Source organism: Lonchura striata, chromosome 11, assembly GCF_046129695.1.
Source record: "Lonchura striata isolate bLonStr1 chromosome 11, bLonStr1.mat, whole genome shotgun sequence".
Lineage (NCBI taxonomy): Eukaryota > Metazoa > Chordata > Aves > Passeriformes > Estrildidae > Lonchura > Lonchura striata.
The window spans coordinates 14,966,190-15,110,368 of record NC_134613.1 but is presented as its reverse complement, the minus strand read 5'-3'; the positions used below and the strand labels follow the sequence as shown (position 1 = coordinate 15,110,368).

At 40.6% G+C, this 144,179-nt stretch overlaps 3 protein-coding genes and 1 long non-coding RNA gene across 5 annotated transcripts; 2 read left to right on the top strand and 2 right to left on the bottom strand.

Annotated features, from left to right (window-relative positions):
- Nucleotides 1–14,093: 14,093 nt before the first annotated feature.
- BNC1 (basonuclin zinc finger protein 1) lies at nt 14,094–54,763 on the top strand. Its single transcript, XM_021537557.2, has 5 exons — nt 14,094–14,173; nt 48,387–48,489; nt 48,651–48,886; nt 50,108–52,029; nt 54,082–54,763. The coding sequence occupies exons 1-5, from the start codon at nt 14,165–14,167 to the stop codon at nt 54,761–54,763; spliced, it is 2,952 nt and encodes a 983-aa protein (XP_021393232.2). The 5' UTR covers nt 14,094–14,164.
- A 10,928-nt stretch (nt 54,764–65,691) lies between these two features.
- LOC116184022 (uncharacterized) lies at nt 65,692–82,961 on the bottom strand. Its single transcript, XR_004148740.2, has 3 exons — nt 82,911–82,961; nt 67,345–67,446; nt 65,692–65,978 (listed from the first exon to the last, which is right to left on the bottom strand). It is a non-coding gene; the product is annotated as an uncharacterized LOC116184022 (long non-coding RNA).
- HDGFL3 (HDGF like 3) lies at nt 82,469–120,596 on the top strand. The gene is made up of 6 exons (XM_021537558.3): nt 82,469–82,632; nt 105,076–105,152; nt 108,391–108,529; nt 109,784–109,942; nt 111,497–111,643; nt 118,286–120,596. The coding sequence occupies exons 1-6, from the start codon at nt 82,549–82,551 to the stop codon at nt 118,289–118,291; spliced, it is 612 nt and encodes a 203-aa protein (XP_021393233.1). The 5' UTR covers nt 82,469–82,548; the 3' UTR covers nt 118,292–120,596.
- A 224-nt stretch (nt 120,597–120,820) lies between these two features.
- Nucleotides 120,821–140,634, bottom strand: TM6SF1 (transmembrane 6 superfamily member 1). Of its 2 annotated transcripts, XM_021537559.3 has the most exons (10): nt 140,503–140,634; nt 138,481–138,584; nt 137,879–137,976; nt 136,787–136,890; nt 135,871–135,953; nt 134,376–134,497; nt 129,811–129,915; nt 127,718–127,810; nt 126,668–126,787; nt 120,821–121,197 (listed from the first exon to the last, which is right to left on the bottom strand). In XM_021537559.3, exons 1-10 carry the CDS (start codon nt 140,592–140,594, stop codon nt 121,006–121,008), a joined length of 1,113 nt encoding a protein of 370 aa, XP_021393234.1. In that variant the 5' UTR covers nt 140,595–140,634; the 3' UTR covers nt 120,821–121,005. The 2 variants fall into 2 exon arrangements, with proteins under 2 accessions (XP_021393234.1, XP_021393235.1); XM_021537560.3 differs by lacking the exons at nt 120,821–121,197; nt 127,718–127,810; nt 129,811–129,915; nt 134,376–134,497 and having other exon boundaries at nt 126,341–126,787.
- Between the last annotated feature and the right edge of the window lie 3,545 nt (nt 140,635–144,179).

Sequence of the window (144,179 nt, the reverse complement as noted above, 5' to 3'; positions counted from 1 at the left end):
TTAGTAAATAGAAGAGGTTTCTAGAGTGAAAGCAACTGGACTTATGGATCCTTCTGCATCAGAGGAGCAGTTACACTCCAGGTTGTCTGCAGGTGATCTGTTTCCTGAAATTGCACCTCTTAATTGATGTCTTAGGGTCTTGTAGTTCTAAAATTGTAGATTACTGCATGTCTTGTACTTTCTCTGGTTTGTGCAAGGAGATATCTGTGACAAAAGCCAAAATACAGCAAACACTTTGACCTTGAAGTTCCTGATTCTGAATTTGCAAGATGAAAATGGAGTGCTGCCACAGCATTTTGATGACCTCTTACTTGCTTTCTGCAGGTTATAGTGGTTTAAGTAATGAGGAAACTGAGAGATGCTATCTTTTATTTCTCTGCACAGAAGGTACTCCTCATTTTGTACTCAGCTGTTCATTTCATAAGTAGGTGGAACTATGTATGCATTAAAGACATACATTTGATAAATGTAGTAAACTTAAAACTATTCTTGAGAAAATGGCTGAATTCCCTGGGCTAACAAGAGTCCTCTTGTTTATGTTTTCATATATTTCATTGGACAGTTTTTATTTTAAAGCCAGCTGTCACAACCTGATGTTTCACAGCCTTCACTGTTGGAACACGCATGAGTTCTGGCATCAGTCTATGTGGAATATCTGTTTGAACAAATGTAGTATCAGGGCATGCCAACTGTGGCCAGTTGCATTTAGTTATAGGAGTTGCTGAATGTACCTGGAGGGTCAGCATTCAGCAGGGAGTGAAGTCAATTTTGGCATCTCTGTAATAATGCTTTAACTTCAAAACTTGTACCTCATCATATATGTAGGGAAAAATGACTTTTTTCTCAAAGCTGAGATAGCTTACTTGGCTGTGGGACCAGAGTAACTGTGAGAACTCAGTTTGCACTTGGGTCCTGAAGGACACTGCAAAGGCTTAGATGAAATGCAAGTCAAACTGAAATGCTGATCCCTAAGGCCACTGTAAGAGCCCCCAAACCATTATCTACTCCATTAGTTGTTTCCTTCCACAGATTCTTTCTAGTTACAAGAGCATGTCTAAGGCAGCAGGAGAGTTTCTTGTTGCCTATAGTGCAATTTTGACTTTTTGAGGGAGCAGTATGTGTATAAGGAGGAAACTAATTTATTAGAAATACTAGAATAGATATTAGGCCTAAGTGCAGCCCTAGCATTCAAAAGTGTAGAAAGTTCCCCTAAAATAACCCTGTGAGGTCACAGCTTCTTTCATAGGAATTAAAGCAACTTATGTACTATGGTATAAATGGTCTGAAATATGCAGTATGTTCATCCTCTTTGTAGTTGTGACTGTTGGAAGTGAAAGAATCCAATAGTCTGTACTAGACTATTTGCACACAAATTGTCATTAATCACACTCAGAGAGTGTGCTCTAAGTGGAGTGAATTATGATCAGATAACTACACAGCACATCCAGATCATTGTGCAGGAATAAAAAAATCCAAACAGTAACACACATTAAAATCTAAAGAGTAACAGATCCCAGTCAGTGAGTTAATGTGGGTTTTAAGAGAAATACTCTAATTAATTAATTGAACCTCTTACAGATGTTATGTATACAGGTAGGATAGATAAGAAGTATTAAAGAAAAGGAAATATTTCCTTCCACAAATGTAGGAAGGCTGGTCCTGACAACTCCCACTGACCTCATGGTCACATTCAATGAAATAATGGATCACAGTTCACTTGGGGCCCTGTCTGGTGCTGGGAACAATATGGAGCAAAGCACCTCAGGGTGGTTCTGCTGAGTGTTGTTTGAATACTGTCTGACATTCCTGGGAAGCACAAGTGTTGCTCCATCTTCAGTCTACTTTTGTAATTCTGGTAGAATGAAAAATTAGATGTATTTATTATCTGATTGTGGCACTCCTCTTGGGCTGCAAGGAAGGAGCAGGAATTAGTTTGTGTCCTCGGAAGAGTGCAAGGGCTGTACAATCATAACTGGTCCATTAATGTGACAAGGACATGAGAAAAGTCCTTGTTGTTTGCTTTCTGTTCCAAATGATAAAGGAAAAGCCATCTTGATCTAAACATATTGAATATGCTGAATCATGACCATTGTCAAACCACTGCAAGGGAAAAAGCTGAAGCTTCAAAGCAAACTGTGGAATTGTAAGCTGCAGGCACCAGTCTATATCTAAAGATGCCAAATCTACTTTATGTTCTGGCATGTAGAAGGACCACTTACAGCAAAGTTACAAAATTCTGCACAGTTATATATAGATAAAAATCTTAATTTGAATACCAATATACTGCTCCTTGATATTTGGCACTGCCTGAACCAGTTTGGGGCTGATTTGCTTTGGGGAAGTGGCATAGCTACCCTTTCATAGTTTTGTCCTGGCTTAAACCCTATGAGGAAGACTCAATGCAAATGTGACTTTACTGCTTCCAGGCTTCAACTGACACCTGCAGAAAGGTCTGCAGAGCTCTGTGAAATCTTGCTGTGTGAGTCAGCAGTCTGCCCCATGCACTGCTATGCACTTTTGACATGAGCCAACATTTATGGGGAGTCCATGGGCCAGGAGCTGTTTTGCAGGAGTAATCCCACCAGCTGTTTGCTTGACGCTTGTGCTCTAATTCCATGCTCAGAAGCGTTGTTCCTGTGTGAGTGCAGACCTCCATGATACACCTTTTGAGAGCAGAGGTTACTCATGGAAGAAAACATGTGGCAGGATCAAACCTAAAACCAGGAAACTGTGTGGTTACTCTGAATGTAAGCTATGAAGGGTATATGTATTACACTAAAGTTGCAGGGAATATGGCATTACAGAAGGAAAGCTCCAGAAAACAGAGCACTGAGAGGTTCCAACACTGGCAGCAGTTGGATCTAGTTTCAGTCTTTACCCTCTTTCTACATAGCTGTTCCATTGCCATGTAGAAATACTGTTTTACTGTAGGTACAAGTGGGACAGGCCCTTGAAAATATTTATTTGGTATATTTCAGAGCCCTTTGAAATAATGCAGAGTTCTGTACACACATCACCAGGTTTTGACTGGGGTGCAAGACTTTTTTTTCTGATGGATTGAGAGAGATTTCTTGCACTGCAGAGCTAGAGGATTTTGGTGGTGGATATAACATATAGAATGCTACAGAATGGCTTATTCTGAGGGAGCATAAAACTTGTAGCCATGATTATTTTTTAATATTAATATGTGTACATTGCAAATAAAAATCATGTAGTGAAATTGTGATGGGAAAGTGAAGAACTTTGTCAAATACAGTTTAGATTTTTTTTGGCAGCCATCTGTTTTCCCAAGTTCAAATGACAATGTTTTGTCCAAGGAGAAGTCTTTAATTTTCTATCTGATATGAGTGATTTGCATACAAAGGATCTATGGCAAAAAAATCCGCTTAAATGTTGGTATTTTTATTGGTTTAAAAAGACTTGCGTCTGCACCCTTCATTTCAGAAGATCAACATCTCTCTCAAGATCTGTTGGTAGATAGCAATTACAAAAAGTGGTTTGCCCACACATACGGTGGCTTAACTCTTTAATAACAGTCATTTTTGAAAAAAAAAAGGCATGAAAATATCTCAATCAATACACCTTGGTTGTTCTGTAGAATTCCGTTCTTAAGCTCTTCAGGAGCATAAGCTGATGGCAGGGTCATAGCAGTACATCTGTGATGCTCACTCACTTGGGGAGGAAGAAGTGGTAAAGCCTGAAGAGCTCTAGTTTATTCTCTCCATATTAGCCCCAAAAAAAGAAATGAGAAGTGACTGTTTCAACAGCACATAGTACAGAAAAACTATGAATATATTATGAATTAATAATAAGTTAATTTTACCCTAGCTAATACTGAAGGTAGCATATGGTTTTACATGGCTTTATATGGTTTTATGTTGAGTTTTTTAATATGGTTTTATATGGGGTTTTAATATAGTTTCATATGCTTTATAAGAGGCAGCATGTATGGTTTTATATAAACCATAAAAACAAATGCTATCATGTGAGCTTTCAATGGTATTTAGGTAGTGCAGAAGTATAGTTTGTATTAGACTAAAAGAAAACGCCGCTTGATGGCTGCTATTTCTTTGTGTTTTGTTGTTTTACTGCTGTCTTTTCCTTCCTCAGTTTACATTTTTGTTAGGTTGCACAAGTTATTTTGGACAAACCTTCAAGCACCACTAGGGATGTCTTGAGCACCCTTCACTTTGATTCCTCTATTAGTCTCTAGTTACTCTTCCATAGGAGTCACAGCACATTATTTATTCCTCTGAGGAATAAAAGCTTTTTAGGTAGGGAAACTAGCATTCAGCAATTTTTTCACAAAATTACATCAGGAAAGGAGTTGTGAAAAACTGTAGTTCTGGAGCTCTACTTTTGTCTTATTCATCTTCTCTTGGAACATTCAGCTGTTCTCTCCTCTCTTTTAACTAATGCTCTAGCGCCAGAATCAAAGAATTTGCCCTGAAACCACTCCAAAATGTGCTTTGTGTGGAGGAAGAAAAGCCTCTGAAGCTGTGGAAATGTCAGATGGGTGCTATTGAGGTGAAAGGGCAAATTTGCTAATGAAGGCTATGGATGATGCAAAGTATTGCAAAGCTGACATGCAGAAGGTATTTGGTGTAAGGGTAGTTGCCAAAAGTCTTTTTTAGCCCAGTGTAACCTCCAGGTGAGCATGGCAATGAAAAAAATCAGGAAACTGAAAGAACCCCAAATCCCAACCCAATTAATTAAAAACCATTTTTATAAACATAATTTAAAACATTTTTCATTATCTGAATAGGATCGATACAGGGGGCATAAGTGTGTGTGTGTTTATGGTGTTTTTTTTTTTCTTTTTACTTCTGTTCCTGGCATTGCCATCTGTGTCCTGTGTCTCTTGTTGCCTTTCATCCCATACTTACGTAGATTTTAGTTTTGTGACCTTGTTTTTGTGATGCAGATACTTGATTCCTGGTGCAGCTTCAGACTTAGTCCTGATCTTAGGTTATGGGAAGCCTCTGCTATGAATCAGTGGTAATAATCAACACTTGTAAATGGAGAAATGGTGGGGACATGGCAAAACTTCAGATGCACTGTGGGTGTTTGCCCCATTTAAGCTAGCATGAGGTTTTTTTGTAGCTCTTATCTATAGTTGTTCCTAAGAGTTAACTTTTAAATGACCAGCTATCATGTTTTGCAAAGTGGATTGCAAGATGGACTTTTCTTAAGGCAGAAGAACCCTGCTTGTTGTTTGAACTTGAATATTATTTGAAGTTGGGTTGTTTTTTTGATTTTTTTTTTTTTTTTTTTTTTTTTTTTTTTTTTTTTTGGCCTCTTGGGCATAAATAGAGCAGGTGTGTGTTTGCCACAGGCCACAGCTCAGGAAAGCTATGTCAAAGCACAATGAGGTCATTGTGAAACATCAGTATTCTTCCAGAGACCTGGCTGTTAGAGACAGGAATACTTAAGAAAGATCTGTAGACTGGATTGCAGTTGATAGACAGAAAAGACTTCAAGAAAAATCTTTGTCTGCCTAATTGTGTTTGCCCGGTGAGAACTACATCTTATCACCCACCTCTGAACAAGCTGTTTGAAGCAACTGTGTTGACAGTGAAGTGGGTTTGCACACATCCAGTGTTGGGTTGATCTCTGAGTGCTAAGGAGATCTGGTTTCTTTAAACAAATCATCCTGCATGTGAACAAGGTGAAAATTTTTGTAAAGCGTGCTTTGACTTTGAGTGTGTCGGGAAATCCTGTACCCCTAAATGATTATTAAATGGAAGGAGGGAGGAGTTCCCAGGCAATATGGAGCCAGGTTCTACAGCTGGACTCCTAGCTGACACCGACAGCACTTAGCCAGGAGTGGAAGAATATGTTGTATAACTCATTGGCTCTACCAAGTACGTCGTGGTACTCTGCAAATAAACTTTCTGGACTTCTGCCTCAAACCAAGCGGATAAGGAGCATTTATAGCTCTAGCAATAAAATTCTGCAGATGTTCTTTTTTGTATGTACAGTACTAAAAAGGAAAGCTGTGCTATGCTTTTATCAGATCAACTTGAAATCAGTACAAGTGTAGCTTAGGGTTGGGATTTATGTTTTTGCAGCAACATACCTTTTTACTCCAAGAAGGCTTTCAGTGTTTGTGCTTAAAGTCCCACATTAAGGCCCCCAAAGTGACAACAATATGGTTTTCTTTGTGAGATTTGAATGTCTGGATTAGGTCACTTCACTCTTTTATAGCTTTAACCAGCTTCAACTTGTACTGTGGTGACACACATCTGCTGACTCGATGGATCAGTGCATTAAGCTTCAGGCTGACTGGTGGGCCATGCTTGAAAGACTTTTGGCATGTGCTGGTGCCTGCATTTTTCACCCTTGACTGAAAGCATATGCTTCATACAATTGAGACAGTGTTAGCATGTGGGTCTCAGGCAGCCTCCTACACATCTGGCAGAGCCTGGCCCTCCTTCCAGGTGAATCATCTCTCCTGGGAGGGTGGCTTGCAGCACTGTGGCATCTGCAGAGTGGCAGGAAGTGTCTGAATTCATCTGAGAGTGATTTTTATCTTCACATGCTTTTCCAATTTCATCAGGCCCCTCATGCTACATTCCAAGTGACATGATTAAACCTGCCAAAGACAAAGGGAGGCTGATTGATAAAAATTATCTCTGACCCTTCACAATCTGTCATAGCTTAAGATAGTAGTAATAATAGTAGTAATGATGGAATGAAATAAGTGTTATGCAAAGGAAGTTATTATTGTTTGAATAATATTCTGTAAAACAGGATTACTTCCTTGCTTTTGTTTCCCTTTTATCAGCCAAATTAACTTGTCATCAGCATAATAGAAGAATGGACTGCATAGCATTATAAACTTTACATTGACTTTAAGTGGCACTTTACTGTGATTCTATTGTCTTGGTTTTTTTTTAACATTTAGGTTTGAAAGCAGAGTAAAGATGCAGACCAACACCAAAGGATCAGTTTTCACACTGGAGGTCAGACATTTAGGCAGAGGTGTTTTTTAACAAGGAGTGTATGGATCTATTTTTCTCAATATGAAAAGAAAATCTTTGAAGGAGGGTTCTAAACATAACTGGTACTACATAGCAAATAGAATATTTTATAAGCCCAGAACATAAAAATATTTTTCTTCTTTTGTCTGCTGTACTGGACCAGGCACTTGGGTTATATTTCCTTCCAACCAAGCATCTGGACTGATACAGATGATCTGTAAGAAAGGAGATTAACTCTTTGTACCCCAAGATGTGTTACAGATCTGTTGCATTTGCTGCCATTCCAGTGTTGCCAGCAACAAAAGGTTCTTAGAGAAATATCGTCAGTCTTCTTTAGAAACTACCCTTAATTTTGCCAGAGGACAATGAAAAATACTTTGGCTAAAAAGCGTATAGCTAATTTGAAGTACAAAATCTTCAAACTTACATCTGTGTAAGTTACAGTGCAAAGACAACAATGCAAATTTAGTTATTGGTTACTGTAGTGTTAATGACTAGTAATTCTGTTGATTTAATTTGAGTTATTCTGAATTAATGTATCTAGTGAGGGCAGAATCTGACCCACTCGACTTTGATGTGTGCTGTGCTCTGTCAGGAGCTGTGAGGTTCTTTTGAACAGATGCCTGTGTTCTGCTGATATGTGGGGTCATTAAAAAGATCAAGATGACCAAGGCTGAGACGGTCGGATGGTTGCAGACAGCTGTGCTTTGCCTCTGCTAGCTACACAGGGTGGATTCTCTATGAATTTTCCCCCTGAGGTTAGGTGTGTGGGAGCATTTTGCCTACTGACCACTGCCAAGCCCCAGCCCTGTGTCTGGATGTAGAAATCCATGTGAAGATTATAAGTTATGGCTCTTCCTGAGAAAGCAGTAGATTCCCATGTGTCATGTAGAACGAAATCCGTGCAGAGCTTTTGCTAGGCAGGCTATGAGAAAGTTGCAGGGCTTTTCCCAGAGAGACAAGGTAGCAAATAAATATTTGCTGAGTGTGTTGTTTCTGTACTTAACAAAGGTTTGGTGTTTAGTGTGTTCTGTAAGTGCAGGACTTTGCAGTTTACTGCTACCACAGCAAAGCAGCTGGTCACCAAGTAGGTGAGTCAATGTTAGCCTGAAAGGCTTCCTTACAGGTATTTTTATGCAAAAGTTAAAATTGCACAGGATTCTAAGGTATCCTCAAATTATTGCAATGAATACCAGCTATCAATTTAATCAGGATATAATACTTCAAATCCTGCCAACTTACTAACAAGAAAGGGCTCTGATGGTCATACCTTGTTAAAACCCAAAGGTTTAATTTTACTTGTTCAGTGTTGTTTTCATGCCTTTTTATCTCTTTACCTATCTCATAAGGACTTTATTTCAGTGTATGCTTCAGTAGATTGTACCAGTGTGCATTTGTTCCTTTTGTGATTTTTTTTTTTTCCTTTCAAAGCCTATTGGAGATAAAAAGTGAATGATGATATTGCTTATATACAAGTACATATGTAAGCAGAATGGCATCATCCAGCATAATAAATATGGGGTTTGTTTCCCAATGCAATTAAAGTTCTGCAGCTAAATTTAGAATTTAGCTCAAAATATTGAATGCTTGAAATGAGAACAGAATAAAGCTGTACTTCACTGTTTGGACAGTGAAGCACAATCTGCTTTTTTTTTTTTTTTTTTAGGAAATATTACACACTTGGGATCTTTCCCAAACATGTTTCTGATTCATAAACTCTGTTGGTGAAGGCATTGGGATGGGGCTCTGAAGAGCCAGGCTAGATGCAACCATCATTTGGATAAGGGTTGGCAGAGCTACTTAGCTGGGACTTTTCCACAAGAGCCCAAACCCAAGCAGTGCCCTCAGCAGTGCTGTGAGGTGGGAGGAAAGGCTGTTGTGCTTTCCCCCAGCAAATCCATTCCAGCTGAAGATTTAACAGCCCAGTGATGAAACTGGGCCACATTTAAAGCACTGTGGTAGAGTCCTATGGCAGGACAGCTAAAGAGGCTCTCATTTCAACCTGTAGGGTTTTCCAGAAGAGAGGAAGGATGAAGCTGGCTGACACTTGATCCTTCTCTTGGAAAGCCTCTTTCATTAAGTAGCTGCTGATAGGAAGTGTCATTTGGCAGTTAGAAAGGCTGGCAGCTGCAGATAGGTCTCTGCAAAGGCTGTAGGCCAGAGGGAGCCCAGAAGGGGATGCAGGTGCAGGCATGCTGAGGCAAAGCCTGACAGGACAGCACTTGGCAGTCTGACCCGAGTGCCACTTGCCTCTCTTGTCCACTCTGCAGCCAGGCAGGTAAAACTGATCTTCAGAAATGCTGCGGTGACTTGCATTTATGGCAGTCTGTCCATATAATAGTAATTTCCTTTTTTCCCCCCACCAGTTATGGTGCAGGGGATTTCTTAAAATGAGTCAGTATTTCTTGCCAATCAGCATTTAGCAGCTTACACAAGAATGTAAAGACATACAAGCACCGTGCATCTTGCAGTCATTCAACAGTACTTCTGTTTGAGATAATTGTAGTAAGTCATAGAGATACACTTCATTGTGGCAGAATTTTTCCAACCTGTAATAAAAGAAGTGGAACTGCACTTTTCTCTCTGAAAACAGAGTTGTTTCAGAATTCCTGTTTCCAGTGTTCCTGACTGGCCTCTGTTTTTTTGGTCTTACATTCAAACTTGAAATCTTTGTTATACAACAGGGCTTTCCTTCTTTTCTTGTATGCTTTAAGATGGTCAAGGTAAGGTATTTTAGATTAGGAAAGTTGGGATATATACAGTTTTTCATATATATTCATGTGTGTAAATTTAAATGTCCAACACCACATGCTATTAACGATGAATATATGCTTCTTTTTCTTACTCAGTTGTATAGGTTGAGAAATGAGTGTTTGTGGATGTGTAATTGTGAGGTAATGGAGCAAAATGTAACATTCTTGCCGTATTTTTTGGCACTTGTATTTAATTGTAACCATAACAATGAATTGATTAATATGCTAAGTGCAAGGACTGTGGTAAAACACACTCCCCCATGTCTCTGAGTGCCTTTGCCACTAGGCAATAGTCTTTTTCCAGCTTGTGTTCTCCTTGTCTGGTAAAAAGGTCTGACAAATAGGTGCTGGGTGTGTGTGTGCATGCATGCACATGTGCGTGTGTTTATTTTAGCCTCATTTAGAGCCATTAAGAACTTGAGCCCATAAGGTTCTGAGCATTTTTATTTCCTGCTGGCTTTTCATGGGGAACACCTTGTAGAAGGCATTTGGCCTTGATGATAACACTCATTGCAGAATGGAAAAAGAAGGTGGAGAGGATGAGGGCGGGGGAGAGATGGGAGACAGTTGAGTGAAGGATCGTGACCTGAAGCACTGAATCCACCATTTTCTTTCTGCCTGCCTGGTGTGTTTGCTGCCATTAAATTCATGGCAGCCAACCAGCTTGGAGACAGGATTTCACACAGGATAATCAGTGTGCATGGCTTTTATCTGCCACTGCCCTCTACTGAATAGAATATGAGAGATGGTTTTTCAGCTCTCTGCTTCTGTAATAATTTCAGTCTTGAGGTGTCTGAGCCTCCATTAGAATGGATAGTAGAGGTCACGTTCTTCTGGACATCGTTAATTTTTTGCAGGAAGTGATATACAGCCTTCTGTCATGTAATGCAAAGGCGTGGAGCTGCAGAAAACACTCCTACTGCTGATCAAATCGCAACACCATTGAAGCTCCTTTTACCCTGCGCATGTCGAATGAATAGCTCTCAAGTCAATGCATGCAATGTATTCCTAGCTTTAGGAAATGTCACCAACTCTTTTTACATAAAAAAAAAAAAACAAAACAAAGTGCTAGGCAGCCTGGAAGTAGAACAAAGTTTAATTTTCATGTAATGTTTTGTAAGAAATTATTTTAATAAATTAAAAAGAGGAGCAGTTGTAACTTTTAATTTCTTTCCTTTAGACAGTTCAAGACAAAAACTCTATTTGTGTTTTTTTTAACCTCTGACATGGAACAAACTAGTGGCTGAAGCTAATTGTGGTCCAGGCCTCAGTTACTGGGGAAAAACTCTTTTGGCCTGTCACACTATTTCATCAGCTTTCCCTTTAACTAAAGCAAGGGACACAGTTTCTTGGTGAAACAACAGAAAGCAGTAAGAGCTTAACAGGGCCCTCCAGGTAACATGAAAGAGTGCCTCAGTCATCCTCTGTCTTGTTACTCTAAACACCAACTGCATTGTCTCGAGTCGTTTTCCCTTGCGGGAACACTTAGCCTTACCAAACACAGCTCAGCCTTACAGGTACATTCCCACCAATTAAAGAGGAGGGGTTCCTCACAAGTGTTGCCAATGCACCCACCTAGCTTGAGTGAGGACTGCCAAGTACAACAAACAGTGCCAAAGCGTGTGGTGGTTTTGGGCTCTGCTCCAACGGGGACCAAGATGAGACACTCAGTCACAACTTAGCCTTTACAGAAAGCCAAATCTTTGTGTATTCCCCTGGATTATACTTGGAGCCATCCACATAATGTAAGCTATACCTGGGCAGCCTCTGGCCTCATCTGCTGGCAAAGCTCCAGCCTGGGAGAGACTGGGCAGTGGTGCATGCTTTGGGTTGAGGCTTAGTTTGGGGCTTACCAGTTAGGTTGGCAAGTCTGGTTTGTGGCTATCAAAATTGAGATTCTCTCAAGGTTTTCAGCTGTGAAGCATATGAATTTGGGGCCTTGCAAAACACAAGCCTCTCAGAAGAGAGAAAATAGGTACCTTCCAGTCTTGGATCTAACAAAGAACTGAGGGTGGGGTTTGGATGAAGGTTCAAATCTGTATTCTCTGTTTAGTTTCAGCATTGTGGTTTTGGACCATCAGTAGTGGTAACATACAAATGATTTTTCACTCTAAAGAGCACAGTAAAATGCTATTATACTTGTTAATCTTCTTTTTTATATCTTGCCAAGTGAGGACTGCTACACTGCAGCTGGCATAGTGGAGGTGCCTGTGTTTTTGCCACTCTTTGTTCATGGGGGAATGAGGACAGTTTTCTGTACACAGTATTCTGCCTTTCCCTTAAAACATCTGAGTCATACAGCTGCTTCCCAGTTAAATCACAGACTCAATCTCACTGTACATTAAGTTGTGTTATGCAACACAGGCTGCCAAACTTGTCCACTGATACAAACTACACAGAGGAATCTGAAGATGGACAAAATCCCATTCCTCTGAAGGCTTTACTCTTCTTTGTGTCAGTGACACTTCCCTTATAAGCCCCTGCCTTGATTTGCAAGAGGTTTGGTTACAGTAGGCTCTGCCAAAGACTGCTTTAAAATCTCCTTAAACCTCTGTAACAGAGCCCAGAGTAAAAGATGTTCCCACGTGCACACCATGACACCTCGGGCTGCCACAGCTGTGAACCTGCCTTGCCAGGCCTCTCCTAGTGCTGCTGCCACTGCATTTAGACCCCCAACAAAGAGGAAGGCAGTGGGTGCTTTCCACTGCTGCTGCCTCTCCCTGCTTTGCTGGCAGAGGCCGCGTGTCCTGGTTTACATTGGCAGAAGCCAGCATAGCTCAGGGATGAATTTAGCCCTTGGCACTCCTTAGAGAGCTGACTCAGATGACTGCACTTGAAAACTACAAGCTGGTCTCTTATTTAATTCTCCTGAATGTCCAGATTTTATTATTTTAAATTTTACTTCTTGTAAAGCCGTTTTTGTGTTTAGTGTGACAGCCTTGCTGTTTGACTCCCTTACCTGTCCTGGAGTTATTACAAGAACAGAGTGTAATAGTTTTTACCTACACAGCACTTTATCCCAAGGGATCTCAAGTTCTCCACAAAAAATAAATCCAGCCTGATGAGTGGGCCAGATGATAGGTAATATCTATTATTTTTTTATATAAGAAAAGGAAAATATGGAAATTCTAGGTGGTGTGCTCAGAAGTGCATAGCAGATGAATTTCAGAAGTAGGATAGAAGGTAAATACCACAGTTCCTTCCTCTGAAATCCGTGGGCAAAAGGATGACCTCTGGATTTCTTTTCTTCTGCCAGCTGCTTCCGCGAATCACATTAAGGTGCAACTAGATCTGTTTGTGCCTTGTACTTCTTTTGAAATTGATTGATTATCTCTGAATTTCAGCTCATATTCTGAATTGGGTGTCCTTCTGGTCTTTGCTTTGAGGGGGAAAGCTTGAAAAGGCATCCTGAGTATAGATTTGGAAGGCATGGTAGTTTCCATAGCAGCGATTTGTAGGCAGTAGCTCTGGAACATACCTGCACTGCTCAGTGTGCTGCTGGCAGTGTCCAGTGCTACTGAGGGCTTGATCCATGAAATCCAGCAGGGAAGAAGTGGTTGGAATTCAGGCAGCCTGTCTGAACAGATACCCTGTACCTGTTGTGCCTGTCTTAGTTGGGCTCTCAGAGCGGACAAAGGAGCCCCTGCTGACAAATCTACAGCTAGGAAGGAATCCTCAGTTAAGTATCAAATACCCATCAGAATAAGCTTGGGAAGACACTGCTGTCCCAACTAAGTGCCAGGGTCACGTTGTATGCATGTTTTGGGAGGATTATACATTACATATGAGGAGGTGTCTTTTCAGCAACCAAATGTTATCTGTGCCTGGGTCTCCACAGAAACGGAGATGCTTTGCACTGTTTCTGCTCACTTGCAGTTTCGCAGCATGCAGCACATTCCTTAGATTTTGAAGCAGAAAAACTAGAGTGTCTTTCATACTGTGCCTAGTACTCTTTCCAAAGCCAAAGAATTCACAAAGGCAGGAGGAAATAGAGATTTGCTTCAGAAATAAAAATTCTGCTGTCCTTGTTGCCATTTCCTTATGAAACTCCCTTCTGCCAACTCTGCGTCTGCTGCACAATTTGTATCAGAAACAGAATTGGTTGGGGCAAGTTTGTGACTGTAGCTGGCATTTCTGTCATGCCATGTGCTGAATGTACAGCCTCTCCCTGCATCCTGGGTGTCTGAGCACATTAGGAACACTGATGGGAGGAGGGCTTTGGCAGTGAGTGCAGGGAGGGAAAGCCACAGGCACACAACTGCACAGCCTTAGTGAGCAGTTTGCTGATGTTCATCTTGGAGGGCACCTTGTTAAAACTGTGGTGGACATGCCTGAGAGACACCATTGGCTAATATGAGTTAAATCTAGCTACTAATGTGAGATTTCTGTGAAGCTATAAAAGTTTTTTTTTGTCTAAATTGGTCTTGCATGCAACATGTAAGTATACCAACTTCTTAAAAAATCTTAGCAGATGAAACTGAAATAGCTGGATCAGTTTGCAGTATAGGGACTCCATGAATTGTTCTAATAACATTTGACTGAAGAATTACCAGGCTATTCAATAGTGCTTGGGTTTGTTTCTTAATCCAGTTGCCTCATGACCGCTCTCTAAGCTTTCCCCTTCCTTTTCTATTCTTAACATTCAATAAAAATTAAACTCTCCTGTATTATTGCTGTAAATAACATGGAAGTAAGATAAGAATATACTTTTCAAATGTCACTGCTTTGCTCACTCCTGTTAGCTGAACTATAGTGCTTTGATAATTTAGTTGACTTCATTGAACTTGTGATAGCACATAGTTTTATCCCCTTAGTAGTAGAATTGATAAGTGCTTAGTAATGAGTAGATCTAATTTTGTTTGTTGCTGATATAAAGATGGGGCTTGCTCTTCTTCTAAATAGCTAAGAAGACACAACAGGTACAGAGAAGCTGCTAAGCTACAGAAATCTTTCCTTTCTGGAATTTTCTAGGTTTCTGCCACAATTATTTCTCAGAATTAAATATAATATATAAGATAAAACCCCATATTAACTGGGGGGGGGGGGGGGGGGGGGGGGAAGGGGCTTTCAAAACAAAACTTCCATTCAAGCTAAGTGATTAATTCCAACTTTTCAATAGGCTGTCTGATGTCATGCTGCTAAAACATTTGGTTTAGACTAAGTTCCACTAAAACTCTTGCAGTTTAGAAAGTTTTTGTTACTTCTGTGACCTGCTTTAGAAACTTACTGAAAAGTTTCTGTAATTCTAAATTACAGAATTCTATTGCCCATGAAGTTTGAACAAATGACAGTAGCTGGATCCTAGGCAGGCCATGCTGCCAAACTGCATAAATGTCTTCTGAGCCCAATAAGCCGTGACTTGGACCTCCATGGGCTTTGGAGTAGGCTCTTTATGTGTCTTAATTCAGGGTAGCAAAGCCTTTGCAAAACTCTGAATGGGGTTCTGTAAAGATGGCTGTAAGCGACGAAGCTGGCCAGATGCTGTGATTTTTGTGATGAGGGTAAATATCTGGGATGAATTAAGGTGGATTAGTCAAACTACCTTTATACAGTTGCCAAGCTTTCAAAAGTGAAAGGCTGCCACTAAGTCACAAGACCCTTACCACAGGCAGCACCATGCTACTGTAACTGTTTTTTAAATTATTGCAGTGGGACATATCTCTTAATAACCATATTAGTACGGAGCTGCTTAATGACTTCACATGCAAATAGATAATTAAACCATTAAACGCTGTGGAACTGAGAACCATGTCCCTAGCGAACTTCAAAGTTGTCTGTCTTCTTAATGGACTGTAAAAGCCAAGCCTGGGTCTGAATCACAATGTGAGGTGGAAGGAACCTTGGAGATTATGGATCTAGATTTGAGCATTCTCCTGATTAGTCAGGTTTTCTACTTATCTATTTTGTAAATATATACAAAAATGTAGATGTTTACACAAGAACAACAAATTTCCATCAAGTTTTGCACTGTAAAGAGACTTCTGTGTATATAGTGCTTTTATCTTTGATTTCATGGGAGAATAATATGGAGTTTAATGGTAAGATACTGTGAGAGAGAATTCTAGTGGAGTCCTCCTTCTGGATGTATGGGCCCAAGATTTCTGATACTGCAGAGTTTTTGTTAGCTGCATTTGTATTCAGAGATCAGACAAAAACTGTATTCTGAAACTGGCCCACTGGGAGGAATGTTGGGGGTGTCTGTGTGTGTGACACTGAGAATGGGAAGAGGTGGCCACTTTAGCAAGGTCCCCAGTACTCCTTGGAACTTCAGACATATGTCATACTTTTTATCTTTTAAATTTGGAGAACACAAATAGCAACAAGAACGGCAAATGGAATAAATCTCAGATTGCAAGATTTGCAGTAGAAGGGGTTTTGTAAGAAAACAAGAAGCCACAGATTTGGTCATGTCATTGGAACACATTATTTAATGCACTCTTCTGTTCTAGTATATGCATGCATCTTTTTTTGCAAGCTAACATTGAACATTTTGATACAGACCTTTAGCAACCACAGTGTTTGTAAGATTAAAAGACAAGGTCATCAGGCCACAGGGCATCTTCAGTTTCATCTTCTGAAAATAGGTGAACGTATTAAAAAGTTGTAGGAGAGTTTTTATTAGTGAGTAAATTTTACTTCTGTAACAAGACTTTTATTTCTTGTCACTTGCTTTTATTAGATATTTTCATTTTCAAATAACATTTTTAAAAAACCTCTGAGAAGTACCCTTGCCTGTAGCAGGAAGCATATCTCCCCATTTCTCTCTTTCCCTCTCTTTCATTATATGCTGGCATGAACACTCTGACATTGCTAATTGCCTCCACATTACACTGGCTGAAGTCCAACAGTAGTGGCATAAAAATTAATGAACAAGACAGAGCTCACACATAAGGAACATATGGTGCAATAGCGGTCAATTGCATTCGAGTTTAAAATAATGTCTTGAGAGAATCATGATCAAAGCAGTTTCACAAAATGAAAAGGGCCAGATTCTACTTGTGCTATGTATCTATGCTACTTCACTGTCCTCACTGAGAGTGTGAATGTGGACAAGGAGATTCCCCAAACTGTAGAGAATCCCAAAATGTTGTTTCATTAGAAAATGCAGTAGGAATTTCCCCCACTATTCTTACTGCAAAGAATAGTGTGAGTTAATTTTCTGCTAAGGAGAAAAGGGAAAAAATGTTATTTGAAATGGAGAGAATTCTTTAAAGATGTTATCATTGTCTCTGCTAACAGTGCCTTCACAGTGCAAGCTATGCAGTTTACAGAAAGGTGGCACAGTTATTTCCCATTATCCCAAAATGTGCAATTTAAAGTTAATACAAGTTAGTTTTATCTGTGTATATGCTTCTCGCAAACTTCAGATTTCAAGGCAATTAAGATAGTGTTAATACAAGGTACTCGCAAGATTCTTTCAAGTTAAAAGCTTGCTTAAGATTAATGTTAAAATTCATGTTTTATTCTCTTGCCAAAGTACATGCTAGGTAACCTCTTGTTAACATTAATGGGAGTTAAATATTTGCACTCAGAGGAAAACAGACCCCAGATACGATACAAACTGCTTATATTACATAAAATAAATAAGCACTGTTTGTTTAATAGCTTTTACTGCCTTATTGTGGAACAAACTGTTACAATAGTATTGCAATGTCTTACAGTATAAATTTATTTTTATTATGCTGGTGATTTCCTACCATGTTCTTTGTCTTGTGAGATTTGAACACTAACTTTAACTTATATGGGACAAGTCCTACAAGAGTTTAATGGATGACCCAAATAAATCACTCTATCAGTGCAGAGTTCATATACATGGAAAGGAGCTTTGTATCCCTTCAGTGCCTGTTTCCTCAGCCAGATGAGGTACTTCAGCCCATTCCCCAGGTTAGAGCAGCCTGGGTGTTGCCCAAACTGAAATGTGGCTGCAGTTGGCCCCACTGGGTCATTCCAGCCACTGGAGAGAGCTGGAATGCAGAAATGCTCCTGCCAGTCCCCAATATGCCTCCTGCTACTCTGCAGGAATTTCCTTGGGGCTAACTCACACTGGCTCATAGCCATTTCTACTTTAACTCCTAGCAGGATAAAGAAGATTTAGAACAGTTTATTGGGGCACTGGGAATGAATGGTAGGACAGTTCTTTACCTGTCTGGATATGAATCTTACCTGTATTTGAATTTTTCTCTGCTACTTAAAGAAAGTGTTTCTCAAAGAATTACTGAACTATCCATTTGGTAATCTAATCCTGAAGCAGTAATTTCTTCTCATTCGTATTCTCAGAATATGATATAATGTTGATTTCAGTTAAGCTTTTATTTATTTCTTTTACAGTTAAATAAAATAGTTGATTTTAAATTTTGAGCATAGTTTTGGGTTTTGCTTGAGACACATTACAAATTATATGTTAAAGGACATATGCAATAGTTGTGAGCTGAGTTCAGTGCAGTATAGTGGCTTCAGCATATCCATTTGCATTTACAATGCAATTAGGTGCTATTCTCCCACAATTAATGGGCCAAATGACACTCCCACTTACTATAAAAAACTTCCCGATATGAATCGGAGATAACTGAGATTGATACTGAGACTTACGGAAATGCCCTGTTCTGCAGAGATGCAGCAGGGAGAGAACAGCACCTGCTGAGTTGCTGTTCTTACCACAAGCTGGTTTTGGCCCACTGAGTCTTGGTCTGTACATGAGGAAGCAGCCTTTCTCTTCTCTCCCTGTTCATAAAAAGAAGGCAAAGGGTACTACCAGATGGCATGTGTTACAGAGCTTTTCCTTCTAGCACAGATTTTATTTCCAAGATGTAGAATTGTGAGGATTCCTTCAGTCATCCCCCCAGAGTCACAGGTTTGGTATCTCGCCAGTGGCATGTAATACACTTCCTGGCATGCTGTAGGAGAAGTAAAATTAGTTCAGAACTTCACTTTACTTTTGCGGCTTTTTTTTTTTTTTTTTCTGTGCTATTTGAACATGCCTGGAAAAGGATCAGTGTTTAAGTTTTATTAACCATTTCATTTCTGAGTGGGCCATAGCCTCTCAGCCTGGTTGTAGACTCGGACAGTTGTCAAAATCTGTGAACACTGAGTCTTGTTGCTTAATGCCAGGTGCAAGTATCTCTCTTGCTTTGTTCTGTTTCCTTGGTATGGATTAAAACATTGAAAGATAACTGGAAGTGACCTTAAAAAAATCCTTCATTTATGTAGCTTTTCTTACAAAAATGCTACTGGTAAAATTTATTTTTCAGGAGTTGGGACTTCCAGATGTGGTTTCAGGGTTGCTTTTGTAGACGAAAGAGAAAGAAAACAAACTAGAAAATTCAAGTAATTATTGTAGGTTGTTTCCCTTAATATTTTGAAGTGAATTTAAAGCAACTTTTAAAAAATCCCCATAAAATAGTTATTATAACTCATTGATTATTATATACTAATAGATATTTCTCTGGTTTGCAAATTTAGTTGCAACTTAACAAGTTGAGTGTCAAAAAGTTTATTTCAAGGGACTTCAGCAAAAAACTTCATTAGGACATCACAAATAAATTCTTTGGCATTTGCTTGCTTTCTTTTCTTTACTTTAGACAAAATCTTTTTATTATGTTATAGGTATAAGTATTTGTTTAATATTATGAGGAAAACTATTTATGATTTTTTTTCCTATCCCTCTCACCTATTCCTTGTTATTTTATGGTGTGCTGTACTGTTATCTCAAGAACAATACACATCACATTGTATGCATGTAGTTGAGGACATGTTTATATGAAAAAGGAGATTGTTTCTGTCTTGCTATAATCCATGTTTGTACAATTCTTTCAATGTCTTTTAATTGTTTTGAACTCTAAAATTAAATGACTTCTAGATAAAATGAGCTTTCAGCTCTCTCCTTTTGTGACAGATTCCAGAGCATCTCTACCTCAAGGCACGTTTGGTCACCATTTTGCCTTTGTGACCCTTTCTAACCTGTACCACTCAGCAGGCTAGCACTAATGTCAGTACTGTTTACTTGGGCAAGACTGATAGCATCCAGGTGGAGTTTCCAGTCCTCTTTTTTTTTTTTTCTCCTTTCCTTTTTTTTCCCTTTTCTTTATACAGCCGTGGAATACATACCCCAATCAAAGAGTCAAGCAGCAGAGTGTTTTGCAGATCTGCCAGGGTTTTACTTTACAATTAGTTGACATTGTCATTTGCTTTTGCACAAACACAGGACAAAACCTCCACTCGGTGGGAAACTGCATGGTTTAGCTAACTTCAGTAGTGTTGTACCACTCTGAGGCGTACTAAGGATCTGGCTTTTAAATCTGAATTTTTCCCTTTACTTGACCTTTTCTAAATACATTTTCTTTACACTTTGTGGTTTACTTGTAATCCTCGCTTCTCACTAAAATACTGACACCAACACACTTCAAGTTAATCACTTGAATGCTGGTTTAGTGACAGCAGTTACTCAAATGCCTTTTCCTTGCTTTTGTTTCATTATTTCATCTAGATGAACAAGGTTGTTCAAATTAGTATAAATCAGTCCACTTACAGCTTTTGACACTTGCAATTTAAGTACTGAATTACTGTCCTTGACAGCTGAAAGTTGCACATTCTCTGAATTTAAGACTGGAATGTAATTCCTGGCAATTAATAATAGATCATTAGAAATGCTCTGAAAGTATCCACAACTGAACTGTAAAAGCGGTGTGACTGATCAGAATCCTACTGAGTGCTGCAGCAGCGCCTGTCGGGGAGAGAATATTTAACAGCGAGTGCCTTCCTCTGCAACATCAGCTCCTCCAGCCAGCATAAAAGCAGGGTGGGAAAAGTCCCCGGTCATGTCTTTGGGGACCAACCTCTGCAAAGTGCTTAAATACCATTAGTGTGGCAAACTGTGCCGGGCACTTCTCATAGTCAAGTACAGGAAGTCCAGTGTAACCCCAGTGCTCAGCTGAGGTTACATTTCTTTAATGCACAGAGATCAGGAGCCCGCTGCTGGAATGCAGCAGGAGGCTCCATCCTTTGGCTTCAGCTGCAGCTCATGATCTTACCTCATTCCCAGATAACAGCTAATGTGGTGGCTGTTTTTCCAATGTTGATACCTGTGTAGGTTCCTGGAGGAGATGAGCAGATTCAGCCCACTGAATTTTAGAGAGAAGTTGCTGAATTAAGTATTTGCCTGTTCAAAAAAATTACAGATTTGTCAACAGGTGCAAATCTCTAAAGATGAAGCTTTGTAAACATACTTTATTTCTCCCCTTTGGTTTTGATATTGATTTCCTGATTGCAGGAGTGGTGTGCAGCACTCCTCTTGCCCGTGCTCACCTATTTGCGCTGCAGCATCTTTGTGACTCTGCCACTGTTTGTGCACTGATGACCTAGTGCTGAGATGTTAAAGCTAAACAAAGAACCCCAAAAATAACAATTTGCTGTTCTCCAGTTTTAAACTTAAAGCAAAAAATCTGAATTTATTTCAGATTAGAATTGCAGAACTGTTTTACACACAGGTGAGTCTTTCACTGTCTGTTTTACATTAGCTTGGTGGTCAGTCTGTTTAGAAGCTGGAGGTCCCTGCAATAGGAGAAAAATCATGTTTATTGTGCCTATTTTCTTGTGAAAGTGAGTCACGTGTGCTTTTGTTACATTTATGGCAGTTGATTGAAATGCAGAGCAAGAACTCATTCTAAGTTTTGTAGCATTTGTGGACATGTTATAAAATACCCATCCAAGAAAATAGTCAAGATTTAAGTCTCAAACTAAAATTTATTTACCACAAAATAACACTGTCTTATTATCACATGCTGTGTCTTTGTGCAGGTGCACAGTCACTCTTGCTGCTTTTATCATGGATAACATACTTGGAGCTAATTTTAAATAATTTTGAAAGGGAATTTAAGAAATCTGAAGTTTTTTGCTATTGTTTTGATATGGTAGTGTTTTCTTCAGTATGTCTGGAGGCAAGAGAGAAGGAAGGGAGAAAAGATGATGCTTACTGAAGCTAATCTTCCTAGGCCCCATGTATCAACATTTCTGTAGAGTCCTGTGCAGAACTAGGCAGAATATCTGCTTTAGGCTCCAGCTTTGAAACACCCACAGAAGGCGCCTCTCCCTCTGCCCTGAAGATAGAGGAAACCTGGACAGAATAAACTTTCAGAATATCCTCTGCTGATGCTTACTAATTGTTAAAGAAGTCAGGAAATGTTGTTCTAAAAAAGCTTACTCAAGTTGCATTCATTTGAACGTATGCTTTTCAAAACTTGACAAGCAGTTAAGTAATGGCATGAGACTGGCTGGCTCTGAAACAGCCCTTAGTGCAGCCCAAGGTATTTCTTGCTTCTGCAGTGGGGCAGATCCCTGCACAGTCAGGAAGGTGGAGAGAGAGGTATCCCAGCCTGTAGTCACACAATTGCCTGGCAGAAGGTTGGGAATATGGTCCAAAGTCAGCATTCAGCCCATTGGGCCAAATTCTTTGGAAAACTGTCTAATAAATAGATAAAAGTCCAAAGGTATTTAAGCTTAAACTTGCATTAAAAATTCTTCCTTTTGTTATGTAGAGAAACATTCCAAAATTTTGTAGTGGACTGATGCTGAGGCAAGTTACATTTTCGCATGTAACATGGATTCAGACAATATTTCTGCAAAAGTTAGGTGGTTACTTGCAATGCTAAGATGGACATTTGTTCAAAAGAGAAGACATGTCTAGATTCATTGCTACTTCAGAAACTTAAAAAAAAAAAAAAAAGAAAAATTTAAATTGCACCAATAAAAAGGTCTTGCATCATGCCTAAGGTCATTAGCATCTGGCTTTGGGAAGCTGCCAAAGGGAATGAATTTCAAAGACTGAGACTATTAGCTGAGAGCCTGCCAGTCCCAGGAGGTCTTACCTCAGTCTTAGAGCAAGAGCTTCCTGGCAGATCTTAATAGCTGTGACAGTACTTTGAGTGCGAGGATATCACTCAGGAGCGAGTCTAGGACTACACAGGACTTGGAAGAAACTTTTGTAACGCAGTGAATGGCTCCAGGAAGCCACCCGAGCCCGGCAACCGGGCAGTGTGCAGGTGTTGCCTGCTCACAGAGGTTCTTTCTGCTCCGGGGGAAAACAGATGCTTTTCTGCACCTGCTCTACTTTCAGCCCAGCTCAGAGACATGCACTGCATTAATCTTGTGCAGAGGTGACCAAGGCAAGGTGAATCGGCAGGGTCTCTTCCCCAGCCATGCACAAGCAGATCTCTGGATGAGCAATGCTGTATATAAACCCTCAAGCCAAGAATAGGCAGTGCCTATGTATGGCAGGCACTGCTCCTGCTCAGTCCTCCAAATACTTCTCCAGCCAAAAACCCCAATCTCTTCCAACTAGCCTGAAATGAGTCACAGTCAGATTGTTTCATCAAGTCCTGTCTTTGTCAGGCACTGAGGAATGGATCTATGGTGCATGTTATTGTCTGTTAACATGACACGGCAGTTTAAAATAGGTGCCCATCCCTTCCAGCAGCCTTTAACAGACACTACAAGGAGGTCAGAGGAATGCAGGCTCTTCTGGGGTACAAACAGCTGCCCAGGGGTGGGCTTTGGAGCACATACATCCATTTTAAAAGGAGAGTGTGTGTGTGTGTGTCTCTGTGTATGTTTTAGCACATACATAAAACCAAAAAGAGTTTCAGCTGAGGCATCCAGGAAGTGAACTACCAAAACAACCCTAAGAAATAAACCCCCCAAATAAATGAGGCAAACTTGCAAGTCAAATTGCATCACAAATTCATTCTTTCCTTCAGTGCTTTGTGTCCCTTTTCCAGTGTACTTCTCTACTCAGCGTCAGTTATTGTCCCCAGACATTAAAAACCTGATGTTCTCACCATGTTACTGATGGAAGTATTTCACTGATAGTAAAATGAGTGAGCATAAGAACAAATGTTCATCAAAACCTGCCTTGCTTCTCTTTCAAGTTCACCCTCCTGTTGTTCTCACCTATTCTTGATATATTATTGGCAATCCAGGTGTAATAGAAAGAAGTGCCTAAAATCACTTGCAGGGCTATATTAGTGTACAAACATGAAACAGTTGTTCAAATAGCATATTGGTGTTGCAATACATAGAGATGAAATATATCTTCTTCAAATAAGAACCATTGTTGTTCCATAGAGAACCTGTGGCTCATCACTCTTCTACATGAGATCATTGCACAGCAGAATGAATTTTACAAAACATAGTGCAGGTAACTCTAAAATGGGATGGATTACTGCCTTGCTTTATCCTCAGTAATGATGGCTGGTCTCAGTTTAGTTCTCATATGGATTCAGTTTAGTCCTTACATTGCTAAAACTGGCATGTTTTTTCTTGGATTTTTTTTTTTTCCTGATAAATGGAATCATATTCAACAGGATCATGGAAAGCAAGGATTTGAGTGAACTGTGAAAAGAAAACATGTTTTTCTACAGTTGATCTGGGTGGTTGATGGGACACAATGGGAAAGCACACACTGTGTGCAGGCCCCTCAAGTTCTGTGATGCCTTTCCTCAATAGCTAAAATAAGACTTAATTTTAAATATCTGCTTGTGCTATTATAGGCCCTTTGGATTTTGTTGTATGAGTAGCCAGAGAATTTTTTGCAAGAAATAGAGGAAGACTTTTTCATATGGTTCAGATTTGTTCAGTTGGGTTTTAATTGCAGGTTCAGTGGCATCCCTCATGCAGTTTTATCTGTAAAGTGAAAAAAGTTTAAAAGTGACACACAAGTAACTTAAGTATTTTAAAAATGTTAATAATCTGTTAAATCTGCTTAAATTTAACTTCAAAAAAACCATCTGACTCTGAAATAAAATATTTTTGACAAAGACTAAGCAGTTTGAGCCAAAATAAATTTGTGAAGAGCTACTCAAATACTTTTAATTGAAAAATAACTTGTCCATGTTTTTGCTGTTAATATTAAGTGAAAGTCTAGTTCACTGTTCTTAAAAGCACAGTTATTATATATATATATTTTAAAATTCTGAAATACTGATAGGCTAATTAAAAGAAGATCAGTGCTTATGCCACTCCTGCCACAGCTGCTTGGGGCCAGGTACTGGCATTGCTAATTGGGTGTGTTTTTGCCTAAGGCAGCACAGCAGGAGCTGGACCTGGTGTCCCCTCCGTGTTCTCTACATGTGTGCTTGAGTGATGCTTGTGCTTCCTGGTGAAGAAGTGTTTGATTTCAGAGAGGAGGAGAAAATGCTCTTTAATGTGGATGTCTTTCTTTGCCCAAGATCACGGTTCCTTTATTGGCTTATTTATTTGTCAGTTGTGTGTCAAAGTTCAGCTGAGTGTTCAGAGCCTCGTAATTTCCAGTCCTGGATATGGTTGTTAGACGCCTGAGATTTGCAAACTGCAGCTCTTTGGTAAACACTTGTTTCAAACTGCATTTATTTAGTAGAGAGATAATAAAGAAGGTATCTGCTGTACTTCTTGTCACAAATGTTCTTTACATAGGCTCCTTGGGCCAGTTTTTCTGATTATAACTGGCTTGGTGTGATGCAGCACTTTAATTGGTACATAAAATAAGCAGCATGTTCCACTGCTAATGGCTGGACTGTATAGAGCAGTTTCTAATTAGACTAAAGAAGCTCCAAATACTGGCATTGTCACAAACTGGCTTTCCAGCTACTTACTTACATCACAAAATCTGTGTATGAAAGTAGCTTGCAAACATGTGTTTCTCATTCTGTGAGGCAGATGCTTCACAATGAATGTCATCCAGGCAGTGTAGTTTGGAGAAAGTATCTTGATAAACAGAATATGAAATTTCTATGGCTAGAAATGAGTTTTTAGAGCTTTTTAAAGAAGCCTATTTTTTAAAATAGACCTATTGCAAAGGCTCTTCTATTTCTCTTTACTGGCCAGTATAATATGATGGTTCAGCACAAAGACATCTTTATCTAAGTGTATAGAGGAAGAGTTTGTAAAGGTAATTGGGACTATACCTGTACTCTGCTGGTTTTATAAGCAGCTGTTGCCACTCACTTCCTAAAATGGAGCTCAGGAGAAAGTGCTGTTCTTGGGGAAGAGGATGAAGCCACACAACTGACTGAATGACAGGCTGTCTCTGTCCCAGGTTTACTGTATCATTTTGGGTAAATTACAAATTTACCAGATTGGTCAAGGGAGATAATGCTTTCCATGAGGGTTGTGATGTTTTATTGGTGGGGTTTTTGATTAAAATGTGTTGAAATTACTTGGAAAGAATGGTATCAATGGTATTTCTGGGAACTAAACAGATTTATAGCAATGAGTATTTTAATGTATTCAGAGTATAAAAGGGTGCCTTTTTAGTAGTCCTTCTTTACTGTAGGGAAAACTAAAGATCACACCAAATACTTAATTTCTATTTGAAATTGCAACAGGTTTTAAATCAAGGTTTTGCTGACAATACCACAGCTTCATTTTACCATGAGGGATTTGAGAAGAAGATAGCGCTAAATGCTCAGGCTGAATTTAGTGTTTATTCCCTCTTCAGGTTTTTGTCTGTGGAGTTTTAGTGCTCTTTTAATCAGAAGTTACAGAGGCTGGATGTCAGCTGCATCTCCTATTTGTGGAAGAGACAGTTCAAAAAGAATAGTCTCTAAATAATCTGTTGGACAAGGAGCTTATGTTAGAGCCATATCTGGGTGAAGAGTTTAACACGGAAAAATTTATGACAAGCTGAGGGCTTTAGAGCAAAGCATGTGGCTGGACTAATAAAAATGTCTCACAGTTACTGCTGGAGGGTTTGGTCCTGCTTCCCTTGAAGCAAGTGACACAAGTGACAATGGCTGTGCAAAGGCAGGAAAAGTCTTTCAGCTTGTGGACACCCTCAGCAGGAGGGGACACCTGTCCCAGCCATTGAGAATGGCATCAAAAGTAATCCTGAGCTGCCATTAACCCCATGCTGCTCCAGCATGGGCTGTTGCAAGGTAGTGGCCTTTACATCCTATAGGGCAGTGACCATTCAGCTTGTCTCTCTAGGAGCCCCAGGCTCCTTCTTACTGCCACTGTATGGTTTATTTTAAACTGGGACAACATAAAAAAGAAAAGGAGGTTTGTGAAAAGTCACACAAACGGTGTGTGTGTTTAGTATACCTGAAGGCTCGTTACTTCCTTGTGCTAATCCTGCCAGGCCTCCTCCTTCAATCACTTCTGTGTCGGTCTGGCAGTCAGCTTCCTGCAGATATTTTACCCCAAACCACTGCTCCATAAGAGACTTCTGTTTTACACCTGCCACCCTTCTTATGATTGTATGATTTCACACCTTGTTCTAGCCCTGGCACTCCTCCAAGCAGTTCCCAAACGTGCACTAAAAAGTGGTTGGTCTTGAAGCACTTTTCTTCTTTTCCACTTTTCATGCTATGCATACTTCCCTATTATTTTAAACCACTGTATTAATGGAGGGAAAGCCCAGGTAACCAGTCCAGGGCTTCAAAGCTATTAACAGGGCAGCTCTGGTTTCACCCTAAAATAGTTTTGTTCTTGCTCAAGTGCATTTCAAGAAGCATCAGTGATAAAATTTAAGGGACTCAGTATCCAATACAATATTTAATTCACATCAGCTTTGTGTTTCTTGAATTGCTTTTCTCTGTTGCAACACTCAAACATTCCCACAAGTTATTTACTTCTCAAAGCTGCCAGCTGTCTGTGGTATCCCAGCCACTTTAACCAAGTCAAGTGTCCAGATCACCCAGATAGATACAGGTTGAGCTGACAGTTTAGCTCTAGTCTGAACACATTTAAGCTGATAATTCCTAGTATGCAAGTCTGTTTTTAATGCTGCCTAAGTACAGGGTAGGAGAGGTTTCTGATTTTTCTATACAGTGTCCTGTCAGAAAGCTGAAAAAGGGATTGGAAAAAGGAGGAAAGGGGCTGGAAAGCCTGTAAGCAGAGAAGGGCTCTGTGCTGGAAGTCTGCTCTGGGTTCAGAGGAAGGCAAAGTGGTGAGGAGATGAGAGGAGGGGAACTGCGGAGGCTGCCCGGGCAATGGGGCAAGGCAGCATCGGAAAATAAATGAGAGCTCACGGCAGATGCCAATTCCTCAGCCAGCTATTCTTGGCATCGAATATAAAGCTTAAAGCAAGGAAAATTTATATTTATTTATATATGTGTGTGTATGTATATGTATGTATGTATTTTATTTTTAAAAGATTTCTCTTATTTCCAGGTTTTAAATTATTTCAAATGCTGCCTCTATTGGAGGTGCTACAATAACTCAAAGCTTCACAGAGACAAATCTATTATGGCTTATATCATAGGAATGCCCAGAGGCCTCTTGTAGGGACAAAGCCCCATTGTGTCAGATGTTATGGAAACATCGTGTATATCTTTGATTTATAGTGGATTTTGAATCACCCTTAATAGTTTAATATTTTTTACCATCAGTAAGTTTCAGTTTTCATGTTTTGAAAGGGGCTTTGAAAGGACTTTTCTAGGTTCGGGCAAAAATTTCTATAGATCACTACAGCCAGCTTTGCATACAATTTCTATATACCACCATTGGCAAATACCAACAGTAGGCAAAAAACAAGATATAAGCGATTCTAAAGATGTATCATGGTGGTAGATTTGAACAGTAACTGTAAAAAGAGTAGGAAAATGAGAATTTTTCTTTTTTTGTGAAGCAGTCTTAGAATTTAAATGTCCCTTTGCTAGCAAAGTATTTAGACATTCTGTGACCAAAAATGAAGGAGGCAGAAATGTGTTGAAAACACTGAAGGATCTTTTGGAAAAACTTGGTGTAATATTTTCAGTTAAGTATTGTCAGTTTTGTTTTTCACCAGTAACAGTAGGATTTAATCTAGCTGTGTGTTGCTAAGCTGTTTTTTTGGGTATGATAATCTTACAGACACTAGGTTGACTGTACAGTATAAAGTTGTTCTATTAAGCATACCAAAAGTGGGACAGTTGCTTGCACAATTTAGCAGCAAACTCTGTAAATAATATTTGGAGGCTACTAGGACTGTTAATTTATTTTAACAAATGATTTTGTAAAGTTATAGCTTTGACAATGAATGGTAATTTTATTCAATACATGAACACAGTAATTTTGAATTTGTTCAGCGTAATAAAATAGCATCTGCTATGCACGAGTGTTGGAAGACAGTTGGCCTGTGACTGCATAAAGTGATGGTTTGTTGTAGCCAGAGTTCCAACATTTTTTGTTAATGCCACTCACATCACCAAGGTATATCCAAAGCTACCACCAAGAAGCCAGGCAGTTTCCACTGCAAGTTTCTCACATATTATCCTTCTGCACTCCACTTCTGAAGTCTTATCTCCCTTGTCCATAGCCAAAAGCTACTAACTTGGAACAAAGTTCAATCAAGACCCAAACATAATGAAGAAGGAGAAATCACAAAAGATGGAGTTAATGGCTGCAGCTACCGCTGTGGATCCTTTTGCCACAGGCTCTGAAAGTCTGGAAAATTAATCAAAGTTCAATCAAGGATGTATGATATTGCGGCTGCTGCTGCAGCAGTGTCTGCTGTCACCTGGGAGCTGTCCATTAAAAACACTCGCTGCAAACCGTCCTGGTATCGACGTGCTAGCCTGGTCGGAGGGGGTAGTCAGATGCTACTCCAGGACATTGCTATGCTTTCACTCCTGGGTAAACTTCAGAAGTTTAGCACATATTCTAGACATAAAAAGAACAGGCACATATCTGGAGTAAGTAAAAGAGGCAGCTTTGAAGAAATCTACTAATGGAGGATGGGTGATGCTTTCAAGGAAGTTTTTTTTAGAATGTCACTGTAAAATAGGAACTGAAATTTTCTCCCAATGAATTAGAAGAGTATGTAGATGGGAAGAGAGATGAGAATTAAAGTTTTGGTTAAAGCATAAAGCTGTAAGAAAAGTCTTCAGCAAAGTGGGAGACCTGGTGAATAAGCCTCTGTGACAAGCATTGATTGTCACAGAAGTGACAGTACTTTAAGTATAGTTGTGAAACTCAACCATTTGGTCAGAAATTTGTAGCTTGCAAAAGAATCTTCAGTAGATAAATTGGTACATTTTTTTGCACTAATTCTGAATCCAAAATTTGTTTTAAAAAATACAGACTATTTGCTTTTTATTTCATTGCCTGGGAAAAACATGTTTGATGTTTATGATTAAAACTTGGCAAGAGTTGCAGGCAGGGAAAATTCATCTTTCATTTTATCAGTCTGCCACTGAGACATGTCCTAGTCATCTCTCTAATACTCTAACACTCCCATGAAACAAAGCAAAATTGCCACCACTGGTATTACTGCTGTGTTACTCATCAGTTATTATATGCCATGGTTTAAACGGTTAAAAACCACTACCTGGTATTACAGAACAAGAAGGACAGAAAAAAAGAGGAGAAAATAAAAAACAAAGCCATAACCAAAAGGAAGGAAGAGGCTGGAGGCTGTGAAAATAAATACAATGCTCCATAGAGTAGGTGAAGGATCTCCTGTATTGGTAGGATTCATCATTTTTGGGGAAAAAAGGAACAAAGAACATTACTGTTTCAGGTATTATATTGCCAACTTTCCTTTCTTTAACCATGTGAATGAGTGGATACCAGTTTTATGGCAGGCATTTTATTCTGTCTTTGACACACCTCTGGCCCAATGTCACACCCTTTGGCCCCAGGGCACAGTCGTGGTTCCTGACTGTTCCTCTTATGACAACACCAAGTCTCTGGAATTCTGTCTCAGCCCTTTCAATCAGATAGCATAAACATGTCTGTCTCCTCATTGTATTTCTGCGTGGTTCATCAGAATGGCTTGACTGAAATTACTGGTATTCTTTTGATAAACCATTAGTGTTAGAAAAGAGTTTGAATTTTTTTGTCAATTACTAAATCTTGGTGAAAGGCAGAAACTGCCTGTTAAAACTTGTGTTGTAATTTGAGGATTAAATGCTGCACCTCTGAGAAACATCGGTATCAAAACTGATTTGCTCTAAGAGACTTAACGTTGTTAGGAGCCGCATTCTGACAGGGTAGATGCCTTAATAACAGAGTTAGCAATTAAATGTTTTAAACTTGTCACAGGACTTGGAAGATTAGAGGGCAGTTGGTAGACTGGTGCAAAAAGGGACATGTGTAGCCAATACAGCACCCACCTTAATCCCTGGCAATGAAAGACTTCAACTCCCATTTTTGTTTGGTTATCGGATAAAATTGGAGAACTGCATTTTGCTCGCTAACACATTTCTCATCTTTGCAAATTCTCAACTTTGCAAATTCTTATTTTTTGCTAGCACTTTCATGCAGACTCACCCCAAACTAGACTGATTGTGCAAAGAAGGGTGGGCAGAGCTGCCAGGAACCTTTGGGGGTGTTCTTGCTGCAGCATTCCCATCTCACTCTTTACAGCTCTATCTCTAGCTGGGTGGGTATCTCATACATGTATATGACATTGTATATGGAAAAATGATGCAGTCTTTTGCCATCTTTTGCTTAGACAGAAGCTGCATGTCATTGTAGGTAAAAATGTTTAGAAAGGTAGAGAACAGAACCAATAGTTAGCTTGTTTTCTGTCTCAGCCCAGAGTGGGAGGCACTGGGAGGAAGGAGCAAAAAAGAGTCCTTTAGTGCATATTCTCCAAAACTATTTAATAAACCTAATTTGGAGATTTGATAAATGCTTTCAAGTCCTAGAATGAAATTGTAAGCATTCAAGAGAAACAGTTATGACAGAATTGGGTGAACTTACCACTGCAGCATATGTGAATATGCTTTCATTAGGAGTGATAAAATGCTGTACTTGTTTGTCATCAAGTGTATACTAAATTTCTTTTATTCAGTGCAAAGCAGCTTTGAAAGGGAAGAAACTAAAATACTAGAAAATGGAAGAGTGGAGTAAAATAATACTTCAAAGTTAATGCTATCAATAGGTCAACTGGGGCAGTGTTTAATTCTGGTGATCATAAGAAACCTCTGAAAATACTTACATAAATAATAAAGAATCCAAATTGGAGAATCAAAATACATAACTACAGAAATCATTGGGAGTGGGGGAAAGCTTTGGTAGGAGTATCATCATGAGGAATATCTCAAGTAGTGAATAATAATAAGCTGTGACATGAATGAATGTACTGATTAGCTCAGAGGAGTCAAACGAAGTCCTTTATTTTATTATGTTTCATGGTTTAAAGCTATATGCTTTAACACCAGTATACTAAAAGGCTTTTGCTGTGTGATGCATAATTAAGCCACATTGTATAAATATGGTGCTATCAATGCTGAGAGATTTGCCTTGGAAACAGCTGTAACTTAAAAACACCAAACTTTATTAGATGCAAATGTATTACATAATCACATTTTTCGGTGGCAAATACACTGTGACATAAAGCAACCATTAATAAGAGTAAAAAGAAACATACTGTCGAGGCCAGTCCTAATTGTTAATTGCAGTTTCTTGATCTTAGTGGCAGTCAGTGGAGAGGCACCATTTCACAGGGATGGGTCAGTGCTACTGGTGTTGGTGGTGTGTCTCTGGGCTTACCATACACACTATTTTAAATGCTAGCATTTTGTAATGGCTTCACTACTGTTTTGGGCTACAGAAAAGTAATGCAATGAACAGTTAGATGAAAATTAGTGCTGAAGTAGGGGTGCAAATGCAGAGAGTATTCAATAAACTTATCTTGCTGGGTTGAATTTGTCTAATTACTCTAAAGGGGATGTAAGCAGCAAGGCAGGATAAGCATTTAAACTCTGCTTAAACTGTTAGCAGAGAACAGTTTTGGACACTTTATAGCTTAGGCTATCTTACAATATCAAGCCTATGTGGAAATACTGAACAAGAAATTTGAGTTTCTCTGTTTCTTAGTGAGAGCTGGAGTGATGTAACTGGCTTTCCACACATCTCAGGAAACTTTATCTAGTACTATGCCTTTAGCAGGCCTGTTTGTAGTTTGATTAGTGTTCAAAACCTGTGCTGCAGCACACTAAGTTTAAATCTCTTTTCCTCTTCATGTGCTAGATTATAAAAAACATTGAACTTGCAAGTTGTTTGAAACTCACAACTTTCTTAGTCTTGCTGACAGGTTATCAGTTCTCCTCATTCTCACAGTCTTCTTTCTCTTCCTACTTCCCCAAAATCTTGTGTCCCTATAGTCCTGGACAGCAATTCCGACTCCTGTTGGCTTTTCTCCCTGAAATGTGACCTGGGTCCCAGAGATCATGGGGTTGACCATTGCCTCACATATCTTCTGAGAAATATTTAATCCACATGTCTCTCCAAGGCAAGTGAGCAAAGCATTAAATTAGTGTGAAGATCTTTGCCAGCACCAATTTAAGAAAGAGGGACATGGCGTATTATGTGGTTGGAATTTAGGCCAAGCAGGCAGGACATGGAGGTTAATGCCATTGTGCAGCCAACTCTGGGAGGTATAGTGTGAGGCAGCAGCATGTGGTTGGGGAATTCAGAATTTACATTCCCATTTGCCTAGAGAACACACTGGCAGAACAAACCTACTTCCAGTGTTTAGTCAGTGCTTGGTTATTTTCCTGATATTCTCTTTAGGGTGATGTTTTTTGAATCAAACACCAAAATTCGGGTCATGATTGAAATTTAAGAGACAGGAAAAATCTTTTATTGGGGATTGTATTGCACTTTCTGCTGTATGACTCAGTGTTTGTTTGTAGTGATTCCCTACAGTTAATGCCCATTTTTAATGTACCCTAGATAATAAAATCAGTTAAGAGCAGCAGCTTTTTTTTTATGGTCAGTTCCATGTATTGGGACTCTTCTAAAAATCATGAATACTCTTGCATTTGCTTAAGAAGTTTTAGGACTTCATAATCTGCTCTACATCCCCCTACATTCATGCTGCTCTGAGCACACAGGCTGGGACATGGAGAAGGAACAGGCTGGGACAGGTGGGAGGAGAAAGCTGCTTTCATTGGGCTGCATTGTTACACTGTGATTTTAGGTATTTGTTCTGACATACATGGAGTTCAGACCTGGGGACCCTTTTCCTTTGCCCTCAGCACTGTCCCTGAGAAGAACATAATGAGGTGCTATAGCTTCCTCAAAGAGCTTACAATTTACATAGATTTAAAACAAAACAAAACAAAAAAAAACTAACTCAGAAGCAAGGAACTATAAATCAATTTAAATAACTTGCCTGAGGTCAAACAGCAATTCAGTGGCAGAGCCCCAGGTGAAGACCAGGACCACTGTCTCAAGGCTGGTGCTCTATCCCAATGTCTGTTTCTTTTCCCAAGAAGCTGGAAGAATCTTTAGGGAAGTCACCCTCTGCTTTCTATGTTGGTCATTCTTAAGATACATCTCGGTAACTGCTCTGTACAAGTAAGCTTGAACTATGAATCAGCTGAAATTACTAAAAAGGCTGTTAAAAGTACCAGTATTCCTTTAGAAGTTGACCTGCAAATACAAATAGTGCCTTGCACATGCCACATTATGCTAGAGATCATTGGATTCTGCTAAAAGACACACCAATAGTAAAAAAAATTGCTAATCAGAAATAGTGAACAATTTAAAAAGAGCATGAATATGCTCCCATTAAATATTCATTGAAAAAGCTTGAATAATGAAAACAATGCTTAAAACAAGACTGTTAGTAGATAATTAATTAAGAAAACAGTAAATTGGTCCTAAAGTGTTTGCTGTGGATAGTTAGCCCATTTAATAAGAATTATCATCTTCCAGGCAAATGGCAGATAGCTGGTAAATAGGTTTTTCCTGGGAACTTGCTAGAGGGGAGAGCAGCTCTCCACACATCTAAGTTTTAGTCACTTATCATTTTGAAGTAAATTCAGACCTTCTGGCAGTTTATGTAATCTTAAGCCACTCATCTCACCTCTGTTGCAGAATTTTCAATCATGTTGAGTCCTTTTTAGTTAGCATCACTGCTTATTTCATTAAGAAGGAAATACAATTTTAGTAACAAGGTGTGCCTTTGGCTTTGAGTTAACATCTTGAGAGAGCAGCTAAGTTTGGTGCCCATCAGAGAGCAGATGCTTTTAAAACACTGCTGTTAAGAATCAGTTCAAATAACACCTTTTTAGCCATGACTTCTTGGGTGCTTTTTCCCACAGTTTACAAGACCAGTGATAATCCATGTGTCCTCCAAGAGATAAGTGCCTGGGGCATCTTGCAGGGCCCAGAGGTGGCACTGGAGCCTCCATGTGGTGCTCTGTTGGGAATAGACCAAGTCACCACTGGTGGCTGACTCTTGCCACATTTGAGTGCTTTTTGCCAGAAGGATCTGGCAGACCATTCTAGGAAACTCTATCCATCTCTCTGTTTTCCCATCTGGTTCAATAGCTTAGCAGGAGATATATGGCATAGTTTGAGAAACCTAAGGATTTAGGAAAGCATGTGCTTCCTGTCATGCTCTGTAGGACCAGATTCTGGGATCATGTTTGCCTTATCCCTGGTCTGATTCTAATTACTGCCATGCACTTAACATTAACTCTTCACCAGTATTTACCTAAGTGTAAATTAGGTTCTACTTAAGCCTTGTGCATTTATCTAGTGAATAACAAACAGGATTAGCAGAAGACAACTAATAAACCAACAATAATAATATGTTAGCTGTCTTCTCCCTACAGCCATCTTATTTCCTACTACCTTTCCTATGGGATTACAGGTATTCATCTGGTCAGATGTCCTGGTATATTCCTACTGGGATTCGCTCTGAGTTCACTGCAACTTGCTCATGTCTCTCTGGTCTACTATAGTGTATTCCTGAGTTAGCAGAGTGCAAAGAAATTATCTACAGGAGTTAAAAGGCACGGAGAGGAAAAGTGTTTTGTCCTGGGGGTTTGTTTTGTTTTTTTTTTAAATAGGTGAGAAAGGACTATGACAAAAATCCTGCTCTAGCTCATGAATGCAACCCAACACCTGAATAACTAAAACCAGATTTTGGCCCAATTACTAGAAAGTAATTCTTCTCCTGTCTTTATGACCTGTACTGCTGTTAATAGGAAGCTTCAACTTAACAAAAAGGAATAAAATTCAGCCCTAACTCAAAAGTCAGTTGATAAGGGGAAATGTTTAAAAAATACACACCCCACTCAAAGAACCTTTGAGACCTGCAAATGTTTAAAAAGGAAAAAAAATCAAACCTGCAGCAGCTGCAATTTGAAAAACAACACTGACACTAAAAATAAGTAGTTTTACTTATAAGTATCTCATAGCTTATTTGCAGATAGTTGTACACTCTGAGAAGAAGAAGAAAAAAATTGTAATAGGCCCTAGGTCAGCTGCATTGATTTAATGCATTACTTAGGCTGCCAGAGCAGAGGTAGAATCTCCTCGCACTGCATTAGGAGCGCCTCAAGCCTCCGTGACTCCTTTTGATCAAATCTCTGTGAAAGATGAGTGTCATGCCCTCTCCAAGCCAGCTGTGAGGGGACTGCCCTGCGACTGGAGGAGCGCGCTGGAGCACAGCACTCCGGGGCAGCGAGGTGAGAGCTGGCTGCAGAGGTGAGAGGCAGACACAACTTCATACTGTAGGTCTGGAGAACACCAAGGGGGAGGATCTTATTTCACTCCCCTGTGCACAGCCTGAGCATACATCAGACCTTGAGGTGCTCAGAGTCAGACAAGAGTAAAGAGGCGTGTGATGGTTCTGCCTTAGTACTTGTACAGGCAGGAGTGTTTCCAGTACTTCTTTGTACAACTCACTGAGGGAATGGGAAACTGTTTTATAGCTCTGGAAACATAAGCACAGTAAGAATGTCTGAGGTAAGGAAAGTTCTTTGCAGTTCTGTATGAATGTATGTTTTTACTGTGCAACTTTTACTTTGGCTATGTACTGTGGAGATATAAAAAAATGTTGCATTGGTGTTGTTTGGGGTAATGAACAATGGAGATGAGAGCTGTAGGGAGCTCTGCTCTCCATTTCTTAATTATGAAAAGATACTGTAAAAGTAGAAAACTAGTTTCTGTTAAAAAAATCTCTTTTCTTTCTGCTGTGCACTGTAAACAACTGTGTGACTTTCCTGTTCTACAGTAAGTAATGCAGAATTGCAGGCTGATTATAATAAGCAGAGCCATCACTTGTGTAATTGTTTTCCAATTGAAGTAGTAGCATGTAAATCATAAATACTTGACAATGTTTAATTGTACAAGTCCTCAATATGCATTAATAGCAGTAAAGTCTGTGATTTGTGACTCAAATGTGTTTTGAGTCAAGTGCTTTAACCAGATACATTATCATTATCATGACGTATAAATGCACTAGAGAGCAGACAACAATGTAATTTCACTACGAAGTTCTTTAGAAATTACCACTAAAGTGGAGTGTAATGTATGCCCTTTATATACAGTTTATTTTTGACTATTTAACATCCAGAAAATAAGGCAAGCAATTCTTTTCTTAGGATCAGTCTGTTTGTATTTTGGGGGGGGGGGGGGGGAGGGGGGGTGCCAGGGTAGGGGGGAGGAGGGGGGTGGGTTTAAGTATGAGTGTGTCTGTATGGGGGGGTCTGGGTTTTTAAATATATTGTGCCAATTAAGAGTCTTGTATTGTGATGCATTTAACTTATTTATTTGGTTTTTTTTCATCACATAGAAAAATAAACATGGTTTAATTGTGAGCTCATACATAATGAGGTTTTGTTAGATGTGTTTAAGATGCAGCATTTTACTTTCTGGTTTATTAATTGGTCAAATACTTCTACTCGTCTGTGTAACGAATTCTTGGTTTAAAACTGACGAGAGGGCATATCACTAACCCAGGGGAGGACTACTGACAGGCTGTGGTTTATCCTTCTGTAAAATCCTACGGATAAAAAGTGACACTTTTTTCCTCTTTCTTTTTCTTTTCTTTTTTTTTTTTTTTTTTTTTGTTTTGTTTTCATTTTTAGTTATTTTTCAGTTTGAATAACCTTGAAGCCAGGCAACATTCTGGTATTTTGGGGATGTGGGAGAGGGAAAATAAAATAGGCTAGTTTTGTTTTAATTTAAAACAAACCATTGTTTGAAAGGCATTTAACAGTCAATTTTCACATCTGATCTGAAGTTGGATTTTATTGTGCTCATTTAGCTGAGATTGTTGTTCAAGCAATTCCATATAAATTTTTGTAATTCATGTAACTACTTGGCTTCTTGAACCTCAGGAGCTGATTGTTTGTCTTATCTTTTGGTGAGCTAACTCTGCGTTATGTTGCAAAACCTTGGGGCATGTTGTGTTTCTTCGTGTTCCTGCAGTCTGCAAGTGAAGTCAGCTTCATTAGTTTCATGATGGCACATCAGTACATGGCTGGTGTTGCCGCTTCCTTCAAGCTACTCCCGGAGCATGATCTGGGCTGCCTTGGTTTGGATAAGCTTGTAAGGATTTGTCAGCCAGATGTGACAAGATTGTCAAGAGGCAAGTAAAGAAGGAGATCTGATATTAATCAGTGCATAGCTTGGAGCCAAACTTTCTCAAATGCAGTGTAGTAACATGTTCTTCTCATTTACTGCTTCTCTTTGTGGCTATAGAACTGCCACTGTCTGAGTTTGACGGTTAAAAGGGATGCCAGCTAATAGTCTTTAATTGTAAGGATACAATTCTAGGTGGGAAAAGATCATATGCTTCTATTTTTAACATCCTTTTGGAAAATAAGTGCAGTTTGTTGTAAGATATGCGAGCGTTACATTAGACAAGAGTCTGTTTCTGTCCTTTGGTTTTAAAACAGTGAAATTGTGGCTCAGCTCTCAGTGCTAGAGGAGTGGGAGGTGGGGGAGTCTCACTCCACCCCAGGTCATGGGGCAAAGTGGGTCCACCATTATTTTAACTGCTAACAACAGTGCGTGTTGGTTTGCTTTGTTCTAGTGATTAGAACAATATACACTGAAGAATATCTTTCTAACTGCACCTTTTATAGAAAAGGGCAAAATATGGACTTCTGAAGAATGTATTAGATTCTGAACTAGATTATTTACCATTATATGTATAGTGCTGATAGTAGGTTTTTTTAATAATCAGTGTAATTGTGCAATTCTGTTTGAATTAAGCGCTAGAATTTTAAGCCGTTTGCAGCTTAATCAGACTTTTAACAGTAAGTGAACAGGTAAAAAAATAACTAATCTTATGGAAAATACATTTTTGTTATGCTTAATACATTATGTAGATATTTTTTCTTGATTGATTTCTTAAAAGCAGTTATTCTTTTTATTCTTTGAACTACTGAACTATCTGCAACCTATTCAGAACCCTAAGAATAATGGTATCTACAAACATATACAAACATTTGAGAGAGCTGAATCTTCACAGAAATAGGAGAAATTATTACAAATATTGGGTCACTTCACGGGTGTTTCCTTGAACTTCTGCCTCCTGAGGCTGTGGTGAGGTTTGGCCTTTTGATACCAAATGTCTTGACTTCCAGCTTCTGTGTCTGTTCATGATACTGTTAAGAGATCTGTTCCTACATATTGAGCATGTAATTCCATTTCCAATCCAACAAGTCAGTGAATTTTTTGGTTTGCAGCAATAGATTTTATTACAATGATGCTAAACACACCTCTGATAAAAATAGAAATGTTTTATTTTAGATTACAGCTTTTGTTCCAGATACGTGTTCTAAAAGCATTTTGGGATGATTTGGCATTTAGCTAACATTTTTCATGAAGATTTGAGCTGAGGTTTAGGTACATGTCTTGAATTCATTATTCCATAAAATATCCACCAAAAGTAATGGAGAAAAACTGATTTTGCCCTCTGGGTCATCTCCTGTCACTTCTGGCTTCAGTGGTGCAGTTCCTATGTGCTGTTCCTCTGTGCTGGAAGCCAGCCGGTTTTGTCCTAGCAGATGCTACAATTGAAATTTTACAGCAAGTGTAATTTCCTGTCTTTTTTTAGTTTTTGTTTCTTATTATTTTGTTGCTGTCATTTAAAAAATCCTAGAGATTGAAATTTCAGTATTCAGACCCCAAAAATGTATTGAGGGAATGAGGAAAAGTGGCAGTTTTTAACCAACTTCAGTCATTTTAGTATAAAGAACAGTATTTCATTCCATGCTTTAAAACCATTAGAGAATTTAAACAAAGAGGAAAAAAATAGAAAAATGCTATTTTTTTTACTTGAAATTTCAAATATAAATGATCATCAGTGAAAATTATGTGTACAATAGGTATTTTTTTATGTGAGAGTAACTGATGTCTGAAAGCTAGGTGAAAATTTCCTCACATGTGTTCAATAAAAAGGAATACTGAGTTTTAAATTGTGAAATTACCAATGGAGCTACGCTGTTGCGTAAAATATTGCATAACTGTAGCACCATAGATAGTATCGTGTGTATGTGTACAAATAGTGTTTGGGTTTAAAATTTATGAAATTGCATTAAATGAAATTGTGTAACACTAAATGGTTCAGAGAGCTGTTATTTCACTTTTATTCCTTAATCCATGTGTTCACTCCATATCAGGAAAAAGGAAGAAATTTTAAGCATGTATATTTTATGGCTTTGAGACTTAAGCAGCAGTGCTAGGAGCTGAAAGATTTAGGATTGTCTTTAAAGCATTAACTCATCCACATTGCACACATGCACCATTTCATAAAGTACGTAAAGAGTTAAAAGCAAGTTTTAAAGGCCTTGCAATTTATATATTCTAATATTCCTCATTTCTCTGGTACTTGTGCTAATAATTTGTGTTAATAACACTTATTTCTTGGTAGCATAGGGATTAGAGTTAAATATTTAATTCAGCTTCAGTTCATGGCTAGATCTGTAGCTTCACCATTTAGTGTAGTGTGCTTAGTGTGTCAGTATGGATAAGTAGTATGTGCACAATTTATTTGTTAGATTAAGTAGCACCTAGTGCTTTATTGCATAAAACTTCACACCCTTTCTGTCCAGTGACTTACCTTTACCCCTAAAGTCTGACCTGTTTTTTTCATCAATATCCAGCAATCTGTTACTCACTTTTGAAATGCACTAATAAGAAAAAAATTTCCTGTAAATTTGTTAAAAAGGGACATTACTTTAATATATTGTGATAGATACACTGCTTAATACCAGCAAAATATTTCTGACCTATGCAGGCTAGGGCAGGTATGCTGTCAGAACTGTAGCATTGCAGTCTGTTACAGAATCAAAGGTAAATAACAACTAAGATAATGATAACATGATCTTTTCCTTCCTCAATTTGTATTTCTTGTTTTCATTTCCAAACCAAACCGTAAAAGAGGCTCTGCCTATGTCCCTGAGGTGGACCGAGCTGTCTGTCAGCACTTACCTGTTGTTAATAAATGAGATTAATTGCAGCATAAGCCAGTCTATCTACAGCCACGCTGCTGAATGGCAAAATGAAGTTTTACTGTCCAGTGCTTTTTGTTTAGAGCAGCACTCGAGTGTGTGTGCTCACGCTCACACGCACACACACACGAATTCTTCTCTCTTTATAATTATTTTGACAGTGCCATTAACAAGAGTTGCCCTAAGGGGCCCTGTAGGGTAAGTGACATGCATGAGGAGTGATTTTCATCCCACAAGTTATGCTGTGATTAAAGCCTGGCCTTGCAGCGGGGCTGCCTTTCTCAGCAGCAGCTCCTTGTGCTTCCTCGCCCGCTGCGGTGCCCGAGACTGCCCCGAGCTCCTCTGCCTCGGCCGCCAGAGCTGCCACGGGGCCCAACCAGCTCTGCATTGTGAGGCTCTGCTTAGCTCAGTCTCTTGTCTCAGCTCCTCACTGCCAGGACTCTTTTCATGTAGAAAAACTTCTTAATGAAGTGTTGATATGGGGACTGTCTTTTAAATCCATAAGAAGGGTTGATTTGACAGAGTGGTGCCATCCTGTGAAGGTATTACCTAATTTCACTTCTATCTTACTGAGCTTATTCACTCTGCTCAAATTTTTGTCTGTTTTTGAGGACATTTTAGTCAATTATTACAAGAGCAATTAAACATTCTCAACTCAAGGTGCTCAATTGCCCCCATAAGAGAGAGATTTGGTCAAATTCTAGGCCAAAATTCGATTTGTTCAGCCCCACTGAGGGAGAGGGTAATGGAGTAATGTAATTTGCTGCAGGCTCTGGGTTGTAAATATCCTGATTATGTGTATTCTTAGGCTGTGGATGTTTAAAAGGAGGTCAGGTTTTGGTATCTGACCCCAAATAAACAGTATGGATATATACATAATGATCCAGATAATTAATGGGTTCTATTCCATCGTCTTATCTAGAAAATGTATTCAACTTGTGGCCTTTGTGTACTTCTAGAAGAAAAATCATAATGTAATTCTCCCACAGAACAGGGGTAAGTGGGAGCTGAGTGGTAGCTACACCAGCCAAAATTTTCAGTAGAATTGGGTAAGATCAACTTCTAAATCCATGGTTGGCCTCAGAAACAAAAGGTTTTTGTCTGGACTTTTCAAAGGTTCTTGCACCTCCTAAACTTGGTAGGAATAAATGGTTGGTGTGAATGAAAACCAGCCAGATGACCAAGGAGCCATTGTCAGATTAGGAACTGAGCTGTGAGTGTAACTTTGTTTAGTGGCACTGTAAAAAGCAAATTCATCCACCTTTCCCATCTATCTCCTAATTGGTCTCTTAAGCAGGAGACAATAATTTTCCTAAATTATTTTACTAATAAGAAATTTGTCATATGAATCATCTTGGGCCAGCATTTTTAATGTGTCTGAATGGAGAAGGTTGGAGCTATTTGGTCAGTTTTGGTTGTTTACTCTGTCTCATCTGTGTACAACTTTTCTCTACTTAATTAAAAGCTTAAAATACAGAAGATTTCAGATAAGTTTTCTGGATACAACAAGTTGCAAAGCTGGTTTGCTTTTTAGGAAAGTTTGTTGTTACTTATGTTTATTAAATAACTATTAACAGCAGCTGTTACTTTGTAAAAAACAGGTTTTTTTATAAGACTGTGAAAGTAATATATGCATTCAGTCCAATATGATTAGAAATGTTATAAGGACATTTTTCTTATTTTAATAATTTTGTATAATTATTTTTAAAAATTAGAAGATGTAGTATAGAATTAATAGAACTTGCAGCAACCGAGTGTAGTGGATTAGATGGAAATGTACTTGAATGGAAATCCCCTTGTTTCGGGGGCTCAGACTGTGAAAGGCAGGCAGTGTTTCTGTGCTGTGGTGGTGAGGAACTTTCCAGGACCTTAAGCACGTGACAGAAGGAGCCACCACAGTACTGAGCTGGACACATGCAAGTTGTAGCATGGGCCAAGTCTTTGTGCAGAGTAACTCTCAGCTGGGCCTTGCTGTCAGACCTGTGCACAGCAGTGTGCTGCAGTGCACTATTCTTCCCTTTTCCCATTCCCAGCTCCACTCACAGGCAGCACAGGGCTTCCAAATTCTGTCCATCCTCCAGGCATCCTGTTGCCTCTTTGAAGTGAGCATGTCAGGAAGAAGAAAATGGCCCAGAGCCTTTCCTTGAAGATGCTTCAGGGGCCCTGCTAATGGTCTCCACAGGCAGATGGGAGTCAGAGCCTTTCTAAACTGGGAGTACATTGAAACTTTCAAGGAACAATTAGAGGTACAGGGTGCTTAATCAAACAGATTTCATATCAACATGCATTTCATGCCTACTTGTTGGGCTATGTCTTCAACAAGTACTTCCACCATCTAGATCAGCCCAGCACGTTTTTTGATAGCGTGTGGAACATGCTGGCATATATTTTAGTTCCAGTAAACTACAGAGAGCTCACCAGCATATTGAAAACTGACGTCTGTCTTGAGGAAGAACAGGCAAAAGGACTAAACATGCACTATAGAGTGGACGGGGGGGGTACAAATACATGTAGAATGGATAAAACCCCAGATATTAGTATGATATGGGTAAGTTGGATTGTGATACAGTAAAAGTAAGGTGAACAAAATGTAAATTGAGAACTTGTTTTAAATCATGACAAAACTGACAGACTGTGTTATTTATCAGCAGAATATATCCCAAGGGAAAGTGGCAAAAGTTTCCTGACAAAAATGGACAAAGCAAAGCTTTGCTCATTTGTATCATGTGGTAAAGGATGGCACTGTGAGAGATGCTTATGATAAAGAGGTTTTGATTTGTTTCTGCTTTCAGTGGTTGTGCAAAGGATTCAAACACAAAAGTAATCAAATGTAAGTCAGTGAGGAAAAAGGAACTTATTTAAACTCTGAAAACACACAAAACCTGGTGGATTATAGTAATAACAGGAAGGAAAAAAAAAAAAACCAGAAGGGCAACTTCACACTCATTTGTATTTACTGTTGTCTGTGAAAGGCACACAGATTTAGATTTGGCCTTTGAGTTAGCTGTGGCTGTCCTGTTAATTTAAGAGATGGTAAAGGTATCTATCCCTTTACTTCCCTCGCAAATATTTTACAAGGAGCAAGCAAGAAAATACGTCTAAATCACCTCATGTATGTCTCATGTTTAATTTTATTTCTTCCCCCACTGTAAATCGTGCCTCTTTCTGCACAAGTGTTGTTATTGTGGAGCCACTGTAGGTCTATTCTGCAAATTTGTCTCACTTCTTTCCTACAGGATTAGTGCCCACCAGAGCACATACCATGGTGGGTTACATATATTCAGTGGGATTACCACTGATGATGAGATGGCCAAGAGATACAGCTTGTTGCTAGAAACCTGAGAGAGAGAGGGCAATGAAAGCCATATCTGCTATAGCTCATCTAATTAAAGTTTCTCTCATGTGTTTGTTTCATTTAACTAAAATTCCTTCTTCAAACTTGCATTTTAAACTGATATAAATTTCTAAGCCCCGCCTGCAAAATATATTCCTGTAACCTGGCATCAATGACACCATTTTGTCAGTAATGCTCATAGCAGAGCAGGGAACTCTCAAGCTCTTCATGTGATGGCAGTAGCTTGGAAAAAAAGCAGCAGTTTTTAAAGTGGTGAGAAACTGTGCAAAATAGCAAGGGTTTTTCTTAAATTCCAGAAAGTGCCAGAAGTGAGGGTGCTAACCTGTGCATTTCCGTTGTTAAATAGCACCAGGGTAATCTGGGACTTGCTCTTCCATGTTACTGGTGTCTGCTCTTGCTGCCCTTGCTGCGTGCAGAGACCCAGAGCAGCTTTCCAGCATGAGCACAGATCTCCAACTCGGTCCTGACAAGGTCTTCAGTATTTCCTTGCTTCTTAGTTTATTTCCCAAGCCAAAGTGCTGTCAAACCAGAACCCTCTTAATACTGAATGAGATTGGATATACTTATCATGCCCTTCTTGTCTTGCTGCTTTTTTTTAAACCTGTTGTGTATTGCAAGTAAGCATATGTCCCAGGAGACTTCCTCAAACTTGCTTTGTGAAATCAAGCATGATTATATAGCCAGAATCAGCATGAGTATGTCCCATTAGCTTGGGCTTTCCCTTAGCTGTGAGGGCTGTGAGTGGGTTGCAAAGAAACATTCAGTAAATTTTGAAGCGTAACTGAAGCCACATCAATATCTGGCAAAAAAAGTATGTGAGCAGGCGTGACTTGCAGGCAGCACATGTTAAGATGCAGTGATTAGTAGTCAGATGCTTTTCAGTGTCCAGTTTAATGGTTAGTGTCTGTCTTGTAATGATGGATCATTTTTATTTAAAGTTCAGTATTCAGATTCCCATGATCATGCTGGTGAAACCACAGAACATTTTGATCAGTCTTTTCAACTCTATTTTTTAAAAGAATTAAGAAAGTGGGTCTGATAATGGATTAGGAAAGATCCATTTGTGAAGGAGAGAGTGACTGGAAAGCAATACCAAGATACTTGATGACAGCATAAGATTTAGTTTTTTAGACCATCTGCCTTCTGTTTCTAGAAAATGAAATTAAATAATTATGTGAATGAAAGGATTGTACTTTAAAAAATTTCAACTGTAATTTCCTTCTACATTTCCAATCCTTTAATTATAATTTTCAAGCTTTGCATCTATGCAATACAGAAAGTTATTTCTTTGTTCTGCAGAATGAAATTGTGTGTACATTCCACTTGTTAGGAAAATAAAGCTTATTAAAAGACTTGATATAATTATAGTACCTTAGACTAGGCTATTAAGGACAGTAGGATTAATGGGCAAAAGACAAGGGTATTATTTTCATGAAGTATTGCTAAATTTCTTTTCCATAAAGCCTGATATGTTTTAATTTGGGAGATAATCAAGTGCATATCTTACAAATACCTTTTTAAGTTGAACAGTAACAATTTAAATTGTTATTCACTGATTATTTCAGACATTCATTTTGCTTTCTTATATATTCTGAGACTATATATTATTTTACATGTTGCTAGAAAAGCTTTAGGAGACACAGGCTGTGACAAGCACAAATGAAGGGAAATACAAAAAACCTGAAAAATCACTGTTGTTTCTTCTTAGGGATTCTTTCAAGTAATTTTTTAAGTCAGCACAGATCCCTGATTTGAGGGTGTTAGCAGGATGCAAGCTAACGCTTTCTAGTTTGCAGAAGCAATAATGTGACTTGAGAGAGGTTCAATTCAATATTTAGAATAGAGGGGGAACTCTACTCCCTTTATAACAGCTGCTTTCATATATGTAAAACAAAATGCCCTCCTTTTACTTGTTCCTGTTTTGGCATATGCAGTCTTCTACACATACACAGGAAAGCAAAATAAACACGTGTACTATACAGAAGAATGTTCTTACAGAAAGCTATGAAATGCAAAATTTGGTGTGGTGTATCTCTCTTGTCCAAGTACACAAATTAAATAGAAAAAGTAGTTTTAAAGGTCAGTGATTTGTGGAACGTGTCCAAAAGAAAAGGAATGAAAAAAATGTTGAAATCTCAATTAACTTATCATCCTGACAGCTTTTTACATTGTGCAGATTTCTGTTACTTCTTGCAGAAAAAGGAAGTACTCTTTTGTAATTTTGTCTGAAGGAAATGTACAAGATGCATCTATGGAATGCACTGCACCTTACTGAACCTAGCAGGGTTGCCTGTGGAAGGGCTTCAGTCCAGGCAAGTCACAGAATATTATGTATGCAGAGAGGCAGAAGACTCAATCTGCATTATTGTTTGATATCTTGTGGTAGAAATGAATCCACAGTCAACTACACATTTTCTTCCCCCAACCTTTCCATAAGAAATTTATGGCTTTTTATTGTTATATGGAAGTATTTTAGCATCTAAGTGAGAATACATCCTCCATTAAAATGAAGCAATACTGCATAGGGTATTGATGTGTATTTTATGACTTTATGGGGAGCACAGAGCTTTTCTCAAGTACACAGAATTTTGCAGCGGCTCCTTTAAAAGATTAAAGGCAAAGTGATTCAGAGGTTTTAAGAGCCCTGTTGCCACTTGTTCCAATTCTTCAAATACAGGCAAATTTCAGCATCAAGTCACTGCAGTTTGGAGATGAGCATGTAAGGTAACTCATGGATTTAAAATCTCACTCCAAATCCATTACTGTGAAGCACTAGACATCCAAATGTCATGAACACGCTTGTTTATAGTAACCTTTTGTATGCAGTGTCCTCTTCTGCCTTGAGTCAGCCAGAGGCTGCAAGTCTAAAGAAATGCCCATTGTAAATCTCAGTGAAATTAACTTTCTGCAATGTACGTCTGAGTTTAAGTGTTTCTTGCATCCATCTTTCATAGCAAGCTTTTGGACAATCAGGCTTCCTTGTATGTTTTCTGAAGTGCCAGTGTGGGAATGCCACATTTCCCTTCTTCTTCCAATCTTACCTTACTTTCCTTTAGGTATTTTCAGGAGTGGAAGTCCCCATTTTGCATAAAACTTTAGGAGAGGTAATATTAATTTAAAAGCAGAAAAACACCTACATTTTACAATTGCGTGATCTAACTCTTTTTCCTTATTATTCCAGTGAAGGCTTTCTGCACATATTTGCTTTCCCTCCCTCAGTAAATATTCTGTTTATACAGGAGCTATTCTCAGTGCCAGATCCAAGCAGTGCAGAATCCTGCAAAAGCTTTGCTCTGTAGAAAATCCCTCTGGAGCTTTAACTAGGACCTTCAAGTTGTCTGTTTGCCTTGTCCAGCAGATGGGCACATACAGAAGAAATCATATATTCCAGGAAACAACTTTGTAGCAACCCATTGATTAGGGACATCTGAATACTAATTTGATTTGCATTATAGATGACCTTGGTGAGAGTAAAGCGATGTACAAATTGAACAGTGCAACTGGTGTTCTGTCTGCTCTATTTTGCTTTCAAAATGTGATTGTTTAGTCTTTGAAGAGTTAGAGTACTTTTTGGTGAACTTTGTTACTGAGGAACATTAGTGAACTCCTGTGTCTTTGACAGAATACAAATATTCCATGTGAATTCTGGATGTGTAGGGTATGGCATCTGTGCAGAGCTGATGCATTGCTCATTAGAACATGCTGTATTGCAGTAAGGAGTGCCAGCAAAACTGCAAGAGAGGGGGTCTTTCATCTGTACAGCTTTGTTTTCAAAACTTCCTAATAAAATGATCATGCATTAGGATCATAGCTTAGATTAATTCATAATTTATAACAATAATTGTTATGAAGGTGCTTCAACCTAAATAAATCCACAGAAGTGTTCCTGTGCATATTGTTAAATATTCTGCTTCCATATCACTGTAGTGTTTCTGCTGTGACTTGACTCTTCCAGGCACAGGTAGCCTTGTATAACTCAGGCTTTGCCTGGATTACTTACATTGCACATTGATAGGTCTGGGTTGGTATGTTAATTCTGTGTTCATGTGGATTTTATGGGGGTACTGTAGATGTATAATCTGCACACTCTGAATGGCACTTATATGTCACCTATCATGTTTCCATTGATCTCCAGGCTATCCGGTGCACTCTCGTGAACTGTAGTTGTCAGTGTTTCAAACCTGGGAAAATAAATCAGCGACAATGTGACCAATGCCGGCATGGATGGGTAGCACATGGTAATATCTGTTTTTACAATCTATAGAAAACCATTTAGGATCCTCATAACTATTACATGCTTTTCGTGTCACTCCTCAATCCCCATCCCAATGTTAGTTGCATTTCATTTTCTCTTTCTCGGGACTGCAGTTTATTTACATTTTGTGATTTTTATTTTCAGCCCTGAGCAAACTAAGGATTCCAAACCTCTACCCATCAAGCCAAGTAGAAATAGTTCAATCCAATGTTGTCTTTGATATCAGTAGCCTCATGTTGTACGGAACCCAAGCCGTTCCTGTGCGCCTTAAAATTCTGCTCGATCGGCTTTTCAGTGTTCTGAAGCAGGAAGAGGTGATACAGATTCTCCATGCTCTGGATTGGACACTGCAGGATTATATACGTGGATATGTGCTACAGGTATTTAGAGGGGCTTGTAAAATAGAAATATGACAGTTAAGTAGTTTTCTATCTTAATCTTCTCAGTGGTTCACAATGTGTTAACAGTGTGGCACATCTGAAAGGCAGTAATAAACCTGTACAAGCTAATGCCAGAAAAGAAAAGGTGGATTTCTAGTGATTGGTTTATTTCTTAGTTGGACTTAATTGAAAGCTTTCTATTTGCTCAAATCTAACAACAAAGGTAAGCAAAAAATAAAGATCAAAAGTTACTGGTAATGTATCAAAGTAAAGGCTTTAGAACTCGTTCCAGTATTATTTAAACAGTGAGTTTGCTTTTATACAGCAGAATAATACATCAAGAAATAAACTTACCATTATTTAAAACACCAGGGACAATATTCATCTCTGGTAGTGCTATCGACTTTACTGGGGCTGCAGCCAGCGTGTATTTGGCCCTATGTGCTTACACTGATATTAGTCCTTGCTGCTGTGGAAGTTACCTTTTATGTAAAGTAACATTATGATCTTACATTATGACATGAATCAATATTTAATGGTCTTGATAATCTTGCTTTTTAGTGTTAGGATTAAAAATATGGAATCAATTACCTTGAACCTCTATCACATGAAAAATTTATAATGTTACGTTCTTCATCATCTTAGAAACTCTTACATGCACTGTGAAAAATCTCAGTAGGCCATCAAATACATGTTCTGTGATAAAATATTTATTGTAGTTATTGGGAAAAGTTAGGCATAGCTAGAGTTTGAAAGAACTCCAACACTAGTGTAATTACAGCTGTGCTCTGTGAAAACTGGCAATAGATCGATATAGGTTCATTTGTTCTCTGATCTTAGTTGCTTGGAAGATTATTAAACTTGCAATGAAAGAATACTTGACTTAAATGAGGAGCTAAATCTTGGTCTGATTGCTCCATCTCTCCTGTCTGTGCTTACAGGATACTATCTGTTGTTCAAATAACGTGTCTTAATTTTTGTGCAAAAAAAAATAGTTTATTGGAAAGTATTACTGTCAGTTCAGGAAGAAATAATATCACCAATGTGATAAAATTTGGAAAAAATTATCACAGAATTCACATTAATCTCATTAAATGGAATGGTTTTGATTTTTTGCTAGAGAATAAATTTTAGTCCCTGAAAAACATGAGAGATTTGAGGGGAAGTGTTTTTTGTTTGCCTTAACTAATGTCTAACGCATTTAAATATTTTTGGCTTTAGGATGCTTCAGGAAAGGTGTTGGATCACTGGAGCATAATGACCACTGAAGAAGAACTGGCTACTCTGCAGCAGTTCCTTCGCTTTGGAGAAACTAAGTCCATTGTAGAGTTAATGGCAATTCAAGAGAAAGAAGGGCAGTCAATCATAATACCACCACCAACTGCCAATTTGGATATTAGGGCATTCATTGAGAGCTGCAACCCACACAGTCCTAATTTTTCTGCTTCCTTGGACAAAATGAGTCCCACCAGCATTCATCCCTTTGAGAATATTGTAAATAGCATGGCTTTCATGCTGCCATTTCAGTTCTTCAGTCCAGTGCCTCCACCTTTGATAGGCTCACCACCAGAAAGACATTTGATTGAGCAAGGTCAAGACCATAGCAACGAAACCAAACAAGATCTTCAGATACCATTTTCTGAAAACAGTTTCTTAACTTCTAGTTCCACACCGTTTCAAGTTGAAAATGAGAGGAGCATAAATGGTCCAGATATCACTAAAACAGAAGATGATGCCCTTTTAAGTGATTCCAGTTCACATAATACAGCAGCCAAGCTTGAAATGACAGCACTATCACCAGAAAACAAAATGAAATCTGTTGAAAAGAATTCTGGGCCTAGGAAAGGGCGTGTCTTCTGCACTGCATGTGAAAAAACATTTTACGATAAAGGTACTTTGAAAATACATTACAATGCTGTTCATCTGAAGATAAAGCACAAATGCACCATTGAGGGCTGCAATATGGTGTTTAGCTCATTGCGTAGTCGAAATCGACATAGTGCAAATCCTAACCCCAGACTCCATATGCCAATGAACAGAAATAACAGGGATAAAGATCTAAGAAATGGTTTGACCATTGCTGGACCTGGAGATAGTAAAAGGACAGAATTCACAATTTTAACTCCGGATAGCAGAACTATTTCCAACTATGCCAGCTCTTGTACAGATTCAAAAGGCCAGGTGGGATTTTCCAGTATTGGACATAATGGTGTCCTCTTTCCAAACCTGAAGACAGTACAGCCCGTTCTTCCTTTTTACCGTAGTCCAGTCACACCAGCTGAGCTTGCCAATACTCCGGGTACTCTTCCTTCTCTGCCTCTTGTTTCTTCCTCAATACCAGAGCAGCTTGTTTCCAATGAATTGCCATTTGACATGCTTCCCAAGAAGAAGTCTCGTAAGTCCAGTATGCCCATTAAGATAGAGAAAGAAGCTGTTGAGACACCCAATGAAAGTAGCGATGTTGCCAGTTCTGAAGATGATTCACGCCTGCAGGGGGTAAGCGATGGAGAGCTTGAGACCTGTGAGCATAAGATAGAGAAGCGGGTGACCGACAGGGTGGAAAAGCACCCCCATTCAGGTAATTCATGGAAATCTCTCTCTGGGGTAGAGGGCCCAAAGTATTTTGAATCTGTCTTTGCACCAAATAACAAATACATCGAGGATATCTCTGAGAATGAATTGCAACACTGTGAGAAAGAGGTTAAACCAGAAGAAAACCAACCATTAAAAATAGTTTCCCATGAGATTATATATGAAGATCCAAAACACCACCACAGTGATGTTATAAAACCAGTGACTGAACCCCCCATGTATATTAAAGAGCAGTCAAACCACAGGATTCCTAAAAATGACTGCCCTGAATTGCAACACCACTTGCTGACCGGGGGCTTTTTCAGCACTTTGTCAAACAGGGGTGCTGCCATTCCTTGTTTTGAAGACTCTAAAGATATGGATCATGTCAGTCAACATGCACTAGGGATTCAGAAGGAAGAAAGCCGCTTTCATTGTGACATCTGTAAGAAGACTTTTAAAAACCCTTACAGTGTAAAAATGCATTTCAAAAATGTACATCTCAAAGAAATGCATATTTGCACAGTTGAGGGCTGTAATGCTGCTTTCCCTTCTCGTAGAAGTCGAGACAGGTAAGAAAATTATAAACAAAATTGTATTTATTTTACCATCACAATGGAGCCTAATTTGAAATTAAAATGAGTGTTTGAGGAATGGAGCCTACAAATATTTTCTGTGTATCCTCGTATAACAGGTATGATAACTTATCAGAACATGCTTGAAATGAAAATCCATTGAAAGAAACATTTCCTTTCCACAAGACTACAAGGTATTAAATAAAGCTATGAAAATTTCATAACTGATAAAGACTGCAGTAGTTGAAAGAATACTTTAGTACATAAAGGGAAGGCTGTAAGGGTATGAATTCAGCAATTTTCCAGTAGATGCATATGTGGACTTACATGTTTAATATGTACTTTCATATCTATTTTAATGTATACAGTGTTTTTAAAGAAAAAGCAATGAGGTCATTTTAGGAAATCTTCACTTGCCCTTGTCCTTTCTTTACTCGAGGATTTGGAACAGACTGGTGAGAAAAAGCCCATAAGAAAAGCAAGATTAATCTTTGTCAGCCCAAAATTAACCTTGTGCAGTGGTAGTCTAACACTATCTGGTGTTTACCCATATCAGTAGTGCTTTTCTATGAGATTAAATACTAATTTCTAAACTAAAGCATGAGCTTGATTCAGTTTAATGTTAATTTCAGTACTGTATTGCTGTAATTCATTTTATTTCAGCCTATTACGCACGTTAACTGAGTAACGAGAGCCAAGGTTTTGTTGTTGACCATCAGTAATGTATTTGAAGTGGTCAGATAGGTAACAAAGCTATTCAAGTGCAGCGAAGTGTTACAAATTTACCAAGTGTGTGTAGGGGTGTTAGAGCAGCTTTTGGCTGCAGGGAACATGCCTGGATAGTAGTTCGGAGTGACACAAGGTTTAGATTGTCTGTAATCTGCTAGGAGTGCTGGAGCCAGCTGATGCAATCCAGAGAGGATGAGCTGGTCTCTGAGGACTGGCTGCTGCATCTGAGATGCACAGATTCATCTGCTGCTGGCAGGGCTTCATACCCTGCTGCCTGCATCTTTCCAGATGTGAATTCCTCTGCACTGTAAGTGCGATATGGGCCACAGGAAAGAAGGCCAGCAGTAAGATTTGCATTCACATGCCACAAATTCCTTCCCACACCAATATGTTGAGATAAGTTTTCACATAGGTGCTTTTGGAAGATGGGTTAAAAAAAAAAAAAAAGGCAAGTGAGCTCAGAAGACATTTTACAAGCTTTGTAAGCTTTGTACAAAACAATAGTTATTTGTAGCAACTTTGCAGAAGTTTCTAGACTAACACAGAGTAGTGTGACTACAAGTGCTAAATATTTGTGGGCCTTTTTGAACAATTCATGGTTCTGTTTAAACAATGAGGGCGAGGAGAAAGACAAATGTTTTGTTTGTATTACAATAAACTCAGCCTTCTAGACGGAGCCTGTAAGTTCCCAGTGAGAAGATTGGTAATATTCAATGAGGAGCAGTGATTCTATATGCTTTGGTGGTTTTAAACTGAACCCAGAGATGCCCATTTGAAAACTGCCAGTTGCATATAATTCAATTTTCCTTTTTCAAGGATACTCCTGTCAAGAAAAGGCTCTGTACTGATGTGTACAGCTGCATCCTGGACATGGTTGCAGTACATGATATCATCAATATTTTTTGCAGATTCAGATGTCAGTCTTTTCCTGCTTTGTCCGTTGGGAAAGAATCTTGTTTCTTAATCACCTCAGTCCATTCTCTGATCTCAGTTCAGTTGACAGGTTTCTGGTCTGTCCCCCACCTCTTTTAGACTTAGCACTAGATCTAGCAGAGCAGACAGCTACCCCCAATGCAGGTGATTGCTGTAGAGTTATTGCATAGAATTTGATATATGTCAGTGCAAGCAAGTTCAGAAACCCACTCACATGTGTAAATTGTCCATGTGCACTCCCAGTGTAGTAGTTGGTCAAATCTGAAGTATACAATTCATGCATGCTACTAAATATTGATTTTTCCCTTTCTTTGTTTATGATCATTATGAAACAGCTGTTAAGTGAGGTGAAACACTTTCTTGCTAAGCTTGTCTTTGTTCTTCTAGACATAGTTCAAACCTAAATCTTCATCATAAACTTCTGACTAAAGATACACTGGAATTCAACAACCATTTCAATGCAACATACCTCTTGAAAGACATGGCTAAGGAGTTTTGCCAAGATGACTCTTTAAAACAACACGTTGGACGTACTTCTGTAATCTTCAAAGGAATGAACAGAACAGGCAGCTACATTTTTCCAATGAGCAAAATTGCAGAACCCTGTTCTGAGAGTTATGGATATGATCCATTAAATGATGGAGCTGTTCTGGATCTAAGCACTACTTCCAGCATTAAATCTGAAAGCAGTGCTCATTCTTCTTGGGATTCTGATGGAGGAAGTGAAATATGCACCATGCCCTTGGATGATAGTGATGAAAGCTGTGAAGGACCCAGCCTAATGCCCAATGATGATCTCTACCAAGACTGTACTCTAATTGAGAAAGCTAATCAAAACTTTATAAACTTACCTTCCAGTTTGCCAATAACTTGTCATATATGTCAAAAAACATACAGTAATAAAGGAACTTTCAGGGCTCATTACAAAACTGTGCATCTCCGCCAGCTCCACAAATGCAAAGTCCCAGGTTGCAACACAATGTTTTCATCTGTTCGCAGTCGGAACAGGCACAGTCAAAACCCCAATCTGCACAAAAGTCTGGCTGGGTCACCAACTAACTTACAGTAAGATCAGACTGATCTTAATTTATTTCTGCTAAGAATTAATCATTTCAATTAAGGAATGTGTTAACATTAGTTTTATTTAAGCTCATTTGACTTCTAGCTCACTCAACAACCACAAATTCTTTTCTCCTGTGTGTGCTCTCCAGCAGTTTCAGTTTGCAAAGCTTGCTGCTGTAGTTTTTGTGCAATTGTTTGATGTTGAACAGCTAAAACTTCTGTAAGGAAAAGAAGACATCTTAGAAAGGGGGGAAATAAGGAGACATTAATTAAAGTGTTTCTGATACCTGTGAAGTATTACTTGCCACAATAGGAGTGTCAAATGAGAACCATCATTACTTGTGTTTACATGTTAAATGGGTTGTTGTGTTGTGTAAGAAATGAGTAATGATTGGGGTAAGTTTCCTCTGGTTGGGTTGAGAATTTTGAAGCTGCCATTTCATTCCTGAGACCTTAGTCTGAAGTTGACTTGCAGTGTTAGTAGACGAGAATATATGTACTTAACTATACCCCAAAATCCAAAGGCAAAAATACAAATTTGGGAAGACTGCATAAAGTCCAAATCCTCTGAAAATCCTGCAGTCCTTACTCTTTAAGTTTGCAATTCATTTCAGTAAATATTACAGTATTTTGGGTTTCTTAGAATTTAATACCATTTGCTTTGCAGGAAAAGGGGCTACTTAATTTTTTGGCAGAATAGCCTGAATAAATATGAGACATTCTGATAAATTGTAGTGATAGAAAGAATGAATAAGTTAAACAAAAATTTCTAAACTATAGCAAATGCATCCACAAAATAAGGGAACAGTAAGCCCTTTAATTTAAAATGCACTTTTTGAGTTCTACTTTCAGAAAGAGAATTTTTTTTGTTAAAAATATATATTAAAAAAAAAAAAAGGAAAAAGTCCCCATCTAAATATCCAAACTGCTTAGGAGCTTGAGGGTGCAATTCTAAGCCTCTGAGAGAATGTGGATGCAGTGGATTGATACATCTTCTATGATGCAGCAATTATTTTCTCTTACCAGTGGGGGATAACATGATCTTTGCAACTATAGAAGGATGCTTATTCTCATTCACACCTCTTTTTTTTTTTTTTTAATAAGAAATTTGTTCAGTGTCTGTTAAAATGTTTCATATCTTTGAAGTTGCCCCTGTAATTAACAGTATTCTGCATTACGTTCTATGCACTTAAGAAGACTGGCCTTGCATTGTATTTAAAAACACTTTAATATTTAATTTGTACTCACATCATACAAATGCTGTGTGTGTACTTGTGGTGTGTCCTTTTTCAATCATTTGCAAAGAGGAAAAGAAATAAGAAAGCAAGTTTTACAGTACCTTTTTTACTTTATTCCACCAGTGGAAATCTGTTGATCAATTCTAGTATGCAAGCATGACATTGACAGCACAATCTGTACATATTATACCAAAGTGCTTACAGTATTTGTGGTTTCTAGAACTAGTCTAGTTTTCCAGTATAACTGGATCTTAGTCTTTTTTCATTTTTGTGACTGAATAGAAATAGACTAAAATTCAGGATTTCATATGTATGTAGAAAGAATAGTACAATGCTATTGCCATATGTCTTGATGTTTAACTTATTCTAAAAAATACTATGGTATTGTAACCATTTCATATTGTATAAAAAAAACAAATGTGGACTGATTATTTCACCAATTCTTTTGAAAACTGGTTTGTGTGTGAGTATGGGTTATGCAAGGAAAAAACATGACACAGTTGTAAATGTTTGCGCTCACTAGAAGTGGTTTCCATGCATTGTGTAAAGTAATCTTCTATTTTTTTAATTTACTGTAGGTTTATGTGATATTTAAAATAATACATTTGTGCTTGAAGCCGTCAGGAAAGTCGTGCCATTGCTTTGAGGTTTTGTGTTCTGGGGGGAATCGGGGTTTTGATTTTTTGGGGGGAATAGAGTGGTGTTTGTTTTGTTGAGGTTTTTTCATTGTTGTTTTCTTCAGATTTTTAGTAGAAACTCCTATCAGTGGGGGTCATAGTTGGAAAGCTAAGGGCACAATCACAGGAGACACAATTGCTCCCAGCCTTTTGATAGTATAAATCTATTATTTGTTATCCAGCTATTTCAAGCTCTTTTTTTTATATACATATATATATATATATAAACATCTTTGTTTAATCATTAACTGTTTTTTTGAAGCAAAATGTGATGTAAACAAATGTAATGCCCATTTACTTAGTTTTCACTGTGTCAAAAAAAGAAACACATTTGTATACCCTAATAATTTTGTATGTGTTAATAAAAACCAATAATAATGCCTCTGATTGATTCAGAAAAGAAGGCTTTTTTGCTTGAAAATACTGCTATTCGTAATTTTGATTTTAAAAAAAAAGAAATGTTTCTGTCTGTAGAGAGCACTGGTTTGACAATGATACTAACTTATTCCATAATAAGGAAGTGTCATTATATTAATGAGCCATTAGAAGTAATGTAATAAATGTTGTCAGATATTTTATTGATATTTTTTTTCTTTGTGCAGTAGGCAAGGGTAGAGGTTCATTTAAAAGGTGTCAGCTAAACAGAAGGTAAACATCTCATCACTGAGATCCACACTGAAAGATATTTTGTGCCCTCTTTATTCTTTATACTTTGGAAGGGTTTAGTGGGGGTTTTTTGTTATTTCTCAAAAATCTGGACAAGATGGGAGATTTCTCAGAATAGGCTAGCCCTCAGTACCACTAGAGCAGCAGATGTATCTCATGAAGCATTTGTGTAGCTCCCTCCTCCTAATGACCACAATGTGGCTGGACCAAGCCTTGACATCTCCTGTTAGTTTTAAATACGTGTGATGCTTATAGCAGCCCGTATCACATATTCACCACAGATGTTGAATGAAGGAACTTCACTTCAGAATAGTAGTACCATTATTTTTGGAGCTTTTCATAGTCAGTCTGGAGAGCTGAAGCAGCTTTCCCTGGCTGGGGCTCAATTCCAGAGATGCTCACATCTGCAGTCTGTGAGTATGTGCAGTTGGGGGCTCAACTCTTTGCCCGAGATTTGAACTGGGCCTGGGCATGCCCACCCTTGCTACTTAAGTATGTTGCTCCTTTATTATTTTTATCTTTTTTCTTCTCCCTTAGAAAACAAGAACTTCAAAAACTATATCCTGTCGTCTTTCTGTGACTCCAGAGGAGAAAGCACGGGTGCACACCTGGGGGTAGTTACTCCGAGCTTCCAGTTTCAGAACACAGGTATTCTGAATAGTTTGTGGTAGCAAATCTATGTCCCTCTGGAACAGTGAGTGTCCTGGAGCTTACAGGAGTATTTGCAAAAATCTATTTTGAATGGAGTGTAAGGGATCTGTTTTTATAGCCCCAGTTCTCTAAGTACTTTTAAAAAAACTGTGGCAAAACCAGAGGCTGTTGTTTCTAGTGAATCCTTAGTGAAGTTACAGGCTGCAAAACCCAGCAAAGTGGACAAACAAGTTCTGAAAATACCTGTCTGATGCCTTGAATTGAATAGGGAAGCCTAAAAACAGCTAAACTACTTGGAACTTAATCCAGGGATTTTTAAGTAGAATGCCAGGTCCTCCTTGAAAAGGGTTCACGAGCAATTTCTGATTAATCAGCAAGCATAGATTTAAGAAAAGAGGCTAAACTAAAAACACCTTTAGAGTTTGAGATACAGCCCATAAGGATTCCATTCAGCCTGCAAGCGAGCATGCATTTCCAAGCTGAAATGAGAGTTTGAACTGGGAAGGAGACAACAGTGCAATAAGAGGAGGAAGGTTGAATCAAAGGTTTTGTTCAGAGCAACATTTACTGGCAGTACCCCTGATTTGAGGGAAGGGCAAGACACAGTTTGAAGTAAAATTAAGTATGCACAGCATCATCAAGTCAGCTTTGAATGACTTGGAAAACTTTTGGAAAACTCTCGAACAGATTGCTGGCTAGAGAAATTTCCACATAACCTCAGCAAGCATGTTTCTGAAGGTAGACTTGCTTTTAATTTCCCCTTGCCTTCACCCCTCACCCCCTGGCTCCCCTTGCCTTTTGGCAGTCCTTGGATGATGTGAGGTTGCTAACTTGGAAATGTACTGTTGAAACATCACCCTGTTAAACTGCAGCCCTGTCAGCTCAGTTCCCTGTGAGCACCCTCCAGCTTTTCTGTGTGGTCTGTAAAGAGGCAAAGGAAAGGTAACACCGTGAAGTGACAGTCCCTCTCTGGTGAGCACTTTGTCTAATTCTGCACTCGTTTAAAGCTTCGTGGAAGCATTTGTAGCCTTTTATATTGTATCTCTGTAGCTCCTACCCTAAACTGGTAAAACTGACTGTGAATTACTATCCATTATTGCCTGCAGATGCTTGTGTTTAATAAGCAGAGAAGTTGCTTTGATTGCTGAGTGCAATACTGAAAGGATTTGTCAAACTTGTGCTTGCCAAAGTCTCTAGTAAAACTCTTTGTAATTTGGACTGTGAGGAGTACCATATATCAGCATCATTCTATGATTTTTTGAATTTTTTTGTCTTTTCAATAACTTAATGCCAATCCAAATATGTTTTAAGTGTGAGCTGATTCTTTGCTTCAGTCTTTTAAATATTTGGTCATTATTCTTACTCTGTAGTTTCTGCTCATTCAGTGTAGGGATTTCCAAAATGTGTTATTATTATAATATTGCTCCTATTGTTAACTCCTGCCACTCTTTAGAAGCTTGGAAATTTAGGTAGAGGCAGTCATTGACAGCTGTATGCTCTGACAGTATTTTCAAGTCTGAGAAACGGTCAGGACTGTGGAATGAGTTACCGCTTTTTGGAAAAGCATGTTGATGGCTGCTTGAAAAAAGGTCCTAGATGGACATACCATGTACTAGAAAAAGCTCAAGCCTTTCCTGTCATACGATGATATGAGAGAGAGAACTCTGTATTTTGAAGCTTCTTCTTTGCACTTTTTCAGTCTTTGAGTCAGACTGTAAGTTCTTAAGATGTGTGACACATTTCCTATTCACTCCCTGTCTGTACATATCCTACCCCAGACCAGTGTTTCTCAAGACCAGAAGCCCAGTCTGCCTAAAGCCAGTGAGGTGACCATCAAGAATGAACTGAATTGTCCCGGATTGTTCTTACCTTCTCTTTGTTTCCCTTCAAATTCAGAAACAACTAGTCCTAACACTTTTTCAGTGACAACAATAAACTGCAATGGCTTCCTGATTTTTTAAAAAAGAGGATCCCATAGTTGCAAGTAATATATTACTGTTAAGGTATGTACTGAGCAACTTGCACTGCAGTAAAACTGAGCAGATGAAAAGATTTCAACCTGAGTTCTCATTTTAATTCCAAAATTATTATTTTTAACTATAGTCATTATACAAGCTGTTTTCTAGGAAAATATCTTATTTGAATCTGCTGATTTATAAGAATGACAATATGTACATGCACTTCATGCATAGGTGATTTATGCACACATATATATCAATACATAGTAAAATTGCATATGCATAGGGCTGCATATTCATGTTAAATCTAATTCTGTTCTCATTTATGGTAATGTAAGTTGGGAGCAATTTCAATGAATTTAGCAGAACAGGGCTTATAATACTGGAATCATGTCTCAACAAGGATCATTAGTTACATGTGTGAGTAAATAGGCCCATGTTGGCTGCTTACAGTGCTTTGTAACTGTTAACTTACTAAAACAGGTCAAAATATTACACTATGAAAGAAAAAACAAGTTTTTACCAATTTCTACACTCCCATCTCCACAATTAATGATTTGTTTGCAGGCAATATTTCTACATGACCAATGTAACAACTGTACTAGTGTTATCTTTGCTGGTAAGAGAGCATGAAACAGATCCTGCCTAGATATAAAACACTGACTTTGAGTGAGTTTGGCCAGTTTAGTCAAGTTCAAAATATGGACAGATATGCCTTATGACATTCCAACAGACTCCAGCCAAAAATTCTCAAAGAGAACAGAATGTGTGAGTGTATGGAGTATAGAGATGTGGAAGAACCAGGAGCAGCCAGAGTGACTTCAGAGGAGACGCTAGGAAAACAACATAACTTACTGGAGAGGAGACATGTTATTGCTGCTCTGGGAAGCCAACATCTGCACCTCTGTGTGGGATGATATAAACCTTACGTTGGATTCCTGAGCAGAGAGGCCATGTGCAAGCGAGAGGTACACGCAGGCTCCTCAGGCTGTGAGCAGCTCCGAGGGAGTGTGCTCCAAGCCAGCAACTTGCCTAAAGCTATTCTGTGCAAAGTTATGCAAGGTTTGGTAATGATATCTACAAAAATGGGGGCTTCTCTCTCTTCAGAAAGAGCTGTGTGCAGAGTTTCCACTTTTTGCAATGGCCTGTAGATTGTGAGCCCCTTTGCCTCCCTCAGCATATCCAAAAAAACTCCTTTGAGTGAAACCATCTACTTAGCTTTCCCAGCACTCTGCTTCCCTCTGCTTTAGCACAAAAGACCCTCAACCCTCTGACTACAAAGGGCAGTGTAGCTAGAGCTTCTGCTGTGCCCATCCTTGTCCTTCAGCTGTTTCATCTCCATCCTTTCCAGGGGAGGTGAGAGGTGGTGGTGCACCCAAGTTTTACTCACTTCTGTGGAGTTTGATGAAAATCTCCAGTCTCTGTGTTTCTTTTTCTCCATTTCACCTTGCAAAACAAGAACGAAGAAGAGCAGTAGCTAAACATGAAACTGGGGCACTGTAATTTGTAGAGCAGCCACAGGGTGGTTCCAAAGGGGGAAGGAGTGCACTGTTACTATTGTGGGTGGCATTTGTGCACTTTTTTGGTTACGACCATCCACAGAGAGAGAATCTTTGAAGAGCTCCTTCTTGAATATTATTTGTGGCAGAAAGGGAGAACATCTTTCTTTGTTGAAGAAAACAGCAGGAACTGAATGGAGAACACATTTTGAAGCTATGCAGGCATGAACAGCTACTGCCAGTGAGTGGATGATGCCAGTGTGTGGGAGATGAAGCTAAAAAGGAGAAATACCTGCATGTTGAAATTAATGGGAAAATTTCTGTTTTCTCTGTTCCTACACTCTCCCCTGTTGCATTTGGGAATGTTCCTCTACCTTAGATTTCCTGTATTCTGCTATGATTGTCTGAAGAAACCTCTTTAAGGCTATATTAGGAAAGTAGTTTCAGTTTCTCACTTGTATCTTTGTAACCTGTATCTGACCTGTATCTCTGTATATTTATCTTTTTTATGACAAAGGGATGGAGGTTTCCCCCTTATTCAGACCATGCAGTTCAGCTGGAAACAAAACTCCAAAAAGCAGTGCCTGTTCTCACATGGAGCTGCCAACACTGCATTACACACACTCAGCTCTTGCTAGTGCCCTTGAGCAGATGTAAGATGGGTCTGGTGTGAGCTCTTCATGCAGAGGAGGGGAAGGCTGTCTACAGGTAACTGAGCTGGTTGGCATGAAAACTCCAGTCATAACTCTTAACTTTCTGTTTAAAAATAAGCAAAGATCTGCAGATGCATTTTGCTGCACACTCAGATTAGTAGTTTTTGACCTCATAAGAAAATTGTGAGAGTAACACAAAGGTTTGACTGTACACTGGGATATTGCAGAACATCTAAGAATCTGGCTCCATAAAACCCTTTTTGTGTCCCCGTGGAGGATTATTGCAAATGTAGTTCTTGCATGATGTTATATTCCCCTAGTCTAATGTATTCTTAAAAAATCTTCAGTATTCACAAACAAACACTTCCTCCATTACTAGTCTTTTGTTTACAGCAATGTACATTACTGTGTTTAGAGTTAAGGAGCAGTAGCCACTGTTTGGTCAATTATCCTCTTCTTTCTACTGCACTTTTCTGTGACTGAAAGAAATCAATTTGTTGTTAACTGACATTTATTTTATTTTACATCTCAGGCTATTATTGGAGGAAGTGGGTGATATTTAAACATTTTTTGGCCATTTTCTGGGTCTGCCCTGTGAGGACATGTTCAACACAGGTATATCCTGCTGCACTCTTCTGGCTGGAATTAGAACTGGCCAGAGCAACCTTTTCATTGCTAACAGCAGGAGGTGATGCTGATTATGCCACACGGTAGATGCCTGTGTAAAATCTAATAGAAGCATGCTTTAGAAAACTAAAATCTAAATTTTCTTTCCTTTTGTTTCAAGGGATTAATAACAATAATATCCCAGGCAATGCCTCATTGACATGGATTCCTTACAGCACCCTGCATTTTGTCCTGTGAGGCCTGGTGGTCATTGTACCAGACCAAGACCATGGAGTGGGCAGCACAAACCAACTGTTACTGCCTCAAACATCAGGATAATAAATACCCATGATCATGTTCAGTAATGGAAATATATCCAGTGTTGCACATCTGGTTTCAGGGATGCATTAACCCAGACAAAAACAATAGTCAAATAGGGAAAGTAGAATAATTTCCAGGTCAGAAATAATAACTGTTCACACAGCTCTCAAGGGAAATCAAACACATGCATTTGCATCCAGATAGGTATTACAAACACAAGAAGTCTGCATATTCTTCTAGAAATGCATGCCAAATTTTCTTTGAGAAGTTGTGGTTTTAATCACATTAATTAGATGTTGGATTGGGGCAGAAGACCACCATCATGACATTATGTCAACAAATTTTGCACTAATATAAATACCACAAAGAATCCTGCAAACTGAAGTGAGCACACTTTATCCCAGGACTCTCTGCAGAACATGGTTTAGCAGAGCAGACAAGCAATGTCACCCTACTTGGCACCCTGCTTCTGAAATTTAGAGGACCTTACGAAGTAGTGATGCTTTTCTAGAAGGAAAGATTTTCCGGTTTCCAATTTCTTGTTTTGTATTTACAGTTTATATCTTCATATTAAATCACAGCTCTTTCATGGATGTATTTCTCTTGTGCTTTAACATGGATGTAAGTAGAAAATCCCAAAATTGCACAAATTCTGTGAACAGCAGAGTATACATTTTTCCTAACTTAACATCAAAGGACAGTCTCAGGGCATTTTAAATGAAGATAAAAATATTAAATTCTGCATACAGAAAATGCTTTCAAGTGAAACATACATTGCAAAGAGAATGCTCCCTCCCCAGAGTTCTGGCCTTGCAACCTCTCTGAAGGCCCAGGACTGAGTCACAAAGACAGTTTAAATGCTGCTTTGTTGCTGGTTTTGTTAGAATAATTGCATGCTGCCACGTTAGCAGGAGGGGGTTACCATATGGAAGAAGCCACCAGGGCTGAGTGGATATTCAAGACAGTTGTAAGCCTTATAGGAGCAGTGTTTGACCTGCAGGATAGTCACAGTTTTTGGATCCAGGTGGGTGACCCTGTGTCCATCCTGGTGCAAGTTTCAACTTAGAGCCTTGTTGTGCCTTAAGGTCTAGTGCCTTAATGCATACAAGGGCATGCACCCAGGACAAACTACAGGCCTTAAAATGCACCCACAGTATGGATGGGTTGGGTGTACTTTGAGGGGTTTTTTTGTATGATACAATGATTTTTTTCATCTCCCTTTTCCAATCTAGGATCCTGGTACAAAGTTCTGTACCCTTCTTAGCAGCTAGGTGGCTTCTTTGCACCAATGCAAAACTTCAGAACTATAATTTGATTAAATTAAGAAAAAGGGGTTTTACTTCTAGTCCTGAGAATTCTCACCGCATCTAAAGCTAAGTGAGAAAAAAGACACAAGCTTAGAGAAATTGGTGCCACCAGCACATCATTACAATAAATGTGATTTGAGAAAGCTCAGGTATTCATCATCATATTCCATCAAGCAGCCAGCCCAAAAGATAAGGCATTGTAATTCCAAGTGTTTTAGTATTCCATTTTTATCTGTTGTTCACAGTGCGAAAACCAAGCCCAGTATTGCATCTTTACTCAAGGACCATGTTGCAATATGTTTCTCATGTGGACTGTGACACTAGGAAAGATTATTCACATAATCAGATCATGGTCTTCCTATTTCCTCAGGCCTTTTGCCCTGAAAAAGTGACTCTCACTTTTAGAGTGCTATCTTTGAGTAGCAGCACACAGCAAAAGTACATTATTTTTTAATTTTTAGAAATTAATACTGTCTGTGCAACATCATCATGCATGAATTGACAGGAACTGTTATAATTACAGTGTCTCATCAGTCAAGAGTCTTGACTTCATACCAACAGGTAACTGAATTAATGGACCTCAGTTTTGTTAAGCAGTTAAATAATGGCAACATTATGCCCAATATCTGACAGGTAGAATAAATATGAGTTCTCTTCTACTGAAAGTATTGAAATATTTGCTGACATCTTAATGTCTGTAGCTTCAAAAACTGAGAGTAAAGAATTTTAATCTCATTGCTCACATGAGAGCAGTGAGACATTTCTCAAAATTGTTTGGCAATGTTTGTGCTTTTGTTTAACTTTTTTCTTTTGTTTTGTTGTGCTTTGTTAAAAGCCGGAGCACATTCAAAGTTTATAAATTAAGCTCTTGGATAATTTGTGCATTTCTGTTATTCTCAGATTCTGCTCTCACATAGTAAGTGTGTATTTCTACAGAAATCATTATCTAGGGGGGAAAGTCTTTTTTCCCAGGCCAATAGCAATCTCTTTCAGTAGAAGGACACTTGTTTTGCTATAGCAGATGTAAAGCAAAAGGATAGCTGTTGGGAAAAGATATATGGTAAGATAGGTGTGAACCTCTCTGCTATGAAAGAATTTTCCTAAAAAGACAAAGAAAAAAATACAACCCCTTTTCACTGGTTAGATGATGCCTCACCTTCTGCTTCTATTCTTGCCTTATTTTATTTTCTTGAAGGTAGATGTAGGCTACTAAAAGGCCATAAATTTTAGAGCAGTAGGAAAGGAGGGACCTAACTCTTATTTAGAGACTAAACAAGGACAGAAGATTTGTCCATCTCTGCTTCTTTCACATGAAGTGAACGTAAGAGTCTTTTGGACACAAAACAGGACCAAAGCATCTTTTAGTGGAGATATTTCTTTATTCTGGTCCATCATATGGGCCAAAGCTGCAGAGCTTTCGAGCTGTAATGAAATAATCTTTGTCATTGTTGGCCTAAAGCAGGATATTGATGTCCTTGGCTTTAGAGAAGGGAAGGGCAGTCTCCTCAGATGGAATCTCTGATACTGTTGTGACTTTTATATACTTTTTAGTGATTCTTTACATCTATGGCTTCAAATTAAATCTGTGTTGTTCCCAGACATCCCTCTTTGTAGCTTCTTCCAGGGCTTTTCACTTATAACATGCTCTGGCAGAACAGAAAGAGGAGGGAGTTGTACTTTCAATGTCATCCAGGGCTGCAACAGCTGTGTAGGAGGAAAGAATCAAACTGCAAAGTATCAGAACTGGAATGGAACCCTGATAGCCAGGTCTGCCTGTCATCTCACCATTGCTGTAATCACAACACATTTCTTCAGCTAAATGCAAGGTAGAAGGAGAGGTTAGATTATGGTGCATTCCCCAAAAAAATGAACATAACATCTTAAATCAGAGACAATACGAACAAAACAAGGATCAGCTTTAGGTGGAATGTGAGTAATTGCTGGAAAAGAGTGAACGAAACATGAATTAAATTCTACCCAGAGTTTGCAAATCAAAGAACTACTGAATTACAAGTGATTTTTTTTCAAAGGACTGCAAGAATTTCTACCAGATTACCAAGGGACTTCTGTCTTGTGGTGAATTACAAGCAGAAGACAGGTGCAGGCATTGATTTGACTAAAATATTCAGTCTGAGACACAGTGGAACTTTCTGCTGTTTGGTTAAAATTCCTTGTCCTAAATCTCAAGCAGTTCCTCCTCTTTCACTTAATCCCAAAGGGATTGTTATAGCAGGGGACACTGAGTAAGTGAGCACATTATCAGTCTGTTCATCCAATAAATACCCCTTCTGCTATCTGTGCATGAACAGAAGGGAGTGAGTCAAAGCTGAACAAAGAATTACAGTGCTCTTGGAATTCAGCCTACAATCCTTCCATATAATGCCACCTTAACTCCAGTAGGAGTTCTGTTGTAGGTTGGAGTAAATTTTGCTCCTCGGCTAAGGTAAGTTGTAGGCCTTGTGCCAGGTGTTGCAAAGAGCATTAATACCTTTTCTCATCTTGCAACTGTTTGTTGTGTTCTAAGGCTGAATTTGTTTTCAGTATTTTTCTCAGTGCAATATTTGTAGCTTCCAGTACTTCTTCAATGCCCCAATTTGTAATATTTTGCAGAAATGAAGGGGCTGAGAGCATGTATGTATGTATATGGCATTAGCATATAGTAATGGTATGTTTTATGACATGGATAAGAGCTGCTAAGAAATTGGCTTGTAATTCTTCAGGCATTCCCCTCAAAAACTACTGCTGTGAGTCACCCCACTGAGCTGGATAGGACCTTGCACATGCTTCCATGGTTTTTGTCCATTGCTCTTCTCTTTAGATAAGCTGCTGGTGACACAGATGTGCTGGACTGGTCACTGGCCTTGTTTCAATTTCAGATGTGGATCTGTGGTTTTCGGACAGCTGGAGATGAAAGGAATGTGCACCTTTCACATCTCAGTTGAGAGACTACACCAGGATGTGTTTGAGATGATTTCAGGGTGAGCAGCCATTAGCAGCATTTTGTTGTTGTACCTCATTGACTGGAATGTGCCACACAAGCAGGTGGTGTGGTTCCACTGTGAGCTGGGCAAATCGTGGTGGTTCTGCTGCAAGATTCTCATGTCGCACCATCCTCTGCCAAAACAAAACACCAGCAAATGGTTTGGCACAGAGACGAGTAAGGTTCTTTCCTCAGGTGAGGGAAGGGAACTTGCCCCACCCTGATGATATTGTTTGAGCTTCAAAAGAGCCTCTCTTTGAGACTTCTTAATGTTTCTTGGTAAATTGAGGTGCTGCACAGAGCAATTAGAGACCAGACCTCAAGGCAGAAATGTTTAATCCTTTTTTTTAGCACCCTGCATTTTTTGAGTGCATCCCATAGAGTGAAGTAGATTAGTAAATAAAATAAAGACAGGGGTATGTAGGCATGAAAATAAATAATTTTGTCATAAGCAGATGGTACACTTGTATTAAAGCCAGATGAGACACAAAGATATTGTAGCCTGAAAGCTAAATGTCTCTTGGAGCAGTTCCTCCTGAGCATAGTTATATATCAAGTTAGGGATCACAGTACACTCTGAGAAGACAGAAGTTTATTTTCCTTGCTTCAAATGAATTTACCTGTTTTGCATGTAAAAGTGTGATATTTACAGTTTCTGCACTCTGATGAAGCGCTATTAATTCTTAAATTCATTGAAACGTTGGTTTTGATAGGCTACATGTGCTCAAGAGATTTATTTAAATAACTTATATAAGGAAGCCTTTTTTGAAAATCTCTGTGTACGTAACAGATGGGTATTACTGCCCTGTAAAGTAGATAATGATTTCCCAGGGACTCAGATTTGGGAAATGTTGGTTTTGTTTCTTATTCCTGTGAAGAGACAAAGCCTAACACTGACTTGGGAACTCTGCAATGCACAAGCAAGCCTACCAGACTGGAATTATCAGTAGACAGAGACCTCTGGTGGAAATTGTTCAGTACTTCAGGGAAACACAGATCTGTTATTTTGGAACAAAGCTTGGAAAACTCTCCTGGTGAGACAGGTCAGAGGCCTGGGAAGAACTACATTAACAACAGCATAGATATTTTTTATGTGGCTTTTCTCTCTGTCCTTTCTAGGAGAGCTGAATGACACTCTTTAAAGAAAATAAACAAACTAACTTGGATCTGTAGACAAGTACAACAATGGCAAGCTGCCTCTGGGAAGCAGCAGTCCATTTGACCCAGCAATGCTTTGGCAGACTGCAGTATGTCCATGCTGTTGGTGACAGCTGTGCTGGGGCACCTTTGGCTAACACAGGGACCCCAGGGAGAAGAGAAAGCCCAAGTGGACAAATCCTGACATCTACACCATGGTACAGCACCAGTGTGTGCTATGGAGCTTCAGAGAGCAATTCCCTGCACCAACAAATGATCAGCAAGATGCTGAAGCCACAATTCCTGTGCTAGTCTGTCCTGCAGAAGCTTCCTCTTGGATGTTTTCTTTTATCAATTGTTGTGCTTTTGGACACAATGGACAGCTTGTAGTACAGTGTCAGTGCCTCAGCTCACAGCAGGTTGAATAAAGCTAAAGCTGGGCTTGGCCCAATAGTTTTTCCCAGTAGGTTGCAAAATTTGGTAACTCTCGTAAGTATTGGCTTCCCCTTTCTGAAAAGGAAACTGGTTTTGCTCTGGGACAGCAGGAGAGCAAAAAAAAACAGCGAAGCCCCCAGGGTTCAATAACTGCCCCCCACACACAATGCTGCAGAGTCCCAAGTTCATCTCTTTACAACAGGATTCAAGCTTAAAAATACAGGAAGAATTCTGAAAATCCAATTTACAAGCATGTGTGTTTATTTTCTCCCCAAATCTACAAGAATTTACAACAAAAATGTCTAGAAGTATAAGCTGATCAGTCAGTACATTGGTCTGGTATGGTACATAACTACAAGTAGTATAATCAATATAATTTGGAGTAAATTATGCTCTAAAATGGCCTCTGTGAAAAGTTTACTGCCTTCAAGTTTTTGATTGTGCTCAAAGAAAGCATCTCCACCAGCTGCAGAGTACACATACATTGTAGATGCATTTTAGCAGTTTCCCTGGGCATTTACAACATCAGTTTTCCCTGCTTTAAAATCAGCAGAGTGTAGCTGGTGGCCATGTGTACAAGGAATGGTAGTGTACTTTTCAGTGTGAGTGACAGTTTGACAGACATCTTATACAGGTTGGGATATTAGTTTCTAAACTTAAGCTTCCCAGTGGAATCCCCATTTTTCTTAAAAAAAATATCTGCAAAAACTTTCTTGTCTTATCCTCAGACCAAAGCCTAGTTTAGAAATCTCTAATTTGATAATATTTTTATAGTTCTCTTGGTTGAAGTTTCTATCAGTTCATTTGCATACACATTCTTGCTCCTACTGACACAGTTAATACTGATACTTGTGAGCTAGTTCAGTTCATACATGTCATTATTTAAAAGAATAGCAGGAGTCAGAGATTTTCTTTTTAAAGAAACACTCAGATTATCTTGGCCTAAAGCTCTCTCATCCCACAGCCTACCCCAAACTCCAGCCTCTATATGTAACTACTTGTTCAAAATTCTTTCTCAGTCAGTTTTCAGACTTCAGTTCTGCCTCATTATTCGACAAAACACTTCTCACACCAATCCTAGATTTATCTTAGGAATTCCTGGGCTGCTTGAGTTTTGATTTGCAGAAGAAACCATGGATCTTATAACTTCTGTCTTCCATAAAGAGGCCATTGACCCCGTTGCTGATGTTTAGTTATGTCCTGTAGTGCCTCCTTCCTAAAACATTGTTTGACTTTTCTTGGATCTACACTAACACTAGTTTTCTGTGGTAGATAGAATATGCAGCCTGGAATACTTAAAAATAATGTATTCCCTAAAATACAGAGTTGCATTCATACAGATTAGCTTCCCTGTCATGCCAGAATAAATCAGTCAAAACTATTTTACATTATTTCCTACTAGTCATAAATAGAATTCATGCTGTGATAATGCTTGCTGTGATATTAGGCCTGAATGTTGTTTGTTTCTCCAGATGCCATCATTTTTTATAACCTGTCTCTACTTAGATTTTGTGACAAACACTTGTCACAGACATAGGCTCCACTGGGCTATGTGTTAGACATGTGCAGAACGAAGTTTTTGAATTTTTCATATACTCCACCATAACATTTTCAAAACCATGTCTTTACTGAGTTTTCTACTGCTTTTTCCTGTGATCATTCTGATCTACACTAACATTTAAGGTAACCTAAGTACTATGGTGGCCATTTTAGTGTCAAAGGAGAAAAATTAATATAAGGTGTTCCAAGTGTTTTGTTTCCAGGTCATCCTCAAAAATATTCTGACAGGTCAAGTAATTCAAATTGAAAATAATTCAAACATTTTTTGGCATTACAATCGATGTTCATAAAGAAACATGTGGCCATCTTAGGATAGTCAGTACAAAGCAGCAAATTGACTCCATTATTTTACAGAGGATCAAACACTAGGCAGGAGTTTGTTTACATTATTGTGCTCAACTCTGATGAAATAATTGAGATTGCAGATGGAAGGAACGTGTAGCCCATCAAATCCTTTTAAATACCCATTTTTATTACTATTTTTACGTGTTATGCACATCATTAGCATTGTAAGGAAAGCAAGAGTCATAGTACATATATTCCTGAAAGTAAGCCAGCTTTAGAGAAAGCCAACATTATCTTCCTTTCACCCTACACATAAGAGGATTAGGAGTACAACAGAAAGCAAGAATGTTTAGAAAGTCTTGGAGGCCACTTTAAAAGTGTTTGTATGTTACAAATGATCACAGAAGTGAATATTAAAAGATACATAGCTGCATTTCAAAATTGTAGAGGTTTTGGCAAGCAAGTAAGAAGCTCTTTTCACATAGTGTCATCTGTTTTTACTTTTACACTAAAACAGCCCTGCAGTATCCTTTTAAATAGTGCAGGAGCCCTCAGCTGGGCCTCCTTAACTTGTAGTGCAAAACCCACCAAAATACAGAAAACCCTTACCCTCTACATAGCAGGAGCCATGGGTCAAGAGTGCATGTGTGTGTGACATAATACAGGGCAGAGCTGTGTGATAGGCTTCACAGATGAGAAATTTAAGTCAGTTTTGTTACCATATTGGCATCTCCTAGATGAAGAATTTAGGCCAGCCCAAAAATAAAAGCCCACCACTGGGATTAATAACCCTTTAAAATGGAATAAATTAACATTTTAAAAGCAAACCCATCCCCAGAAGTTTTGTTAGCCAGGAACAGGAAGACTCCACTAAATCCAGTAGAGATTCAGGTGTTGGCACTGCCCAGGCATATCCCAATGCACAGTGACACAAAGTCAAGAGATGGCATCTTCAGCCTTTTGAAGTAAGAATGTCTAGTTTGCCTCCATGGGCTGTTCCATATGGAGATGTGTCTACGACAGCATTAATTCTGCTCAGTCATTTATTCCTGGAGTTTCCTGTAGGACATCTGACTGATTCAGTCAGTATATGGGTAGACAGTTAAAATACAGCTCCAGGCCTTAGGAGCATCACAGCATAACCTAGATTCCCATCAAATGCACTAATAATTGTATTAAATGAGCTTTTGCTCATTTCTGCAGCGGCATCTCCAAATGCCACTGCCCATTCCATGGAAGACTGGAGCTGACCATGCTGCAGCAGTCTTTGACATGCCTAGGAATGAGCATGCCATGAATCTAAAAGCAAATATTTAGGGGCTCAAATCTGTAGTTTTTAACTGTTTGAAACACAAGATTCAAACAAAAGAGCTTGCATGAACGCTTCATTAAAAAAATGAGGGAATTGGAGCATTTGTCCTTAATCCAAACCAGAGTGGTTACTGACAAAAGGACACTTGTAAAGGATCAAAGCTATTGCCAAAAAAAAAAAAAAGAAAAAAACAAAAAGGGGGTAGTTAAAAGAGAGGGAACAGCAGTATCCCCATTCCTACAGATACTTTCCTGACTGCAAAACACAGAGAGACTGCACATAAACATTTTTATTTTCATGTCACATGATGATGCTGCATTGAAGGTGATAGATTTCCTGGCAAATGTTTGTGTGGAAAGGCAAACATATGGCAGAGTGATCTACTTTGGACCTTGCCAGCCCCCCAGGAATGCTAAGGATCTGTGAGGACCAGTAGGTTCCTTACAGTGTGAGTGTAAGAATGTGTGTGAGAGAAAGTGAATTCATCTGCAGTGAAATAAAGGAATGTCTAAGGCTTTACATTTGTGTATATACTTCACTGCATACTACTTTACATTATATATATATATATATATATATATATATATATATATATATATATATATATATACAGTTTAAGCAACATGTAGTATAAATTTCATCTACCAATTTTTCATTAGTAGTCTATAAATGTGCAGAACTACGTAGTATTTTTAAGACTGAAATTCTGTCCAAAGAACTCAAAAGCAAGATCTTGCTGGTTGTGGAAGAGTGCAGTGAGCATTTATGGGAGCTTTACACTCGGCAGGTTTGTGTGTGTTTTCTTTCATTGCCTTGTGCAGCAGAGAACTGGGTACACACACAGTGGCCAAATTATTTCTTGTATTGCCGCCAACAAAGTTGCACCAAGACAGGGCCTTTTCGACCTTTGTTACAACTACAATTATTGTAAACTATGTATTTGCTGAGAAATTAATTCCTTGCTTTAATTTGACACTTTATTAACCTGGGGAAATTAACACAAAATAGAACCATTTTTTTCCTGTTCATTTAAAGTCCCATTGCTGAAACAGACAAAAAAATTGCAGAAAGTTTATATAATGGCCAGTACTAGATGTAAAATAACTTACAGCCTGTGCTTATAGAACAGCCTACTGTTACTTGCTTATATTACTGCCCTGAATCTCAGTTCTTCTTATCCCCTGTTAACAATGTTAATTTTATGTTATGTGGGCAATACTGACATCCATATAAATAGTTTCTATTGGTTCAAGTCCTTCTATATTGGATACTGAATTCTGCATCCTGTGAGTTCCCTGAACTACCACTGTAAGGTAAATACTGTCCTGGAAGTCTGGGAGTGAGAAGAGGACACTGTTTCATACTGTTGCTGCCTGAGATTTGTCCATCACACAGAAGTATGGAAAAGTAGACCTTTTCCTGTAGCAGGTCCAAATTAACACCTGTAGTAGGTCCAGAGCTCTGCTTAAACTGAGGCTTGTGGGGCAGCACAATTTAACTAGAGGTCTGTAGTGCCTAACCAGTTGTATCAACTCTTGCCTTTCTACTGATCTCCTGCTAGCCATGCTCCAGAAGCTCCCTGTTGATCACTGGATGACAGAAGACAGCTGTGAATGTTCAAACTATTTCTCCTCTTTAGGCACCATGGCCCACTTGGCAGCAAACTCTGACTTCTATCTTCAGAGGGCCAGCATCTGCCCAGCAGAGCAAGCTGCCAGGCCCCCCAGCTGCCAGGCCCCGTGAAGTTGCAGAGGGAGGATGCAGCACAAGCAGTTAACAAAGGCATTGCATGAATGGACAGAAGATTTGAGTATTGCTTTTGGTCCCAAAGTTCCTGCTCAGCTCTGGACTGGCATGATGCCCTTTGAAAGTTTTAGTGGGAGGTTTGCCTGAGTAAGACAGGAGAATCGTGTCCAGTGGGAGCAGCAGTCTATTAATACCTCTTCCTTATAAGACTTGCCAATTCTTGCCAATTCTGTTTGGCTGCTTCATCTCATGATATTCACTTTGACTTTCTTAATACTAACCAGCCTAAATATTTTATGTTTGTCTTCCAGCAATATACTAAGTCCTTTGCTGCTTCTATTCAGTGAAGATAGGTTATAATTTTTCTTCTGAAACATTGTAGTTCTCTGAATTGGGGTTCATGTTCAGTAAGATAGCATCCACTTAAATGTGACAGCTAAGGAAGAAAAAAGTGGACAGAAACAAGCTATTTCCTCATGAAGCCTCTTTGTTCTAATTACATAGTAATGCTGTCACTTCTCTAGAAATATCTATGTTTCCTGGCTTATAATGACATCTCTGCAAATCTCTGCAAATAATGTACATCTGCTAGGATGTGCATTATTTTTTAATATTTCAATTTATATTGTAATATTTATATTGCAATTTTACATTTTAGCAACTCAGTTTTTCAGTGATACAAATCAGGAGCACATTCACTGCATCAAATTAGATAAGGTGGCACAAACAGCAGCAGAAACAGACCTCTGACTTCCAAGAGACCTAGTGCATATTGGCTGTTTGCTAGCAAGTGCAGTAGCCCTGATTTTTTTATTGTAGTATTTATAATTTATAAACGTGGAACTTTCCAAACTCAGAAGAAGAGGCCTTCTTTGAAGAGTGTTGAAAAAAACAAAGTCTGACTGTGGAGAAAAAGATACATTATACAACAAAGGATCACTGAAACACTGGGCAAGATAATATTAATTATACATTTTAATCTTAATTGTTATTAAGCTAGCTAACTTCCTTTCCTCCTCCAAAACCTACTCCTGACCTTTTCAGCCTCTGTACCACTTAATCCCAGGCTCTGATGCTAACCCTCACTCTTTAGAGGTGTGATAGACCTAATCAGCTATCCTAGGTTTTCTGGGAGGGATGGAGTTTTGAGAAAGGAATTCAAAAGAAATGAGGTTACAATTCTTAAAAGGATGTCATAAGCAGGAGTACAGGCTGCAGATCTCTGAGAGACAAATAGGTGAGCAGGATATTAGATTTGGTTAATGGAGAAACAATCAACATGTGGCTGCCACATGACAAGATGTAAGTAGGAAGGGGCAGATTTGCAGGCCATCACAAGAAACATGATCTGGAGGTAGAGGGTATGTGGAATGTGTGAAGAAATGTGCTTTTAAGAATTTCTCATGGGAGGCAGCTGGAACCAGTTCTTGCATTGTGCAGGGTGGTGTGCTGATCTTTAATGGTGCACCATGAGGCTTAAGCGATAGCATGTCAGACCAAGTGTGGCGGTGGTGGTGGATTCAACCACTTTGGTCCCTGCACCCCAGCTTCCCATTTGCCCTGGAAAGGAAAGGAATGGCTGCCCAGAGAGCTGAGTCCTTATTTGTTGGGAATGATGAAGGGAGAGAAGGTAACTTGCTGTGTTTTCTGCCTGATCAGGGACGACTCACTTCCCCTGCAACCCATCAAGTGTAATATCATCTATATCCACTTCCCCAGGCACTTCTTCATGCCTGTTTTCATCCTGGCACCAAACACTATCATCACCCTCAGCATCAGCACAACCACAGAGCCTGAGGACTCTCCTCAATGCTTCAAACCCAGTAGTATCTCAGTCCTTACCCCTAGGTCCCCTTTAGGACTCATCATCAAGGTGCCAGGGGGATGATGTAGTAAGTCTGGGCAGGATGGGGCTGCTAATATGAAAAAAAGCTTCTGGTTTTGCTGGGATATATTTAATTTTCTTTACAGTAGCTCATATGGTGCTGTGTTTTGGATTTTTGACCAGTGGTGCTGACCACACAGGGATGTGTGGAACTTGGCTGCCTACTGCAGTTAATCCACAAGCAAGAAGCAGCAGGATGCTCAGTCCTGTGAGGCCAAGGTGTAAACCACAGGTCTGACAGGAAGAGGATGTTTCCAAGTGACTCTTGAGCAAAGCAAAGTGCTTATAAAGAATGGCCATATCCTCAAAGGCACTGCTTCACATGAACTGGAGAAAGAGGGCATGTGGATGGGAAAGGTCAAGACAGGTCTACAGAGGTCATATCTGTAGAAAAGTACCTTCACAGAGATGAAAAATGCTCATGGAAGAGGGAAGACAGTGAGATTTGGATGTGGCCTAAGTAAATGGAGGGAGATGGGCATAAGACTCAATTTAGTGATTTGAGTCACTGAGAGTTTGGAGATGTTGCCCATGGAATAGAGAAGGATGACCTGAAGAAAGTTTCAGAGGTGACAGGCTAAGTTTTTCTTTTGATTTCAGCACAGTTGCAATGATAGTCTTGTGTAATTTAGTTTGCCTTCTATTAAACTCTTGCTGATGCCAACCTATCCAGGAAGAAACTCCTGACTGATTTTTTTTTTTTTTTTTCCACTGTGATAACATGCATGCATCAGTCTGCAGCACAACAGATGAGATTCAGGGCTTGGGTTCTGGAAGTGGGAATTCTTGAGCAATAGGTACATCTTGTCATTAAACTCTGGTGCTCTTAAGAGGGGTTTTATGGTACAAAACAGCAGCAATCTCCAGAAATTGCATGCTAGCTGCATTATTTCTTTCTGTTTCCTGGCTTCTGACACTGTCATTCAGGTGATACAAAAGTGAAGTTAAAAATCTTGCTAAATAAATATGTTCTGTTGTCCATGTTGGGATGTGATTATTCATTAATTCACATTTCAAAAGGCATTTTGATGAATGTACCAGAGGGCATGTGAGAGAAATCCTTTTCTCCAGTATTTATGAGGGGAAACTACGATGGGGTAAGTGTCACGAATCTGGCACTAAATTTATTGTTCTTGTCAACTCTCAACATACTTCTCACCCAATAAATCTCTGAGACTTTAGATGGCACATCTAAAATATTTGTCCAGAGAAGAAATATCTGTTGCAGGTTTTCTCTCTTAGGTATTATGGCTTTAAAGCTTTAGAGGTGAAGTTTCTCACCTGGTCATTTGAAGAAGCATTTTACAAATTAGCAATCAAATGGAAATGAGAGTCACTAGTTTCATTGTAATTAATGATATCTATAACAAACACATAAAATTATGGGAATAGCAAAGTAAATTCTGCAACTTTTGTCCATCAAGATAATCTTCATAGGATGCGTAATATTTTTGGAAGTACTAGATTTTTATGAGTGTTTCACAATAAATAGCTGCTAAAATATTTCACATGCCACAAGAGAAAATTCAAAGAGTGAAGTAGCAAAGTCAGGTGGTTAATGTTGTGAAATACTCAGGTTGCTGGAAAAGTTTGTGATACAATCTTTTAAATTTTCCTTCTGATGTGTTTTTCCCCCCACCCCTCCCATAGAAAATCTCAGATTGGTTACTGCTGAAGAGACTGGTAGGTCATAAAGTCCAGTACCTTTGAATTGAGTGTGGATTTCCACATAAGCTGATGAGCTGACAGCACAGTGACAGGTCATTAGTCTTTGTATGGCAACCTTGCCAGCAGAGAATGAGATGTACTGGGCTACAGAATTTTGTTAGATAATGTTCAGGTTTTCTTGATTTATACTAAGATACTCTGAAATCTTTGTGTTCTTTTACACGTCTGCTTTTACCTCTCTTTCTTAATCCCTTTCTGTTTTTTCTCACAGCCTTTCCAGGCTTTAGTTCCTGCTTCCCTTCCAGCTTTCCCAAGTTCTCTCACAGGGAGCCATTTTTTCCTCTCATGAGCTCTGTTTCCACAGTCATCCCCAGCATGAGCTGAATCACATTCACTTTAGCCTAGAGCATGTTTGGTCCAGACAGAACATGAGGCTTGTTTATTAATCCCTGTTGAGTGTGTACAAATGCTTTTCAGATGCTTGAAACTCAACTACATTTATATGGTACCTGGAAATTTGGTATTTTACAATTATTTATTTTACTGTCATTGTCAGAAGAGTTTTGATTCATTGAAAATTTCAGTTCTAATGGTTAAATTATGAAAGATATACAAGAAACTAGAAACAGGTTTGAGTTGAAACACCTTAAGCAGCGCTGACTGTAGGCATCTTTTGCCTGCTGTAGCTTTAGCTGAAATGCCTGTAGAGAACAAGGAATGGCAGCAATGCATACTTGCTAATATTTCCATCCCATACAAACCTTTCCACCTTAGAGTGGAAAGCTTCCAGACAGAGAAAAAGTTAATTTTAGCTGAAGTGCTTCTGTCTCTTCTGCCTCTAGGATATGTGTTCACACCTCTGCAACATGTAAAGCAATCACCTTAAAGATTGTCTAATTTAATATGATTAGGAGTGTATAACATAAGAAGATTCATGACACTGGCTATAGATAACTTGCTCCAGCTATGATACACGCCCTTCTCCCTTTTAAGCTTATTAGAGAAAGCTTGAGATCCCCTGGCGAGCTTCTTATCTCCAGTAATTAAGAATATCCTAATGGGCATGGTAAGTGCCTTTCTATGCATGTTGGAATGGACATAAACCATCATGCCCTCTTTCTGCCTCACATGAAGTAGCTCTGTGATTTCAGACAGTGCTCTCAGACATGTTTTGCACAGGGGAATGGCTCAGTTGTAATTCAGAACAATTTCCTATTAAAATACTCAACAGAGAAGCACTATTTTACTGTGGTCATAGGCAAAATACTAATCATGGTAACCATTACTGACACATTTTTACATACAGGAAAAGGAAATGCAGAAGGAAAGAGAATTTTATCAGCCATACGTAGGTTGGTAGGTAAGTAAAAATAAATAGGTTTATTTCAATATCTAACTAAAGTTGATTTTTCAGGTGGCCATGCTGCAGAGCACTTTCAGTCTGATCTCAAAAGAGATTTCAGCAGGGAAAGCAAAAATTGTAAGATGGCCAGGGACAGAATGTTAGAGGCAAATGTAATAATCCATGTGGCTTCAACAGAAAAAATATAGGCAGCTTCTCAAAAAATGGCAAGTGCAAGATACCACCATGAACAGGATTCACATTCCAAACTGTCTGCATGCAAACAGGTGTGTGCAAAACCATGGTCATGGAGTATTTAATGCAAAACTTAGGTATGTTTAAAAATTTATTCAGGACTTTGGAAGGTTTTTTGAAATTAGGGCTTTTTTTATCCACATGCTCTCTTCTTAAAGATTGATCTACACTTTCAAATCAATGAAATCCTTTTACTATGAAAGTTTTCAACCAGGAATGTTATAGTTATTCCCTTCCTCATGTCAACTGGTGGAAAATGATCAGAACTAGCTGAAAGCTTCTCAAGAGCTTAAGAACACTATTTCCTGGGAATTATGGGGAAAGCAAATTTCAGTGGTGTGGTAATGACTTCAGGGCAGTTATCTCAGAGTCCATCTGTCCTGGGTGACTCAGGGTTTCACTGCTGACCACGCTGCTGCCCCTGCCACCTCCCTCGTGGTCCTCTGTCATTACCATCTCCCCTGCTCACACTTGTGTACACTGCCCTGCTCTGGGAATAGAGCACCTGGCTGGCAGGGGGAGAGGTGAGAGAGAACTTGGTGTGATCATGCTGGGGAGTTTAGGGAGAAGGAGACACCCATCCCTGCTGCAGGTCTCCCTTGCTCTGTAAGGACACGGCTGTGACCTTTGTGCCCAAAGCAGACACAGCTCTTGGCTTCTGTAGACTTAGGACCTGGCCTATGTATATGCAGTGCATCTATCAGCAAGCCTCTGAAACCCTCTGCACCTCTGCAGTTTCTGATCTGAAACTGCTCTTGAAGTGCTTGGAAGAAATCCTCATCACTCCTCTTTTCCACTTCCATATGGAAGGAGTAGATGAACTCCCCTTTGTAAGAGAAGAGAAAGGAACAGAATACAGGTGACCTAGGGAGAGCTCAGGCTTTGTGTGCTGTGATGAATGGCTGAGGTTATGCACACTACCAAACTCCTTGTGTTTTGTGCCAGTGTTCTTTGCTTTCCTCTTAATGTGTAAACATTTGTTTTGCTTTTTCATTTGTCAGCAAGGAAATTTGCTTTTTCTCCTCCTTCTTTGCCCAGCATCTTAACTATAGCTTGATGGAGGAACTATCTGCAGAGTGTTTTAAGAGTTTTCAGCTGGCCAAACCTGAACAGAGTTCTTACTTTAGTAACTCATTTATCCTTTGCAGTCTATTCACAAGGAAAAGAGAGCTGCATCCTTGCATGTCCATGGGATGAGTTTTCTCTGGAGCTCTAGTATATTATTATCTTCACTGCAGACTAGAAACCATTCACTGCATTCTGTTCAGACACCAGTGTTGGGACAAAAGGAAATACAAATGTTCATGTTGCCAAGAGATGTTTCAGTTCTGTATCTAGTCACTTCAAATGTTGCTATTTTGACATTAGCAATACATTGTTGTCTGGGTGTGTACATAAAGTATAGAGTTTCCTTTTGCAAGAAACTGGCACACATCCTGCTCCTTTCTGATTTAAGGTCTCTTAAGTTACTACAAATAGCTGTTTATATCTGAGATGAAAAGCAAACAATGCATTAAAAAAAAAAAAAAAAGCTACACCTCTCTAGTAAGTATTCTGGAGGGAAGGCTGGTTTTGGGAGGTAATCCTGTGTGTGTAAGAAGCACGTAGGATTATTCTGGAGAGTCAGATCAGAGTCTCCAGCTCCTATACTCAGAGATCTTATATTACACTTTTCTGAAGGGAATTAGGTATCAATTTAAGAGGATACAAAATCCAATTTGATATGAAAGTGAAAATGAGCTGTTTGGCCAGATGTATATACTGCAGGTGGCTGCACTGGCAACCCTGTCACTGATCAGTACTTCAGAACAGGTAACAGCACTGAGCACAGTGCAGGCTGATTATCTAAATGTTTATCTAGCTTTTTGAAATTCTTTTTCCATTATTAGTCTACTACTGATACCTGAGCTAATGATTTTACAGCAGTGCTTCCACCAGCAGGGAAGTGCTTATCCTTTTTTATGACCCAGAGTGAAAACTTTCTTGACTTACATACTAGCAACAGCAGCATTTGGGCTCCAGAGCCACATCTGGGGCTACCATAAAAAGCAAGTCTTCTTGGTCCTGTGCCAGCCCAGGAACAGGTGCTAGAAGAAGCATTTATTTATCTTATTTTTCTGCCATTACCAGCCATTGCAGACTGGAAGTGCCCTCTGTGGTCCATCTACTCCCTCCTCAAAATGTGACCCTACAGTCTTCACTCATCTATTTCTTTCTTCATCAGCAGGAACTGCCTGTGGCCAGGTGCTTTCCTTGGGAGTCAGGCAGTACCAGCCAGAGCTATCTCCCTAAACCCAGAGAGGACAGTTGCCATCTTAAATGAGGGAGTGGTTGGGGAACCTATTGCTAGAGTTTCAGCCAGACCTGCAGAAATCCTAAACTTTGCTGCTTGTGACCCACCTAGCAGGTGCCTATCTAGTTTTACTAGATAAGGTACTTGAGTGTAATAAATGTCAATAATAATTGATGTTTGAACATTACAGCTGAATTAATAACATTATGGTAAAAGCAGCAATATCTGGGATATATGGGTTACCAGGGCTTCCCTTCCACGGGGAAAAACTGGCATCACCTGGCAAGCAAGAGATCCCAAACACCCTGCAAGGGGACATCACCATTGTGCAGCTCTGAGGTCCATGGCTTGGTGTATGTGGGTTTTAGTTTTAAGCTGAGAAGGCAGGTGGAGGGTCTGGCGCTGGAGGAGAGGCTGGGTACAGAAACTGGGACAACCTTGTGCTTCGGAGCCAGGCCGTTGCCTAGGGTCTGCTCAGGCTGCCTGGCATGGGGAGGGGTCTGCAGGTACCCGGAGGAGCCGGTCCGTGCTGGGCCTGGGCCTCCGTGACAGCGGGGCCAGGGCGCTCCCAGGCCCAAGGGCCGGGCGCCTTTGGCCGGGGGAAGCGGAGTCCTGCTGCCGACGCCGGCCGGCTTCTCCTCGCCGCCCTGCCTCCATGTCGGGCGCGCATAAAGAACCATGTCATGCTTCAGCGGGGAAGGGAGGGCCGGGCGGCACTGGAGCGCTCTCTGCTCTCCTATTTTCATAGAAACCGATCTGTGTACCTAGAAAATAACAGGAAGGGAAAGCGCGGGGGGAGGCGCGGGCGGGGTGGGGGGGATAAGAAGATCCTGTTTTCGGTCGCTGCCCGAGGAGTAATTCGTCGGAGACGGCTCCATATTCCCGGGGCCGCGGCGGCTGCGGCGGGGATGGAGCGGGCGGCGCGGGCGGCGTAGCCCAGCGCGCACGGGGGGGCCGCGGGCAGCGCCGCGCCCGCCGCCGCCGCGGGGCGAGGGCTCCCCGGCCGCCCCCGCCCGGCCAGCCCGCTCCCTGGTACCGGGGGCTGCTGGGGTTGTGTCCAAGGCCTCCCCCTCCCCCGCGTACACACTCACACACACAGACACACGCACACACACTCACACTCACACACACACACACACCCCATCTCCTCCTGCCGCCGCCGCCGCCGGAGAGATCGGGGATCGCCCGCGGCCCGGCCCCGCTCCCGGCTGCGCCCCGTGCCCGGGCGCATCGCACCCCGCGGGGGCTCGCCCGGCTGCCCCCGGGGCGGCGTGCGGGAGGGCGGGGGGACACACGGCGGCTCCCGCGGCGGCTCCCGATGGCTCGTCCGCGGCCCCGAGAATACAAGGCTGGAGACCTGGTGTTCGCCAAAATGAAGGGGTACCCGCACTGGCCGGCCCGGGTGAGTACCGCGGCGGGGGCGCCCGGCCCCGCGCCGCCGCCCCCCTCGCCCCGCGGCCGGGCGGGCAGCGGCCGGGCCGCGGCCAGGAGCCGTCGGAGGCCCCGGCTCCGGCCCCGGCGGACGGGGGGCCACGATGCGCGCCCACCCCGCTATTATTGTGCATCTTTTCTTTGATCTGTAGATTTCTCCACGGCCCCCCGGGAGGAGGAGGAGGAGGAGGTGGAGGAGGAGGAGGAGGAGGAGGAAGGGGGAGGGAGGGGGGCGAGCGCGGGCTGTACCTGGGTTGTTATCGCGGGGAGGAGGCTTGGGGAGCCGGCAGCCCTGCCTGCATCAAAACGATGCTGTTTATTATGCGCCCTCCCTCGCCCCGGCCCCGGGCTCCCCCGGGAGGCACAGGGGCCCCGCCGCCCCCCGCGGCCCGGGCAGGGCAGGGCCGCCGCCGCCCCGCGGGCCGGGGACCGGCCGGGACAGCGCCGCGGGCCGGGCCCGGGGACCCCGGGGATGGGGCACGGCCCGGGGCAGGGACGGGTCTGCGGGGGGCGAGGCCCGGGCTCGGGCTGTGCGTGTCCCCGGGGCGGCGGGCTCAGCCCGGCTCGGGAGGCTGGGTGAGGCCAATCGGGTCTGGCTCTGTGGCAGCCCCCCAGCCCTGGTGCCACCCCACTGCACCCAGGTTTTTGGGTCTCCCGCACCTCCCACTGCACCTTGCTCTTTACTGGGTTGACTTTCTTTCATAGGCCTTTGTCATTTTTTTGTTTTACGCTGCCGTGGTACAACTGAGATGCAAAGGCACCGTGGTCATTTGACGGTCAGATAAGTGCTGATTGTACTTGAACATCCATTTCTGGTGCTGCTACAATAACGCAGGGCAGAGCTTTCTGTGGGGGGTCTGGTACTGGCACACTTCCGTGGCCTGTCCCTTCCCTCCTCTTTGGTCACTGTTGTGTAAACTCACTAAGTGACACGTGTTGTGGGAACTCTTGGCAGGCATCAACCAGTGAGTCTGTATTTACTTGTCTTCCCCGGCCTTGCTGGGATGATTGGGTAGTGCTTCATGCCATCATTCGCTAGTCAAGGAAAGTTGCTGTTCTTTACAGACTGTAAAGAGCATGAAGATAGTGAAGAGTTGTGTGCAACCTGCAGGGAAACATGGATGAGCAGTGCAGAGATGGACTGACATTTAGCATTAGCCTTGGCAAGACAGCCCTGGAAAAGGATGGGTGTAAGTGCTGGAAAGGTGTCCTGGGCAGAACTGGGAAGCAGAAGTGTTGTTGAACAGCAGACACTGTACAAGGAGGGAAGGCCAACACAGCAGGCTTAAGCAAAGGTCAGTGAAAAAAGAATAGCGACAGGGTTCTGAATATCCAGAAGCCTGGTAATGAGGTGGTGCATGCAATTATTTTGGCAGAGCAGGCTAAAATTAGCATGCAAAAGGCCGAACATAATCAACAACGGGTTGTGGTTTTGTAATTCTATCATTATACAGGTTGGTGGATATACTACCTAAAAAATGGCAATTTGTGTCAGCACAACAGCATGAGCCACTGAAAATTGACTTCTTTCCTACCTCTGTCATGGTTTAATTTACTGTGAAAATTTTAATGTGAACAGTTGAGACCATTACCACGTTGAAGCATGTTAATCCCTTTCCTTTTTGAGCCTTTGTAAAACTCCCATTTGTTTACTCAGAAGCAGAGCAGGGCCTTTTGTTTTAATGGCATTTTCTTTCCTTTCAAAAAATCATTATGTGCATTGCAGCTGGTCATAGCTTTTGACTGGATTGCTAAATAGGCACCTGAATGGCAATAATATCCAACAAAGTACATCTTGACTAGGAAAAACTAGGTGTGCTGTTCACATAACTCACTTCCTTTGTGCAGACTAACAGGATGTAAAGTTCAAGTGAAGACAAAGCAGCCTCTACTTTTAACATGACTTAGCAAATAGAGGCAAACCTGTAGAGAGCCCAGAGTCTACCACCAGGTAGGAAGAGAGCTGTCAGGAGAGGGGAGCATTAGTGCTGGGTGTTAGTACAGTAGAGTGTGCACAGGATGTGCTCCTGTGACTTGTGATGCTGTTACCTACAACTCCATAGTAGATCAGCTGATGTCTGCCTGAACCTTGTTAAAATTACAGTTCATGCTATATTTGCTAGGACTTTTCATCATTTTGGTTGCTAAGGTTTGCCTGATGCACACTTTCTTCAATGAAGGAAAAACCTAGTGAGAACATCAGTCTTTATTTCGCTTCACAGAAAACATTTTGGCATACAAATAAGGAGCAAAGAAATATTTGAGTTGAGAATGCATCTCGGGTACTTCTGATTAACTGAATGCCTTTTATCCAGGGGATTCCCTTGCTTCCAGATCCTTGAGTGGTTGCTAGCTACTTCTCTATTCATTATGCAATTAGCGTGTTTGATCTTTGTATTCTCATAAAAACTTCTATATTTCATGCTAATATGTAGCTTTAGTAATATGAGTAACAATACATTTAAATGGCAGTGTTATTGCCCCTACCAAATGGTGTTTGGCATCAGTGAGACCTTTGGCATGAATCTCCTGTCTAGGGACAAACTTTTTAAACTGTGTTTAATAAACCTACGAAGTGTTGGAACAGGACAGAAGTGATCTGCCTGCCCTTTAATGAAACACAGACATAACTGACCTGGCTCAGAATCAGCCATGTATTTTTGTGCACATGGGTAGTGTCAGGCAGAGGAGGTTCCTCAGATCCAGAGGCTCCAGCAGCAGAATTCAGACCTGCCCCCAGCTCAGTGGCTCCTGTCTGTCCCAGGGATGGTGCCTCTGGGCTCAGCCAGCACCAAGTACCACAGCACTGCAGACAAACCCAGCACAGGCAGCCCTCCCAATTCCTGCTTCCCACCCCTCTCTTTGGAGCTGTGTTGATCCAGTGATCAGTACGAACAAGCCTGACAAACCTGACAAACCATCCCTATGAGTAAAGAGAGAAAAAAGATTCAAAAAGTGGCAAAATAACGATTAAATGCTAAGGCACCATTGGAAAATTGTATCTTATAACTAATGGAGTGCTCTAGCACTCAAACTGCATTTAACGTTTCTTTGTGGATTGGTCATTAATTCATTTGAGAAGGACTGGATTTGCCACACTTGGCCAAAACAATAATAACACCTGATGGCTGAAAGAGGTCACTTAGGTCTTATTACCTTGAAGGCCTGAAAGGCTTTTTGGTATCACGTTTTCTTGTGCAAAGCTGAAATTTCCTTTAGCTTGACTGGAGGACAACAAATAGGTTTAGAATTGTATTGAATTTTAATAATAATGGTAAAGGAAATACAGTTCCGTTTAACACGGTTTTTATGTTTGTCTCTGATGTCTGTTGTCTTTAGATGCTCATCAAAAATGCAGAATAAATACAAACTGACCAGGTCATCAATCTAACGAGTAAGCAACTGTGCATCCAGAGAGCCTACAAAAACAGAGGGAAGATGCCATTGTGGTTAAAATGTAGAAAATAAGAATTTAATTTGTTGTACATTTGATGAGTGGTCTTTGCCTTTGAAGCACTAAATCCCCTGTGTCTTACTTCCTTGTTTGTAAAAGACAGTTAACAATTCTTGTCCCCTTAAAAAGATGTTGTGCAGACAAAATCCCTAAGGTTTATGAGTTTCTTTGATACTGCCGTGATAGGAGCTGTATTAGCACACACAGACAGAAAATCTCTTCCTTCAGATACCCTAGTTTATCTAGGATAAATGCCCTGGTTTATTGAGAAATTGCCCCTTGAATAGTCACTCAGATGAGATAAAAGGGAAAACTAGTGGTAGATTCAGAAAGATCAATAATGGTGTTTGTTTTATGAGTGACCCTGAAAGAAACAATAGGCATTTAGTTGCTGAAATTAGCTACTGATTTAAAAATAGGAAGGAAGCTGTTAATGCAACTGTAGAGAGCAGAGAAAAAGTCTGGAATGACCTCAATAAAATAGGAACATGCCCAAATAAATGGCTGATGCCATTATTGAACAGAAGTCTAGGGTTGTGCAGCTGGGGAGACAAGAACTGTATTTGGATAAGCAGCAGGAGTTTGTGTAGGAATAGCAACATTTATTTGGGATAATACAAGAGACCCAAGCAGGTAAGACAATGTATTTTAATGTAAAACACATGGTTGTTTGAAGCTGTTTAGAACACGTTGTGCTGGCAGGAGAACACAGCCTTTAAAGTGTTGGTGTCACACCATTATGAAGGTGTATTTGCCATCTTGTCAGGGTGAAGTTCCCATTTGCTGGACTCTTGTTTGTCTTGTCCATTTCCTTTATTGCTACTCTGAATTAACACCTACTTTAACTCCAGATTTGCTACTTAGCCAACAAAGAATGAATGGCACTCTTATGAATGCCACTGTGAAAAAACATCTGCCAATAGCAATGGCAGAATGGGGTTTGGGGCACTTCAATGTATTAGTTGCAAATGGATGTGAAATGTTCAGTACAGTTGCTTAGAGTAATACATAGTAAATGTTGTCATTTTCATGGGAATAGTGTCAGTGGCAGGCTGAGCCATCACAATGTAGTGACTACATGGTAGTTTTTAGCTCAGTATTTTCAGTATTGTTGACTGTGTCCCCCCTCCAACAAGGCATGAAAGTAAGGCACCTGAAAGTATGAACTGAAATAATTCAAAGGAAAGGTTTAAAGGTAAGCTTATGCCTAAAGACTGTGTTAGATGACAGCCTAGAAAGGCTCATAACACTGTGGTATAATAATGTAATATAATGTTAGACACTATTAAAAGAAATGGCTACTACAGAGTAACAGAAGATTTTCAGTATCAGCAAAAAAAAAAAAAATCAAAAATAAATTTTGGACAACCGTATGCAGACATTTTTGTAAATAAGCCTCTGTCCAGTTCAGTGAAGTGTGGATGGAGCCAGTGGGTTGATTTGGATGCAGCTGTAGATGTAGGACCAAGGCTTATATTCTGACATCATTTGATAAAATACAAGGTACAGAAACAACTTTGGTCTGTTATAATGGCCAGTATGACAGCTTGCAAATATTGTACTCTCCAACACATCATAGAAGAAAGGTTCTGCGTTTAAGTGTTTGATATTTAAAACAGACCATTTGTTTTTGTATTAATATAAGAATAAGGGAAGGTGGGTTTTTCCCTGGCAGGGTTTATCTTTTTTGGCAAAGAATGACAGACAAAAATCAGATTAGATCCAGAAAACTTCAAAGGGTCCATCACAATAGACAACAGATCTTTCTCTGTGTTTTTCTGCCAAAACTTGTTCTGCAGTCTTTTGAGCTTTTCTTTTTGGCCATTTGGGACCTGTCCAGTCCTTCACCATGTGTTTTTCTCCTTTACCCCTTTTGGTTGCTTTGGTTTATGACCTCACTTTTGCCATATTACTAAATATGAGTCCCCTGTGACTTCTCCTTTACCAACTCAGAGCTTCTTCAGTCTCTCTCCCTCTTCAATTATGTACCTCACTCATACATCAGTCCTTGGAGATCTGCAAGCAATTCTTCCTGGCAGGTCTCTGTTTGTTCCTTTCTGAGATGATTTGCTGATCACTGCAAAGGTCTAGCTTATCGTGGGAACTGATGGTGAAGGCCATGGCTTCTTCAGGCAACACTTCCACGAGCAGTTCCATGCACTGTGTGCATGGGAAAAGAGCACATTTAAGGCAGAGTCCTTTGTGGAATTGTTTGTACTTTCTAATTCTTCTGCACCATCTTGACACATGTTGCTTAGACAACATTTAAATTTATTTGCAGATACCTGGACATATCCTAGAATACAAGTGAATGCATTTTCAGTGACTTAATCAGTTCATTGAGTACTGATTCCTTCATTTCCAGAAACATAAATAACAAGGAGTGAAGTATTAATTCTCCTACTGTTTGCAAAGTAGGGAACTTAAGTAGCTGGCAGTCTTTTTCTGTCCTCCTGCAATCAGTTTTAAGTGTGAATTAAAAGGCTTTCATCTGAGGATTGTAGCATAAAATGTCATCATTTTTATACATGAGGTTGAACCATAGCTTACAGTAAAACATTTGCTCTTGTTTGGTAAATGAATCATTTTGCGGCCAAGGTTTTCCATGTTTGTTGTTAGCACAGCAGAGATATAAGGGGAAACATCTTTAAAATTCAGTTCTTTAAATCTTTCTGCTGGTGTTTTTTTGGTCTTTAATTAGTTTAAATAATTAGCCCCAAATGTGCAAGTCTGATCTATTTTGTGTAGATGACAATAGATGAATACATTTTCTCCTGCAGTGTCACAATTTTAAGTCCAAATGAAGCTAACACAGAATACAGTTGTCTCAGAAGTTTTGAGGCAATAAGCAACTAAAGTTTTTCATACCCATAATCTACAGACTTTTTGTTAGATACTTTTCCTTGTTACTTTGAAGCCATTGAATAATTTTCATCAACTGATCTCATGGAAATCATTTGATATGTATTTTTGGATGAAGGAATAGTGCCCCTTTCAGTGAAATCTGTAACCTGTCAAGTCAATCTGTATGCTGCTACTACAAGAAGATAGGAGAAATATTCGTTTCCCCTCATTAATTGACAGATCTCTTTTTCTACTGGGTGAAGAACCTTTTAGGATTCCCAACTGCAATGAACTTTTTGTAGGCAGCAAAATGAAGACAGAGTTTTCAGCCTTAACTCTTCATTTCCTGATTTTCCTGCCATAATGACACATTAACAAGTCTTCCTGCATTTAGGGTAATAAAAATCTTGTAAGCAAGTGATTGCTGACAGTAAGTATATACAATTGTCATTTGAGGATAGATGAAAGGACTTCCCGATGATGCTGGAGAAGTGATAACAATGGGGAGAGGTTGGGCATTTTAACTGTTCCAAATGGTGGTGCCTGAGCAGTAAAAACCTTTCCACTGAGTACTTGAGAGGCGTAAGGGAGAACGAGGCTGCCTGGGGCCTCACAGTAATGCTGTAATTTGAGTGGTAAATACAGCAACAAACACTGGGAAGTAGTCTGTGGAGCAGGCAGGAAGAGGATGTGGAGATGGCTTTTTAAAGGTGTTGGGAGTCAGGTGAACATCAGCACTGTGCTGTTTCTTTAGGTACCCTGGTACTTTCCAAGGCTGCCCCTGTGCCATCCATCAGATCCCTGCCTGCCATGGATGTGTCCGTGTGTGTGCAGACACACCTGTCCTGTGCACATCCTCCCCTGGAAAGGTCAGATCTTAGAGTAGCACACGGGCAGGGCATCAGCTGACTGGGCTCCAACAGAGGCAGCATCAGCAGCCAGTGGTTTGGCTGAAGCACAATGGAGCAATGAGAATGAACCATTATTTGAAAGACTCCAAGAAATATTTGGCAAACAAGGCAGTGTCATGAGGTAAAGCTTTTAAAACTTAAAGAAGGAAACAAATCCTTTCTTCCTCCTCTTGGGAAGGTCTCTGCAGTACTGGCTTTGCACATCTGAGATTGTTTCATTCATTTGTGTAGCAGCCAGTTCTAAACCTGATACTGAAATTGGATATAAACTGCAGATTCATTTCGTTTTCCTTTCTTCTGCTCACACTGTTTGACATGAAAGGCTTGATAATGCTTTTTCCTGAAGGGTATATGAGACCTGGCTTTGGGGATTTGGTTTGTTTGTTTGTTTGTGGTTTTTTGGTTCTAGAAAACAAGGAGGGTCAGAAATCTGAGTCAATACTGCAGCATCTTAACAAAACAATGAACTTCCCATGTTATTAAGTAGTTCCTATTACCCCAGTCTGTAGTTCCCCATCCTTCCAGTGGTCTCAGGTCAACCCAAATATTATCCTTGGCATCAGTGTTTCTCCAAAAAGACACATAATGTCCTTGAATTTCAGAAGGATTTTATCTCTGCCTCCTGGCCTTTTGTAAAGCTCTGCTGAAATCTGAAAATGCTTTCAGAGTCAACATAAAGGGAGGACATGAGGTACTCTGCTCTGGGCCACACAGAGCCCAACATTAGAAAGGACAGGTGTCCACAGACTTTGGTCTCTGCCTTAGAAAAGTGCATTTAAATATCTTTCAGCTTTCCATCAACAGATTGAAAGGTTAATTAGCATACATCTGTAGCCCTGACAATGCAAACTGGAAACAACTGTTTATTTTGCCTTGCAGCAATGTGTAAAAAACCTAGAGAGAGGCTGTTTGCCAGCTTTGGTTTGGCTGCTTGAATAGAAGACATCATATAACAAAAGAGGAAAAACAGGGCAAGGAATATCATACACTAAAGAATTTCCTTAAGACCATCAGTTAACAAAACATCCTACATGCAGCAGAGTAAATAGGGCCAGGGAGGAAGGAAAAAATTCCAGGCTGTAAGGACCTTTCAGATGCCACTGTGGTGTCACTGATGTCAACTAGGAATCAGTGTGTCAGCCTTTAAAGTCAGGAACTTCGTCCTCCTTGGCCTTGGAAGGCACCTACCTGTGAAGCCACTTAAAATACAAAGAGTAAAACTACACCAAAGGCAATGAGTAGAAGAAACTTTAAGTCTGGGAGAGCTGAAGATACAATTGCACAATAATGAAAACCATTTCTGGGAATCAATCCTGTATCAGACTGGATTACTGAATGCACTAAATATAAGTACATATTGAAACTTAATAATAACACAGGGAGTGACCTTACAGAGATGTGTAGCATCAGTCTGGAGATGCAATCCAGGTGGGAGAGGCAGGAAGGTGCAAAGAGAGCAAAAACTATAGTTGCAAAGAACAATTCTGGAGTTTCTGCTATTTCCTTGATCTGCTGGTATGTTTTGCATACAAAGTCATTGGAACCAAGCAGCTCTTTCTTGCTAGCTTCTCTTCAGCTTCACAAAACTTATATTTTACAGCATTCATACCTCCATAAAGGGTTACTGTCAACTTTCCCTTTTAATTCCTGGAAGACAGTGTATCTTCTTCATCTGGAATCTCTTCCACATGTAGAAATAAGAATCCAAGTCTCCATTCCTGACTGTGACCCTGTTGTTTGGTAACTAGGAGGCAGTTCCTGCAGCTCCTCTTCTGCTTAATCCTCTGAGAAATGTTTGGATGTAGGGCACTTACAGTTCACCTTTTGTATGGCACTGTGGGGTGGGAGCAAGGGAGGGGAGTGCCCATGGAGCAGTGCTTGGACTCACTTGTGCCATGGGTTTCTGTCCTGACACAGCAGCATAAGGGGATGCCAGAAAGCAGAGCACTGGACTTCGAAAGGAGATTTGTCTCTTCCTTCTCTTGAGTTTTGCTTTTCCCTTCCCTGCCTCTGCTTGTGCAGAGACCAACCAGGCACAGGCTGAGGGGAGGCTCCAAAGGCAGAAGACAGGGAGGGCTGTGTTGGACACCCCATAGGAGAAGCTGCCCATTTATGGCCTCCTTCCTTTCTTAGGATAGAATTGGTTGCTGAACACTAAATTCCACCAGCCTCACTGCTTTTGGTGTGTGCATTGCCCTAAGCATCTGTGTATTTTTCTTTAGCCTCATTTAACATGTTCCCGGTCTGTCCATCCACGTCCTGCACAAGGGCTGGCCCATTCTCCCAGGTGCAGCTGCACCCTGTGGGGCTCTGCCCACGCTGGCAGGACGTGTGTTTGTATCTGGGATTGCTGCAGAGTGCCTTGACCTTTGCAGCACACTGGTTATTCAAATGTAACTTGCGGTCCACTATTGGCTTCCTGTAGTACTGCTGCTTCCAGCTTTCTCCCTCTGGCATTGCCAGTCCTTTTTCCCAGCTGTGTTGTTTTGTTCCCTGTGCAGACTGAATTTCAGTTTACGTGCAGCTCGTATTTCTCACAGACCCAGGGCTGTGAGTCAGTTGTCACTGGGTTTACAATCACTGGGTGCAGGGAACTGACTGCACGTTTCTGCATACACACCTACGAGCCTGAGACTATCTTTGAATATTTGCAAAGGTTCCCATCTTGCTGTCCCAAATGCCACTTCCAAAACATGGAAAAAGGTGCTGAGGGAGGCAGATCCTGGCAAGAAATACACATGAGCCAGGTATCTCATGCCAGGCACTGCGTCCTACTGTAGTGGCATGTTTTTGTCATCTTTTTCTTAAACTAATTAGTTGCTTGTTGGTTTTCAGCCCAGATGTCATAGTTTCCATCTGAGCCAGTGTAAATTTGTATTTCTGTAAGGATTTCTTCAGACTCTATTATCTGGAATCCAATTAAGTAGTGTTCATTCAGGATTAATCACATGTGGAAGTGCTTGCAGAATTGAGGTTCCTGTGTTCTTAGCAGCATTCTATTCCTGCTGTATTTCAATATCCCCCAGTAGGAAAGGCTGGGGAATTTCATGTGTTAGTTGCCCTGCACAGATCCACTGCATGGCTGTCCTGGGTGTTATGGAATAACAGAAGGAAGATAATACCTTATCCCAGTAGTTTGCTCTCTAAAGACCATGTCCCAAATGCAGAGCATGAGTTTGACTGCATAAAGATTCCTTGATTTCAGTAAAACTGCTTACATGTGTGCTGCCATGCCTGTAGAAACATAAGGTAGGACCACAGCCTAAGGGAGAAGACAGACATTCATCTTAAAAAAAGAAAAAAATAAAATCTGACATTCCTTACTGCAGTGCCTTTCCAGATACCAGGACTTTTGAAAGATATTATTGGTGCAGCAAACTCAAAAGATAATTCTTTTCATATGGTATCTGGTTCAGGTGACTTGCATATGTGCAGGTACCCCTTTTGCTGCTTTTTATCAGAAGTTATTTTTCAAAATCTTCCTCTTGTGCAAATTTTTCCTGTGTCATAGTCAGTATTTCTATCACAGCTTGTAGAAGAAGGTAGCATAAAGCTATTAAGCCTCATGGTTAGAATTTTAATGTCTGCAAAATAGTAAGTTTGTTCTTTCTGATAATATTTTGTTTCCTTTGCATTTATTTGCGCAATTCTGCTTTGGAGCTTTTTAGTGTTTGTAAGGTAGTGGGTCAGTTTTCTGAACACATTTTTTGAATTGGCACTTCTGGGAAAATGACAAGAAGTCCTTGTTAAAAGATGAAGACATTAGAGAAAACACATTTGTCAGATGGGGCTCTTTAGCATTAAAATGCTGTGAATGTTTGCTCCTTATCTTTTAGAAGATGCTTTATGGCATCTCCTGCCTTACAAGTGAATGGATTCACCTGTGTATATAATTGCCATGTTATTGTGCTGGATGGGATCTGATGATACAAAGACAATGGCTTTGTTTATGCTGCCAAACTGTATGCCCAGCTGTGCCTGCAGGATCAAGCCTCTAGCTGTTAACTTTCTAGAAGGCCATAATAATAAAGATTTTAGTGGCAATATGTTCAGAAGAAATGCCAGCTTCTTTAGCAGATGTGGGAGCAAGGGGAACAATTTTTAAATGAGAGGCTTATACTTTTTCTGAAACATTTGCTGCTAGATGATGATGTTAGTTTGCTTGTTTGTCAAATGTCAGCCAGGCAGTGACCCGCTGTAGTGACAGGGGTGTCAGGGTTGGGACCAAGGCAGATTTATTGAAAATGATGCCATCCTGAATGCTGCTTGGGAGGCTGAATTTGGGATCTTGACAGGTAAAAGCAGTGTGAGCTAAAACACTGTGCTTGTGGAGTGTGGTTTGGACACATCATGTGTCATCACCAGTGCATTAGAAAGTAAAGGCAAGTGACAGACTTCAAATTTTCAATACTGACAGAAAGGCTTTGGTTGGATTTTCTTCATTTATATGAGGTCTGTATAAACACTCTGTCTGAATCCCAGTGTAAATCTGTATGTGCAGTGTTCCCTAATGCCTTTCCTAGTTCCAGATACATGTATCAGTAACCAATTGTAATTGCCTTTTCCATTCATTTGCACAACGTGAGTTAGAATAATATGCTGTTTCTTCATAGCTGCTTTAAAAAAAAAAAAATGAAAACATGCTGATTTAAAACATGCTTAGTATGGATTCCATCCCCGATTTATAGGTTCTAAAAATTTAATATTAATGTATGTGGGAAATAGTACCGTTACACATGTGTAATTTGTTCTTGACTGGCTGTATCCTTAAAATTAATCTTCTGGTTACCTCTCCCAGTCTGGGATAGAAATGAGAAACAGTGATAGCCAGAAGGTATAGAGATGGAAAGTTAGAGAAAATCAGAGGGACAAAGCAGATTCTGGACTGAAATTTGTGACATAACTGCAGCTGAGTTACTGGGTTTTGTAGGTAACTTGTGTTCAAGGCAACACTGTATTCTGAGAGGTTCCTTGAGAGTAACACAAAATACTGACACATATTTCATACATCTATTCAGCTTAACATATTGGATAAAAACAATGGATATTAAAAAGTAACTCTTCATCCTGCACAAATATAAAATATAGGCAACTTCAAGCCCATGATTAATCCATGTGAATTAAAAGAGGGTATTCACATGCTTAAAACTCCTATTTAGTGGTTTTTATTAAACTTTTTTCTTTATAATGATAGGCTGTCACCCTAGCAAATCTGGTCACTACCATATTGATGTATTCATCATGTCTCTGACATTAATGCCACTTATATTTCTAGAACTACATCTTTTTGTCTTTCATGTTTCCATTATTTGATTTGAATTATTTTTTTTTTCTAACATGGTTTAGTAATTAGGATATAAGTTCATAGGTATACAGTACCTAATGGAGTACTTTGAATGTTTTAATTTAGTGTCATTCCTGTCAGCTGCTGCTTAAGTTTGGGGGGCTGGGCTTGAGGAAAATGTTCATTTTAATAAATAATGTTGTTATACTTTTAGGGATCATCTAAGTAAATTCCAGCAACATTTAGAGACAAAACTAAATGAAAACTCTCATTCTGAGATTTTAGAAATAGAAAAATGGGCAGGTGGAGAGGGGTATGACTTGACTTGGAAAAACTTGTTCCTGAGTCTCTTTAGGCAGGAGGATTAAAATTCCTAAGAGTTTAACCTAGACTAGGAGATTTTGCAAAGAAGGCATTTGACAACCCAATGGCAGCTCCTGGAAATATGAGCAGAGACTGAAAGCAAACCCAGTAAAAATACCAAAGGTGGGTCTAAGTGCTGCACAGAGACCACTGTGCTACATGAATCTTTTTTCATTCCATGGTTTTAGCAACCCAGTTGACACGGGCAAAAGTTCCATTTTAGCAAAATAATTTGGGGGTTTAATGGCTTGTTTTGTGCCTTAGAGGGTGGCTGAGGCTGGCGAAGTAAAGGAAACAATTAACTACAGACAGGTTTAGAGCAAGCAGGGGCTTTCAGAGACCCTGAGCCCTCCTGCAGGTATGAGTTTGCAGTTTGGCAGCAGAGTAAACAGAAAAACCTGCCTTTGCAGAATTATTGCAAATCACTCCATTTCATTGCCTTTGCAATTAGATTTCATTGTTCCTCATTTCCCCCAGCTTGCTACACATTGTTGTTATTTAAGTGTCACTTGCATCACAGCAAAACAACCGAGCTGCATGCCAGTGATGCTGGGGGATCCTACCCGAACCCCAGGGTGTGACCTGGGGCTCTCCCGGTGCACCGAGTGTGGACGGAGCTGGTGCCAGGGGCTGTGAGCACGGCTGTGCCACTGTGCCAGCCCTGGCTGTGGGTCTGCTGCCTGCAGGTGTTCTGTGCCTGCAGCTCTGCATGCACAGCTCGGCTGCTGCGGGCTGTCTGTGCCTGCTGCGGGCTGTCTGTGCCTCTGTGTGCTCACTGTGCCCTCTGTGTGCCCACTGTGCATCCCTGTGCCCACTGTGCATCCATGTGCTCACTGTGCCCTCTGTGTGCTCCCTGTGCCCGTTGTGTGCTCACTGTGCCCTCTGTGTGCTCACTGTGCCCTCTGTGTGCTCACTGTGCCTGTTGTGTGCTCACTGTGCATCCGTGTGCTCACTGTGCATCTCTGTGCCCACTGTGCATCCGTGTTCTCACTGTGCCCTGCGTGTGCTCACTGTGCCCGTTGTGTGCTCACTGTGCTCTTTGTGTGCTCACTGTGCATCCGTGTGCTCACTGTGCCCGTTGTGTGCTCACTGTGCCCTGCGTGTGCTCACTGCCTGCTGGGGGCTGCCTGGCTAACAGGGCACATCAGGTCCTCGTCCCAGGAAACAGAACTTGATGTTTGAAGGAGTTGCTTCAATCCTGTAAATAGAAATAGATGTTCTGGGTGGGCACGTTAAGAGCATGAGGCTTTATGTTCTGTGAGTCTGCAGAGGGGCATAATGAAGATAAATATGTGCTTGGCTGTGTCTTCATTCCCTCTAGAGGAGTGGTAGGACACTCCTAGTCCCATCTCTGCACCTGAACCTCAGAGAGCTGCAGGATACTAACAATGCTCTATGTTTCCAAGGGACCAAGATTTTGTGTCCTTTTCCCAGGTAACATTTTCTGTATGAGGCACTTGTTCAGTGGCAAGGAGTGTTTCAGGCCCCTGATGTTTTGTACCCCTTATGTGGAACTGATGGTAAGAAAAAAGGTCACAGAGGAGACAAGCAAGAGGGTATTCTGTACCCAAAAGCCCAGATAATAGTGGAATCTCCAGAGTCTCAAGCTTGAATCCTCCCTAGCAGGATCCAGGGGCTGCAGTAAGTGAAGGAGACTTTCCTTTCTTTGTCTCTGGTGTGTGTGTGTCCACCCTGTCACAAACTGGAGGTTTGTGATCTCCGTCGATCATGCTTCCTTACCCAAAACAATCCTAGCCACACATTGTAATGTCAATAAGGTTTTGTGGTTTTTTTGGGAATTTGGACTAAATACTGCACAGAGATGCTCCATATTCTTCAGCCTGGAAATATTGTGTAAATCTGATTTTTTCAACTGATTTTTTGGGGTAGAAAATGATACTGAAAAAGAAATGGTAAATTAAGCCAGCCAAGTCTAGGAGACCGCAGTATTCTGGAAATTTGCTTCCCTTTTGGCTTTACGTGTGCTGATAAGAGTATAAAGACTACCAACACTTCTTTTAATAAAAGCTTGGAGAGTGGAATATGGAACAAATTAGCCTCAAGTATAAATTCAGTTGTGTGTATTTGACCAAATGTCAATGCTCTAGGCCCGCTGCATCTAACTGAAAGTGTTTTAATCAAGTTAACCGGCAAAAAAAATCCTACCTCATGAATATAACTTTCTTCTGTAAAACCAAACAAAATCAATTAAGTAGTAACATTCTAGTGTAAATATTGGGATGGAAAAAAATATTTCTCTGTCTAAAGAGTTCTTACACCATCCATGCACTCTGAGGAGATGAGATACAGAAGGTGGCAGGGTTTATCTGAACACTTTGGGGAGGAAGGTTATATGACTTTTCATGTCTCTTTGGTTTTTAAGAAGAGAGTAGGAGGGCAGAAATACAATGTGAATGCCCAGTCCCTGAAATTTCTCACTTATTGATGTCTTAACTAGTTATTTAATGTTTATTTGCTGTATGCCTTCTAAACACATTTTTATATGTGCATTTCTCACACACCTGTATATTTCAAGACAAAAATATTTATGGAAAGAGGTAAAGTAGGATAACCAAATGTTGTCATTAGAAACTGCTTTCATTAGGTGTTAGTGGGCTCACTCTTTTGATTTGCTTTGGTGGATGTACATTGCAAACAATATTTTGATATCTGAGGAATAATTCAGATGAAGGAGAAGCAAGCCTTCACTGTGCTTAAAGGGAAGAAAAGTAAATGTTAAATGTCACTGAGCTGGCAATATTTGTTTAAAATAAGCAAGCTCTCCCCACCCATACACAAATAAAAAGTAATTTTGTCAGCCATGAAACTTAAGAAGTTTATTTTTCTCTGGCTTGCTTTTGTGTGGATTTCCCAGTGTCTGATGTTTTGATGTAGCCTGGATTGCAAGCTGTCTCTCAGCATATGGACTACTTGTCTGCCCATCTTCTGTTGGACAGCCTATTTATCACAAAACATGGGGAAACTTAATATCTCTCTGGCCTTTCTCCTTTTGTCTGGTTTGGCAAAATTGCCTGACGTGTCCCTGAGTTATTGCAGGTAAGAGTCAGACTGAAAGCAGTGTGATCACATCCTTTTCTCTCCTGAGGGAAGAGACTGGGAAAACCAGAATCCTAGTGGTAGCACCATTGCTTCATTCACAGTAGCAGGGAAACACTTCCTTTGGAGAAAACAGAGCATTTCTGCAGCAGCCTGGCTTTGGGGTGTGCTCACTGGGAGGATTTCAGTTTGGTAACCTGAAATGCAGCTCTGACAGAGCTGCAAGTGTGCATTATTAGGAGTTCCTCTCATTTTAGCAGTGGACCTCAAGTGTTTATAAGGAGAACCATCCCAAGGTCCCCATTCGTAAAAGTGAGACTGGAGGAGATGCAGTGATTCATGTGGCCAAGGTCATCCCAGGGGCCAGTGGCAGGGAGAGAAGTTGTCTTTGGATCTCCCAAGTCTCTTCCTCTGACAGTCTTCCATCCAGCAGCCCCAGGAGTGTAGAGGACTTGAATCACATGAACAGATCAGTTATCTACAAAGTCATGCATACAGATACCAGTCACGCAGAGCTAAGCTCTGGCCCCATTTTCATATTGGAGATTAAAGCAGCTCTGCAGAAAGTGTATTTCAACTTTCTGTCTTAAAAATATGCTGCTAATTAGGGATGTAAAGGGGCTGAACTCAGCTGCAAGACTGCTGATCTTTCCTAGTAAGACATTGCTGCCAGCATTGTTTGGATTCCAACTAACCCTTCATTGTCTTCTATCTCATTGAGGTCCTGAGCATGCACAGAAAAAAAAAGGAGGCTTGATGTCTTTATATTGTCATTTCTGGCTGTCTGCAGGATACCCTTCAGCCATTTTCAGCAATGTTCAAAAGTATGCTCTGCTGGTTTTAATCTTGTTTTGCTTTTTGTTTTTGCTGGTGGCACTCTTCCATGCCCAGAGACTTTCTTAATTTTTACTTTTGTAGCTGTACGATTCCACCTTATTAAGTTGGATTCTGCTTCCAGTCTCACCCTTCACAGGGTTATCTTTTTTAATGGGTGAAAAAGTGCATATGCCAGCATTCCACACTCGGAGTTCAGGTATGTGATGTACATTGGGGAGTAGTGCTCTGCTTCAAATATCAGTCCTGATACATGAGAGGAAAAGTCAGCAGTCTCCAATCAGCTTTAGTTGGATTGCTCTTCAATTTAAGCACTATGAAATTTGAGTCACAGTTTTAGCTTGAAGCAGGTTGGATTTTTAATTTTTTTTTTTTTTTTTTTTTTTTTTTTTTTTTTTTTTTTACATTTTAAGATCCTCTGGGAAAAAAAAATTAATATTTTACATCTTACAGAACAGTATGTTAAATAATGGTTTAGAAAAGATACTGCTATACTGCTGACTCCCAGTAGCATTAGCTATTAAAAAGCATAATAAATCCATTGGCATAAAAATGTTGTAGTAAAGCAAAATATCCTATTTTAATAATGGATTTTGAAGAGTATTGCTTTTATCCATCTAGAGTTTTGCTAATAAGATAACTGCAAAAAAATCAAGCTATCAAGCTGCTTCCATGTGTTGGGCAATAATAAGCAATTTGAACCACTTTCCAGCAAACACTATAGGCCTCTGCTCAACTGCTGTGCAGTGACTCCAGGGATTTCAGTGGGAGATGTGGATCTCAGCAATGGTTCTGTGTGCTTTTGCCAATCAAAGGCATTTACACTATCTCAAAACAATCAGCGATTACTGCTCTTCAGTTTTAATTCCCTCTTTTTGCAAAATAAAAGGAAATATTGTGATTTTGGTGCTCATAAGCATCTCGGCATGCTGATGTAAAGATTTCTTTTCTGTAAATGGGGACCTGATAGGTATTTTTGCATAATACCTTTTTTTTTTTGTGTGTGTGTATGTGTGTAAAATTCTGTTGGAAAGCAGTAGGACAGGATCTGGTGGAAAGCCACCCTGACAGCCTGGCATTCCTGCTTCTGAACAGCAGCTTATGCACAGCACAGAGGTTTTGTGATGCCATAAAACATGACACCTGCTGCCCCTCCAGCTGGAAGGAGATGCCCCTGGGATGCCCGTGCTGCGGCGGTGGGCAGAGCAGCCCTTTCCCGGCCGCTGCAGGGCCACCAAGGCGGCTGTGCGAGCGCACAGACACAAAGCAGCCGCTGGCCCCGCGGCTGGCAGGGACGCGGTTCCCGTTCCGCAGGAATGCAGAGCTCTGCAGAGCGCAGCGCCCGGGAGGGGGTGCAGCTTCCTCTGCTTCTGCACCAGCCCTCCCAGCGAGCTCCTCAGCCTGTCAGGAATATGCCACGTTATCCCACAGGCAGGCACGGGGATGATTCGTGCTTGTGGGAGCCGCTGTCGTTGTCCTTGTCGCTGGGCTCTGCGTGCAGCGCCGCTTCCCAGGGTCCCAGGCTGAGCGACGGGAAGGGAGCGCTGCAGGCGCGGCTGCCGAGCCCGCCCTGGCAGCCGGGGCCGAGCCCTCCCCGAGAAGTCAGCGAGTGCTCGGCACCGCCGAGAGCACAATCCTTGGGCTGCACACCCATCCTAGCCAGCAAGCTACAGGGTAAGGTCCTGACAGATTCCTTGCCTCCACCTTGTAGTCACTAGCAACACGGTTTGATAAAGCTCTGCTCTGGCTGGAGAGGACCGAGCTGAATTTTCTGTTCAGTGTTCTTGACCCTAGAAGCCTGGAATTTGTTTACTGGAAAAAACCTCTCAGTTACATCTTTAAAGCTCTGCTGCTTGGTTGGCAAACAAATGCTGGGCAGTGCAGCTCTGCTGAGGTTGTGCAAAAAGAAAGCAATTGTTATTCATTAAGTAGATGACAGCAACGGGAGCTAAGGGGATAAAACTCGAAATCTGAAACCACCTGCTTTAATTTTAGCCATAATTGAAGCGACTGCCCGTGGTGTTGCTGATGCACATGTCAGATTTGCACGCCATGTTCTGCTCACACTGATGTCTGTGGCAGCAAGCTCCAGCCTTCTCTGGTTCAGGCAGGGATGGAGCTCGTGTTTGATTGCAGGTTATAGCGGGTACTTGAGAATCTGTTTGTTTCCTTCCAGGAGCAAAACACAGTCACAGTCTGGCTCTCTGATAGACAGATGCTTTAGTCATTAGTGAGGTTTCTGTAACTACAACACTGTGTTCTAGTATGGGTGCTCTTTCCTCTTTTGTTCCTGGTTCAAGGCAGCGATGCTTTTTTCGCTCTTGTGCTCATGCGCTCACTCTCTTCCTCTCCCCCCGCTCTCTGTCTTTGATGTTGCTGATATGGGGAAAAATATCGGATCCAAATCTGCAGCATATTTAACCAAAACATCCTGTAGAATGGGAATAAATTGAGACTGAGTGCAGCAGCAGGAGATTGCAGTATGGTTGCTTGTAGTGCCTGATTTCTGCTACAACAAAACAACAGCAATTGTCATGGAGTACCGGGGTTGTTCTGCAGCTAAACAAGCATAAAAGGACTCCACATTCACAGAGGACAAAGGTGGCCTTACTGGGAATAGGGAGACTGGGCAAGGCTCTCCTCTCACAGTCTAATGCAGGGATTTGTGTGAAAGAGGTAAAACAGGAAGAGATCTTTCCTAATGGCTGAGAGGGTCTCATCCTTCACTAAATTCCCTGGAGTTTTTGCCAGGGAGTTCAATGGCCCTAAGATAACACTGTCACTTTATATCCAACCTTGTTACAGTACTAGCAACATAAGCCCCAGAGCTGGGAAGCTCACAGCAATATCAGTGAAGGCAGGAAAAGTCTTGACCTCAGCTGCAGAGTGAAATGTTAGAATGGGAGCATTAACAGTCTCTCCTTGAGCTGTTTGGTGCAGATTTATACTGCATGTGTTTGTATGTGTATGCCAACTCCCATAAGCTATGAAAAGCTTTTTTATGGTTTCCTGTGATGATACATAGTCAGAAGGGATACTTGGATGAATAAAGAAATATGCCACAAAATGGGGAGCAGGTGAGCTGCATGACAGATGTGTGTTCTATCCTTTGTTGATTCGGTGCTGCTCCTTAGCTAACAGTATTAAGTGCTGGGAATAAGACAGAAGGCTTAACTCCACTTGGGATACTGCTTAGGAGATCCTCACTGCTTTAGAGCATAATACATTGTGTGATGTAAGATCTCCAGTCCCTTCTGGTCAGCATTCCCTACTAAGCATGTCTTCATTCCCCCCCTTTACTGATCATTTACAGCTGTTTATTTCATGAGAGATCCTGAGAGGGCTGAGGCAGTCACTGGGCTGTGCTGCTCTGTAATGCAGCCCAGAACTGGCGCCGTGTTTCAAGTGGCCAAATGAGATTTGCACTCAAGTCCCAGCAGACACTGTCTCAGTCAAAGGAGTCCACATTTTTCTGGGGTCTGGTATCTGGACATCTTTCTTGTCACCATAAAGAGGAGGATGGCTATGGCATCCAGACACTCGAGGTGTGTTACCTCTCCCTGTACTTGATAAACTGCCAGCACAGCCTTTTGCTCTGACATGTGGGTATTCCATCTTGAAGGAGGTGTAAAATGTTTTGCAGACATGCAGTATCTCCCTGACTTGCTATCAGTTTGGAAAGGGACTTGCAGTGGTTTTGACCTGCAGTCTTTTTATCACTCTTATAATAAGTCTAATACCTGTATTTAAATAATGAATTGTGAGCAAATAGCAACCTTATGGGCACTTTCTTAAAAAACAAATAGTTAATGTCAGAAAATTATGAGCTTTAAAGTAATATCTTTGACAGCTTCCCTTTATGTAGTTCTGATGATAAAGAGGACACCAAAAAGCCTGTTGTGTTGTTTCAGTTCCTCCTTTCACACAGCTGAGCTAAAAGGGAGTGAACATGTTCATCCTCCACCAGTGTGTATTTCCTTTCTATGTGCGTTTAAATAATATATTCTCCTTTTATTTATCAAATTATTAGCTTGGTTTAGTACAAGAAAGAAGTAATTTCTGTGCTCACAAGACATGTGACACCTGTGACAATCCCAGATTGTCTCCTGCAGACTGTGCTGGGAGGTGGGTGCATGGTGACACATGACCCAGTGTGCCAGAGCCCCACCATACACACCCCTGAGGGAATGGTTTGGAAGTGCTCTCAGATCTCCAGCTCTGGTGCAGCTTCAGAGAATGTTCCAGTTAGAATGAAAAGATAGGCATCCATTTCTTCTGCCGAGAGGAGTCTTGTGATGTTACAGTTCCACATGTGGCTCTCGTTTCTCCATCCCCAAGAGGTGTCCTTGCAGAAAGACCAAAAGGGTTTGAATTTCTTACCAAAGCTCATACTCCTTTGAAAGCTACGTAGCCAAGCAGATGCTTTACCGTGAAAGAGGACATCCTTTGAAAACAATCTGGTGCTTATTAATCAATAAGAATTCAGTGTTAGGGATCCTTCAGCAAGAAAAGCAAAGGAAAGCACATCTGGGTCTGCCCTCCTGAGTGAAAACATACAGGTTCCATCCCTGTTCTGCTGAGGAGCAGATTTTGTATAGCACTGTTATGTCAGCGCTTTGCTCTCAGTTGCAGTGACATTTGGCAGGATGCTGATGTTGAGACTGAGTTGCCTTAGACCAGGCACCAGGCCATTCACCTGCTCACTGGTGCTGCCCTGTAGATATCTAGATTCATTAGGCTCTCTCTTAGCCAGGGAGTTCTCTGGACACTTAATTTCACACACCCACATATGCTCAGCGGTGCTGTTTCTGGGAAGGCAGGCTCTTGGTTCTTATTTAAAGCTTTGCTGTGTTTCTGGTTTATGTGGGTAGGCACCTGGACTCTCTTATTTCTGTTGCAGGGGAATGCAAAATTAGGTGTAGACAAGACTGAGTCCTGGGCCTCACCTCCTGCCTCACAACCAATGCTCTCAGACATTGGGAGAAGGGGTTTGGGCACTGCTCAGCCTGAGGGGTTTGTTTGAATACCAGCTCTACCTCAGGAGAGCACCCTCAGCATCCCTCCTTTCACTGTTCTGCAGCTGTAGCCTGAGAAATACAAGGCCAGAATTAAAATGTGAAAGAAGAGAGAGGGTAGAGGTAATCAAATCCAGTTATCAGGGTGTTGCAGGGGAAGGAGAGTCCCTGGCCCTCCTCCCTGGCATGCATTACACATTGTACACTCTGTATCACCATCACCACAGGAAGCACCACTGGGATATTGTCCTGTTTTCCAGCTGCAGAGTCCCAGAGTCCCATCTGTTCCCCATTTGTTGCAGAGGTGGCTGTCTGAGACAGGCAGGATTACCGTCTGGGCTTCGATGCCTTTGATGAGGCAGCATCTGAAGTTAACACTTAAATTAAGCAGAGTTTATTTTATTGCCTTTGTGTATTATAATGCCCACTTAGTGTGTGCTCCTGAGTCTTCTCCTGTCTCCTTGCAGTATTTCATATTCTGACTTTGCCTGAAAAACCAGCAGCTGTCTTCCTTTCCCCATCCCAGCACGCAGTGGGACCTCCCAAGGCTGCAGGATAACTGTGCTAGCACCTCCATGGCTTGGTCGGGATTCTTGGATGAGGGACACCACTTTTGGGAGTAATCTTTTTCCCACTGTTTTCTGTCTTACAGATTGATGAACTTCCTGAAGGAGCCGTCAAGCCTCCAGCAAATAAGTACCCCATCTTCTTTTTTGGGACTCATGAAACGTAAGTGAATGAGCGTGACCTGTTCCTTTGGAAATGCCTTTTTCCACTGCAGCTAACATAATCTCCTCTGATTTCATTGGAACAAATCCTGACTGAAGCCATTGGGAGTCTAGAGAAAGGTCTTGCAAGCCCAACTCATTTGTATTAACAAATGGGAGTGAAAGCTGAAAGTAGTTGGGAGTGCTGCTGCCTTCATGGTTTACCATGAGCTAAACATAAAAGCCTGTGTATCCTGTAAAGAAATGTGTTGACATGAACTCATTAGAGGGTCTGAAAAAGCCCTGAACTCAGAGGCAGAGGCAAATATTTTTTACTTGGATGTCCATGATAGCAGAGATCAGGCTCTTGTGTTTGGACATGTTTGAGCTCGTGTCCTGTGTGAAAACTCACTTGGTAGTTTGTGATATGAAAGGAAGCAGAGCCCAGAGTTTCAGGCAGAGCTTTAAAATGTGTTCATGCCTGGAAGATTTGTGCTGGGATATTGTAGCATGGAGCTCACAGAAGTGATAGAAGAACTGAGCTGGCTGAGTGGATAGGGAAAGAAAGGAATCAGAGCACAAGAGGTAAGTTAGGTCTCATCATAATTGCTACAAGGTACAGACTTTCAATATTATAATGTACATGTCTCTAGTTTAAACTGTGTCTGAGATAGCTAAAAAATAAGTCACATCCCATTTTGCAAAATATTTTAATTTTAAAACTTTTCCTTGCCCATTTGCAGGTAACATGTTTTCTAGAATTCCTTTAAAACTGGAAAAAATTAAATTCTGATGGTATTTTAAATTCAATGTTAGAGGCTTGAAGCTTTATTGAAAATGTATTGTTTGTTTTTGAATTTTAATGTTATTCCAGAATATTATAAGCTCCATAGCTCATACATCACATTTTATTTTTCAAAAATCTTTAAAGACAGTTTCTGCTTTATAAAGTTCATAATAGCCTCTCTTTAGTTAAAATAGTTCTTCTGTTTTTTCTAGTTTCATTGCCGGAATGAAACAACCTGATGTTTTGATACATTGTAGTCTGCTAGTACTGTCACAAAACAATCTGAAAAGAATAAAGTTTAAGTAAACTTACAATGCTTTCAAATCAAAAACCAAAATGTAAACATTTTTTAATGAAACATCATTTTTGATAAAAATTTAAGAAAAAAAACTGACCACTTTTATTCCAAAACAGGTGAATCCCAAACTGATAATCTCTTTTGATTTGTATTTTTTAGCATCTGAAACAGAAAATCAGTTTGTAGTTCCTACCTTATGAATGTTAAAAGCCTAACTGTTAAAAATGAACTGTAGATTGCAGCTCCTTAGTTTTATAGCAGAGCAATAGAAACTTATTCTCTCCCAGTGGCAATGAATGCATTTCAAGCAAAGATGTAGACAGTTTTTCAGCGTTTACTTTACATAAAAGGCTGTAGAAACATTTCCTTATATTATTGTTGAGCTAAGTTAAGGTAGCTCATACTAAGTTTCATACAGTTTTCCTTTGTTATTTGTGTTAGAACTGTTTGTTTATAGTTTTGACAACAAGGAGATATCTCCTAGTATTAGCAGAAGCGTAGATAATATAATTTATTCAGTGTAGCATTTAATATTAACAAAACATCTGTTAGTTTGGAAATCACTGTTTGGCTTTCAGGTACAAATGCATTCTTGGATTTGTAATTATATAATTAAGATATTTCTCAATATCCAACTGAATGTGGATCCCATGCTGTCCCACATGGAGTTAGAAAGAAGCTCCTTCCTCAGGGATTTGTCATCTGATGACTTTTTAGCAACCACTTGGCTCTGCATTGGCAAACTGCTTGGCCAGTGGGATGATTTAAGTGAATGGAACTTTGCACGATCATAAATGCTGGGCATAAATCAGACGTTAATCTGAAATAATGATGGCAGAAAGGAAGAAATATTATCCTGTGATTAAGGCATTAGACTGAGACTGAAGAGAGCTGGTTTTACCTCTGCTATCAGTTTGAGTTTGACCTTGGACGAATCTTTGTGCCTCAGAATCCCATCTGCAAAAAAGGGCAGACTACCAATGTCATGCTGAGGTTACAATAATAAATGTGTTGAGTGTGGTGGAGCTCCACAATCCCACAGTAATGGAGACCAGAGAGTTAACATGAATTGCAAAGCTCATCAGGAAAGTAGGACAGTGATTATGGTGAAGGATACTGGGACTTGCTCAGTTCTGGTCATTGATGACACAGAATCTTTACATGTGGGAATGAAGGGGTCTTTTTGCCTTCATTATTTTAATTTAACTTGTGGTTACAATCTCAATGTCACAATGCAGAATACAGTAGATATAGATACCCAGCAAAAAGAAAATTATGCTTCCTTCAGTTTAAGAGTTAAGAAGAAGCTAGAGTTTTACTGTAATGTGTGTAGAAAAAGCAGGACAAATCATCACTCTTCTTTTTTAATAATTATTTTTCCCTGCATTGTGGTGCTTGTGTCTGAAATTAGTTGGCCCAGTGTGTAGCTGACTTAGGCAGCAGCAAAGCACAAAATCCCTCCTTTGCTGTGCTGTCTAAAAAACTATTTGGCCACAAGCACCCTGTGTGTCTCATTGTTTCCTTGTATTACTCATCTGCCTATATTAATCCATTGTTTTTTGTTCTTATATGAAATTATAAGATTTTTGAGAAAGAGCGTTTTTATTGTGTTTGTGCAGAATTTAGTATGCAGGGGGCTAATTCCAAGAAAGCAGCTCCCAGGCTTACTGGAAGTATAGAAAATAATAAATGCCACTGCTTTTTCTATCCCATAGTATGAGGGATAAATTTTGGCTCATGGGTCCTAAGCACTCCTTACATGCTTAACTTTTCATGTGGCATTTTTAGACCTTTTTGGATTTATAACACTAGGACTGGAAGTTTGGTCCCTTGCTATCGCAAGCAATGGCATCATAAACAGTTTCATAAACTTTCATAAACTGTTCAAGTGCCAGTTCCCAGCAGTACTTAATAAAATAGAGATGTTTCAGTTGTTTCTAGAGATACCCAGCATGATTTTACTACATCAAACATCAGGATGGTGAGCCAATCCATTAAATCAGACTCACAGCAGTAACTCAAAGCCAGTGTGACAAAAAATAAATAAATAAAACTAGAAAAGAAATCATTGAATGAACAGAAGACTACGGAAAGCTTTTGTACTGATAATGTTATGATTTTTTGAAGGGGAGAGTGATGAGTCCTTTTTTGAATGTTACCTCTGTTAAAATGCAGTGCGTTCCTGGGGCCCAAAGACCTTTTCCCATATAAAGAATATAAAGATAAGTTTGGGAAATCGAACAAGCGAAAAGGATTTAATGAAGGCCTGTGGGAAATAGAAAACAACCCTGGAGTAAAGTTTACTGGATATCAGGTAAATTACTTTCACATCTATTGCTCCTATCTTTCTTGTTTTCTCCTTTTACTGCTTGTCAAAGTGAGCATTTTAAGAGTGATGTGTAAGGTTCTGGTTTTGATGGAGCAAAAAAGTTTCACAGCTCTGGTAATTGTGTAATGTAAAGACAACTGTGGCCTCACACTCTGTGACAAATGGAACTTTAATCATACTGCAGAGCCTTTTGCTTTCTGTGACATTCTGGGGTGGTGAAGTGGAAAATTCTGCAACACATTTAGTTAAATTAAAAATGGATGGTTTTATTTACTCCTGTACAAACATGAATAATTTCTGACTTCTTCTTTCTGTTGTTTATTTTTATATCAGGCTCCATGTATTTTACACAGACCTTAAGGTCACTGCACTTTTGATTTTTACATTTGGCAGTGCCAAAGCTAAGAGGAGTGAGGAGGTGGAGGGTTAAGCTGCTGGTAGGAGACAGTTGCTGCTGTACAACAGCTCTCCCTGTTGGGTGTCCAGAGCAGAAAGTCGTGAAGCTGGAGGGGGAGAAGAGTAGTTGGGGGCTGTATAAAACAAAGAACTTTTCTCATTAAAAAAATGTGCTCCTTTGAAGGCAAGAATCACCTCCAAAAGAAGACAAACACCTATTACATTATTATCACAAAACACTACAAGCCAGAGATACAGACCACCTGCAGAAAAGCTGCTGCCTCTCTTAGTTCCTGTTTCAAATTTTCAGCCCTACACATGTTTTGCATACACCTGGGGATTTTAAAAAAATCCAATGAATAGTCTGTGGGAGATGGGCTGTCAAAGAGTGCTCAGCCTGCTGGTCAGGGTTTGCTTTTCCAAAACACAGAGATCTTGCCCTTTGAGAGGAGTGTAACAGCCATCTTCTCCCACAAAAAAGGTCTCTGCTATTGCAGCCAAAGTCTGAAAGTTTCAGTAGTTTTTCCCAGAGTAGAACATGCCAGGTCTCTCCACTGAGAGACTTCTCCTCCAGCAAACACATTTTTGTTATTGGATCTTCTGTTTCTGTGTAAACCCTTCAGAACATGCTATCCCAGAATCTGCATCTGAAAATTGAGTTCAAGTGGTGACTGAGAGGATTTCCTTTGCAGCCCTTTTTCCTGATAATTGCAAAAATAACCTGAGCTCTTCTTAACTATATCAATTAAAGTGTGAACTGTTCATTTCCATCTATCTTCAATGCAGAACAAAAATCAAGTAATAGGTATTAGTGATATTTTTATTGTTGTTGATATTTTAAAGGCAATTCAGCAACAGAGCTCATCAGAAACTGAAGGAGAAGGAGGAAATACAGCAGATGCCAGCAGTGAGGAGGAAGGTGATCGGGTAGAAGAGGATGGAAAAGGAAAAAGAAAGAATGAAAAAGCCGGCTCAAAACGGAAAAAATCCTACACTTCAAAGGTTATCCTCTGACTCTTCCTGTGTTTATCCATGGGCATTTATAATTGGAATACTGTTCACCTCATGGAAATTTGTTCTTCCTCCTTTAGCATTTTGATTCTGATACCAGGACAGTGGTGTTCAAATAGGCAAAGGGGAGTGCTCGTACTGTGTAGACAGCCTTGGTGAGACAGCAGTTGAAATACTCTGCCCAGTTCTAGTGCCCACACACTGAGAAGAGGTGAAACTGTGGGAAGGAGATCAGAAGGTCTGGGAAGAAAACCCATGCAAAGATGGATTGATAGGTTTGATCATCTCAGATAGGTCTCTCCCCAAGAAGAAGAAAAAAATCCTTAGGACTGGGCCTTCTGAGAGCCATGAGTTCAGGTTTGGTTCCTGTCCAGGAGAATTGAAGCTTCCCCCTCCCATCTCCCAGAAAAATCTGGTAGGGTCAGAGGTGCTCAACTGCTCCTCTTGCAGCTGAGTGTAAAATGCTTCAGTCTCGGATACAGAATGGGAAGGTGGAAGAACTAATTCATTAAGCAGGGAGTAAGATGCTCAATTTGTAGACAGAAGACCTGCACTGTAGTACCTACTAGCCCTGTTAATATCTTAAGTAACAGTGTCGATCAGGAAGCTAAGAGTAATGTGTCTGTCTCACAGTGGCTGGTGGACAAAATCTCCTGAGAAGTGACACCTTTGGGTTCAGATAGACTTCTCAATTGTCACCTGGGGTGAAAGGGAGCAACATAATAGTCATTTATTCTGGTTCTGTGTGTACCTCCAGGGCTGCACTTCGCCTAAAAAATTGTGCAAATTGTGGCGGAGTCAATTTATTCACATTCATGTTATTCTTCTCTGAAAGTGAAAACTAATGGAAATTAGAAGAAGCAAGCAAACAATCTGATCCAGACACAGTCTGGGGGAGAGTGTGAATTTTTGTGGTTGATCCACCAAACAAATGTATTTTCGCCTTTTGTGTGTTTTATATCAGAAATTCAGGTATGGTCTACCATCTTCTTTCCAGAAGACTGGGCAAACAGAGAGTTATGAAAATGGTGGCTTAATGCCACAATTTATCCTTTTGTACTGTAGAATTGCATAACATAAAGGGATGTAAAGGAAAATATGTATTGGTTCCACATGGCTCTAATGTTAATATATTAAAGCTGACAGCACTAAAAAAAAAAGAGTATGGAAAGCAGCTCTGCTAATGTTATTCTCATTTTACATCTCTGTGCTTAATCAAAACTTTTGCCAAGCTGGCACCATCTGTTTCATTAACTAGCAAAACCTACAGGTGACCCAGCACTAATACCCAGCTCCTATTACTGTGTCTGCCTTTCAGTCAATTGAGCTGCCAACCTGTGCTGAACACAGAATTTCAGAGAAATTTCCTTCATTGGTGGCAGTAACTCCAGCTACTTCACCTGAAAAATGCTTTTCACCCCCTCCCCAGTATTCACCTTGAACAGGGAAATGCGAGATCAGACTGCATTCCACATACATTTCAAAAGTGTCTTTCTATGGCTGAACCTCAGGTTTTAATTTTAACTTTGTTGTTAATCATTTTAGAAATCCTCCAAGCAGTCACGGAAATCTCCTGGAGATGAAGATGATAAGGACTGCAAAGAGGAAGAAAATAAGAGCAGCTCTGATGCTGGGGACGCAGGCAATGACACAAGAAACACTTCTTCAGATTTGCAGAAAACCAGTGAAGGGGTAATCTTCTGTTCCTGTCATTCACATCCCATGCAGTTTGCTCCTGGGGGCTTTGGAGCCGAGGTGATCTGTGTGTACCACGTGCCACCTTCTTGGGTTACATTTCAATGCTCAGAATGTGTCTAGAACAGAAACATGGATTTGGTGCCTGCAGTGGTACAAATTTTGCTCTAGAGAAATGACTAAAAAAGAGCATTATTTTTGTTCTGACACTTGCACAGATGTCAGCTGAGAGCAGCTACTGAAAAGCATGACCTGGAATGATGCAAAATTGATGTGAGAGCAGAACCAGACTGTTTGCATAATGCATGTTGGCTCACTAACAGGGGGAGCCTGCTTACCCTTTCACACTTGTTTAATTTGTGGGGTCCCAGAGTCTTCTTCAGGGTTCTTGAGGATTCATGTGCTCATGACAGACTCTGCATACTGCAGGTTCCAGAACAGATGCTGCCCTGAGCTAAGACCTTCCAAGGACAGGATATGCAGTCTGCTCCAGAGCAGCTTCCTACAATCTCCTTGTGTGTTTGTGTCGGTAGTGTGTACATATCAGTATTACTTTGTTGTGACCACAACAAGAAGAGAGGCAGGCTGAGCAGGGGGATTAGCATGGCAGCTGGTTACTCAGCCACCTTTAACAACCCCTGCTATTTCTAAGCCTTTGGAGCAGCACAATCCTCTCTGCTCCAACACTTACAGCTCCAGCTCAGAACCAGTCCTTGTGCAGTTCCCATGCCAAGGCTCTGCCACGTGGGCAGCAGCCGGGCTGGGCTGCTGCAGGAGCTGAGTGACACAAATCCCCAGGTGTGAGAGGAGGCCAGCCAGCACAGCTCTTGTCTGACACTCTGAGGTGCCTTAGCACCCAGCTGGGTGCTCAGCCACAGCCTTTCTCACAAAACACAACCTCTGGGGAGCTGCTGCTGTCTCCCACTCACAGACTCCTCCCAGAGTTTCCCTGTGTCTCTCTGCAGTGCAGTTGTTTTGTGACTCTGCTTTATAAAGACTTTGATAGGTGGCTCATGGGGTCACAAGGAAAATTCACTCTCCCATTCACTTTGAACAAGCTGCTGGCTTCAGCCAGGGACTGATGCAAGGAGACAGTGCCCAGCTGTGCCCTCCCAGCCTCTCACCCACAGCGTGTCAGAGGCTGATGAGTGTGTCCCATGTTCTGCCTAGTGAACCCTGTGACACTTCAAATAGGTATTTGAGTGAGAAAACTGTTTGTAAGATGCATTTGAGGTAACAAGAGGTTCAGCAGGCCCTGCTGTATTTCCTGTGTTTGTGGCAGTGACAGGGGATATGTCTGTGAACTTCAGGCACATTTTCCATGTAAGGACAAAATGCTTACTGAGTTAGGTCAGTCACAGTCTAAGTGGCTAAAATGTCACACAGGATGTTGGCTTTGTGGCTGTTGCCATTCATATGACTCTTTCTTCTGGGTGTCACATGCTTGTGACATGCTTGGGAGGTAGAGTCCCACATGCTACATCGTGGTGCTTCTCAGCATTTTCAGGATTACAGATATTCTAACCTCTGTGCTGAAATACTGTCAACAGTCTTATCCTTCCTGCCAGCACCAACTTGGAGAAATATCCAGAGTCAATACTGTCATACCCATGTGGGGAGGTGGCTCTGCTCTGACTTCTGCAGCCCCATCATGCAGCCTTGAACTCATGCTTGAGCAACCACTCTGTTACTAGGTCTTGGATGCTTTTAATGTTGTAGAAAAGGTGGAGTTTTAGTAATACAGATTAAAGAGACAACAGGGATGTTGTTTTAAGGGTTTTAAGGGCAGCTTGAGATTAAAGCACTGATAAGTTTGGAAAAATTCACATCCACATATTTCACCTTGGCCATTTCTGCTGCAAAATCATTTCACACATGAAATGTGTGAATCTCTTCAGCGTTTCACTTTTTGTCAGTTGTGCAATTCTCTTTGAGGACCAGGAGGGGACACTCCATCTCCTGCTGCTCCTCAGAGCCAGACCAAGTGTCTTTTTAGAAGGTCTGCCTTTAGAAGACACAGGGCACTTGGGGAAAGAGTAGCAGGTTCTTTTTCAGCTGGTGTTAAACAGCAGTCCCACAGTGTGTATGGATGGGCAAGCTGGGACACGGGGCCAGCTGTCCTGCTGGACACTGCAGCCACGTCCTGCTGGACATCCAGACTAAATCTCTGCTGCAGGGCACTGAGCTCCTCCAGCCCACACTCTTGGACTTCTGTGCTGTAAAAAGGAAGGTTGAAAAGGACTGACGTGTACCTGGAGAGTTGGGATACGATCCTTCTGTTCGCACACGTGAATTCAGGCGAATGTCTCAACCTGCTAAAGATGCCACCATAGATGAGATAATGGCCTCTTTGGAGTCACCTGGCTCGTGAGCAGAGCCTGGGCCAGCAGCAGGCGGTGTGAAGAGGATGGGGCTGCTGCCCTGCCCAGTGTCCCACTGTCCCCAGGCCGGCCACGCCGGGATGCTGCTGTGGCCCTGAGGTGGTGCCAGGACCCTCCGGGACAGCCACAGGGCGCTGCCTGGGGCTGCTCAAAACAAGGTATAGAAAGATAAACCCTGAATCAAATATCCAATATCAGGGCCCTGATCTCAAGGACAGGTGTGTTTCACTGCCATGGTTTTGCCACTGCCTGCTCATGGAGGCTGGGCCACTGTGAAGGCTCAAGTGGCTGAGAGTGCCTTTGGCCCCCTGCTCTGCACCTCCCAGGCCTCAGACTCTGCAAGACCTGCCTGGAGGAGATGAGCTTTTCTCTTAGTAATAACTAATAATGAGGTAGTAATTACCTTTCATAATGCCTGGACTGGAGGCTGAAGGCCCATCTCTCCTCCTCAGATCAGATGGAATCCTGCCTGTTAATCACACTCTTACCCTCAGCATTAGAGGGCTCTTCTTGAAGGGCTAAACAGCCGAAGTCTCATGATTGCAGGAGCAGCTTCACCTATATCTTTTAATGAAAATTCTAACCTCCAGATGGTAGAGGTAAGCTTGAAAATGTGAAGTGATGGCTTCCTGAAGACTCAAAACCAGAGCAAATAAAAGTGCTTTCAGAGCTGTTATATTTTTTTCAGCCGATTTCATACTGTTCAAGGGCTCAACTTGTGATTTTCTTTTTATCCTTTGGTTAGACAAAAGTGCTTTCTTTTTTTTATCTCCATCCCTTTGTTTCTGAGCTATTCTTGAGTACTATGGGCACTTTCAAGAAGGAGATGTTTCCTCAGTCCCAACCATAGTTGGTCATTGTGCCCTATCACTACATATTTTTCAAGCTCTTTCCTTAACTTTTGTTCTTTGTCTGATTCCTTCCCCAGAAAGATGCAGAGCCTGAACCTCAGGGGTTAGTCATCCAATATTAATTAACTAATAGTGTATTAGCTAGGACAACACATCCCAGAGTTTGCTCAAATCTTGAGTCACAGAATCTTCCCAGAACTGTTCTCTGCTGTTAAATACTAAATTGTTTTGGCTTTCTCAGAATACCACGGTAAGAGAATTTTCTGGTGGAAAGGTATTCATGGCCCTGTGCTGTTTACTTTCATGATATTAAATTAGCTCATAAATCAGTGAATTCATGTCAGCAGATTTACATTCCTCATTTAAATCTCTGGTGACTTGTGTCTTTAGTTCTTGGCTGGCATAACTCTGAATCTTTATAACTGAACACCTAAACTGCTTTTTACTTTTATTTTCTGGATGGCCACGTACTCATGTTTGAAAGCTGGCTGTGGTTCTGGCCTTATTAGTGAGTGTTTGAAGGTCAGAGCCAGCACATGGGGTATGTGGCAAGTTTTCATTTTGGTATTCACTGTTTTAGTGCCCCACAGTCTGGGCAGTGTGTTGGTAAAGAAGACATTTCCTTGGTGTACAGGTGCAGGAGGTGAATGATTTTACTGTCTTCAGACACAAATTAATTTGCTGGAAATTAGATACATTTGCTTGCTCCTGGTACAGCCTGAATATTAAAATGGAGTAAGGGACTCTGATCCTTTTTCTCACACTGACAATCAGTTACCAACTGAGTCAGTGGATCTATTTGTGGAGGCAAATGCCAGTGTGAATAAGGGGATCAAAGTCTGGTCCAAAATTATTGCCATCTGACACCATTGCATTTGGGAGAACATATTTAAAACAACCTGTGTCCAGGCTTTTTTGTTGTGGCATTCTTGTGGAGTAGCAACAATCCCATTTACTGCTGTGAAGTACATGTGTAATGGCCAAACTGGCCAGAGAAACACAGGTTCACTGTGTCCTTTTGATGTGGTTTTGAGATGTTTGGTTCCTTTGCTCTTCTTTACTTGTCAAGAATATCATTGGTCAGGCTTTATAACAGGTTTGGGGGCTTATCAGCATTGAACGCATAGCATTTTGGACTTGGTTCAATGTAAAAGCATTTTGTACAAAAAATTATATCAGAGTATGTTTTCCTGCCTGATTTTCTTTTCCTGCAATTTGAGGAACAGTAAAATCTACCCTTCAAAGCAAAAGATAATATTTGTAAGGAAGTGTCTTAAGTATTGCACAGTAAAAATATCTATGTAAAAATCAAATAGTGGCATAGTATATGGTGTAACGAGTTGTGTTGTCTGCTGCCTTCCAGTAGCTCAGATAGCAGCTCTGCTGGCTAAGGACATGGGATATAACTCAGAGGAAACATAAATGTCTGAATGCAAGCTGAGATTAAAGCAGACAGTACAGATGAAATATTTGCAGCCGTGTGTACCTTGAATCCTGAAACCACTTTGACCTCAAATCAACACAGAATAACAACTATTGTACAGAGCAAGTAAACAATTATCCTTCTGCCCATGCAGTTTTACAGTACAGGATGGCTGAATTAGTTGCCAGACACTCTTAAGGAGGAAATTTTCAGTGCCAGAAAAACAGAGAGCCGTTTGTGGATTCAGTTGTGTTCCCTGCTCTGTTTTCTGTGTGCTGCCATTGATAACAGAAACTTTGCACTCGAATCTGTCAGATCCTGTGCTCTTTCCTTTGTGTGCAGCATGGCACACGTCGTACCATAGCTAACAGTGAAGAGACTTGTTCAAACAAAGACGTTTGAGGGTTGATCTGTGTGTTACCACAGATCTGTTTCTGGAGAGACGTGAAACCATGGAGACCAGGGGAGGTGCTCGGCGCTGCCGCATCCTTGCTCAGCGGCGGCGGAGCCTGAGCTGCCCCTGTGGCTCTGTCTGCTGGGGACAGGGACCTGCTGCCCTCTGGGGTACCTGGCAGTGCATTCCTGGATGGAAGTGCATTCTTGGATGGAGCGTGCCACTGGAAACTGAAAACCCGAGAGGATGGCTTGCATTATCTCTTTGTTGTCCCTCCTGTGCCAACAGCTGTTATCTGTGACACAGTGTGGAGGGGAGGTATTAATGTTCCCAGCACCCACGTAAGGATGATCCTACTCAATCTTCTGGATGTAGGCCAGAAGGGAATTGTGGTTAATAATTGCAAAGGTTTCGTGCTCCAAAAGGACATCTTCCTGTACTAGATCTGAGACTTACAGCAGTGTTACCCCATCCAACCTGTCAGTGCTGGGCAGCAGCTGGCAATGGGAACCTTACCAGAAAGCAGAAAGGGTTTGATCACGTGCCGTTGAGTTAATGGGTGCCTGAGTCTGAAGGAAAAGGAACAGCAATTGAACCCCCCAAAAGCATCTCAAATTATGATCTCACTGACTCTGAAACTGGAGAGAGGCCTCGAGTGTGGTGTGCACATTGTTACCCCTTTTGGTAAGCTGATAGTGTGTCATTAGCCAGGATGTACCAGGACCTCCCACACGGAAAGCACAGGTTTCCATTTTTACTCTTCACAAACTACTTCTCATAGGAGAGAACTGCACTGACCAAAGACAGGAAAGATATTGTAGTGTTGTAGAAGGGATGCCTTGCCCAGACGTGGGTGGTCACAGTGCACTGCATGCTGTCATGTTTCTGGCTAATGTCCCAGGGCCATCAGGTGAATTTTGCCATCTCTGTTCAATTTGGGGAAACCGAGAGTTGTATCATTTGCTGTGATCATGTGAGGACAGTCTGATCCTGATCCCACAATGACAAGGGAAGCAAGAGCTGACCTTGACTCACCCGTGGGAGTTCCTTTTCTGTCATCACCTTACAGTGAGCTGGAGCCAAGCTGTTTCCTTTTCAGAAGCAGTATTTGTATCCCTTAGTGATGAAAATGTTTATCTTTGCTCATGCTTGCTAAGCTTTCCTGTATTTGAACAAGAGAGTATACTTGTGGCTGGACATCCAGGAATGCAGCAGTGCCTGAGCTCCTGCATGAAGCCCATCAGTGATGTTGTGCAGTGGAAAAAAACAAAATTTTGTTGTGCCTGAAGTGTGCTACAAGGTTTGTAATGGAGTGATTGGGGGAAAATCCTACCCACATACATCATTGGAGCTGCTTATTGAATACAGCCCTAAATATTTACTTTTAAACTGTGCTCATTAATATTTTGTAGTGATATGTTTAGTTGGTGTAACAAAGCAGTTTTCTCTAGAAAAAATTTGTTTGACCAGACAAGGTGGTTACTTGTACCTGTGACTTAGAAGTGTGGAAATATAACATCAATTGTATCAAGTTTGATGCAGCATGTTATTTCTTACATTAAATGTGACTTCTTTCTCTTTCTCTTTCAGACTTAACCAACATAATGACTGCTGAATATTAAGGGAAAACACAAGAAGGTTACATGTTTGGTTGTCTAATATTCTTGGATTTGATATGAGTCACCACATCTGTTCATTAGTACCATCAACAGCATCCCAGTTTGTATGCACATTATTCACATTCCTATCTGTTGTGTTTGCAGAAATGACATTTTTACCCTTTTTTCTAAGGGTTACTTTTTGATTTTCATATTATTTGGTTGCATGAAGTTGCCCTTTTCCAGTGGCTGAGGTTTATGAAGATATCGCATACTTGAACATGTTTTAGATTCCTTTTCGAGACAGAAAAGGCATAACTCCAAATTCTATCATTCTAAATCAACATTTTTTAAACACAAGTAAATCTTAAAAATTAGTCCCCTCCATACAATGCTACAATAATCTTCCACATACAGACATAATTTTAAATTTTCCTAGATCCATTCTCTCTTGGGTTTTGATCAATTTACAACATGAAAGAAAAATTCTTCTTCAGTTGAAATCACCACCAAGTTCAACAATGTAATAAAATACCTTTCCTTATTAGAAGTACCTAGCTAGTTATACTCTTAATACTTCTCCAAACCATGATGTAATGTACACTATCTGACTTAGTTCCTATATGTGGAGTTAGTGAAAGTCTTTTTGTGTTTCTTTAGATTAATACAAGGATTTTCCAATGCCAACACAATTTGAAATTATTCATTTGGATGCTTTCCATTTTTAAGCTTACTGTGATATACAGCCCTATGGGAAACCAAAACAAAACATCAATTTTAAATAATGAAAGGCTTAAAAAAGGATGCTGTCATTCTGGCTTTTTTTTTCCCTTTTGGAAATAGAACTAGACTAGTAAGTAAGCATTCCAAATCCATTACTCTGTGTACATTATTGTTGCTATTGTGATAATAGAGATTTTTATTTATTTTTATGCCAGCTTTTATTGTGAAAACATATTTAGTCTGGTTTTATCAATCCTTGTTATGCTTGTCCTTGGAACATCTTTTGCGTATTCAAGGTTTGTAGTTGATGAGTTTACTGTAAAAAACTAAAAAAAAAAAAAAACCACAAGGAAAAAAAAACCAAAAAAACACCAAAACAAAACAAAAAGGAAACAAAAAAAATGTATTGTTTTTACAGAATAAATTTATTGGAATGTGTATTGGGAGTAAGGTTTGAGGTTGTAAGCAACTAAGTTAGCGTCATATTTGGCTTCATACGTGTAATAATGTGAGGTATTAATGTAAGTCAAGTATTAAAGCAAAACATTCTGTTAACATGAGTTGACCATAATAGATACAAGTGCAGGTGAGATCTTTATTTTTTCTGTACTTTGCCTTTTCTGGATAACAGGAGGTCATTAAATTCACCTTGAATGTATTCAAAGTTTCTTTAAAGACATCAGAAGTGACATCAGAGGCTCAAACACCTGTTTGCGAGCCAGCACGTGCTGTGACAGCCTGGCAGCGCTGGGAAGGGGCACTGGATGGAGCTATCCCAAAGCCTAAGGAGCTGCACCAGGGATGCTGGGTGCCAGCAAGCATTGCCTGAGGTGTGCTGTGGTTGTTTTGGACCTGCCCCTTTGGCTGGAGGTGTAAAACCTGGGGCCTCTCCTCTGGCTGCTGCTGGGAACTGCATGGCAGTGTTCAGCAGGAGAGTGTTACAGCCTGCATTTCTCAGTGCCCTGAAGGTCCCTTCGTGCAGGGTGCAACACACAGGCTTGTGAACTGCTTCCTCGTTACTGATTAGACTTAAAAATAAAATTCTTTCAATCAAAACACCAAGAAGTCAACAAGCCCAAATAAAGTGTTTCCAGTTAAAAACTATCAGCTAGTTTCATCTGTGAGAAAGGCACTAGGTGTACTGCTTTTAATATAAATACACATAGAAGACATAGAAATAGCTGTAATTGCAAATAGAAACGTAAGCTGCCCAAAGCCAAGTTGCTGTGTTTGCTGCTGCTTGTTTCTGAGCCAGCAGCTTTAGCAAAAGCAGCTGCAGAGACACAGCCAAAACCCCTCCTCTCGGGAAACGCAGAGCGGCCTGAGCCCAGTGGCTCACGGTCCTGAGCCCTCTGTGCCCAGCCCAAAAGTGCTGCTGAGCACCTGCTCGGCTTCAGGCAGGTGAGCAGTCCTTGCAGAAGTGAATCCTGAAGAGAGTTAACAAAACTATATGATTTGCTTATCATATATGGAGTCTTACCATAAGGGTTAATTGCTTCTTAAAAGATTTCTTGGGATTTTTAACAAGGTTGACCCACAAGACATACTTTTTGACAAATAAAACATGTGCATGTGACAGAGTTATGTATGTTAATTTTTCATGCTTCTCAATGCTGACCTTCATGTTGTGCAGTAGCTCTGTGCAGGGACTGCTAGCACTGCTATTCTTCAGCGTGCGGAGGCTAAACACTGACATCATTATTATTATTTAACTTCATGCAGTATTTCTAAAACTGTCAAAGCAGCTTACTTAAAAATAGCTGTGGGAACTGGCAATGCACTGCAAAGTCACAATGTTGAGAAGTGGTGCTAAAGGCAGTTGTCTTTATTTTCCCTTTTTCAGTAGGATAAACAGAGCAGACCGTGTGACGACACGGTTGTGCAATTTTACACATCTTACACGCTTCATTTGGGTTCCATTTGAGCAGTTCAGTCACATCCCAACCCAACTGTATACATAGCCAAGGACAGGAGCTGGAAACAGTTCTGCTATTCTGTTTTTTCTTCTTGTTTTGGTTTCATAAAAAACTCTGGCTTGTTGACACACCTGTAAGCGAACAGCTGGGGTAGAATCCCATACATTATGTTCAATATCAGGAAAAACTCTTTTGCTTCTTCAGGGACTCTGTAGATGTAAGGAGTTCGAGCATGAAGAGAAGCACCAATATGGGAAAATTGAGCCTGTGGTGTGTATATAACACATATATTAAAAAAAAGGTAAAGTTGATGTGTATTTTTGGGAAGATGGCATCATTTGCATGCAAGTCTGCATCTCCAGTGACATTTCCCAAGCCAGCCCTTATTTTTATTCCAGAATTATCTATCATACTTTTACACAGTGGTATAAAAATACAGTCTAAACTAAAATCATTAATATCTTGTTGTATGAGGCATAACGGGAACAATCAGTGGCATGGTAAGATGTTTGTTTTATGCACATGATGGCACTGATCATTTCATCAGGTACAGGATTCCACCCTGGCTTTCTGGGTCATAATTTGTGCTAGAGGGTCCACGGTCCTTCCCCAGAAGAGTGGGCACTGAAGGCACATCCCTGCAGAGCCCAGTCAGGGGAAGGGTTCTCACCCACCTGCCTGGGAAGGTTGTTGGGAATTAGACATCAGTGGGAACAGCCAGACACTCACTCTGAGTAAAGTTAGAAGGGAGAGTCTTGGAGCCTGTGTTAGTTCTGGTTGGGGTTTGGACTTTTTAATCTTAAATCCAGATGTTCCAGATTCTGATTCCACAACTCCTGATGATTTCAGAAAAAAATGTCTGCAATATTTGGGTTTCAGGTTGAGGCTGGTTTGAAGTATAGATTGAGCATACTGTGAAGGTTATAGGCACAGACAGGCTTGCTGGCCTGAAGCATATTTTTAGGATAAACAAACATTTAAAGATAGAAGTGTCAGGATAGTCGGTGTCTTTTGTTTCCATCTGTTACCTGCTATTTCAAGCCACAGCTCATTCACATTAACTATTGTGTGTCCAATTTTCTTATTACTATTTAGTTAGCTAGCAGTGGAGGAAATCTGAGAACATGAACACCAATTTGATCATAAGGAGACCACTGGGACACCAGGATTTTAGGAACACAGAGGAGCAGACAGACTATGGCCAAATCACCTCCTCTATTCTGCCTTCAGCAGGAGTCATTTTGGCCTCACATAGAACATGGTTCTGGTCACAGCAGAGTAGAAGGGGAAATAAAGTGCAGGTGTTTCAATGCACCACCCTAGAAAAAGGTTAGGCTGAGACTATCCATCAAAACAGAAACAGAAATTGGTTTTCAGGTGATTCCAACCACCTCAACTGAACTGGGAGAGCTCATTGAGCACACCTGAGCCAGGAAATGAAATAATCAATGAAATCAAATACAAACACACTTCAGCAGAGTGCCACTTAGCATGTTTCTGTAAATAGCTATTGCACAGCAAACAGATGTTCAGGGGCACACTGTCAGCAGCCTTTTTATATCAGCCTGGTAATTCACTCTGTGTCTTGCAGCCCGTTTGTTCTCACCTGCCTCAGGCAGGCCCTGCCTTTGGGTGGGCTTGCTGAAATCCCTGCTACCTCTCCTGCTGTGGCAGCTTCTCAGCCCAGGCAGCCAGAGCAGCTCAGCAGCAAAGCCCTCTCGTAGCACAGGGCAGCAGACTGACAGACAGCTGCCAGCAGGCTGCAGGCAGGAGGTTTGGGCTCTCTGGTGTTCCCCCAGTCACTGAGAGCCTCTGGGTTGCATTTTAGAGCCTTGTCTGGGATGAACAAGCTGCAAAGCTGCTCCTTCTCTGTGGAGGATTGTGAGGTCTGCCTCTCTGCCAGAGTGGCCAGCTGTGCATCAGAGTAAGTGGACAGTAAATTTCTCATAATTCACAGTAAACCTTGTCAGAAGGAGCTGTAAGGGGATGCTTCTGAGAGACCCAGAACACCCAGAGCCTCCAAGATGCCTGAGTATCTAAGCCTTACTGTGTGGTCTCGTCTCTTACAGGAGTTGTGGCACATTAGTGAGCTTTAATTGTTGTAAAACCAAAAAGCAGTAACATGATGTCTTGTCTGTAGCCTACAAAGATTTTTAGTGGTTAATGATACACCATATAATGAAGTTATTGTTTATTATACTTGTTTTTCACTGTAACACATGGCTTCTTCTTTTATTACGAAGGAGGATATTTAGATCTGTAAAGTCTTTCTTTTTTTTTTTAATTTATTTGATTTGCCTCTGTGAAAATTGTGTTATGTCTTTAATCTCCTGTGTTGCTCTTCCATGACTGTTCTCTGCTGCTGCTTCTTTTTTTATAATTTTTTTTCCTCTTTTTCTTACTTGGAGCAGGGGATATATCTTAAAATCAGCTCTCTCACTCACCAGTGGCCCAGTGCTGCTCTTCCTTCAGGCAGACTGGCACCAAATCCCTAATTCTGAGCTGTCAGTCCCTGCAGAGCTCTGTGCCTGTGTGCAGTAGGTTGGCTCTCAGTGAGAGAAGCCTTGAGTCTGTTGTGTTACCTTGCTGTGATTGGGGTCTCAGCAAATAAGCCATTCCTCGGTGCTTTCTGTTACTGATCCCCTCTCCAAGCGGAGAATTTTGAGGCTCCAGCAAACCCCTGAGCCTTGAATGAGAAATCAACCAGATGAGATGCTGCAGGTAACCTTCTAAGGTAGCCTTACATGCCCAACATCCAGCCTTTGTCACCCCTGAAGCCTTGGCCACTCTGCTCCTCAGGCATTCCCAGCAGGTGGAAGCTGCCTGGTGCTGGATGTGGCTTGGCAACTGCAGTCTGGGTCTGCCTGCTTCTCACTGACCTGCTTGTCTGTGTGAAGCAGGCTGGATTTGGACTTTTTACAATATTTTTTGCCTTGTGCCTAATCATAGGCAATATTTCAAGTATTTTTTACCCTGTAGTTAAGGACAGAGAAGGACCCAGAAAAAGGTTAGGAGTCCTTCTTCACTGTGCCTTCTCTCTAAGACTGATTAAAATCAGGCAGGCTGTAACTTTAGAAGGGTTTGGACCTGGTCTTATGAGCCTAAGAAAGCCACCAAATAGAAGGGGAGTAACCTAGAAAAATACATTCCTTGGGTTTAGGGTCTCTGGTAGACAAGAAGCACTGCAGAAAGTGGCCACAAAAAAAGGCAGGGTTAGGGAAAAACTAAGAAGGAGTAGAGGTAAATTTTCTACATTTGAGAAAAAAGAGAAATGGGCTGCAGAGAGTTGGTGAGACTGATTTTGGCTAGTAAGGTTGTGGTTCTTCAACCCTTCTCACATGGCTCACTTGCATAGGGAAATACCAATTTCATTAAGTTCAGAGGTTGTTCTGACCCTTTTGTATAATCAAAGCTCCTGGTACTTCCCTCAGATGAAATTCAAAGAGCTCCTCCTGAAGCTTCAGAAAGTCTAGTAATTATTGGGTCACAACTGGTTTTGGAGTCTGTTAGAAATGGAGTCATTCCAGCTGAGAGTTATTTGTAATTCTGAAAATCAGTAAATGTGTGTCTGTAGGCACTTTGGAGGTTCTTAGTTTAGATGCATCACATGGTATTTTGTGACTTGTTTTTGTAAAACGTACATCATAATGATAGAAATAAAAATAATTAAAATCTCCATGTTCCCCATCTGTAGGAGCAGTGTTCATTCCCAGGGAGCAGTGCCCACTGCTTACTTTTATTGGACCTTTTGTGTGAGAGCAAGCAAAGTGTGTTTTGGTTACTACATATGTTTTAATTATCAATTAAGTGTTTTAACTTAAGGTAACAGTAGACAAATCTGTAAATGTGTTTCTTTGCCTCAAAATGACAAACCACCCAAATAATCAAGGAATAGCCCTCAGTTCATTGTCATGTGCATTTTACATCCCAGGTTGATCACAGTTTACCAAGTCAAATCAGTTAAATCATGTTCACTTGTAGGATAACTGAAGTTCATCCTGCAAGTGCATTAAAGTCAAAATGACAAAAAAAAAAAAACCCTCCCAAATGTAAAGAACTGTTTTTTGAAGCAAGATAAAATATGAAGAGTGCACAGCAACATAGAGTTCTCTTAATCAGTTTCTGTCAGCCCACAGCATTTGCTGGTGACAGGACAAGCTTTAAGTATTGAAACGGGAAATGTTGGGTGTTAGTCTAATGTGTAAATGGACATCCTGAGGCAGAACCACAAAGAGCAACAGAGGGGTTTTAGACTTCAGCAACAAAGTTTAGCATTCACATATTTAAAAGGTACAAAGGACTTTAAAAAAAAAAAAAAAAAAGAGGTGATTATTTCTTACCGGAAACCTATTAAAGGTGTTGGGGGGAAACCTAAACCAACAAAAAAAAAATCACCTCCAGATTGGGAGGCTAAGCTTTCTGGTAAATTTACAAGGTTGTGATAGTTGGCACACTGACTTCTGATTTACTTTTTCTTGTGTTAAAAAAATCTTTGAAGGAGTGGTTTCTTCCCTGGCTGTCTGGGCAATTTATGGAACCTGAGTAATCTTTCAGTAGAGGAAGTTCCCAACACAGCCTTGCCTACCTAGCTAGCTTGTGCCTTTTTTCTTTATTTTTTTTTTTTTAAATTAGATTTTGGCCAAAGACAGTTGTACAATATTTATGATACCTTTTGAGCATCTAAACTTCCTCATTAATGTTTGCCAGATTGTGTTTTGATATCTATAAACTGGTAGAGAAGAAAAAAGAAGTCCTATTCTCTCTGGTAACTGCTCCCAAATAGAAAATGTCACTCCACCCTTCTTATTGGGCAATTAATGTGGGTTGTAATTTGTATCCATGATTATCTCAGACCTGAGGAACCAAGTGTTGGTTTGTGTTTGTCTCATAGTGGTATTTGAATTACAGTTATTGCTGTATCCCTATGTTGTCACTATTGTGGCAGGAATATCGTGCTTATTTGCTGTGCTGTCTGGATGTTCTGAGCACAAACATTTAATTTCCTATGTACAGAACAAACCAATTGTCCCTGTGTTTAATCTGTGTAATGCTCATCTGTCTGTCATAAGTCATTTACTAGTTCCTGTTGAATTGTTTTGTTTTGGTCAGTCTTCTCATAAGCAGCAGTCCCATTTAGTAATTAACTACAGTTGTTTATTTAAGAGAACCAGAATGGAATGAGTAAAAGAAAAATGATCGTTGTCTGCCGTTGGGAACACAAACACCTCTGGGTGTTACTGTGGTTTGTGGCCCAGGAGGTTCCCCAAATTCTCTCAACATTATCCACTGATGCTGTACATTTTGTGTGACAAGGAGATACTTTTTCTCTTTATATATTTCAAACTACCTACTTGACCAACACATATTATGGAAACAATGTATTGTGCTGTTGTGTTTGGGTTTTGTTGGGTTTTTCTTTGATTGACTGTCACAGCTTTAAGATGGGCTTCCTTCATGATGCCAGCTAAAGAGTGCATGGTACTTAATGAGGTTTAAGTGAGCCCAATAAAAACATTGTGTAGAAGGAGAGAAGTCTGATAAAGCAAGAATGTGGTCATTAGAGAGTAGTAGATTTGATTCTTCACTCCCTTAAATAAAGGGGTTTTTACAGATACAAAAGGAGATCTCAGTTACATCAGCACAAAACCTATGTGGGAAGATCAAGCCCTTATTGATTCCATAGGTCTCTACTTATTATGATGTCATTTAAAAATGAAAAATTTGCAAAGAAATACCTGAGCTAGTCCTCCAGCATGTATAAGGGTCAAATCTGGCATCCAGGAACAACCAGGCACCAGCAGGCCATACAGAGCAATCACATAGTATGGCACCGAGTAGAACATGTATGCCAGCATCTGCATTTCAAACACAAATATTAGTTCCTTTGCAGTGTGAGGAAGATGCATTTAAAACTCAGTAAGCTGCTCTCTTAGAGGTTCAGACTACTCAAAACTACACTTCTGGCAGCTGTGATTCCCAGGCTCTTTTGTCACACCTGGATACTATTGACTGGATCCAGCTACCCTAAATTCTCTCCTGATATTGGTGGCTGTTGTCTCCTTGCCCCCTCCACACACACTTCATCCAGGACCTGTATTCCTGCCCCTTACTATCTTGAGGTCATGCCAAAAAGCATGGCCTGGTTTAACTCCTTAGTGCAGGGAGCCTTTGTCAGGCTCCACTGCACTCTCAGCTGGGAGCTGTGGGACACATCCATGCCCTCCTTTCCCAGAGAGAACTCATCCAGCAGTGACACTTGGTTTCTGCTCATTTCTTCACCTCTGTGTCCTCTGACTGCTTTGGGCCCTGTCCCCCCTTGCAAAAGAATGTCAACATCAAATTCTACAGAAATAAAGCACAACACTCCCTCATCTGCATTTTTTTTTGTATGCAGTGCCCTTTTTCAACAATGTGTCACTGAGGATGGAAGTGCAATGTGAGCTTAAAGAATCTAATCCTATTGCACCCCTTCTTGCTCCATAATTCCAGACTGGAAGTCTACTTTGCCTTTCTGAGGAAGGGAAATGAACATAAAAAGCATACAGAAGTGTTTCGTGGGCTGTGTTAAAAGAATCCTGAGTAATTAGGATGTGTAGCTCCATGTAACCAGTTTGAACCTAAGTTAAGCTTATCACAACAAGGAGTTGGTATCCTACAAGGGCTAGAAATGGTATTAGAAAATACCCTTTAATTTGCCATGAATGATAATTCCCATCATCTCTGAAACCCATGGCTTCATCTTTGTTTACAAATCACTCCTTGCCACTGCATGGTCAGTGCTGTACCTGAAGCTTGGGATAGGCAGCAGGATCTTTGATGTAGGGCTCGTGCAGTTGGATGTACAGCCGGCACAGCTCAGCAGGGCAGTCCAGGGCAATCTGGGAAGAGGTTTTACAGCTCAATTTGTGATCAATTTGTTCTGAAACCAGCCAACCTGACACGTGTTACCAGCCCTGGGGATGTGCTCATGGTGTGCAGCACAGCTACCCTGGAGCTTGCAAAGGTGATCCAGGTGATCACCAAATAAAAGAGGAAATGCAGCCTCCTCCCAGCTCCTGCTCAGTGGGTTTGTGAGGAAATGCTGGCAGCCTGCTTTGAAGATTTTGACTGGAAGAGAATTTAGCTGGTTGGCTATGCTGTTGTAAAAGTATAATTGCTATTGATTTGCCCTGATAAATAGCCTTTGATCTCACCAAATGAACTTTCCAATGGAAAATTACTCTAAAAGAGTGGAAACGTGAGGATAAGCACCCAGTTTTATGATAGCAAGCTATGGATGTAGTCCAAAAAAAGAGCTGCACTGGGACAAGGCAGCAGTGCAGAGCAATGCATGAGACAGGTGTTACTTAAAGTAATAATTTTTGAGAGTAGTAAAGGACAGATTATTGGATTTTACATTCCTATGGGAAGAAAACACTCCAAATAAACATGGATAAATTGCAAAAATAGTTCATTTTTGTGATAGACCTTAAAACTATTACAAAAAATTCTGCTCTAAATTGAGCTAGCAATCCATGTGAGCAGCTGTCCCTGGGCTTGTCTGTGGCATTGTTAATGCCTGAGCTGCAGGGCTGAACAGTAAGTTTGGCACAGCCTGATTTCATGTGCATTTGTTGTGTGAGTATGAGGGGCAATGCAAAACTTTACAGTCAATATTCCTCCCTGCTCTTTTCCAACATGGACATCCAAGAAGCAGGTCTGAGTGGACTATAATGCATTGTGTTTTATGAACTTTTGAACAAAATTATTGTTCCTGCACTTTACACAGAGATGTTCAGTTGATCTCTGTATGTATAATCAAGGCCAGTAAGCAATTCCTGCTCGGTGAAGGAAATATATACGGAAACTACAGTTTCAAAATTAACAAAAAAAAAATTCCTCTGAGACCATTATTTTCCACAGTGAAATTACAGGTAAAACAGCTGATTTAACCTGTATCAGTGGTGCTCTGAAGTAATATGATCTCTAAAAAATAAAGCAGTCTGACATATTAGAAGGAAAAAAAAATGTTTCTGAGAGGCAAGTTTTAAGAGAAACAGGAGGTGAGAGAGGAATGTGAGCAGCACAACTACAAAAGAACAATCTGTGCTAGGTAAATAAAATATTGCTGGATATTTATCATTACCTCCTACCTGAATTATTCTAGAAAGGATCAAACCTACAAATCAAGCAAGCAGGCAATTATCTGAGATGCCCAAACATTTGTGCTGTGCTCACTGAATGATACACAAGTTTCATTCTGCTTAAGAGAGAAAGTGCATTAGAGCTGGCAAGGGAACAGATTTACCTACAACTGGATTTACTTCTGAAAGCATTTTCAGTGCTACTTCCTTCCCTGAGAAATTTTAATTCAATCAACTATGCTTAGTGAGCAACCATTTTTAAAAATTGTCTCTTGGTAAGTAGAAACAATGTGTGTTGTTCACAATGTGGATTTTTTTTTCCCTTTTAGGTGGAAATGTTCTCTATCTCATGCAGAGTAAGCTAACTTGGTTTTGTATATAATTTTAAATATGCATTACTGCTTAGAAAAACATGAATACAGAATTACTTTAGTTGCTTTGTGTCCACGTTCTTGGCCATAAATGGAACAACAGACCAATGAAAAGTTTTAGATCATGTTGATTTCCTCTTGGGATGCTATTTACTCTGGTGGTTGTACACCTCCTTTTGAAAAACATGCTGCACACAGCACAAAATAGAGAAGCAAAGCACCAATAGTTATCATACATAATTTATCTTTTTATATCTAAGGCCTGTTTGAACCCAAATGTCACAGGATTTCCCCTGACCACAATGTATGTGCTTTTTCACACAGAGTCAAATTTAAAAGTTTGACTGAAAATTAGCTTAAATTATTAAAATATGTTCAACTTACCATGCCCCTAAATATGCAAAACCCCGTGGCTAGAATGAGGTATGCAGCTAACATTAAATCTATTGGTCGTCGTAAGAGTCCTTTCTTCTGGACTTCCTGAACCACCTGCAACACAGAACACGTTTAGTAGGTCCATCCTGGTTCCCTGTCCGTGTGTTTCACTCCAGATCAGTCACTGCAAAGAGGGTGGAGTGGTGAGACATCATGAAACATCACATCTATCCATTGATCTGAGAGACAGAAAGATTTCCACCTAAAAAGGTGACTCCAGATTTTATAGGATGTAGTGAGGAAAATTAATCTTGGTAAACTCTAGAAATGGATGGATCCAACTGAAGCCATCTCAATACAGATTAGTGTCATTTCAAGCAACTTAAATCAAATGAACACTAACTCTGCAATCACCTAAGGTTTTAAAGCAGCATTTAAAGCAAACTTCTTCAAAATTGTCTTTTTGTAATTGGAAATAATTTGTTTTCCTGAATGTCCCTATGTAGAAAAGCCTTGGAAATGTAGGTTTTGTCTCAAACATTTGAAGTTCAATCTAGTATGCTTTGTAAAAGGACTGGATCCATCTCATTATTGAATGCTGGTTTTCAGCAGCTTGTGACACTGTTAAAACTAATGGACTATCACTGGCATAAAATAAAAGCTTTTCTGTGGCTGGTTGAGTCCTCTGCTGAGTTCAGTGAGCAAATATTGTATGTCAGTGTGCAGTGCAGAAATAGAGAATGAGATGTGTGTGTATGGAATATGTGGAAACCCTTCCTCTTCTATCACTGAACCCTGGGAATTCCTGGGGTGGCCCTGAGGCCCCTCCAAGTCCTGGCTCTGCTCTTGTGCCTCCTTTCCTCAGCACAGGAACCCCCCTGCTGCAGGGACACAGGGGAGGGGCTCACACTGCAGAGCAAAGGCCATTTCCATGTCTAACGGGGAAGGTGGCTTGGGGGAGCCAAAGGCATCTCTTTGCCTGCACAGTAAAACCTACAGTGTCCATGGAAATAATTGGAGCTACAATTTCTGCACTGTGTAGTCACAGGCAGAATTATAAACACATCAGAGTATCTTTCTGTAGTTCAGAGGGAAAACTTCCCCGTGTGTATGTGTGTTACTCATTTCCTCTTCCTTTTTATTGGCTGTTTGTTGGCATGCAGGCAGCAAAAGAAAAACCTGATTTCCTTCCTGTTATACACTTGTGGAATTGTCTCCAAAGTGAAAAACAAAAATTAGGATGCAGGGGCACAGTTAAAAGCACATAGGATCAAGACACTCACACAAAGTTATTGAAACAGGAGAACTAATCTTGCAAGCACAATTTCTGATAGATACTCCAAGATCTGGATTACAGATTAACAAAAATAAGGCTGTGGCAAACATAAGTCATCCCTTTCATAACTATTTTTTATTCTGATTTTCTTCTAAAGGATCTTTTTCAGTTAAAAAAAAAAAAAATACCAAAAAAAAAAAAAAGTGATAGCTTTGTTTGATTTTTCTAACACCAGTAACAGATTTTGGCAGTAGTGTGTCACTTCACATAATTCAGAGTACTGGTGTAGGAGTATTTTTAATATTACCTGCAAAGGATAGCTATACTCAAATATTTCTTCCTATGAAAGAAAACGGTTGCTTAGGGCTTAGTTACAAATAATTTTCAATAGTAGACTACATAGGATAGTGGAAAGCTGGTATATTTTTGTTCTCTTTTGAACTATGTATGAAGCTTATAGATATATATAATCTCTTTTCAAATATTTCAATATTCCTCTTTAAATATTAAATAGATGTGTCTATTTACTGTAATCACAAATCTACAACAGAACTTTGTGCTTAGAGGGTTTGGAGACAAAGCCACTGTAAGTAGAAGCAACCTTTGGTGCAATACTAGTTTGTGAAATTGCCAGAAAACTCACACCTTTTTTCTTTATGTATGCATGCAAACAAAATGAAAATGCAATGCTTTAAAAAAAGGAAAAAAAGCAGAAGCAAGAATTTGAAAGACAGGTTGCACTTTGCTGACAGGCCTCAGCTACAGAGTAGTTTTTCCTTACCTTTCTATTACCCAGCAAAGCCCCATCACCCCACATTAAAGTGAATTACATGTTAAGAACACTGGCCAAGCAGAGCTGGCCTGCCACGGGTTTCCCATGTACTGCAAACAACGTTGAACTCTGCTCAGACCTCTGCAGCCCCAGGGATTCTTTTGTGCAGCAAGGAAGTGGCCAGGCACACTTTGCAATTTGTCTCACTTCCAGGAAAAAGCTATTTTCCATAACTTCTGAGAGGCTTCTTATGTCATCAGTTTTAGGGAATTGGAATAATCTTCTGTGCTGTCTGTAAAAGTCAGTCCCTTCAGAATTCATGTACTAATTTGAATTTGTGTATTAATTCTGTTAAAGATTTTTAAGTTCCATTAAACTTTTCTGAGCTGATATACTTGCAGATAAATCTGTTGGGCTTTGTAAAGACTGCAGCACAGCTGGGCTTGATTCCAAACGAGGGCATAGCTCCATTCCACTCCCCTGCACCCCCTCTATTAGAAAACAAACAAAACTTGAAATCCTCTCCTCTACCCCTACAGTGATTATTTCTTTTAACTAACAGGTTTGTAATTCTATTATAGCAATGTATACCTTGGCCAACAGAATACACTTAGCTTCTGTTACTTTCATGTAAGTATTTACTAAGTATAGCATTTTAAATCGCTGTTACATTTTCTTCCTAAATCTTTTAATGACACCTCTGAATAATTATAGTTAAAAAAAGTTAAATTTTACAGCTAATTCCAAATTATCTACTGATACGTTCAGGACTTACAATGATTATCTGACTGATTAGTAGCATTAAACACAATTATTTCCTGGAAACAATTCTTAATTTGTGACTGAAAGAGTTGCATGAAAAATTCATGAGGAGTCACGTTAAGATTTAAAGGCATGCTCAGATATGGAGCATAATTTTCCTGTGAAGACTAAATACAACTTCTGAAAAATAAACAGTTTGAGTGGGCTATGAGGTCCCAGTGAAAGGAATCAAGGCTTTTTCTATAACCTTCTGGGCAAGGAAGTTTAGGTTTCCAAGAAAGGATTCACAAAGAAGTGCAATGTTAAATTCTCAGGTCACCAGGTTTTTCTGAACTCTCTTTTTGAAATAGAATATTAAATCAAAGTTTCTCTGAAATATAGACTAAATTAAAATATCAAACCTAGGTAAGCAGTTTATCTCCTGGTAAGCCCAGGAGACATGGCTGTATTTCAGCAAGTAATCAGTCCATCACATATTTTCTATAATGTCTATTTCTGTAGTATTCTTAATACCAGGAAAACAAAATGAAACCTTCATACATGCTCCACACAAAGTCTGCTCTCACTAATGTGTGCAGTAAAAATTGCCATCACTACCTTTAACTACACTTGATGAGTCTAAAGAATGTGCTTCTTGCCAGAAATAGTGGCTCCTTCAAATGAATCAGCTGAAATGGCTTTGGGATGGGACATGAGGTTCCCTATAAGCCTGTGCAGGAGTAGAATGTTTAGCACCTGAAGATTCCTCCAACTTGCCTTCCATAGGGATTTGCCCTAAAAGCTGTGGTTCTTTAGGTGTTCTTCAGCCCTGAGGGGATATGAACATCTCTCTGTGCTTCTCTTTCCTCCTGAAGAAGGGATGGCTGGCTGGATGTTGTGTTTCACCCCCTCTGGGCAGGTCTGTCCTGCCTGGCCACTTGCACTCTGGCTGCCTGCTGGCTCTGAGCAGCTACCAACACCAATCTCTGACCCTGTCTGCAGTTACAGAATGCACCTCACTGAGCCTCAGTGATGTGCATTTTGCTCTGGTGATGCAAAAATATTAATTGATTATATTGCTTACAACTGATAGGCAGTGCTGCAGCAATAAACAGCAGCTAAGAGCTAAAAGATCTGTTCTGTGCTATGTACTGTAGGAGTTTTTTAAACTTTTTTGATAAAACAGTGCATAAACTATTAATGCACTGTTTTGATGGCTTGGTTAATCTTATTTCAACACATCTAGTTACTTCGAAGGCAAAAGTCTAAAAAGGTTTACGTAAAATTTTTTACAGATTTTTTTACAAGAAACATGTAAAGAATTTTTGTATCAATTTATGTAGTGTCTCACCTGTAAAATCTAATATTACATAAAGCACATACAAAAATTATTAAATTACATGAGATCTGTAAGTCATCTGCAGAAGAGTACTTTCCTGCAGTGTTTCTGTAGGATTTTGTGGTGCTTTATGAAGCTGATAAATGCCAGTATTTTCATCAGCTAAGAAACTGAAACAGAAACTGAATAGAGGTTAGAAACACAATTACACCTATGAATGGGTTCCTTACTCTAGACATGAGATTCTTTTTCTTTATTCCACCATAATGAAATAGTCCTGCAGTATAGATATTTTTGCAGTCTTCAGAGCCAGACAGCAATTGTCGTAAGAGTGAGCAGTCACAGCACATTCCATGCTCACCCAGGGACCTATAAAACCCACCAGAAAGAGCCAGCTTATTTCAGCTGCCCTAGCAGTAGCCAGCACTGAGATACAATAGAATTACCTTGACTGGAGTGTCATGAGTCACTGAAGGTTGGTTATAAATTCTGAACCCAGCCCATATGGGGAGGCAGACATATGGTATACTTAGGAAAATAGCAGGACACACTTTTGCTCCATATTTGCCTGTTAAAAAATTATTACAAGATTCATGAGAATTTGTAAGCTCTGTTGCAGAAGAATTAAAAAATATGTAACATCAAACCTGAAGCAACTATGGTAATGTAAACAAACATAAAACATTAGAAATCACTAATGTTTACAAACAAATCCTCTTGAAAATCACATCCTCAGCAGAGGTAGAGACACAGGAAAAAGAGAGCCCATGACACAGGAAGCCATTTCAGAATCAGGGACTTTTTGAGAAGATGGGAAGCCACATCTGTCACTCTGCATTGGGTGATCCTAAGGGATGAGACAACTTCCAGATCTCACACTGGAACCTGCTTCAAATAGAGACCTCATTCATTTTAAAATGGGGGATAAAATGTATCAATTTTTCAAGGTCTGATACTGCATTAATTTTCCAAAGTGCTGATTTCTCCCACAGGCATGTACTGAGGACAAAACATTCCGAGAGCTCTCCTCAGCCTCAGGTAAACCAGGGAAACGTGTGTCTGACATTGGCTGCTCTGTGTGTCAGCAAGGCAGGTGGCAGGCATGCTCTTGAGAACTTTCTGAGAGGAAAGAGGATGGGAGAGTCACACCAAACCTGCTTTTCTCTGCAGTGAGTCTGTCTTCAGAGGAGGGGGGGAGCTGGGCTGGCCCCACCCTGCACCATGAATATTCCTCCTCTGGCATGAAAAGCAGGACCAGAGTGACCTTCCCTAAAGCTGACTGCAGGATTTGGACTCATCAACATTTTTCTCAGCTGAGCATTTGTCAACTTTGCAACAGTTTAAGCTTAGCTAAAAAGGAAATCTTTCCTTGAGAAAGGTTTCACCCTTAATGATCACCTGCCAGTACCAATGATGTCAATATTTTTATTGCAGTCCTCACCTCTAACAGCTCCACTATGCTCAGATTTATGTTAGAAATCTAGCAATGTTAAATTTAGTTTGGAAACAGAATAACTTCCAGATTTGACTTTTAAAGGTGATTTGGGTGCCTCTTGTAAGCTGTTGGAAGGTCAGACTTCTAAGCAAATTGAAAATTTTATGCAAAGTAAGATTTATATTTTTATGATATTAAGAGACACTATTGTCTCATTACTTAAACCTGGTTTAGATGAAAACCTTATAGACATATCAAAAAACAATACTTTCTTTTTTCCTTTTGAAAGCAAAGTAAACTTAAAGGGTATTTTTTCCCAGTCTCCATCTTTTCTTCCTCATATTAAAATTTTAGAATATCTTGTTTCTCTTTACTGATATTCCTAAAATGCCTCTTTCACATTATTACAGAAATGAACCAACACTGCACTAAAATATAGATAGCACAATGCTGAATTTAGAAAATGTTTCACAGGAAAAATCTGGTCATATAAATTACTTCCTTACCCACAATATTTCCAGGCATAAAGACAATGATGCTCATGATAATGGAACCCAGCCAGTAGAGACCAATGGTTCTATAGCTTTGTCTGTTAAAAAAAGAAAACAAGACACAATTATTGAACTGTTTCTAAAAATTCTCTACCCTAAATATTATACTCATTGCTGGGGTTGTATTTTACCAAGTAGAGGCTTTTAGAACCTGTACCACAAGTCAAGAGTGGATTGTTGCTTCTAAGAGGGGTAATGGAACATCCCACAACATTCTTGTGGGACAAGGTTATCACATGGACAGGCTTTGGGCATACTCAGTTATTTGCTGAAGGCTGACTGCACTAGTTAGCACACCATAGGCTGTACAAAACTATAAGACAATTAATAATTAATTTCATATTGTTAATGCTACTATTACCAGCAGATACATTTGTCTCTGAAATTGAAGTGCTTATTCTCTGAAACTCTCTATTCAACAGCAAGAAGCATAAGAATCTGTAGAAATAACCTATTTTTCTCTTAAACTTCATGTCATTCTCTAACAGGGATGAGAGATCATCATTGTGCTAAGCAATACATTATTCCTATCATAATTATTTTTTGAAAAACAATTTTTTTGTCACACATGCTTTTAATGCACATCACCTTTCAGCATTTAGCTAAGACAAAGCCATGTAGATGTGCTACACTCTGCTGCAGGGTGAAGACAGGATGCATCTCCATGCATTTTCTGGGCTTAGTCAGCTGAGAGGAAGGGTAACTTGGCAAGGGTAGAACCCCTGAAAGTAATGAAATTTCAACGGCGCTGCTTTGGCCTACAACACGAAACCACCCCAAATTAAAAATCTAAGTACTGCACGGAAAAGAAAGGGCTTTGCAGATGATATGAGAGTGCAAGGCAGGTGAGCAGTGCCCAGATCAGACTCACTCCCAGGCGATGGCTGCCACCATCAGCAGGTACATCAGGTAGTGCGCGGAGCCGTCCCAGTAGCAGATGACGTGGCCGTAGGCGGTGTTCAGGTACGGCTCCCCCTGGGAATGGGGCGTGGGGCAAGACAAGAGCTTAGAGCAAGAGTAACAATTCATAAAGCACAGCAAGAAACAAGGCCAGAAAAGTAAATAATGTTCTCCCAAGCAGTGGCAGAGCTTCTGACTGACAATACACATTCCAGCTTCTGACTGACAATGCACATTTCCCAGCACAGAGCTGACCTAGGCGGGATCAGGCAGGACTGAATGAGTTCCACATCTGCAATAAAGGCTGCAAGATGGAAACTCCTGGGTGTGACTGTCACCTTTACTCTGCCACATTATGAAAATATGACTTTTCCCTATTTTAGTGATAAAAAACTACAAAATAAAGATAGATTTAGCATACAACAAATATGGATATATTTAGCAACCTAGAGATTTACAGCAGTACTGAATATATGGATGTCAATGTATAACCTTGTAGGGTCCAACTCATTTCACACTTAAGTTCATGGAATGTTTTCAATGACTTCCGTGACTTTCCTGTCAAGCTCTTACTGGGCTATTTTTGGTGGATGTTGATATTCAGCAGCCAGCAGATTCTGCTGACTAGGTATCTGGCATCATCATTTTTTAACTCTACTTTAATTCCTTCTGGTAAACTGATTAGGCAAAAATAAAGGAGTGATTCTGTTTTCTTCTTGCTAACACATTTTGGCATGGTAACTCATCCACTCCTGAGTGCTCCCTGTGGTTTTCTGAAATCATGTGCAGGTCCTTCAATTCCCACAGAAGTTAACACAGAACAGGGTTCCTGAAGTTAACTGTAACAACAATGGAGCTTGAAAGCTACATTATTTCTGCCAAATGAGTCAGTAGATTGCAAGTCAATGAAAGTTTTATCCATAACAATAATGAAGCAGGTCAACTACAAAATTCAAGAAGACTGTTTTGAATGTGTAAGTGGCTCTTTTTCTGTGACAAATACTACATCAGGTTATTTATACTGAAGATTTTATTTACATTTGTAAGCCAAACTACTATTTACCTCTCTCAAGTAATGAGTCATGAATCCATCAATAATTCCATCCTGTTCCAGTCCAATTATTAGATTCACTACACTGGTAAAGGCAAATACAGCATAAACTGTAATAGGAAAAAGGGAAAAAAATTAAATTAAAAAAAATCCTGGAATTACACAGTTGCTTCACAGTCCAATAAATTGTCAGGCAGAGATCTATTGAACTGGATGTGTTGACTTTGAGGTCACAGATATTCAGCACACAATATGACTTTCACATATAGCTCAGGATTTTTTAAATTAGTGGTTGGTTAACACAGCTCTTAGGAAGCTTTTCTGAGGAATGTGAAATTCTGTGGAGCTGTAGGCACAACCTCCACGGAAGGTCAGTGTCTGCAGAAAGGACCATGCAGCCTTTCAAAAATCATGGGTACATGAAGTTTACAGCCTTGACTGTGGTCATTACTTGGAAAGGAGAAAGGACAGCAAAAAGGAGCAGAGAGGAAAGCATGACTTGTCATTTTTGCAGGTGAGAAAGGCAAAGTGCACAAGCCACAAGAGCCTAGAGCAAAGCCATGGGTGAGGCAGTCACTGCTGGGAGCCAGGCCACTCAGCTTTGCAGGACATACCATAGAACAGTGGGTCTTTGGGTGGCTTCCTCTTGACAAGAACACGAGCTGCCAGAGCAATAAGAACCAGAACCAGCAATCCAACTGCAACAATCACCCAGAAACTGTAACAGTATGTTAAAAAAAAAAAAAAAAAAAAAAAAAAAAAAAAAAAAGATTTTAAAACAAAAACTGATAGAATTTTGCATTCAGCCAGCTGTCCCCAAACACACACACTCATAAAGTAACTTCTAATAATTTAAGATACAGATTGTAAAGTTTACTGCATAGTCTGCCATAGGAGTCATCCTATAGTTTTGCAGAATTTATGTACCTCTCTTTGTACATGGGATCAGCTAAAAAAGGAAAATACGAAAATAACTAGATAAACAACATATCCAGAAATCTAGATTTTTCTGACTAAAATCAGTTTTCGTACTAAAATAAACAGAAACTGTGGGAAAATTAAAGGCCAATGAAAGATGAGGATCAAACCCACAGAGATTTCAAGGCCAAAAAGTGTCACTGGGGACATTTTATCTAACCTCAGTAATAAATTATCTACTCAGGAGATTACAAATTCAAAAATAAATCACATCAGTCCCGTGGAATAGGAGTAGCACTGTGGGGCACCTCTGATGGATGTGGGCTAATGTTCAGTTATGGAAGTGCTACCAGAGACCTCTCTGGCCCTACAAGGCAGGACCACTTGAGCAGGTCAGTGATCAGCACAGGTGGGCTCAGGCAAAAGGATCCTTTCCCTGGAGATGGAGCTATAATGTTACTGCACATACAGTGGGAGTGGCATAATGCACAAGTCTTTGTCACAAAACAAATTTGTCTCCTTCCCCAAGAAAATGCAAGCAGGAAAAACAGTTAAAAATTGTTTCATAGATCTAAGGGTGTAAATTATCTTTAGCTCTCTTTAAGGTAAGATTCTCCTCCTCAGTCTTCACTTTTGTCCTTGTGCAAGGGAAAAGAATGGAGGGGAAAATTAAGTAAAGTCCAGAAGCATAAGCTAAAAATATCTGGTACATATTTTATACATAGTACCACCCTGCATCAAGAAAACAAGTTGCGTATTAACGAATTATATCAGGACAATATCAACCTTAGTGAAACTCGACTTAAAATTATTGCAAAGAATTTGCAAGACCAAATATTTCAGAAAATATACACACATACTTTTTAAGTCAGGATGAGCAGTACTAGCTTGTTGATTTATTTTATGCTTTGAATCTTCTGCTAGTCTGTTTTCCCAGTGATGAATTTCTTCATACCATTACAGCTGTTAATATTGCAGTGACTTTTCACTGCAGTCTATCAATTTGAAATAAATATTGGCAGTTAATCAAGTAAGTCACCATGTGTTATTTGACATTACTCTAGCAATGAGAAGCAAAAAATTCAGTTATGGGCCAGAAGGAGAAAAATGGGGAAGGAACAGATGTAGCAAAAAACAAGAAGCAAATATTTCTGCAGTAAAGTTGCAAAACACCCCGGGCTGTGGGACCACAAAATACCACGCAGACCTTTAAGTGAAGCGGGCTTTGCCGTGAGGAAAGACTTTCCTTTTCTAGAGCTGCGGTTTCTCCCGGGATCCTGGTTTTTGGCAGCGCGAGGGCGCGGGGTCATTTCCAGCGACACGCGCGGGCTGAGCGGTGCCCGCGGGCAGCCCCGGCTCGGGAGCGCTCCGGGGCCGGCCGGTTCTCCCTCCGGCTTTGAGCAGAGCTGATTTTGGGGGCGGCTGTCCGGGGGGAGGCCGCGGGGCGCAGCGCGGAGCGGGCGCTGCCCCGGGGCCGGGCGGTTCCGCGCCCGCGGCGGCACGGCCGGCCCGGGGCGGCCGCGACTCGCTCCGGGGGATGGCGGCGCCCCGGGCCAGGGCCGAGCGGCCGCTCTCGCCGCATCCCGGCTCGGCTCCCGTCAGAGGACGCGGGCAGGACCCGGCGAGGCCGCCCCGCGCTGCCCCGCTCCGCCGCCCGCCCCGTCCCGCTCACCCCGCGCCGCCGGTGCAAACGCCCCGCCGGGCCCGTCCCGCCTCACCTGCCGGTGGCCGCCAGGCAGTTGAAGAGGTACGTGACGGGGATGGCGGTGAGCGAGAGCACGAACACGCCGGTGGCCGCCGAGGCGCTCATCCCCGCGGCGGGAGGCGGCGGCCGCCCTGCGCGCCCCAGCCCAGCGCCGCGCCGTGCCCGAGGCGCCGCCTCGCCCCGGCCCCGCCGGCCCTGCCCGCCCCATCGCCGGCACCCCCGCCCCGCGCCGCAAAGGTTAAATCCGCCTCGGAAACCGGAGCCGCCCGGCGCTCCTCCGGCGGCTCGGGCAGCGCCTCCGCCCGCCCCGGGGCTCGCCCCGCTCCCCCTCGCCCCGGCGCTGGGGACTGCCCGACGGGCGATGCCGCCCTGTCGGACAGGGGGTGCGGGTCCAGCCCCGCGGGGACGGACGCTCCTCCGGTGACCGACGGAGGCGACGCGCCAGGGGGCTGCTGTGACAGCGAGCGAGCGCCGCGACACAGGCGCCGCGGGTCAACTGCGGGCTGCGGGCACGGCGAGCAACCGGGCGGCGACAGCCGGGGCGCGGGGCGCGAAGCGATCCGGTGTCATGAGAGGAGGAGAGCGTCCCTGGGTCCGGATAGTGCGGAGCTCACTGAGAAACCCGTAAAAAAAAAAAAGTGCATCTCTTTTGCGTCACTATTTAGCTGGGTTATTACGAGCAAGGACATTAACGATTTAAAAATGTTGGGGGGGGAAATGAGTTCATCTTTTCCATTTAAATGCCCCCCAAAAATTAGCAAAACATAGGTATATGTTTGACCATTTTTATCAGCCTTTTCTCCCTGGTTTCAAACTTTGCCTATACCTCAACATCAACACACGTTTGAGCAATGGAACGAACCTTGTGAGCAAGGCAAACAGAAATGAAAACCGCTGTTCCTAGAAGTTACTGAGCGCCTAATTCCAGGACGTTGGCAAGTGAGAATGTGTTGCCTGAAGAAAACAGCAAATGCACTTCCAGCGTGCCAGGCAAGCTCTTTCTGGAAGAATTAACACCCTCTGCATAAGGGACACAATTCAGACTCCCTCCTGTTGAAATGATACAAAGGAGGTCTGCTAAGGTGGCTGAGCAAACAGGGCACCTGTCTGCGAGAAAAGCATGGAGAGCTTGGCTTAGAGTGCTCTCTTGTAAATACTAGAGGAGTTAACACCAGCGAGAGGAAAGAACTCTTTAATTTGAAGAGCAAAGCTGTGAAGAAACTGTCACTAGTTTTCAGAAACAGCCATGAGCAATAAAGGGTATCCTAAGCCTTTTACAATAAGTTTGGTCAGTTTAAGCAATAGATTACTTGATATAATACTCTCACAGAAAGGAACTCAGTGACCCAGAACATATCTATGTCCTATCTATTCTATACAAACAAATTCTTGCATAGTTATTTCAGGTGAGAAAGATCTAGAATCTGGCCATAAGTATATAAATGGGTTAAACCATGCTCGATCAAACTATCTGATAAAAACATGATGCAACTCCTAAAAGTAATTTAGTCCACCCAAGTGTCAAAATTGCCATTGGATGAGTCAGGGCTAAATTTACCACTTCCAAATGCCTACCTTTCAATGCACAGCCGGTTCACTTCTCAAGCTTTCAAATGTATAGGCTGCTTATTTGTATGCAGCTGCCACAGTGCAGTCTCAGGATTCATGCCTCAAGCTTGGCTTCTCAGTTCCTGTGTCTCTGAAGTCAAACACTACTGGGAAACTTCTTCCTTACCACTCTGCCAGCATATTCCAGCTCTGATTTGCATCCAGCTTGTTCCTCAAGTCCTATTTAAACTTCTGAGCAGAAAAATGTCAAGGCTTATCCTGTGGTAATCACATAGCAACTCAACAGTAGAGATGCATTGTTTGAGTCTTTTGTGTTGAGATCTATCCACTTTTGATTAGAAAAATAATTATGAGAATCTGTTAGCAGAAGAGATCCCTGAAATGGGATGTTTGAAATATTTGTCCAAAGGGCGTGTTTTCCCCTTTCATTTTCATCTCTCACCCTATGAAAGAAACATTAGTGAGCCTTCCAGCTCCATTGTTCTTTTCCATGTTCTGACAAAGGTGACCCCCAAGTCCACCCATGATAGTGCTGAACATGTGGATTCTGGTGTGCCACACTTTTTTTTTTCTCGCTACAGTTCCTTCTAACTCTGGCCTTCCTGCTCTGTGCCAAAATATCCTGGCTTCTATTTCAGGCTTTAGGAAGAAAATAAAACCACCAGCATTCTTGTTGGCTTTATTTTTACAGATGAAACCAATTCTAGAGAAAAAGGAAAACTTGCACGGTTGGCACTGACCAAAACCACTGATCAACTTCCCCAAAGACAAATAGTTCAAAATTTGGCTTAAATTAGAAATTAAGTCAAAGAGCAAACAATCTCATTGATCAAACAACACCCTCACTTGAAAACCAGGAGTCCTCAAAAACTAACACATGCATTTTTTGTCAACTCTAAGTGTTCTTGAGGAGGAGGAAGGGGAAAGAAGAACTTCAGCTTCAACTGCTTGTAACACCACCCTCTATTCATATGTACCAGAACAGTGATATAAAAATGAAGGTAGGAATAGGGTGTCTTTAACAACATAATTACTAATCAAGTGTTATATGAAAGCAGTGTTGATAAGCTGCTGTCACCAGAATAAATGTAACCTCCCAGCTCCTTGTCACATACTCAATTATATTCATTTCTTGATGTTGCAAAATCTTTTTTTCTTCCCCCCCCCTCCCCCGATTGTATAAATGGTAACAACATCATGAGACATGTGAATGCCCTAACTTGCAAAAAATCAAACAACTATTTAACTATTTAGCAATATTAGATGTCAGGATAAGATTGAAAAATACAATTACATACACAAACTGCAGTGAAGCTTAGGAAAGCAAAGTGGAGTAAAGAAAACATGGGAATGGACACTGCTTCCCATGCAGAACTTGCCAGAGGATCATATTTATTGACAAGAAGAAATTTCTGGAGTTCTGAACTTATGTTTCATGTGAAGGATAGTCCCTTCAGCAGCACAGTGCCATAACTGATGATTGATCCTTGACCACACTGCAACATTCTTGTGTCAGAAGTCATGCAATTTCTGTCTAAATAGTAATTTTAAAATAGGGAACCCAACTCTCTGTCAAGTCACAAGTGTCAACCTTATGTCAGATTCCTCACTGGGAATCCTGGCCACAGCAAGAAGCCAATTCCACTTGTGTGGCCCCTCAGCTGGCAAAGCTCAACTCACAAGCAACAAATATGCTTGGGCTGATGTTTGTTTTCTTCTTGATTAGAGCATTAATCACTTCTTATCATATGGAATTTGTTTCTCTCCAGTCTCTGTACCAAATGGTAGCAGATCAGTTCTGATGTCAGGACTGAGAAGGCATTTGTAAGTGTACCAGTGAAATAATACTGTGGAGAATATAAAAATAGGTAATTTATTAATGGTCAGCTATAAAGTAGGAGATTAACTGGCCATTAGGTCTTTGTGTCTACTTTTACCCTGAGAAGCAGCTCTTACTTGCCCATTAAACCGTGACTATTTTAGGATTTAACATTATATCCAAACATAGTTGTCTTAGTTTTAAATCAAAATCGCAGTAATTTAAACAAACATAGGTAGCTGAGCCTTAAGCAAGCTCATGAAGATCAATGCAAGGATTAAGAGACACTATTTATATCACTT

Excerpts from the sequence above, each read along its gene's own strand:
- BNC1 (XM_021537557.2), top strand. Across the intron at positions 48,887-50,107 it reads TACGTGGATATGTGCTACAG|GATGCTTCAGGAAAGGTGTT; the intron begins GTATTTAGAGGG and ends TTTTGGCTTTAG. Across the intron at positions 52,030-54,081 it reads TCTCGTAGAAGTCGAGACAG|ACATAGTTCAAACCTAAATC; the intron begins GTAAGAAAATTA and ends TTGTTCTTCTAG.
- HDGFL3 (XM_021537558.3), top strand. The coding sequence starts at position 82,549 with ATGGCTCGTCCGCGGCCCCGAGAATACAAGGCTGGAGACCTGGTGTTC. Across the intron at positions 108,530-109,783 it reads TAAAGTTTACTGGATATCAG|GCAATTCAGCAACAGAGCTC; the intron begins GTAAATTACTTT and ends GATATTTTAAAG. Across the intron at positions 109,943-111,496 it reads AAAAATCCTACACTTCAAAG|AAATCCTCCAAGCAGTCACG; the intron begins GTTATCCTCTGA and ends TAATCATTTTAG.
- TM6SF1 (XM_021537559.3), bottom strand. The coding sequence starts at position 140,594 with ATGAGCGCCTCGGCGGCCACCGGCGTGTTCGTGCTCTCGCTCACCGCC. Across the intron at positions 136,891-137,878 it reads TGACTCATTACTTGAGAGAG|GGGGAGCCGTACCTGAACAC; the intron begins GTAAATAGTAGT and ends CCCCATTCCCAG. Across the intron at positions 135,954-136,786 it reads GTGGCAGCCATCGCCTGGGA|ACAAAGCTATAGAACCATTG; the intron begins GTGAGTCTGATC and ends TTTTTTTAACAG.